General features: G+C 39.1%; 1 protein-coding gene across 1 annotated transcript; it reads right to left on the bottom strand.

Annotated features, from left to right (window-relative positions):
- Positions 1–22,255: 22,255 nt before the first annotated feature.
- RNF169 (ring finger protein 169) lies at positions 22,256–120,143 on the bottom strand. Its single transcript, XM_043997607.1, has 6 exons — positions 119,720–120,143; positions 94,843–94,916; positions 69,861–69,989; positions 53,679–53,791; positions 29,022–29,121; positions 22,256–26,764 (listed from the first exon to the last, which is right to left on the bottom strand). The coding sequence occupies exons 1-6, from the start codon at positions 120,141–120,143 to the stop codon at positions 25,553–25,555; spliced, it is 2,052 nt and encodes a 683-aa protein (XP_043853542.1). The 3' UTR covers positions 22,256–25,552.
- Positions 120,144–121,896: the final 1,753 nt, after the last annotated feature.

Genomic DNA, 121,896 nt, shown 5'->3' with positions numbered 1-121,896 from the left:
AAACAACAAACGAGAGGGCAGAGTTAAGATGCCAGTGATAGGAAACAGTACAATGATTTCCTTTCCACAAATTCTTTAACAGACCTAGAAAATATATCAGATTGAACCCTGACTGGGAAATCAAGAAAAACTCAAACTGAGACTTTTGTTCAGCCCAGCTCAGCATAGGGAGTCAGTCAAGGAGGTCTGTAGACACTGGAGAAGGGTTGGGCACTGAGAACAGAGCACTCTAGCAACCAGGGAGCAGCTATATAATAGGATAAGAAGAACTGGGGGCAGCTAGGTGGCGCAGTGGATGAAGCACTGGCCCTGGATTCAGGAGAACCTGAGTTCAAATCCAGCCTCAGACACTTAACCCTCATTGCTCCACAAAAAAAGAACTATACCTAGGCCCTAGACCTACATTGGGCCACTGTGATGGGAACAGGTGCCAACTTGCAGATTTGCCACCTACCACTCAGTTCTAGGTTGCAGATCCAGGACAGAGTGAAAGGGAGTGGTATTCTGGGGAGAGAGGTCTTGGGCAGCATATGGAGAAAGGAAGCTCAGAAGCCAGCAGAAGCAGCAGCAGGAACAGTGGTGTGGTTCAGACCACTGGCACAAAGCAGGGTCTCATTTCCAATGTCTAGCCCAGACTATAAAGGAATAGCCAGAGTGTGAATCCCAGACCAAAAAAGGAGCTTAGAGGTCTGTTGCTCTGAGCCAGCAAAGCTTTCCAGTTGGCTGGCAAGGGTGGATTTCCAGTGGCAATCTATTTGAACTCAGACCTAAACCTAGGTCAGAAGCTCACAGAGCTCATATCAGAGAAGCACTAATAAGACTTTGCCCTCAAGCAGACCACTTTGGGAGCACTGAAAGCTTGTAGGACCCCAGTCTGTTCCTGAGATGCTAGAATAATACAAGACCCAATATCTTAAGAAAGCAGCAACACAACTAATCCAGACTTCCCTTCAGAAGTGCCACACAGCCTAGCCCTAATATCAAGTCTGAAGTCAGAAAGTAGGTTGAAAGAATAGGCAAAAAAAAACCCCCAAACCCCATCGTAATGAGCTACTGTTGTGACAAGGATGTAAGAGACACAAATGCAAAGGAAAATGATGCCAAACATCTACAAGCACTGCCTCGGAGGAAAATGGAGCTTTGGCACAAACTCAACTAGAATTTCTGGAAGAGATGAATCAAGAGTTAACAGAGTTAATTTTTTTTTAATAAACGGAATGAGACTACTTGAGGAAATAGTTGTAAAAAATGAGTTATAGAAGAAATAATTGGAAAGAGAATTAACAGTTTGGCAGAAGAGGTACAAAACTTAGTCCAAGCAATAAACTCCCTGAAAATTAACATGGACCAAAGCGGAGCCCATGACTTCATTAGGCAACAAGAAATATTAAAACAAAGTTAAAAGGCTGAAAGGATGGAAGAAAACATAAGGTATAAGCCATAGCAAAAACAACTGACTTGGAAAACAGAGGAGAGAAAATTTAAGAATTATTGGACTATCTGGCTGCCATGACCCCCTTATCCCAAATAGCCTAGATATATTTCAAGAAATCTTAAAACTTCCCATATCTCTTCAAACCAGAGGCCAAAGTTAAAATAGAAAGAACCCACTGGTCACCTCCTAAAAAAAAATAACCCATATTGAAAACACCCAAGAACATCATCACTAAAAGCCAGATCTTCCAGGTCAAAGAAACAAATGCTGCAAGTAGCCACAATCAGCATCACATATGTTATAATAGCTACCATTATAATAGAACAGAAAGGTGGAATGTCATGACATTTTAGAAGGTAAAGAATATGAGCTTGCACTCAAGAATAATCTACCGAACAAAACTGAGTATAATCCTACAAAGGAAAATATGTATCTTTAATGAAATAGAGGATTCTAAGCATTTCTGATGGAAAGACCAAAGCTGTGTAGAAATTTTGTCATACAAACACTGGAATCAAGAGAATCATACAAAGCTAAACATGAGGGAGAAATCACAAGGGACTAAATAAGGTTAAAATGTATACATTCTTATATGGGAAGATGATGCATATAGCCCCTCAGAACTTTATAATCACCAAGGTCACAGAAGGAATCTAATTATACCAAGGGCATGGGTGTGATTCTGGTATGTTTGGATGAGCTCAAAAGAAGAATGGAAAGTTGGAGAAGAGGAATGCATTGGGAGAGAGAAGAAGGGAGAGGAAGAATGGGGAAAATTATCTCACATGAATGGGGCATACTAAGAATAGTTAATAAAACAGTGAGGGAGAAGTGAAAGGGAACAAACAACACTTGAATTTCATACTCATATGAACTGTCTAAAGGAGGGAAGAAAACACAAATATACATAGTTGGGTACATCTCACCCAATGGACAAATAGAAGGAAAAGGGAGGAGTAAGAAGGAGAGTGGGTTAAAGGAGGTTTATTAGAAACAAAATAGACTCATAAAGAGAGAACGGGGAAAAAAGAGAAGGAAAAGTATAATATAATAGGATGGAGGGAAATACACAGTTTACAGTCATAACTACGAATGTGAATGAAATGAACTCATCCATAAAACAGAAGAGGGTAGTACAATATATTAGAAACCAGAATCCAACAATATGTTGTTTACAATAAACACACTTGAAAAAGAAAGATACAAAATTAAAATAAGGGGATGGAGCAGAATCTATTATGCTTAACCTGAAGTTTAAAAAAAAAAGCAGGGGTAGCAATCATTATCTCAGACAAAGAAAAAGCAAAAACAGACCTAATTCAATAAGATAAACAGGGTAACTACATTTTTTAAAAAAAGGTACCATAGACAATAAATCAATACTAAAATATGTGTATCAAATATAACATTTAGATTTTTAAAGGAAAAGTGAAATGAATTACAGGAAGAAATAAACTGTAACTGTGAGGGGAACCCTAGAAAAATCTAACCAAAAATAAATAAAGAAATTAAAGATCTGAATTAAATTTTAGAAAAGTTAGACATGCTAGATCTCTAGAGAATGTTGAATGGGAATAGAAAGGGATGTACCTATTTTTCAACTGGGCATGATACTTTTACAAAAATTGACCATGTACCAGGCAAATAAATGCAGAAAATCAGAAATATTACATATTTTGCCAACCATAGTGTGAAAAAATTACATTCATTAGAGGGCTTTGAAGGAAAGATGAAAAATTAATAGGAAACTAAATAACTTAATCCTAAAAGTGGGTTGGTCAAAGAACAAATTAGAGAAACAATTGTTTCATTAAAGGTAATGACAACAATGAGACAATATGCCAAAATTTGTGGGATGTAGCCAAAGTGTACTTAGGAAAAAACTTTGCATCTCTAAATTTTTTCATCAATAAAAGAAAGAGCAGATCTATAAATTGGGCATGCAACTGAAAAAAACAAAGAAAATCAACAAATTTAAACCCCCCAATTAAACAATAAAATAGGAATACTAAAAATTAAAAAAGATTTAAAAATTGAAAGTTAAAAAAATTGAATTAATAAATAAAGCCAGGAAGGTGGTTTGTGTGTGTGTTTCTTTTTTTGGGGGGGAGACAATAAAATAGATGTCACTAGCTTATTTTATTAAGAAGAAAAAAAAAGCAAACCAAATTACCAATATAAAAAATAAAAAGGTGAATTAACAATAAATGAATAAAAAATAAAAGCATTTGGGAGCAATTTTACACATCTATATGCCAACAAAACTGAATCAGACTTTTCAGAAAGGCCTGGAAAGACATATATGAACTGATATATAGTGAAGTGAGCAGAACCAAGAGAATGTTGTACATAGAGACAATAATATTGTTTGATGAAAAACTGTGAAGGACTTAACTATTCTCAGCAATACAATGATCCAAGACAATCCCAAAGGACTAATGATGAAGCATACTATCCACCTCCAAAGAAAGAACTGATATTGATTGAATACTGAAGCATGCTATTTTTCACTTTCTTTCATTTTTTCTTCAAGTTTTCTTGTACAAAATGACTAATATGGTAATGTTTTACATAACTGCACATGTATAACCCATATCTGATTACTTACCACCTCAGGGAGGGACATGGGGAGGGAAAGGAGAGAAAGAGGGATAAAATTTGGAACTCAAAACTATAAATAAAAATGTTTATTATTATAAAAAAATAAAAAGAAAAAATTAGGAAAAAAACTGAATCAGACTGCAAGAAAATACAGAATACAGAAGCAAATGAGAACAGTAAATAAGTATTTGAGAAACCCAAAGATCTCAGCTACTGGGGCTAAGGACTCACAATTCAATAAAAACTGTTGGGAAAATTAGAAAGTCTGGGAGAAACTAGGTATAGACCAACATCTAACCCCATATACCAAGATAAGTTCAAAACAGGTTCATGATTAAGACATAAAGAGTAACATCATAAGCAAATTAGTGGAGCATGGAAATTACCTGTCATATCTATGAAAAGAGAAAGAATTCATAACCAAATAAAATATGGAGATACATATGTAGTAAAATGGATATAATTACATGAAATTTAAAAGTTCTGCATGAGAAAAACCAATGCAGCTAAAATTAGAAGAAAAACACAAAGGGGAGGGGATTAAATCTTTATAAGTGTCTCTGATAAGTCTTATTTCCAAAATATAAAGAATAAATAAGTTTATAAGAGTAAAGGCATTCCCCAATTGATAACTGGTCAAAGGATAGTAATAGACAATTTTCAGAGGAAGAAATCCAAACTATCGTTATATAAAATGCTCTAAATTACTTATAATTCAAGAAATGCAAATTAAAACAATTCTGAGGTACTACTTCAAACCTATCAGATTGGCTAAGACGACAAAAATAGGAAAATGACAAATGCTAGAGGGGCTGTGAAAAAACAGGTATACCAATGTTGTGGAGCTGTGAACTGGTCCAACCTTTCTGGAAAGCAATTTGGAACGATATAAAAAAAACTATTAAACTGTGAGTACCCTCTGACCCATTGATATGGCTGCTAAGTCTGTACCCTGGAGATATCAAAAAGAGAGAAAACCAATATATACAAAAATATTTATAGCAGCTCTTTTTGTGGTGGCAAGGAATTGGAAACTAAAGGGATGCACATCAATTGGAGAATGGCTGAACAAACTATACTATATGAATGTGATGGAATACTATTGTTCTTTAAGAAATGAAAGGGCTAGGAAGACTTTATTGTAAGGTCTAAAATTCTAGCTGTGATGTCTAAAATCTAATGAGTGGTCACCTTAAATTAGAAGCTTTAGCAAGAGTTTAGCCTTTTAAGTATTTATTAAAGTGTATTAGAAGTTAGTGAAGAAAGCGAGAGAGGAAAACAGATTCCTTATAGCATGGAAAATCCTAGCTTAGATTATTCGGTATAGCGAGAGAGAAAAACTTGCCTTTCCTTTAACAACTCACATGAAGTTTTCTCTATTCTGCCTGTCCCTACCTCCAAGCTGAAGTCCGGAAACGAAAAGACCTCACTCCCCCCCCCCCCCCCCCCCCCCCGCCCAGCTTCTCCCAGGAGCCTCCTGTGAAGCAGGAAACAGGGCCATACACACACAGCTCCAAGCTAATTGGCTGGTAGCTCTGATTGACATGACCCACAGGTGGCAGACATCACTTCCTAATGCCAATCTGACCTACGAAACCCCAGAAAAGTCACTTCCAGACGCTGTCACATGCTTTCTTTTCATGGTGCAGCTTCCCTGCAATATCTTTCTCAACAGGTTGGTAGCACTCTGATCCTCACAGTAGGAACTGTTACAGAGTGAAGCAAGCAGAACCAAGAGAACAATTTTTAAGATAACAATAATATTATAAAGATAATCAACTATCAAAGACTTAAGACCTCTGATCAACACAATGATCAATCACAGTTCCAAAAGACTCATGATGCTATCTACTTCTAAATAGAGATTCAGGGTACAAACAAGTATATTTTTATCTCTCTTCCTTCCTTCCTTCTGCTAATGTGGAAAATTGTTTGACATTACATAAATACGTATATACATATATATACATACATATACACATATATTCTATATGTAATGGGTTTTATTTTTCTTGTCTTCTCAATGGGTTCAGGAGGGGGAGGAGGAATGGAGACAATTCAGAATTGAAAATAAAATTGAATTTTAAAAGAAGAAAAAAAAAGGAAAAATGCAGAGTGAGATTCAAGTGGCCAAACCTGTTTGCCATTTTGTTGGCCTATCAGATTGGGCATAAATCCCATTCTCTGTGACCTGGCAGGATTGAATAGTTAATAACTTTTCTAAGGTTTGTGATTCTATTCAACTGAATACAATTAACATTCAGTAAGTCCTTGTGACTAAGTCCCTGTGCTTGCTGCTAGAAATATTGAGTGACAAATGACATAGTCTCTTCCTCCAGTGAACAATCTAAAACCTTTTTGTGTGTGTGGACTTCTTTGGCAATCAAGGACCTTTGAAATCCTTAGAATAAAATTTTTAAGTAATTGAAGGAAATGTTAAGTTTCAGTTAAAGATTAGTGAAGATAAAAATATAAATTGTTGTCACTCAAGTTCACAGGCCCACTGAAATCTAGACACAAACTCAAGGTTAAGAACCTTTGCTGTAAAAAGAGGAAAAGATATGCCACTTATTTGTGTATATATAAGTTACTTCCCCTTTTGTACATGAGCACTTTTGTAGCTGGAAAGGGAAGAAAAAGAATATATTAAGGGAAAGTGATCAAATCAACTTATGAAGAAACATAGTTAATTAGATAAAATGCAGATGACCTGAAAGAAAGCTGCCCCTCAGATGAATGAGAACCTGTTTGAAGGTCAGATAACTGAAGAGCATTGTGGTCCACCAGTTCATTTCCACAAGACTATATTTTAGAGTCTTGAAGATTATAAAGACAAAATCATAAATCAAATATTATAATCTTGGTTTATAAGGACTTTGGTTTCACCCGACAAAAAGATGTCTTGAGTTTTACCTCATAAAGATGAGTCGCTAAGCACCAGGAGCCTCTGAATTGAATCATTAGAAGCTTTTGACAAAGAAGTGATAGAAGCTATAAGAAGACACAGACAAGCAGGGAAGGAAGATATGGATAGGTGTCCCAAAGGGCTGGGGACAGAGTAAATAAGGCTTCCAAATGAGTCCACTGACCTCAGCAGCTTGATTGGAAACTTGCTGACTAGGGGAGAAACACTGCTTTATTGACTGGCTAGAGCAGGTTCTGGAAGCTCTTTGGAACAGAGCTGAATCTAGTTCAGTGAAGTTATCCAGGTTTACTGTTCTCTAGCATCATCTACAGGATGAGAAAGGGAAATCTGTCAAGCACATCTGTTGCCTGAGAAACAGAGGGAGAAAGATATGTTTACAATCTGTTTTGCAGTGAGCTGGCTTGAAGGCAATTGGACAAAGCAGAATCCCTTGCTATTTGCAAATATGAGGTGCTTGACAATTTTCTGATAAGGGAATTGCTTGTCACTACAAGAGTGTAACACTTTCTCAGTTACCCTGTTAAAGGATGCTGTGAGCAAAAAGAGTTTGTCATTGCTTCATTAGAGCAATAGAGGCACAGCTAGCAGAGAAGTGTGTTTGTATGGTGCCAGATTGTTCCTAAAGGGACCAAAGAGATCAAGGTCAGTACTCCAGATTGGTGAGCTGCCCAGGCATGTGGGTCTCCTAAACTTGTCTGCCAGTTAGGTTTATAAGTGTGTGACTACTCCCATACATTGATGGGAGAATATGACCCTTGTTTATAGGTGAACTGTGTTTTGATTATTCTTGCTTTTGCTTTCTATGGAGTAAATATTTTATTATTGCTGATTTTGCCTTACATTAAAAGTTATGATAATTTCTGCTTTAGTCCCCTAAGTAAATATTAGGATTATTGCTTTATTGTTAAGCAAATATTGTATATTTAAAGGTTAATGGTGTCATTTCCCTCCACCCCCACTCCTTTGTAGAGGGGAAGGGGGTGGGGAAAAGTATATGGCACATTGCACTTAGATTTTTTTTCAGTGTATTAATTTGTTTTGCTGTTTTATTCTTTTTCAAAAAAATGTATTATAAGGAATGGGTTTCTTGGAAGGGAAAAAGATATAAGGGGGAAATTTAGGTGACATAAAAACAATGTCAATTAAATCTATTTTTTTAAGTTACTAGTGTCATGGTAACCAATTTTCTTTGTTGTTAATAGACACTTAGGAACTAAAAGGGAAATTAGAATAGTAATAGGAATATATCCCCTCCACATTACCATTACTCCTAGGACCCGAAATGTAGCATATTGCAGCAATGTGGCATACCCACTTCTGGGAAATCTAGACTTGGCAATATGAATGCAGGTCAGGTGAATGAGCCAGCTCAGAGAGTGAAGGTCTATACCACACCACACCTGGGTTATAATTGTGATACAGATGAGAGAAGAATGCATAAAAGGAAGAAATCTAGACAAAGTGCTACTTGAAAAGAGAGAGCATTTTTTTCATTTAGAAATCCTGGGGAGACTTCATGGAAGAGGTGGTATCAGAGGTATACCTTCTTAGTAACTTGTTGTCAGAACTAAAAAAGAGGCTTTCTTGTTGGCTAAATGAACCTGTGGATTTGTGCATTTTTCCAAGGAGACAGACTTGAAAAATATCTCCATTGGCACTTTATTGCTTTTGAAATAAAACCCAGACTCATCTACCAGTCACAATCTGATGCAACCCTGCCTTCCCAGTCTTCTCTGCCTTAAAGTGGATTACCTTTTGCTCCTAGAAATCACCTCCACTCTCCCACCTGGAAGCCTTACTCAGGCTATGCCTGAAATGTCTTTCCTCCATTTCTTCATTTGCTGAATTCCTACCCATCCTTCTCCAGGAAGCCTTTACTGATCTCCCCGTCCCTCTTTTTTAATGCCTTCCCCTCTAAGGCTCCCATCTACTATGCATGTGTCTTGTATGCACCTATTTATATATATGTTGTTTCCTCCGTTAGAATATAAGTTCCTGGAGACTTGCAGATGAGATGGCTGCCAAAAGTGAGACAGACTAGTTCTCTTATACTCAGTCCATGAAAAAAACTAAAATTCAGACTGAATAATGATAAAGAAACCAAATGGAAACATTTTCATTGGATGTACAAGTGACTTTTGAAATCCAGAACTGCCCCCCCCCCCAAAGTCAGCCAGAAGCCTATAGAAAATAGGAAAGATGGAAGCCTCCCAGAGCGACCAGAGCTTCTGGAGGGTTACCTATCCTAAGAAAACCCCAGGGTAGTCAGAACCCTACAATGTGCCTTGGAAGTGGAAAGGAGCAGCAGCAACCATTGGGGTTGCTGCAATGCTTAGACCAGGTCCTCCTCAAAGGCTCCAAGGTTCCTAGCACTCTGTCCTGGGATACTTTGAGGGCCCTGAAGATATAGTATTCTGACCTCCCTAACCCCAGGAAGTAGTGATTAGTGCACGAACGCACATGACTCAAGGCCAAGCAAGCTTATCTCCACACTCAAAAGTACAGCAGGAGGCAGAGCCTAGCCCTGGCATAACACCCCAATTCAAGAAATAAGACTGGAGAGATAACTAAACAGAAGACACCAATAACAACAAATAATTATTGTACATCCAGAGATACCCAAACCCTACCTCAAAAGCAGTACCTCCATAACAACTGAAAACATAGACCGAAAGAAAAAAAGGGGGGTTTAGAATAGAAACAGGAGGAGGAAGAAAAGGAGGAGGAAGAGAAGAGGGAGAGGGGGGGAGGGAGACAGGAGGAATTCTGAAAGAAAAAATAATGGAAGGTGAGTAAATAGCTTAGAATAGAAAGTATTAAGTCTTATACTCAAGTATTGTACTTTCTAAAAATTAGAATAGATCTTATAGAAATCAATAGCTCCATAAGACAGCAAGAAATATTAGGAAAAAATTAGAGGGCTGAAAAAAGAGAAGAAAGTGTAAGATATGAAAAATGTGATACAGAAAAAATGGAGTGATAATTTAAGAATCATGGAACTCTCTGAAAATCATGATAAAAAAATCTGGAACTTTATTTCAAGAACTCGCAAATGAAAACTGCCCAAATCTATTAGAACCAAAAGACAAAGTGAAGATATAATTCTGAAAGAAACCCCCTAAGTCCCAGAAATTTCATAGTAAAAATTAAATTTCCATGTCAAAGAAAAAAATACTGCAAGTAGCCAAAAAGGAATCCAAGGAATCCACAGTTGGGGTCATCATCAATAGTTTCCAACAAGAATACACTACTCCAAAAGACAAAAGATAGGGGATTACAAACAAGAATAACTTACCCTAGGGAGCAGCTAGGTGGCACAGTGGATAAAGCACCAGCCCTGGATTCAGGAGGCCCTGAGTTCAAATGCAGCCTCAGACACTTGACGCTTACAAGTTGTGTGATCCTGAGCAAGTCACTTAACCCCCATTGCCCCACAAAAAAAAAAAAGAAAGAAAGAAAAGAATAATTTACCCTACTGAGGTGAATGTAATCCTACCGGGGTGGGGAAAAGAGCCTTTTAATGGGACACGGAACTTTCAAGTATTTCTGTTGCAAAGACCAGAGCTGAGTAAGAACTTTGAAATTCAAGACTCAAGAAAAAATTAGAAATGTTTAATTTACTAAGGCAATCTGGGAGCTGTGCAATGACAAAGTGCTAACATTTTAATAAGGTCAGATAAAACAAAGTGTCCCTTCAGAATCTTAATGTCTTCAAAGGGTTAAGACAATGTAATTGTTAAGACAAAAGTTAAGAAAAGTAGTTGAGTTAAAACAGTAGTTAATCAATTTTTCCTTTTTTTTTTTTTGCGGGGCAATGGGGGTTAGGTGACTTGCACAGGGTCGCACAGCTAGTAAGTGTCAAGTGTCTGAGGCCAGATTTGAACTCAGGTACTCCTGAATCCAGGGCCAGTGCTTTATCCACTGCACCACCTAGCTGCCCCACTTAATCAATTTTTGAATCAATTGGTTTTATTCTGAGGACTTAATGGGGGAAAGATAAGGGATGGAAATACATTGATGTAGAAAAGAGGAAAAAGACAGTGGATTTTGCTATTTCAAATATTCAGAGCATATGAGAAAAGTATACAAACATAGAAAAGGAACGGGTGTGAATTAAAGAAAAACTGGAACCTGAAAGGGTGCCCATCAACTGGAGAAGAGCTGAACAAATGTTGCTAGATGAAATACATATGCAATGGAATACTATTGTACTATAAGAAATTATGAAAGAGGCACTTTCATAGAATCCAGAGAAGTATAAACCGAAGAAGGGTAAAGTGAGCAGAACAAAGAGAACAATTTATTTGAGGACAAAAACACTAACAAAACACAACTTTGAAACACTTAAGAACTCAGATCAAAGCAATGACCAACTACCTCCAAAGGACTGAGAATGAAGCCATGTTAAGACAGATGATTTATTGAAACTGCAGTAAGAGACAGATGTGTGGGGACATGGTCACTGTGTAGATTTGTTTTGTTTGATTTGTTAATTTTTTTTTCTATTTTTAGTGGGAGGGATGGAAGACAGCATTTGCAAAGAAACCCAAAAGGGAAAGGATCTATATGTACAAAAATATTTATAAAGTACAGCTAGATGGTACAGTGGATAAAGCATTGGCCCTGGATCAGGAGGCCCTGAGTTCAAATCCAGCCTCAGACACTAGACACTCACTAGCTGTGTGAACCTGGGCAAGTCACTTATCCCTCATTGCCCCACAAAACAAAACAAAAACCAAACCAAACAAAATATTTATAGAAGTTCTCTGCCTGATAGTCAAGTATTAGAAACTAAGGAGATATCCACCTATTAGGGAATGGCTAAACAAATGTTGGTCTTTACATGTAATAGAGTATTCTTGTGCCATACAAAATGATAAAATGGAGAGGAACATGGGAAGACCTTTACATACTGGTACAGAGTGAAGTGTGCAGAATTAGGAGAACAATTTACAGAATAACATTAAAAAAAACTTTGAAAGACTTTAGAACTCTAATTATCATAATGATCACCCTGAATGAATCCAAAGAATAATAATGAAACATGCCACTCACCTCCTCATAGAGAGGTGACAGAATTAAATCTCAGAAACAGCCATATGTTTTCAGACATGGCCAATGGGGTTTGCTTTGTTTATCTATATATTAAAGGATTTTTTGGATTTTTTTTATTTTTCAAATTTGCTCCATGACGGGGGGGTGTTAGTGGGAAAGAAAGATGCATAAAAATACTTGTTACCTGAAAATTAAAATAAAACATTACTTTTTTAAGTGTACAGAGCAGTTTGAAGGGAAGCATAAAGAGGACAGCTTTGAAAGCAATATGTTGAATTTACATACTTTTTGAAAAGAGCTATGAAGCAGAAAATCATGGTTCCATATACAGTCCTTTTACTTCTTGCTATGCAAATGGACTATGCATTTTTTGTTGGTGTTTAAGTTCAGAATAAAAAGAAAATTTAAAGAATGTAAGCTCAGTGAGGGAAAAGATTTTTGCTTTTTCTTTGGATCTCTAGGACTTGGTTAGAGTGTTTATGTGCCAGGCTTAATAAATGTTTGTTTTCTCATTTGAGTGTCAACACTATGAAGCAGGTACTGCTAGTATTATCCCCAATATCCAGATAAGGAGAGAGGTTCCTACAGCTTGATTTGCTACATAATAATAGTGGAACCAGGATTTGAACCCAGGTTGCTTGGCTTCAATCCAACCTACAATCTTTTGTTATACCACGCTGCAGCAAACTTCCTACTATTTTCACCTAGAGATTGTAGTGTAAAGCATAAATGGTAAAGTAGAAGGAAGTACATGCCAGCTCCCCCAACAGAATTCCTCCAAAAATAGAGAAAATGTACAAAATTAAGTCGTGATAAGGAAATCCAAGAGAAAAATCATGGTGAGTCATATTTCCAGCTCAGGTCAACTCAGGGGAACAGAGAGGTCTGTGCATACTGGGGTGGAGGTCTGGCCAGGGGTATGCTGAGAGGAGCATTCCTGCACACAGGGACTAAAAGAAGACTAAGGCTGTGCACCAGGAGAAGGAGAGGTCTCAGACCCATAGAGAAGGGCCCTGAACTTGTGCAGAATTTGCGAACAGATGCCAACTGACAGCTCTGTCACTCACTACCCATTTCCACGTCACAAATACAGAGAAAACTGAGAAAGGGACCTGCAACTAGGGGTGGCTTTCTTGTGATGAGTGGTCAAGGGACTTGAACCATGTACTAAGCAAGGAACAAGTCCAGATGCAAGCTGCATGGCTCTAACTTTAGGAGCTGAGTGGGGTCTCAGTTCTAGCTTCCAACCCAGTCTGAAGCTTGCAGCAGAATAACCAAGAGGGAATCCATAGTTCTGTCGCTCTAAATCAACAGAACTTTCCAGCCAGCTGATAGTGGCTGAGTCCAATAGCAAGCTACTAGAAGTTCCAACCAGGGGCAAGCAAATAGAAATGTTGGGCGGACCCAATCTTAGGTCAGGAACTTGTAGGGTTCAGATGGGGGGGGACAGTGATCAGACTTTGCCCTAGATCATGCCACTTTCAGAGCACTGAAAGCTTGCAGGTCACCAGCCTAAGTTGTCCCTGAGATTCTGGAATAGCACAACATTCAATACCTGCTAAAAGCAGAAGGATCCAAGAGGACAAAAACTCAACACAGATATTCCCCCAGGGTGATGTAAAAATATAATCCACTGATGACTCCCTGGAACTCCAAAATGAATTCTGCTAGGACCATGATAGCCAAAACCCAGAGTTTCCAAGCCAAAGAAAAAATACTGCCAGTGAATGGTTAGCCAGAAAGAATTCAAGTACTGAAGAGCTACAGTCAGTATCACCATATGATTTAGGAACCATCACTATAAATGAGCAGAAAACTTAGAATATGATGTTCCAGAAAGTAAAAGTAATACGTTTATAACCAAAAATAACTTACCCAGAAAAACTGATTATATTTACAGAGGGGGAAAAGGCCTTTGAATGAAAAAGAGGTCTTCCAAGCATTCCTGAGGAAAAGACCAGAACTGAATAGAAATTTTGAAATGCAAAGGAGTCAAGAGAACTATTTTCACCTACATGTGCAACCTAAAATTTGATAGTTATAGGACATGATTACAGGTCCAGAGATGAAAGGGGCCTCAGGGCCATTTAGTTCAAACCTTTCATTTTACAGATGAGGAAACTGAGATGCCCAGGATGTCTACATGATTTAGCCAAGGTAGTAAGCATCAGAGACAGGATTTGAATCCAAGTTGACTCCAGAACTAGGAGTGTTCTTTATCTTCCTCCTTAAATCTATTCCTGTCCCTAATCTTTCTGTTAATGTCACCGCCAATCTCTCATAATTGCAAGCTCAAAAATTTGGAATTAACTTCAATTCCTTTCTCCAAGTTGACAAGTCCTTTTGTTTCTGCTCTCACAACCTTCCCCACATCTAACCTTTGCTTTATACTCCCATTGCAACCGCCTTCATTCAAATCCTCATCTCTTCTTGCCATGACTTAATTATAGTACCTTCTTACCAAAACAGCAGACTTTCTGCCTCTTTCTTACCTGATGCAAACTTCACACTGCTACCTGAGTCATCTCCCTAACTCAATACTCTAATTGTCACTCTAGTTACAAGATCATACATTGACAGCTAAAAGGGAGCTTAGAAGTCATCATGTCCAACCCCTAACTCCTTAGAAACTTTTCCCATAAGCATCTCCCCATTGCCTATAAAGCATAAACTCCTAGTTGGCATTTCAGGTCTTCTACAATCTGAGTCCAGCTGCACACTCTGTGTTTGTTTTCTCAACTGTAAAATGCGGTGATTGGACAAGTTAACCCATTTCCCTCTTCCCTCTTCCCTCTAGGTCTACAATGCATTGATCTGTTCACATATCCTACATCCCACCCAAACTAGCCTACCTCACATCTCATTTTTATCCTGCCTTCTCCAATCTTTCTGCCTTTCCTCAGTCTCTGACACCTGGAATGGACTTCTACCATTGCCCTTCCCTATCCTCCACTTCAAACTGTTCAAATCTCCCCATGCCACCAAGCCTCCTCTGGGGCTTCCTTCTTCATGAAGTCCTCTTGGTTCAAGAAATCTCTAGTGGGTCCCCATTGTCTCTAGGATAACACAAAGCACTGAATATGGACTTTTAAGTCCCCATACGATGATTCCCACCTACTTTTCTGTTATTTTAAACTACTCCCCTTCATAAACTGGCCAAACAATTATCCATTTTCCAAATTTGCCAATGTCTCTGCATTTGCACAACCTACTCCGTTCTTTGTCCTCCTGTGGCTAGAACGCATTCTCATCTTAATAGCAGTCACTCAGAATCTTCAGAGCTCAATTCCTCCATGAAGCCTTCCCTTTAATCCCTTCAATTGTGGGGGCTCTCTTCCTCCTCAATTTTCCACATACTATATTTAGGCATATGTTGTAACCCACCAGCAGAACACAGGCTCCAGGGCAAGGACTTTTGCTTCTTTATGTATAATGCCCATAGTACCTTACACAAAGTTGGCATGAAATATTTGTTAAATTTAATGGTAAAAATGGTTCTTCCTACCCCAAAATTTCTCATAGTATTTTTTGGGGGCAGGACAATGAGGGTTAAGTGACTTGCCCAGGGTCACACAGCTAGCAAGTGTCCAGTGTCTGAGGCCAGATTTGAACTCAGGTCCTCCCGAATCCAAGGCCGGTGTCTCATAGCATTTTGCATGGCTCTCTTTCCCTTACATATAGCATGGTTATTCATGTACTTGTTTTTCCTCATTTGAATTATAAACTCCTCCAATGAATTTGTCTTATATTCATCTTTGTATTTTCTCCACCCTAACATGATGCTTTGTATATACTAGGTGCTTAATGGCTGGTAAATTGAAAGCAACTCCCTGAGGGAGGCAGTATGGAGTAGCAGATAGCCATCCTTGAAGCCAGGAAAACTTGGATTCAAGTCTTGTCTCTGACACATATTACCTGTGTGACCCTGGGGAAATTAATACAACAAACATACTAGTAGCTGGTGCTGAATAAAGGCTGGGCTGAGAGATCAGACCCAAGGACCCATTTTCATTGTCCCTACATGCATAGTGGTGGCAGCCTTGCCATGGCTGACCTTGTCTTGCCTGTGGCTTCTCAGTATTTTGATCAGTCTGTTTTCAGGAGCTTGTTTTTCTAGAGTTTCTCCAAGCCCATCCCCCGGCAAGAAAACAAATACTGAAGAATGTACTTTGTTACAGTTTGTATAAACAAACATCTTTGTACACCTGGCACTTGCAGACAAGGCCAACCGGCTCTATTTCATAACCAGATTTCCCCCACTGAGCTGAAAATAGCAATGTCTGATTTCTGGGAGCAGAAACAACCAAAACTGGCAGGAAGATTCTTAGTGACTTGCTGATATAGTGGGAAGCAATTTGAACTGGGAGTTAGATGTCCCAACTCACCCCAACTGTGACCATGAACAAACGATAGCTTCTCACCCACCCCATTTGTCCTCTGTGAAGCAAAGGGAGGGTGAGAGATTAGATTGCCTTCTAAGGGCATTTCTAGATCTAACATTGGATTGTTCTGAATTCCCTTCTAACTCTACAGTTATATTTTCCTCCAGAGACATTCAAATTCCCTTTCAAAATACTCATGTTAGTGGCTTATGAATTAAGGGAGCAGCATCAGCAAGTAGAAAGGGAACCAAAAGTTCCTCTCCATCCCAAATTCAGGAAATCTGACAAAACCAAAACATATTTTTTCCAAATTAGGGGGGTGGGAGTGGGGGAGGATGTCAGGGGGAAAGTGTGACATCACATTTGTTTAAAAATTTGAGAAGGAAAGAAAATTGGGTGAGCAGAATTCCTTGTCGTTAAATAACTGTTTGTAGTTCAGTTGTTTCAATCATGTCCGACTCTTCATGAACTCATTTGGGGTCTTCCTGGCAATGGCAAAGATACTGGAGTGGGTTGCCATTTCCTTCTCTGGCTCATTTTGGAGAACCTAAAAGGGTTAAGTGACTTACCCAGGATCACAAAGCTAGATATGGAATCCTCACTTCAGGCCTGGTACTCTCTCCACCACACCACCTGACTTCCCCTAAATAACTTCTTAGAAACCTAGAACTTGGAACTCAAAGGGACCTTAAGTTGCTTAGTCTAACCTGTGACTGAGCAAGAATACCCTCTGAAAAATCTTTTTTCCTTTCCTTAAGAGTCAAAATCATCAAATCTCTGTGTAAGTCAAGACTGGTAAGGAAAGGTAAGTTCAACAAAACTGTTCAGGCCTTTTTTTTTTTTTTTAAAGCTGTTAGGAAAAACTTCAGTGGATATTACCTCTAGTATAATTTAGAAAGGCCTTTGCCGGATATTTAAGGCTTTTTTTCGATGACACCTCTTTCTCATACTTTATGCCTCTCCACATATTCTATGATCCAGCCACACTGGTATACTTGCTGTTTCTCAAAGAACACTTCATTTCCCATTCCCAGGTCTTTGCACTGGCTACCCCTCATGCCTAGAATGCCCTCCTTCCTCATCTCTGTCCCTTAGAAACCCTAGTTCCTTCAAGGCTCATTTCAAATACCACCTTCTAAAAATTAAAAAAAAAAATCAAATATCACCTTTTACAGGAGGTCTGAAACTCCCCAGCTGACATAGCCTTCCCCTCTACAGTTATTCTTCATCTACTCTGTATGCATCATCTATGCACCTATTTTTGTCTCCCCATTAGAAAGGGAACTTAAACCAGGGACCATTTTTGTCTTTTTATCCATAGCAGTTAACTTGCTGATTGTATAACTAAAGAAGGGCTAGGCCTGCTGCAAAGGTTAGGGGAAATAATGATAATGGATTACTAAATTAGAATCCTTACTTAGCTTTTGCTTCTTTCCCAAGGAGAATAAACTTTGGGGGGGGGGGAGGTGGGGAAGACAGACCAAAATGGCGATTAGGGAATTGATACCAAGTAAAGAGATAATAAAAGCTGCCCTTAATGAGTTCAAGTGACTAGGCATGGAGGTACTGAAAGAATAGGCAAATGCAATTACAAAATGTGACCTTTGAAAGATTGCGAAGAACAAGTGAGGTGCTTACAGACCTGAGGTTAGGAAAATGTTGCCAACTTACAAAATGGGAGAGTGGAATCTGTAAACTATAGGCCAGCCAGCCTGACTTTAATTCCTGGGAAAATTCTGGAACATATTAAGAATAGGACTAACTTCATTTGTTTGGGTTTGTTGTTGTTGTTTTTGACAGGATCACTAAACTGGTAGAGTGCTACAAAGATAGCTTATCTACATCACAGCAAAACATTTGACTAAGCCTCTCATGCTCTCCTTATTGATAAGTAGGAGAAATTTGGGCTAGATAATAAGATAATCTGGTGAATTCACAACTGCTCTAATCACCAGATGGAACAATTAGTCATTAATATTTGATGTCAAGTTTAAAAGTTTTTTATAAAATGGAATTTCTCAGAATTCTACTCTTGATTCTGTGCTGTTAAACAGTTGTTTTTATCAGTAACTTGGATAAAAACATCATGCTTATTAAATTTTCAGAGAACAGATTCAGGATCCAAAAGGATCTTGACAAGCTAGAACACTGGTAAAATATAGTAAGAGAGTAAGAGATTTAACAGAGATAACTGTGAAGTGTTACACGTGAGTTCAAAAATCAGCTTCACAGTTGCTGGGGGCAGATCATCAGAAAAAGATTTGAGTTTTAGAGAACTGAAAATTCAGTGAGTTAATAGTGGGATATGTCAAGACCAAAATTTAAAAAATCTTAAACTACATTGAGAGGCAAAGTGTCTAGAACATGAAAGTGATGTTTAGCTGTACTTGGGACTGGTTAGAACATGTCTCAATATTGTGGCACAGTGGATAGAGCACCGGCCTTGGATTCAGGAGGACCCTAGTTCAATCCACCCTCAGACACTTAACACTTACTACCTGTGTGACCCTGGGCAAGTCACTTAACCCCAATTGCCTCAATTAAAAAAAAAAGTTAAAAAAATATTGTGTTTAGTTCTCAATAAATACATTTTATGAAGGACATGGATTAAGATGGAACACATCCAGGGAAGAGCAACCATTATGGAGAGAATAGCCAATTGTCTGCAACAAATTTCTTACCACAGGCTAGTTTTCCATCTTGCTACTTGGAACACTTTTTGTAATAATAACAGCTAGCATTTTACAAGATATTTAATAAATATCATCACATTTTATCTTCACAACCACCCTGGAAAACATGTGCAATTATTTTCCCCCTTTTACAAAGGAAGAAACTGAGGCAAAAGTTAAGTCATTTGTCCAGGGTCACACAGCTAGTGTCTGGGACCAAATTTAAACTCAGGTCTTCTAGATTCCAAGTCCAAGTCTGTCCACTGTGCCACCTACTTATCTCCTTCTAATGGTGTGTGTTATAAGACTGGTTGATTTTAGTAGTGAGAGGGACATAGGGATATGACCCTCCACTGAGATGGAAAGTGCCCCCCCTTCGGCCTAGTGATCTGATCTCAAAGTCCTTAGAGCCCCCTATTTCTCTCTCTGTTTTTTCTTTAGAGAGAGGCAATAACGGGAAGCTACTATCCCCCTTTCTAAATATAGGCATATCAACTTAAAAATTGCTTCATAGGGTCTGCACTGAGATATTATGTAGATATGATAAATTGTTGCTGAAACAGGAAATTTTGCAAAATAACCTATAGCTGAAGCCCTGAGGTTGGGGCACTCTGACCCAGGAGAGAGACTTATTGCTGAACATCCCAGGAGAAAGATTTATTGCTGAACATATAGTATTAACCCAATTACCCCATTTTGCTCAAATTAGATGTCTGTAAAGAGTATAAAAACTGCTTAGTTTCCTAATCTCGGTGTGTCACACCTGGTTGTCCCAGTGAGTGTGGTACACCTTTCTTTCGAAAGAAATAAAATCAGTGTTTTGGCCTCCTTTCTCCTCGAGGGGTGTACTTCCCATCCCACTCAGTAGCAGCTAAAGCTAAATATAATCAAGGCTTAAAGCTCTCTCTCTCTCTCTCTCTCACACACACACACACACACACACACACACACACACACACACACACACCAGCCAAATGCAAAAGGACTTGGGGAATAACCCAAACTAATCTAGCTTCTGACCTCATTATTCAACTGAAACTGTCCTCTCCAAAGCTACTAGTTGACAAACCTAGATTTTTTCCTCAGTCTTCGTCCTTCTTGACCTTTGTGGCCTCTGACATGGTCAATCCTACTTTTTTTTTTTTTGGGGGGGGGGGAGGCAATTGGGGTTAAGTGACATGCCCAGGGTCACGCAGTTAATAAGTGTTAAGTGTCTGAGGCAGGATTTGAACTCAGGTACTCCTGACTCCAGGGCTGGTGCTCTATCCACTGTGCCACCTACTCTTAATTTTATCTAGTTTTTCATGACCTATTCTTTCTTGGTTCTCCTACCTGACTGCTGCTTCTTAAGTTTCCTTCGCTAAATCTTCATTCAGGTTATAGCTACTGATGGTGGGAGTCCCCCAAAACTCTGTCTTGGGCTCTCTAATTTCCTTTATACTATATTATTTGGCAATCTCAGCAGCTTTCATGGATTCAATTATCATTTCTGTGCAAATGATTCTCACTTTGTCTAGTCCTAATCTCGTCTTAGGTTTCCAACTGCCTTTTGGATTCTTGAGCTGGATACCTCATAGACTGAAACTCATCATCTCCTGTTCCACACCTCTCCCTCAAACCCTTCATCTGCCTAACTTCCCTATTACTGTCATAGGTACCACAATCCTCCCAGTTACCTAGGTTTGAAATCTAGCTGTCATCTTCAACTTTTCACTTCCCCTGGCAACAAAACTGTTGCAAAGTCCTGTTGATTTTACCTTCATAACATCTCTCAAGCCACAACTCTGGTGCAGAACCTCATAACCTCATGCCGGGACTATTGCAATAGTTTGCTGATTGGTCTCCCTGACCCATTTCTCCTTACTCCACTCAGCTTTAAAGGTCTTTCTAAAGTACAAGTCTGACCATGTCACTCCCCTATTCAACCAACTTCACTGACTCCCTATCACCTCCAAGAGCAAATAGAAAATGTGGTTTGGCATCCAGAGCCCTCTGCACCTGCCTCCTACCCCATATTTTCTATCTTCTATCTTACTCCCACATACTGTAGTCCAGAGACACTGCCCTTCTTGCATTTTGTTCCTCCATCCTGCTACTCCAGGCGTTTTTACTGGCTGTCCCCAAGCCTAGGATTCTCAGATCCTGGGCAACTAGGACAGCTTAGAACCAGATCTCCATGTGAGCCAATCCCTGCTGTAATTTATTTAGCTGATCAAGCCAGGTTACTAGCTCATTACAATGACCCACAGAAACCAGTGACGTGTCGTCTCTGGATATTTTCCCTCTTACAAATCAGACTAATTGCTTACAGTTAAATGTCATAGGAAGAAATCAGAGTTACACAAATTCAAACGGCATAATGAAAAGATAAGAATAGGATGCCACTGTTGTTATGGAAGCTATTCTAAGTTCTTGCCTTTGCTCCAACATGGTAATGGAGTACACACCAATGAAATGGGAATGGGGAGAGGGAAGGAGAAGACTCAGGAGGGAGGGGAATTTAAAATTATGAGTTTCAAGGTCAAATAGAAATAAATTATCAGTTAACTGTTCAGGACAGTATTCAATCTCCCTGCAAGGTTGGTTTAAACAAAGCCAGGATGAAAAAGGTCAGGTGGTCCAGTCTATAGTTTCCACAAAGCCAACTCATTTTCTTCACTCATTTTTAAGAGAGAAAGAGAGAGAAGTTGGGGGGGGGGAGGGAGTGGGGAAGGGGAAGAATTGCAAACTCTGGCCACAGGCTCCTGAAAATGGCCGCCCAAGGCTCAGGCCAACATGGCCTGCCAGCTTTGGCCCCAAATAATGTTCTCCCTCCCTCTCCATTTCAGTCCATGTGGCCATCTGAGCCTACAAAACTCTGACAATTCATCACAAATTGTGGGTTGTCATTCAATTACTTCTCTGAGACTATAACTGAATTTAGCTGGCCTCACACTGTTTGCCATGTTCTTCTGTAGACTTTCAATTGCTATATCATGACAGATCCTGCATAGTTGTGTGTGTTTATATAATTTTGTTTACCAGAGTTTACTGGCAGGTGCCATCTTGCTGCTCCATTTCTGGAAGCCAACCAACCTGTTAGTGGAGTAATCCCCAGCAGCTTGGACAATACCTGTATTCATCTGAAGAAAAATCCCATTCTTTACTGAGGAAAGTGCTTACAACACCAAGAGAGGTTTCCAAATAAAATCAAAGCAAATATTTATTGTGCACCTACTATGTGCAAAGCGCCATATAATGTCCTTAACTGACCCATTCAGGATCACTCCTATGAAAAAACGGACTTTTCCCTAAGATGATCCACAAACCTTCTGGTCACAAATACATTCAAAAGCTGAAGAGTATAACCTTCAGTCACCACTTTGTCACCCAGGCAAAATGTTGGCTTTCTGTCTTAGTCATTGGGATTCAATTAGACAACAATTAAGCAGCTATAATCAAAGAAGGGCATTTTCCCTTTGGGTCCAATTAACACACATCTGGAGATGGCATGTATCAGGAATGTTTCCTCTCAGGTTATGATGAAAATCAAGCTGCTGATTAAAGCTCTGCCTGCCTGGCTTAGGGAAAGAAAAAGTGGAGAGACCAAAGAACAGGCCAGTGACAGAACACACAATTGCCTGATTCAGTGACAGCCCAACAGGGCCCTAAATGACTTTTTCCAACATATACAATCAACAGGTCATGGGCATTCTCCTCAAGTATCTTCCCAGTTTTGGCCAGCGAAGCACCTTCTACAAGTCCCAGGTTTTCTGCACTTCTAATCAAAATCATCCTCTACCACCAATCAGGAGCAGAGTTAAATGGCAGAGAGAAACTTGCATGATGAGTTGAGCCCTGCTGATTTGTGAAAAAGATTCCTGTTGAAGTGTACTTTTTTCATTTCTGGTTCACAAAGTTCCCCATCTTCTGTCTGGTTTTTTTTCATTTTGTTAAAAGAGAGTTCAGGCCAGCAACTTAATTTTGATGCAAATCCACAATAAACCAGTCAAGTTCAGAAAGAAATAGTTCAAGCTTCAGCTTCCAAGGCATTTTTTGAAAAGGTGGAGAGCAATGTAAAATACAGACAATACTGAGACAGGGTCTCTGGTTGTGTTCTTCCCATGTTCCCACCCCTCCCCCCCAAAGCTAAGCAGAAATAGGGAATATAATCTGCTACTCAAGTGATATCACTCTACACTCCTCAGCAGTTATGTTTCCCAAACTGTTCATGGCCAATGCCATTCTAATTACCAGACTGGGAGACCACACCAGGGCCCGAGGCATTAGCTTAACAGGAAATAGCTTTGCTAGCTATAGCCAAAACTATCATCTGTTGTCATTGCTATGAGATTTCTAAAAATGAGAGTGTTGATTCAGGGAAATACTGAAAATATATAGCTTTATCTATTAAAAATATTTTCTTTTTAGTTTTTTCTTTTTTTTTTTTTTAAACAAAAGTGAGTCCCAACTGAAAAGTGTTTGCAGATTCTTGGAGATACAGAAAGTGAAAAAAACGGAAAAATAAGTGTGTCTTTGCTGCTACTGACAGAGTTAACCTTCCATTAATACTTACAAATGGCAGACTGGAAGAATACTAATGGCAGTAACTGATGGCTTTTTCTAAGTATATGTGTATCAGGGTTGTAAGGGAAGATAGAGGGGCCAACTTTTCTATCCTTTCTAGACCACTTCTAACTATTTCATCATGGACACTGTCACTCAGGTAGTCTTTAAAAAGGCATCATGTCACTTAACTAGTTGGACCTAGATCATGCAAGGCATGACCATAAAGTAATAAAATTGATTTTTAAAAAACTATTATGCTAGAACTTAGCCATCAAAATGAATAATGTCCTTCAACCTAGTCCCTTTGGAAATCTATACACTTATTCCAATGAAATTGCCACAACTCTAGAGACCTTAAGAGCTAATTTTTAAGCCACTCAAAAACATCAATCTAATTCTTTTCTAGTAATGCCTCATATGTAATCTGAAAATGTGATTATTCGATTTGACCGCCCACCTTTATTTACCATATTTGGCTGTACATAACTTTTAATTATTTCCAAAGATAAAATCCACTCTCAAAGCATGAAGATATGGCAACCATGAGCATAGGGGGGAAAAAGGGGGGTGGGGGTGGAAATAAAGGATCTGCTAGACCCTGAAGGCAATTTCCAAAAAAGAGTTCCAGAAAATACTGAACAATACCAGCATCCCAAAGGAGCTGTTTCAATAAGGATTTATACTTGTTTGGACATGTTAGTTTTTTAAACTTCAGTTGCATTACTTATATATAGGGAAAACAAAGTCCTCTGAGATGACCTGAAAGAACACACTAATCCCTAAGCCTTGAAAGGATGAAGTACCAATTACTATGAGGGAGGAGATGTAGTACAGTGCTTCAGAGGAAAACAGACCCCTAACAGGTCACAGATATCAGAAATCTTGGTTACAGCCTATCAACTTCTTTGTTTCTACAGTTCACAATGGGTGCTCAATAAATATCAATGTCTGATTTTGACTCAGTATTCTTACTTAAAAGTCTAAGTTAAATACAACCTTGCAGAGAATCAAGTGCCATGGAGTCACTGAGAATGCCCCTCGACCTCTAGATGGGGTACACAAGAGTCTGGGAAGGCTGTGAAGTCAATCTGTTTTCATACTCACTCTCAATGCTTAATTGTGAATGATTTCTTAGCTAATCTTTGCTATTCCCTGGATGCTATGAAATCACCAGTTTATGTGTAAAGGGAATACAAATTCATTTCAGTGCTACATGATTAAAGGTCTTTGAGGGATAAGGACCATCTATCTAAACTTTGCATCTTCCCTAGCCAAAAGGCCGTTCTGTATATAATAGTGCTTTAAAAAAGTCTGCTGCTGATATTTTAGAATTAGCCAGAGCCTACACAATGAGAAGGATATACTTTTGGGAATGGGGAGAGGGAAGGAGAAGACTCAGGAGGGAGGGGAATTTAAAATTATGAGTTTCAAGGTCAAATAGAAATAAATTATCAGTTAACTGTTCAGGACAGTATTCAATCTCCCTGCAAGGTTGGTTTAAACAAAGCCAGGATGAAAAAGGTCAGGTGGTCCAGTCTATAGTTTCCACAAAGCCAACTCATTTTCTTCACTCATTTTTAAGAGAGAAAGAGAGAGAAGTTGGGGGGGGAGGGAGTGGGGAAGGGGAAGAATTGCAAACTCTGGCCACAGGCTCCTGAAAATGGCCGCCCAAGGCTCAGGCCAACATGGCCTGCCAGCTTTGGCCCCAAATACCCTCTAGACAGTTTACAGTATGGAGGGCTTTGTACTTGAAAGGACTTGATCATGGAAGAGGGGCAGGGATAAGGAATCCCTTTGACTGTGACTATAAGGCCCTGGCTCAGATCCATAATCAAGGGTGTTTTCATCACTCAACCTAACCAAAAAAGTGGACTCAAGGATCTCTGATCGAACCTATTGGCCTCTAAGAAAAAGGCAACATTGTTCATAAGTGCTACTTGGCACCTGTAGTGCTGTTGGACCGTAGGAGATACTGATCAACACCTCCTTTCCGCCTGCTCACTGTCCTGCTCTCATTGTCAAACATGTGCTGCAGCTGAAGTGCCAGCTGCCGATCCTCTTCTTCCTGTTGTAGCTTCTGTTCCATCTCCTGAAACACTGAGTCCCCAGGGGTCAGGCCCACCTCCCCTACACTTTGTCTCAGTTTCTTAAAGGAGCCATTCTGCTCTAAGTGCTTGGTCTTACAGTGCCTTTTCCGGCCACGGCGCAAGGGAGGAAGTGGTGCATCACTGAGAGTTTCCACCATGTCACAGGTGCCATTGGGCAGCTCAAAATGGTTCATTGTCTTCAGTTGCTTTTTTGTGTTTGCTTTTTTGAGAACCACACCAAGTGTATTGTTCTCAGGCAGTGCTGGATTAATAGCCATAATTTTCCTTGTAACTTTCATATCAGTGCTCATCCATGACCTGTCTAGGTCAGAGTCTGTGCTTGTCTCAGATCCTTCAAACCCCTGACTGTCCAAAATGGCTCCATTTGTTCTCCCTTTGGAGTCCAAGGAATAGTCAGTGTCCAACAGGATCTTGGCACTGCTCCTCTTACCAATTCCCCTTTCTACCTTCACTTGACTAATTGAGGGGAAATATTCCGGCTCTGGGATGACAAGTGTTGGATGATCTGAGTTTACTTGATCACTGAAGAGTCTCACATGTAAAGCCAGCCCTGGCTGCTCCTTGCTGGAATGGACTACTTCAGGTATGAGGAAATCTTCCCCTGTTTCAGAAGGCATGGAAGTGAGGGTTGCTTTCGAAAGGGTCTTTTTGATCTGCCGCTCCTGGAAGATCTGTTCCCATTTCTTGAGGATCCGTGGGCTAGCCTCATAAGAGGTCTGCTTCTGTAAGGTTCTGGTCAGATTTCTGGGGGTTGATTTGATGATCAGTGGGCTGAGTACTCTGCCATCAGGGAGTCTTTTGGGAGGGGTACATGGTGAGCAGACAATGGGTTTGAAATGATTCAGTTCTTCTGAGATGCTGTCATTGCTCTCAGGACTAATAGATCGTTCTGGCTTATGCAAAGAGGACAAGGATGAGAGGGAGCTGAATGGTAAACGTTTTTCCACGGTCAGATCAGGGGCTGAGAGGCAGCGGTTGTTTTGGGTTGACAAGAGAACACCAACAATGGGGTTGGAGGCTGGAGTCACAGCTGTGACCTAGAAATAAGATGAGAAGATTTTTTTAAAGTTCATGGTTGTGACCAGAAAAAGTATCTGTAGCTAAAAATCTAAAGAAGGGATTTTTAACCTTAATCCTTTTTGTGTCATGGACCCTTTAGGCAATCTGATAAAGCCTATGGACCATATGAATGTTTAAGTGTCTTCAAATGAGTTGAATAAAATGCATAGGATTACAAAAGAAACAAATTATATTGAAATACAAATAGTACCGTTTTTTATTTGTTTGTTTTAAATTCACAGTCCTCAGATTAAGGATTGCTGATCTGTACCAAAACAAATCTTGGGGAACCCTGAAGACTAGTAGTAATTCTGGTCTCTTGATCAGTATGTAGTAACAGTTATCCTCTCTCTGGGTCCTGGAGAATCCATAGCACCCAAGAGGGCAGAAGGATCAGACAGCCCACAGTAACTATTGGGGCTGCAAGGGGCTTAATTTAGACTGGGACCTGGTTGGGTCCCAGTTGTTGGGTTGTCACCTACCCTCTGGCTTCCCCTTCTTCTGCTCCTTCTACATGGTCTCATTCTTTTCACTCTCATTCTGCTTCTTCTAGCTATATTCCTTTCTATACTACCCCCTTTCACAGTCTTTGGTCATCTGTTCCCATACTAGACTTGGCCTGTTCATGTGTCCCTCATACTGCTCTCCCTCCCTAATGCTCAGCCCTCATAAGTTCTCTCCATGCTGCTAATGACCTCCCATCATTAATGATTTCCCTTCATTCTGCTTCCCCCATCCCTACGATGTCTTTTTCCTCCTATCCTACTCTCTTTGGCTTCAGCTCAGCCTTCTCCTATTCGTTACTAGAATAAGTCTCTAGTGAATTAATCTGTTTATGTACAAGGCCTTTTCTACCTATAATGCTTACTACCAGTATGACCTTGATTGAGTCACTTAATCTCCATGTTTCTTCTTCTATAAACTGAAGGAATTTAAATTAGAGAATCCCTCTGGTTCTGAACCTACTAAATTTTATATGTGTATGTATGTATGTATATATACACATATATACATACATATATATGTATATACACATATAAATGTATGTATAATATGTTTGTGAGTGTGTATCTGCTTATAAGATCATATATTCAGGGAATTCATGGATCATCTAGTCCAACCCCTACATTTTACAAATGAGGACGCTGAGGTCCATGGAGTTGAAGTGATTTAACCATACAAGTAGTAAGCATCAGAGGCAGGATTTGAACCCAGGGCTTCTGACTCCAGAGTCAGTGTTCTTCCTATTGTACCACACAGTTCCAGCCCTGAATACCTGTCAGTCAACCTTGAACTTCTACTCACGTGATCCATTTCAAGATTTGGCAGATAAGCCAAAGTATCACTAAATAGTTAAGTATACCCTTCTCATTTGCAAATCTGGACCAGAAGGGTATTTCTCAACCTGAAGTGAGACTCTCTGAGGAATCCTGAGAATGTTTTAAGAGGTCTGTGGAAGCTGAAATATAACTATAAGAAAGTGAAAGAACAGTGATGATGAAAGACTCTGAACTAGAAAGATAATGATCTACTCTCCTCTGTTTTTGATGCCTTTCTTCTCATCCTTTAAGATCATTACTGTTATTAAGGAGGAGAACAGAACCAGAGAACTCTGAAGTCTGTGTGGTAGAAAGTTAGATGGAAAGTGATGGAGATGCCAGAGTTATGGGAGTTCTTCAAAGGGTTCTGAGATGAAAGCACCAAAGAAGTCCAAGTTTAAGAAGACCATATTAACAAGATTTAAGATATAATACACTTGTAACATATCTGGAAACAGAGAAGAAAAATGAAAATGTCTATTTAGTGGAACTGAAAGTAGAGGGAAGTCAAGTAGCACTTATAAACAATGTTGCCTTTTTTCTAGAGGACAACAGACTTGACCAGAGATTCTTGAGCCCTCTTTTTCGATTGGTTTAAATGAAAATACCCTTGAGCTCAAGTTTTGACAAATGCTCATCAACTGGTCCTAATTCCACCTATCAGTTCATCAGACTCACTGTTTTTGCCTCAACTGTCTGTTGGGACCTCCACCAAAGCTAGTATGACCAAGATATATTCTTTTTATAGTCTACTTCTTGCATATAGAAAAGTTCATACTCAACTAGATTTTAGTAGCTATATTCTTTCAAAAGAGAAAGCAAATCAGCAGTCATATCAAGAAGTGACCTGTGGTTTTTTTTTTAAAAAGTGATAGGACAGAAAGGTGGATTCCCTGGGGCCTCTCAAAGTAGATACCTTTGCTTTATTGGTGGGAACTGAGCGAATTCTGCTTTTTGCTCTGTCCTGGGCTGTGTCATTACAACTCTGGCTCCTCTCCACTCTGGAGTTCAGGTTTCTAAAGAAAAAAAAAAGTGGAAATAAAAGTAATATAACTAAAAATAGTATGTACAACTGTTAGTAGGCTATGGAAATCAGGAAAGTTAGAATCTGTTCTGAAAGGAGATTAAGAGTGGTAGGAAAGATAAGAGACTGAAGTTTGTTAAAACAAAGTTATAGTCCTAGTTCTGTGACCTTGGACAAGTCACTTTTGGGGCTCAGTTTCCCTGTCTATGAAACAGACATCACTTGACGCTTCAGGATGATTTTTCTAAGGCACCCTCCAGCTCTTTTAAACCATCTACTAATGAAAACTGAACTCTTTAGTTAGGATGAAATTATTGGCAACATACACTGGGTACCATGGAAAATTGGTGCAATTATTTCCTGTTCAATTAGCATTGTAAGATCAAATAATGCCAAAGGACAAAGGGATCTCAAAGAAGTCTACTAATTCAAACTTTCTACTTCCCAAACGAACCAGTCTTAAATGATCTAAAATGGATGACTAATTGTCTAGTCCCGGTGTGAGAATCCTCTAGAGGTGCAGATTCCAATATTTCCATTACTAACCCATTTCAGGCTTTTTATCTTCTTTATGGGCAAGAAGTTCTTCATATGTCACTCAAATTTCACAAGCAATTTCAACTACTGAGTTAATGATACCTGGGCATTTTGAACCTCAGAGATACAAGATTCAATGTTGTCCCTGATCTAATGGGATTTATAGTTTAGTAGGGACCTTACCTTCTGATTTAAGCCCACTGCTCCTAAATGTGTTCTCTGGGGAGATGAAAGATGGATAATCTAGATGTATACAAAGATTTATGATCATCCTAACCAAAGGTTTTTAAAGTGGAAAAACATATACAATGATCAAAAGAAGTTGTTATTGGCACACTGGCTTCCACAGAACAGAGATGTCTAGTTAAAAAAAAACAACAAACATACAGGGTTTTGTCTGTTAGTCCTCATTGGAGGATGAGGGTTTTATTTCCTTCATCTCCAACCAAAATAGGCAACATGGCATAATGGATAATGGGCTGGTCCTTTAAGCCTGGACAACCTGAGTTCAAGAACTTCTTTGACACATATTGATTGTGTGACCCTAGGCAAGTTATGCTTGTTATTCAAGTTCTCACTGTTCTAAGGAACTCTCTATGACCCTGAGTTACAGAAAAGATAGATGCCAGCCTTCACTGGCAATGCCATTCCCACTTACTACTTTATCTTCAGTCTCTCCCTCTCTACTGGCTCCTTCCCTATTGTTTATAAGCATGCCTAACCATCTCTATGCTAAAATTCTCAAATCTATCTATCCTACCCCAATCTCTCTGCTGACTAATTCACATCTCCAACTGCCTGTCAGACATCTCAAACCAGAAGTCCAATGGACATCTAAAATTCAATATGTTCAAAACTGAACTCTTTATCTTTCCCCTGAACCCTCTCCCATCTTCCTTATTACTATAGAGGGGGCAATACCATCCTCCCAGTCCTTAAAATTTACAACCAAGGAATGATCTGGGAATCTTCACTATCTCTCACTTCCCTCATATTCAAGTTGTTGCCAAGGTCTGTTGATTTCACCTTTGTAACATCTCTTGAATACACCCCCCTTCTCTCCTGACACTGCTACCACCTTGGTGCAGGCCCTTATCACCTCAAGCCTTGATTACTTCAAGTCTATCTCCACTCAATCTATTCTCTAGTCACTAGAGTGATTTTCCTAAAATACAATTGAGAGGTGGGGATGGGGGGCAGAATGACATGATCAAAACTGTATTTTAAAGGAAAATGGAAGATTTTAAAGTGGTCATCATGACAGCAGTCATGAGACCCTTACCAACATTCATAACACTTAGAATCACAAAATCTCAGAGCAGGCACTATGCTAAGTGCTGGGCATTCAAAGAAAGCCAAAAAAACCAGTCCTTATTCTCAAGAAGAGAAGTCTAATGGAGAAGACAACATACAAGCAAACACACACACACACACACACACACACACACATACACACACACGGAAGTAGTCAGGGAACCTACCAAGTGGCTATGAGGAGGGAGAATGGAAGAGTGTTTTGGCTGGGGGGGGCGGGGGCGGGGTGCAGACAGTGAAAATGCCTTTAATGAAGAGACAGAATATCTAGTGAGAGTAACAATTAGGAGGCCAGCGTCAATGGATTGAACAGTATGTAGGGTTAAGTGTAAGAAGAATGGAAAAGTAGGAAAGGCCAGATTATAAAGGTATATGAATGCCAAACAGAGGCTATATTTGACCCTGGAAGTTAAGAGGGGGCCACTGGAGTTTAATAAATCACCATTCAGTAAACTCCAGTGGCCTCCTCTTACTTCCAGGGTAAGAGGGAAGACTTGCACTATCAATCTGACAGTTGAATGGAGGATGGATTGAAGTGGGAAGAGACTTGAGGCAGGGAAATCCGCCAGCAAGCTACTGCAATAATCTGTATTAGTGGAGGGCATACTGCCTAACAGTGCTGTTGTGAAGAAAGTGCTTTAAAGCTCACTGCATTGAAGCAATGACTTGCTTTTCTACTTATATCCCTAGTGTTTAGCATGGTACTTTAAATAATCAATGCTAAGTGCTAAATAAAGGCATGAAGAGGGAGAAAATTTTTTCTCAGGAAACATTTAAATTTTGTTTGGTTTTTATTTTGTTTGTGGGGCAATGAGGGTTAAGTGACTTGCCCAGGGTCACACAGCTAGTAAGTGTCAAGTATCTGAGGCCGGATTTGAATTCAGGTCCTCCTGAATCCAGGACTGGTGCTTTATCCACTGCACCACCTATCTGCCTGAAACATTTAAATTTTAAGAGATGGGCAATACTTTAATTTGGAGAGCAAATGCTTGCAAAACAATATGGCAGTGCCATATGAATGTGAAACCAAGATTCCTGAGAGATGAGCAGGATTAAGTTTAGACTTAAGCTATATATCCGATGTATATAGTAGGCTGGAGGGCGATATAAGGATAAAGATATTCAGGACTCTCCAATCATTCTGGAGAACAATTTGGAATTAGGTCCAAAGGGCTATAAAACCTATGCATATTCTGCCCCAGTGATATTGCTACTAGCTCTGTATCCCAAAGAGATAAAATATTTATAAGCAGCTTTTTGTGTGGTGACAAAGAATTGGAAATTGACAGGAGTGACTGAACAAGTTATGGTATATGATTGTGATAGAACACTACTGGTCAGCAGGATGGTTTCAGAAAAACCTGGGAAGACTTATATAAACTCATGCAAAGTGAAGTGAGCAGAACCAGGAGATTATACACAGTAACAGCAATATCATAATGATGATCAACTGTGAAAGACTTGGCTACTCAGATCAAGACAATAATCCAAGACATTTCCAAAGGACCTATGATGAAAAATGCTATCCACCTCCTGAGAGAAAACTGATGAACACTGAAAACAGATCAGAGTATACTTTTTTCTAACTTTTTCTCCATTTCTGTCTGCTTCCTTTTGCAACATGGCTAATATGGAAATGTTTTACATGACTTCAAACGTATAACTGGTATCAAATTGCTTGCCTTCTCAAGGAAGGGGGAGGTGTAGGAGGGAGGGAGAGAATTTGGAACTCAAATTTTTAAAAATGAATTCCAGTTGGGAAATATTTAATGAAATAAAGATATACTGAAAAAACATTCAGTACTCTGTAACTGGCAATTTCTATAACTCTATAAACTATTATTTTATTACTTTTATTTCTTCATTTACATGCATATGTAAACTCTTGCATTTCTGGTCTGAGTGGAGAAGATGAAGTTGGCTGATAGGATGAAATCTTATGGTTAGAAAAGGGAGCCAATCTTCCAGATTCTTTTGGGTTATAGAAAGAATGCTGGCCTTGTATCTGAATACTGACTTTAATCAATTAATCAGTAAGAATGTGCTGGGCACTATAGTAAGCACAGGGGATACAAAGACAAAAGTGAAAAAGCCTTTATCATCATGATGCTTACATTCTATTGGGAGACAACTTGTATATGTATGTATGCATGTCCATATAAAACATGCAAAACAGAAGCAAGGTACTAGGGGATGGCGGGAGGGAAGGGTTCTAGAAACTAGGGTTCTAACACCTTCTAGCTATGTAGCCATGGTTGCTATCACTTCATTTTTCTAAGAATGTTACTTGATTTGTAAAATGGGAGCAATAATATTTGCACTACTTTACTGAACACAGAACGAAAAAATGGTAGTTGCAGGATGGAGTTAAAGATTTAGTGTGTTCCTTACTCATGGATTAGGAAAGTAATTCCTTCAGAATCAACTTGATTTCAAACTACATGAGGGAAGGGACATAGTTTTTCTTATCTTTCTATCTCCCCTGGCACCAAGTATAAGATTGTGCAAAGAGAAGGCATTTAACTTTATCCCTAGAATAAGAGTTTCACAGCTCTAAGGAACTTCAGAGAAGAATTAGGCCAACCCATTCCTTTTTATGTTTGTTTGGGGTTTTTTTTGTTTTTTGGTGAGGCAATTGGGGTTAAGTGACTTGCCCAGGGTCACACAGCTAGTAAGTGTCAAGTGTCTGAGGCTGGATTTGAACTCTGGTCCTCTTGAATCCAGGACCAGTGCCCTATCCACTGCGCCACCTAGCTGCCCCCAGGCCAACCCATTCCTGAGGATGAATTCTCTTGATATCATCAATAAGATGGTCCATAGCTTCAACTTGAAAATCTCATTACTTTGCAGGGTAGTTAGTCATTAAACAAACATTTACAAATGTCTCCTGTGTGCCAGAGACTGTGCTAAATGCTAGGGATGCCCAGAAAGGCAGAAAGAAAAAGGGGGGAAAAACCCTTTGTGAGATTTAAAATTGGATATTAGATCATAAATCTCCCCTACTTAACCTTTCCCTTAATTTATCTCCCAAACTAGTAAATGGAAGCAGGTTTTGGTTTTCTAGATAGACCTTTTTATTTATAGTTATGATAGTCACAAGGTGATGTTGGTTAGAAGGATAGGAAAGTAGAAACACAATACAAATCGTCTTAAGTCTAAGCTTAGTCTATATTCCTTATAACAACTTACCAAACCGACAAGGCCACCAACCGACAAGGCCACCAACCGACAAGGCCACCTTTGGAGAGAGAGAGTCCGTGCCGCGCCGTCAGGAGTCCCGCCAAGCAGGCAAAAAGGCCTCTCTCCCTTTTCTCCACCCCGGAAGTAAAAAAAAAACCCGGCAGGCAGTCTGACATGCGCAGCAGGCGCACTGTACCTGGCAGGCAGTCTGACATGCGCAGCAGGCGGACTGTACCCGGCAGGCAGTCTGACATGCGCAGCAGGCGGACTGTTCATCTCCTCCCCAAAAGGGTGGTCCTTGAAAAACTGGCGTCTTTCAGTTATCCTAACCGACTGTTAAAAACTTTCATATTTTACCACATTTCCCCCCTTTGCTTCCTCAAGAAACGGAATGTTTCCTTGATGGAACAGTAAAAAGAATATAATAACTTTTGCTGACTAATAATATGCGAACAACAATACAGAAAAGGAAGAGAGGAAAGTTTTGTCCAGAGGGGCGATTTTTTTTTTCCTCATGAACCGACGCTTTGACATTAGTCTTGCAAAGGGAGAGCCTCTGCAGAGAGTACATGTTACAGATAGTATATAACAGAAAGGAGATAGTAAAAGCTAATAAAGCAAAACAGTTCATATAAAGTCTCTGAGTTCTCTTGTCTTCTTGAAGTGGTAAGATGTCATCAGGAGGAAACTGGATTCTGGTCTGGAAAACTGGATTCTGGACTCTGGTCTGGAAAGCTGGATTATCTTCTTTAACTGTTTGAATTGCTGTATTTTTAAAACCTTAGCATAGCATTGTCAATGATCAAATTAATAAATTCCATTACATTCCCTCCTTTATATGGTTAGACTTAAGGAGCCCCACCTCATTAGGGGATGAGGCCCATAAAGACTCAGGAATGTCAGAGGGGATTTTGGATACCTCCCCTGCTGTTCCTTGAGCTTCTGTAAGTAAAATTGGTAATAAATGAACAGTATCCTCTGGCAATTGTAAGGAGACAGCCCCATCTGGAGCACAAGATATGGTTGCTCTAAGCTTGCAAAGGAGATCACGACCTAATAAATTTACAGGGGCATCAGGCATGAGTAAAAATGAATGTTCTACTGTTAAGGGCCCCATAGATACCATGCGAGGATTCAATTTTGCCACTCTCTGGCTCTTTCCTGAGACTCCCACTACATTCAAATATCCTACAGGTCTACACCCAGCATCTGGTTTGCTTACTAATACTGATTTAGAGGCTCCTGTGTCTAGCAGACAATCATAATAAGTCTCCCCCACTTTTAAGGTGACATGTGGTTCATTACTCTGGGGAGGTGAATGGACTGGCACAAGTGCATTCAAAAAATCCGGATCTGGGAATATATGGCTTTCATTATCTATGTTCCATTCCTCCCCAAGACACCATCATTCCTGTGTCCTCTTCTGAGGGGGGTCTTGGTTACCATTATTCTGGTACTGCCTTTCTGTATTCCTCCAAAAAGATCTATTTCTATTTTGATTTCGCCTGTAATTAGAATTAGAATTTCTTCTCCAAGTCCTACATTCTCTCAATTCATGCCCCTCCTTACGACAGTAACAACACACCTTAGTGTCCTTGCTCCGGTATCCACATGGCTGACTAGTAATCGCTGGTGCCAGAATGCTCTGTTTAGGGTGATCTGGATCTTCCTCACGTGAGTCAAAGACATAATTTGCAAGTTCCTTAATTCTATCTACTGAGAGATTTCTCCAGTCTGGACATTGTTTCAGAAAGTATCTGCGTATTTCTGGCAGTGAATTATAAACAAATGTGTTGAGAATGATACAGGAATCTCTTAAATCTACTGGATCCAATCTGGTGTACTGTCTAGCGGCCTCACAAAGTCTATCATAAAATCTGTTTGGTCTTTCATTAGCCTCCTGAGGTAGGCTTAAAAATTTCTGCCAGTTTTCTGGTTTTCTAGAGCAAGATTCCATTCCCTTCAGAAGTGTTTCTCTAGCATCTTTTAATCTTTGGAAATCCCTATCATCATTATAATTCCACTCTGGATCCTTTAGAGGCCATTCCACATCGGCCTTACCTTTCGCAACAAGGGCATTTCCTGCTGAGATAACATCTGTAATCTCAGTTGGGGACAGTAAAGTTTCCAAAAGGCAAGTAACATCAGCCCAACTGGGTTGATATGCATTAAATATAGTCCTTAACTGTGAAATTACAGTGTTAGGATTTTTCTCAAAACTAGGGATGATTGATTTCCATGCGCTCAAGTCACTTGGTCTAAAGGGGCTATATTTTCTGACTTGAATTGGCACTCCCTTCTTACTATGTTCTATAGCTTCCTGCAGAGGGAGTAGTTTCTGCTGATCTGATTCTGAACTTGGATCATCTCTAGTAGAAACAGCCATTTTGAGGTCTCTCTCCATATGTGAGAATTTCATTTCGAGGTCTCTCTCCATATGTGAGAATTTCCCCCATATCATAACAATGATAATAACAAAAACAATGATAATAACAAAAACAAAAAAAAACCAAAAAAAAATAAAATCCTTAGTCGTATGAACTATGGATGTGGTATTAAAAGGTATTTCAATTGCAGGCATAAAATTTCTACTTATATTAAACGTATTTTCCCAAAGATTCTCACGTATACTATTATACAAAAAACTTTTTGCTGCCTGAATGAGGAAAAAACCAATAATGTTATGAAGGACCATTGAGTAAACTATTCCTCTAAGTCGGGATGTTATGCTGTCCCAATACATTCCGATGAGAAAAATCAAAGGGATAGTAGAATATTCGAGCATCTTGCCCTTTAAACTGGGCTGGCTTTTCTGTTTAAAGCAAGACTCTTAGAGGCTTAAAGTCTTTAAGGGAGATTAGACAAAGGGAAAGTCCGTGGGGGGGGGGGGGTAATTTGGAAAATCCACCGAATTGGCCGGCTTATGGCCAAACTAGGGAGGGTGGGAGGGTCCTTAAGGTCCCTTCGGGGTCGCCAAAACTGTGAGATTTAAAATTGGATATTAGATCATAAATCTCCCCTACTTAACCTTTCCCTTAATTTATCTCCCAAACTAGTAAATGGAAGCAGGTTTTGGTTTTCTAGATAGACCTTTTTATTTATAGTTATGATAGTCACAAGGTGATGTTGGTTAGAAGGATAGGAAAGTAGAAACACAATACAAATCGTCTTAAGTCTAAGCTTAGTCTATATTCCTTATAACAACTCACCAAACCGACAAGGCCACCAACCGACAAGGCCACCAACCGACAAGGCCACCAACCGACAAGGCCACCTTTGGAGAGAGAGAGTCCGTGCCGCGCCGTCAGGAGTCCCGCCAAGCAGGCAAAAAGGCCTCTCTCCCTTTTCTCCACCCCGGAAGTCAAAAAAAAACCCGGCAGGCAGTCTGACATGCGCAGCAGGCGCACTGTACCTGGCAGGCAGTCTGACATGCGCAGCAGGCGGACTGTACCCGGCAGGCAGTCTGACATGCGCAGCAGGCGGACTGTTCATCTCCTCCCCAAAAGGGTGGTCCTTGAAAAACTGGCGTCTTTCAGTTATCCTAACCGACTGTTAAAAACTTTCATATTTTACCACACCTTACTGCTCCTGCCCTCTAGGAACATTCATATTCTAATATGGAGACAACCTGTAAACACCTACATACATGTAAGATGTACTCTGAGTAGATGAAAGGTAATCTCAGATGGAAAGAACTAGCAATGGGAAAGGCCTCCTGCAGATGATAGGAGGTGAGCCGGGTGTAGAAGCAAGTCAAGAGATGAAGGTGAGGAGGAAGAACATTCCACTATGGGGGAAATCCAGTGAAAAAGCATAGAGGCAGGAGATGGAGTGCTATGTGCAAAAACACCAGCAAGAATGTACACATTGTTGGATCTTAAAGTACATAGAGGGAAGTAAAGTGTAAGAGCATTGTAAAAACTGGAAGTGTTAAAGTTGTAAAGGGGTTTAAATGTCAAACAGATTTTTTTTTTTAAATCTTAAAGGTAATAAGAATGTATTGAGTAGGGGAAGTGACTTGGTCAGACCTGAGCTTTAGTAAAATAACTGACAACTGAGTAGAAGTGGGGAATGACTAAGTCAAGGAGACCAAAAAGGAGACTACTGTAAAAGTCAAGGGATGAAATGAGAGGGTGGTGACTATGTAAGTAGAGACAGGTGACATATATAAGAGATGTTAGGAAGGTAGAAACAACAAAATTTAGCAAAAGGTGAAGATGAAGTGACTGAGATAATTACGGTAATCTCAACAGTTGAGAGGAAAGTTTGAAGACAAAGATAATAATTCATCTTAGAATTTTGCCAAGAATCAAAATTTAGCTCTATAACCTATAGTTTGCTAATGCCATATTATTTTTTGGTTTTGGAAAATTGGGACATTTACCTTTCTCCAATCCTACAGCACCTGCCCTATTCTCCTTAGCTTTCAATGATCACAGACAATAACTCAGCAATAACATCTGCCAGCTCTTTCAGTGCCCTGGGACATAGTTTTGTCTTGGCCTGATACTATGAACTGGAAGCAGGGGAAGATAGGGGTGGGGGGGGGGCGGGGCGCAGAGATGGGATTAGGTATTTCCTCTCACCATCTTCTCATGTCCCCTCTTAGGTTGTTTCAGTTTTTTGTTCACCATTTCTGTTTCGTCCTTCATCTCATACACCACAATACTTCTCTGACTCTGCTTCCCCTACCCCCAACCAATACTCTCATATTATCCTTAGCATTCATTACCAAACTTTGATGCTTCTGACACTGTTCCTATAGGATCACATGCTACTTTTTTGCATATATTCTCTATTACCTGCCTCTTTGCCTTCCATCTTCTATATAATTCTCTTAAAAAGGATGAAATGATCAGTGAGTTTCTTGTGGGGCCACACTGGTTTCTTGAGATAGCTCTCCCTTTTTGCCTTAAATGCAATCATTTGTTTGTCATTGATGAATATTTGCTGAGTTGAAAGGTGTAAAGTGGTAATGAGTATTGGTATATAGTAAAGGAAATATTCTGGCATGGGGGTGGGAACTACCATCACCCCTTGAAGTCTTTTTTTGGGGGGGGAGGGGGGAGGCAATGAGGGTTACATGACTTGCCCAGGGTCACACAGCTAGTAAGTGTCAAGTGTCTGAGACCAGATTTGAACTCAGGTCCTCCTGAATCCAGGACCAGTGCTTTATCTACTGCGCCACCTAGCTGCCCTGACCCTTTGCAGTCTTTGCTCACTCTGCCTACCAGTGATCAAAGGCTTTAATTAGATTAACAAAAAAAAAAAAAATTTCATTCTTTGAGAAGATATTACTTGATATTGGTTTAGGTGTCCTAGAAATTCTCTGAGTGAAAAAAGAAAAGGCAGCAGGAGACTTATTGCAATATATAATCCTATATTTGGATAACTGAGAATTAACAAATAAGAAAAATAAACTATATATATATTCAAAACATGCCAATAGTTGTAATAGGATATTACTTTCAAGGACACTGTTGCTGCTGCTGCTGCTGCTGCTGCTATTCCCACTACTACCATTACCAACAGTTCCTATTTGTGTAATACTTTAAGGATTACAAAGTGCTGTTCTTACCTGTAATAGAAATAGTGTAAAATATCCCCATTTTACAGATGAGGAAATTAACACTCTGAGAAATTAGATAACATAGCCATGGTCACCCAGCTAGTAAGTTTTAAGAGCTGAGGCTTGAACTAGATCCTCTAAACCCAAGTCCAGCTCTCTGAGTTCTAAGTGTCCTCAGATACGGAAGCCATACTAACAATTAAGCTTTAGACTTCTCCAAAGTGATTTCATTTGAGAGAATCTCAAAAGCCAATTCACTCCCTACAAATACAGAATGAAGCCTAGGGAGTTTAGCTAGAGGCAGTGGGCTGCTGTATCACAAGTCAGCATCTAGAGACCACTGACAAGTATTGAGAACTTGATCAGGTCTCTTAACATTTTAGGGACATTTAGGGGTGTTCATCTGTAAAATACTAGATAAGATAATCTCTCAAGTCATTGGATCACAGACTTAGAGATGGATGAAGCTTTATATTTAGTCCAACTTCCCCCACTCCCCAGTTCTCTTTTCTGACACTTTTAGGCCTCTTACAAATCTAGTAGATGATGCTCTAAAATCCCTGAATTTGATGATTAGTTCAAGATCAGGGCCTGTATCATCGTTATATTTGTAATCCCAGAATCCATAACAGTTATTAGGGCACTTGATGAATTGACATCTATGATATAAGGTCCCCTCTAGCTCTAACATTCTAGGACTGATTCCAGGTCAAGTGACAGCCAGGTGGAGTGGTATATATTTGACTTTTGACTGGCCAGGGCAGGAAGGGGGGGGTGGGGAGAGAAGAACCCACCAGATATCACTTTAGAGGAGAGGTGTTGATAATGTTTCTATAGAGACAAGAAATGTGAATTAATGAATGCCCTACTTCCCTAAAAAGCTCTAGTTACTGATATTTTGCTTTCATAGAGCTCTTAGGCAATTCTGAAACTGACATGGCCCACTTGAGAAGCACTAGCATGGATAGGCTGTAGCAGTATCCTCCACAAAGTTCCCAAGAACCAAAAAGGAATGTTTTTCCTTCCCTCAAATGCTGATCCTTAAAGCCTTAGGGCAGACCTTGCCAGCTGCCTGGTTTCCATGCTAAACATGCAATAGGGCAGTAAATATGAAAAAAAATCAGCATTCTCTGAAAAGTGACTGGCTGAAAATTCCAGTCAGGAGACTAAATGGTTTCAGAGATGTCTGGTTGAGCTAAAAATACGCACAACCACAATAATGTGTCTGAGTCACAAACAATGAGAAGTGGGGGTGGTTGCCACAGACAAAAAGCTAGCAAAGACTTTTCACTATGAACATTTTATATATGGGTAGGAATATAACGCGCAGGACTGCTATCTTCAAAACAAGAATAGGAAAGGAAATCTGGGAGATCTACATAAGCAGACTTTTAAAAGAGAGACTTAAAAAAAATCTATCCTAATCCTTTGACTAATATATGCATCTCTTCTATAACAGTAACAAGTAGTTATTTATTCTCTGCCTAACCATATTCAGCAAGGAGGCAATCATTATTTTGAAAGACTGCTCTAATATAATTTTTACTTAGAATCATAAGATTTAGAACTAGAAGGGACCAAGCTCATTTGAACCTTAGTTTAGAGAGGAAGACATTTAAATCCAGAGAGCATAAATGACTTTCCCAAGGTCACAAAGGTAATAAGTAGCAAAGTTAGGATTCAAATCTAGGTCCTCTGAGTCTAAAATTAAGGCTCATTCCAAGAGTTACTTTGCCTCTTATCATTAGCAAACTCTTTATTTCATTGAGCTGAAACCTACCTCTTGTGATTTCTCCTCAGTGGTCCTAATTTTACTTTCTAGAATCGAAGCACATGTGGCTCCTTCTTCCTTTCAGATTCAGCTCAGATCAAATACCTGGACATAGTGCTGCTGTCTCTTTTCTCTAGGATACTCACTTTCTTTTTAGTCCTTTTTTCCTTTACTTTAATTAAGCATTCATGGGACTCTGCGATCTAGATCTTAAATTTCTTTTTTTCTTTTCTTTTTTTTTTTTTCGGTGAGGCAATTGGAGTTAAGTGACTTGCCCAGGGTTACACAGCTAGTGTCAAGTGACTGAGGCCACATTTGAACTCAGGTCCTCCTGACTCCAGGGCTGGTGCTCTATCCACTGCACCACCTAGCTGCCCCCCTTAAATTTCTTTTTCTATTTAAATTTTTTAAAAATTCTGAACTTCACAAACACCAAATAAAATAAGCATTTCCACTTGTGAAGTAGAGCAGATAGTCAATCAATAAACATTAGCAAATCATCTAATGTGCCAAGCACTGTGCTAAGTAAGCACTGGGAATAAAAAGAAGCAGAAAGAGTCCCTGATGTCAGAGAGCTCAGACGCTAATGTGGGGAGGACAACATGCAAGCAACTCTAAACCAACAAGCTATAAGGAAATAATCAGCAGAGGGAAGGCACTAAAATTAAGGGGAACTGAGAAAGGACTCTTGCAGAAGTTGGGACCATAGCCAGGACTTCAAGGAAGCCAAGGGGAAGAGATGAGGAGGGAAAGGATTCCAGGCATGGAGGACAGTCAGTGAAAATGCCTAGAATGGGGAGATGGAGAATCTTATGTGAGGATAATGAGGGTACATGAAACTACAAATCTCTATTACATATAGTTTTCTTTTCAAGTATGTAAGAAATGAATGTTATTTTCATAATTACCTTTTTCCTTATTTTTTTTGTGACATTAGTATTACTAACCTAATTCTTCCTCTTCCAACTCCTTCTCAAATTAGGGGATGGAGAAGAATAAAAAAATAAAAATGTATAGTTTAGAAAAAGAAGTTCCAATATTGGCTGTGTATAGAAATATATGTTTTATTCTGTATTTTAATTCTATCACCTCTGTCAGGAGATAGGTAACAGGTTTCATCACTGGTCTTCTCAAGTTGTGTTTGATCATTTTGCTGACCAAGTTGTTAAGTCTTTAAAATTATTTATCTTCACAGTGTATAAATTATTCTAGTTCTGCTCACTGTATTCATCATCACTTTGTACAAACCTTCACAAGTTTCTCTGAAATCACCCCTTTCATATAATTTTTTACAGTACAATAATGTTTCATAATATTTATATACCAAAATTTGTCTAGTCACTGCACAACTGATGGGTACCATTTTCTTTCTAGTTCTCTAAAACAAAGCTGCTGTGAACAATTTTTTTTTCACATGGGTCTTTTTCCTCTTTCAAGTACAGGTCTATAATGAATGGTATTGCTGGGTTAAAAAATATGTATGGTTTAGTGACTTTTGGGATAGAATACCAAACTGCTTTCCAGAAAGGAGGGACCAATTCACAACTCCCATCAATAGTGAACTGATATGCCTGTCTTTCTACAATCCTTTTAACAGCTGACATTTTCACTTTTTGTCATTTTTGCCAATCTGATGGGTGTCAGGTGGAATCTCATAGTTCCTTTAATTTATATTTTTTAAATTATTAGACTTGGAGCATTTTTTTCATAAGGCTATTGATAGCTTGAATTTCTTTTGATAAATATCTATTCATATAATTTGGACATTTACCATTTGGGTTAAGGCTTTTTTTTTTATATAGTTTAATCAGTTCCTTATATTTCTTGAAAAACTTGCTGCAAAGATCCCCTCCCCCCCAAAAAAGAAAAAAAAATCTCTGTTCATTTTATCTTACATGATTCTCTCTAGCTCTTATTTGGTATTGAATTTTTTATCCATTTATAGCTGCAAAAGGCATTTCCACTCCTGTTTCTCTCATTTGTTTTTTGATGTGATCTTTTATATCCAAGTCATTTGGAGCTTGTGTTGGAAAATGTTGTGAGATACTGATCTATAATCTTTGCAGACTACTTTCCAGTTTTCCCAGAAGTTTTTGTCAATTAGCGAGCTCTTATTATCCCAGTACTTTGGTCTTTGGGTTTATGGAACACTATGCTACTATGTTTGCTTGCTTCTGTATCCACTGACCTATTTTACTAATTTGTTCACTGACCAACTTTTCCCTTTTTTTAACCACCATCAAATAGTTCTGACACACTGAATCAAATTTATAAGACTATAAGTCATTCCTCAATTGAGAAATAATCAAAGGATATAAACAGTTTTTGAATGAATTAAAGCTATCTATAGTCATATAAAAATGTTCTCAATCACTATTGATTAGAGAAATGCAAATTAAAGCAACTCTGAGGTACTGCCTCACATCTATCCAGTTGGCTAATAAGACAAAAAGGGAAAATGATAAATGTTGGAAAAGATGCGGGAAAATTGGAAAACTAATGCATTGTTGGTGGAGTTGTAAACTGATCCAATCATTCTGGAGAGCAATTTGGAACTATGCCCAAAGGGCTAAAAAACTGTGTATACCCTTTGATCCAACAATACCATTACTACATGTATATCCCAAAGAGATCATAAAAAAAGAGGAAAGGACCCATATGTACAAAAATATTTATAGCAGCTCTTTATGTAGTAGCAAAGAATTGGAAATTGAGGGAATGCCTATCAATTGGGGAATGGCTGAGCAAGTTGTGGCATGTGAATGTAATGGAATACTATTGTGCTATGAGAAATGATAAGCAGCCAGATTTCAAAAAAACCTGGAAAACTTAGATGAACTGATGCTGAGTGAAATGAACAGAAACAGGAGAACATTGCACACAATAACAGCAACACTGTGCAATGATCAACTATGATGGACTTAGCTCTTCTCAGCAATGCAATGATCCAAGACAATTCCAAAAGACTCATGATAGAAAATGTTCTCCACATCCAGGAAAAGAACTATGGAGCCTGAATGCAGAGTGAAGCACTCTATTTTCACTTTTCTTTTTCCTTTCTTGTGTTTTTTCCCTTTTGTTCTGATTCTTCTTTCACAACATGACTAAAGTGGAAATATGTTTAAACATGGCTGTATTGTATAACCTATATCAGAGGGAGGGAAGGGAGAAAAATTTGGAACTCAAAATCTTATGAAACTGAATTTTGAAAACTATCTTTACATGTAATTGGAAAAAATACTCTTAAAATTTTTAAAAAGAAATGACGATAATTTAATTTTATGTCCATCAATTCTGCCAAAGTTATCGTTTCACTTAATTTTAGTGGAATGTTTAGGATTCTCTAAATAGATTATCATATCATCTGCAAAAAGTGTTAGTTTTGTTTCCTCTTAGTCTATACTTATTTCTTCACAACTTTTTTGTATTATTGCTATAACTAGCATTTCTAGAACTATAACAAAAGATAATGGTGATAATGGACATTCTTGCTTTACTGTTGATTTTACTGCAAAGGCCTCTTGCATTTCTTCATTTCATAAAATGTTGGCCCTTAATTTTATATAGATACTATTTACCATACTAAGGAAGGTCCATTTATTCCTATGCTTTTTAGTATTTTTTTAAGTTACCATACATAGGTCATCAACTGTTTATCATCAAGTTAAACTATTCCACAGCCAGTATGCCTGTATTTCTTGTTGGAGCACAAGAAAAACAGGTCAGCACTTCAAGCCTCTGAAACCTGTATATTTCTTCACTGTTTTCCAAACTGGAAGACACCAGCTTGATTCATCTCTTCAAAATCCTTCACAGCATCATACCTTCCATAGGAATTTCTGTATGTTTTTTTCCTAGGTTCAGCCACTCCAAACTTATACATAGTAGCACATCCCAAGGACAGAATAAATGCTGTAATAATATGAAATCGCAAGCGCTTTGCCAAAACGGGAGCAGACATGATGCCATTTCTTCCTCAAGACAGATGTCCTTCTCCAGTGCCTGAGAAACGAAGGGCGATATGGAAACTGCTTTTTTAGTATTTTTAATATAAATGTGATGTGTTTTGCTGAGGCCTCTTCAGCATCTGATGAGATAAGCATGTGATTTTTATTGGTATTGATATGGTACATAAACCATAGAGACAGTTTCTCTTATACAAAACAATGCAGTCCTGGTACAAATCCAACCTTGTCATAATACATAAAATTTTTAACATGTTATAACCTATGTGCTAATATTTTATTTATTATTTTTTTTATCAATAGTCATGAGGGATGATGAGTGGTTGTTGATGTTGTTCAGTCCTGTCCAACTCCTCATGATGCCATGGCCTTTCTATTCTCCACTATTTCCTAAAGTCTGTCCAAGCTCATGTTCATTGCTTAAATGACACTATCTAGCCATGCCATCCTCTGCCATCACCTTTTCCTTTTGCCGTCAATCTTTCCTAACATCAACATCTTTTCCAGTGAGTCCTGTCTTCTCATAATGTGGCCAAAGTATTTAAGCTTCAGCTTCAGTATTTGACCTTCCAGTGAATATTCTGAATTAATTTAAGTATTGACTGATCTGATCTCCTTGCTGTCCAAGGTACTCTCTAATATTTTCTCCAATACCACAATGCAAAGTGTTAATTCTGCAGTGATCAGCTTTCCTTATAGTCCAACTCTCACAGCCATACATTACTACTAGGAAAATCATAGCTTTGGTCATAATGACCTTTGTCACCAAGATAATATCTCTGTTTTTTAACATGTTGTCCAGATTTGCCATAGCTTTTCTTCCAAGGAGTAAGAAGAGTCTTTTAATTTCATGGCTGCAGTCACCATCTGCAATGATCTTTGAGCCCAAGAATAAAAAATCTGCCATTTCTTTTCCCTCTATTTGCCAGGAAGTGATGGGACTGGTTGCCAAGATCTTAAGTTATTTGGGTTTTCATGACAGCTTTTACACTCTCCTCTTTCACCCTCAAGAGGCTTCTTAATTCTTCTTCACTTTCTGCTATCAGAGTGATATCATCTGTATATCTGAGATTATTGATATTTCCCTCTGGGAACCTTAATTCTTGTTTTCATTCACCCATCCTGGCATTTCACATGATGTACTTTATACATATAAGTTAAATAAATGAGATGATAATATATAGCTTTATCACACTTCTTTGTTTGTGTTCAGTTCTAACTGTTGTGTATTGACCCACATACAAGTCTCTCAGGAGACAAATAAAATAAGCTGGTACTCCCAATTCTTTGAGGAGTTGTCACATTCTGTTGTGATCCACACAGACAAAGGCTTTAGTGAAGTCAATGAAGTAGAAGCAGATCTTTTTCTGGAACTCCTTGCTTTCACCAAAATCCAGCAAATGTTGGCAATCTGGTCTCTAGTTTCTCTGCTTCTTTGAAATTCCTTGTTAACATACTGCTGAAGCTTAGCTTGCAAAATCTTAAGCATAAACTTGCTGGCATGTGAAATCACTTGTCTGGTAATTTAAACATTCTTTGGCATTTATCTTCTTTAGGATTGGAATGTAAACTGATCTTTTCCAATCTAGTGACCATTAATGAATTTTCCAAATCTGTTGTCATATTGAGTGTAGCAGTTCAACTGCATCATCACTTCCACTAGCCTTGTTAAAAATGCTTCCTAAGGCCCACTTGACTTCATTCTCTGGGATATCTGGATCTACAGCTATAACTATACTATCAGGGTTATTGGTGACATTAAGATCTTTCTTGTATAGTTCTTTTGTGTATTCTTGCCTCTTAATCTCTTCTACTTCTGTCAAGTCCCCATTTTTGTCTTTTATCATACCTATTTTTGCATGAAACATTCCCTGACCTACAGTTTTCTTTTTCTGAATTGTCTCTCCCTGGTTTGGTATTGAGACCATTTTTTTTTTCCACAAAAGGAGTTTGGTAGGATTCTTCTTTTCATATTTTTATAACTTAGGTAAAATTGGAAATATTTTTTGAATATATGATAAAACTCACTTGTAAATCCATTATTCCTGGGCTTTTTTTCTTCAAGAGTTAATTTACTATTTCTTCAATGCCTTTTTCTGAAATTGGTTTATTTAAATTCTCTAACTGTTCCACTAATTTTATATTCTTTGTAAGTTGTAATGATTGGAATGACGCCAACTGCTGGAGAGCTACTGTAGGAAAGCTCCACCATGAAGAGAAGGTGTCTGAGGGCAAACCATGTGGCTTTTCTTTGGTGTCAGGAAGTGATGTTTGCTTGTGGGAGGAAGAAGGGGCGAGGCTGGCTCTCTTGCTCTCTTTCATGAGAGTGGAGCTAAAATGTGCTCTTCCTTTGATAGATCCTTTGATAGATCAATGAATCTAGGCCTTTCTCTCTCTCTCTTGACCAAATTCCTATTCTCCTTAATAAATGCTTAAAAGTCTAAACTCTTGATAAAGCTTTTATTGGCGACCACTCATTAGATATTTTAGACAGTATAGCTAGAATTTTAGCCCCTTACAAAGTATTTATACATTTCATCTAAATTATCCATTTCGTTGGCGTAGAATTGAGCATAATAATTTGATAATTTCCTTTATTTCATCTTTATTTGTTTTTAATTCTTTTTTTATTTTTGATACTAGCAATTTCTTTTTCCTCTCTTTTAAAAAAACCAGATTAGCTAGTAGTTTATCTATCTTATCAGATTTTTTAAAATAGCTCCTAGTTTTATTAATTTAATGATTTTTCTTTTAACTTTGATCATGTCTACTGTGATAATTTCTTCAAAGGCTTTTTTTTTTTCAGGGGCGGGGGCAAGTCAATGAGGGTTATGTGACTTGCCCAGGGTTACACAGCTAGTAAGCGTCAAATGTCTACGCCACCTAGCTGCCCCCCAAAGACTTTTTAGTTAATATAAATTTTTTTTTAAGTGAGGCAATTGGGGTTAAGTGACTTGTCCAGGGTCACACAGCTAATAAGTGTTAAGTGTCTGAGGCCAGATTTGAACTCAGGTACTCCTGATTCCAGGGCCAGTGCTCAATCCACTGCGCCAACTAGCCGCCCCAGTTAATATAATTTTTATTGCATTGTGGACAATAAAAGATGTCAGTCAATAAACATTTATTAAGCATCTACTATGTGCCAGGTTCTGTGCTAAACACTGGGGATACAAAACAAGGCAAAAGACAGTCCCAGCCCCAAGAAACTCACATTCTAGTGGAGTAGATAAGAAGCAAACACCTATGTACAAACAAGTTATATACAGGACAAGTAGGAAATAATTAACATAGGGAAGGTTCTAGAATAAAGAGGGGTTGGGAAAGGCTTCTGGTAGAAGATGGAATTTTAGCTGGAATTTATAGGAAGCCAGGGAAGTCACTAGGTGAAGATAAGGAGGGACTGACAGGATTCCAGTCATGGAAAAAATGCTCTGAGCCAACATATGGAGTCTCTTGTTTATGAAATAGCAAAGAGGCCAATATCACAGGATTCAAGAGCACCTGGTGGGGTGAAAGGTATAAGAAGACTAGAAAGGGGGGCAGCTAGGTGGTGCTGTGGATAGAGCACCAGCCCTGGAGTCAGGAGTACCCGAGTTCAAATCCGGCCTCAGACACTTAACACTTACTAGCTGTGTGACCCTGGGCAAGTTACTTAACCCCAATTGCCTCACTTAAAAAAAAAAAAAAGACTAGAAAAGTAGGAAGGGGCTAAATTATGAAGGTCTCTGAATGCCAAAGAGAGTATTTTGTATTTGATCCTGGGAGGTGGCAGGGGACCACTGGAGTTCATTGAGTAGGGAAGTGATGTGGCCAGACCTGAATGGAGAATGGATTGGAGTATAGAAAGACTTGAGCAGATAACTGCAATACTCCAAGTGCAAGGTGATGATGACCTGCACCATAGTGGTAGCAGTGTCAAAAGGAAAAAGGAAGAGTATCAGAGAGATGTTGCAGACATGAAATGAACAGACCTTGTTGACAGAATGGATAAGGAAAGGTAAGAGATAGTGAGGAGTTGAGGATATGCTTAATATTTGTTACTTTGCATTTTATGTGATATCTTTATGCCATAAACAGAGTTAATTTTTGGAAAAGTGACATGAAGAGCTCCTTTTTGTTTCTTCAGTGAAATTACCAGAGATCTATCATATAGAACTTGTCAAAAATTCTATTCAGGCCCTTAACTTCTTTTTTATCTTTTTATTAGCTCTAAGTCTGAAAGATGTATGCTGACGTCTACAACTGTTATAGTTTTACTTTCTTACTTCTCCCTATAAATCAATTAACTTTTCCTTTAAGTATTTAGATCTTATGTCATTTTGATGTATATCAACTGACATTAATTCATTGTTTAACATGCCATTAAGTATAATGTAGTTTCTCTGTTTACCTTCTAATCATGCCTGTTTTTTTACTTTTGCTTTGTCTGAGATCATCATCATTATTTATTGCAATATTTTAAGTGTGTTTCTTATAAACAACATATTACTGGACCCTGCTTTCTAATCCATTTTTCTATCCTCTTCCATTTTATGAATTCATTTCATTCACATTAATGATTATTATATATTTCCCTCCAACCTATCCTCATACTTTTTTCTTTTCTTTACCCTCCAGATAGTCTTTACAAAAGAAAGGGTAATGAGAAAGAATTTGCTTAATATTAGCAATGCTTTTGCTCTACAATCCTTCTCTTCCACTTGCCCAAACCCTAATGATAGTTTTTATACCCTTTCTTCCTTTCCTTTTAATTCACCATCACAATCTATCCTCCGAAGCTGGCCTGGCATATGTTTTCCTTATAACTAATCTCTCTCCCTTATTCTCTCCTTAAACCTCTTCTCTTTTATGCCTATTCTCTACTATTTCTCTGTTGAATTGTTTTTCTACATAAAAATTGTATAGACATCTGCATGTGCATATTCAATAGTGAGCTACTGCTTCCTCTGAACTTTCATATCACTTTTGTGAGATACAGTAACAAGTTCTTAAAGTAGTAGACTCTTTTCAGTAAGGGAAAAAAAGTATTCCCATATAAGGAACAGCAAGGCAATATTATCTAGTGAATTATGTCAACTCGAGAATATGAGAAAAGTAAGGTTTTCAGGGTTAGAGAGAAAACTGGTAAAAACCAGCTTGAGCTAACTCTCACTGGTGCTCTAGTAAAAGAGATAAAAGTTCAATCCTATAAAGCACCGGCCCTGGATTCAGGAGGACCTGAGTTCAAATCCGGCCTTAGACACTTGACACTTACTAGCTGTGTGACCCTAGGCAAGTCACTTAACCCCCACTGCCCCATCCCACCCCCCCAAAATAATAATATATCAAGAAAAAAGTAAATAATACCAATTTTACATATCACAAAAAGAAAAAAAAATAAAACAACAACAACAACAAAACAAACAAGAAATGATGAGCAATGTTGTTTCAGAAAACCTGGACTTTCACCAACCAGAGAATATTATACATAGTAATAGCAATATTGTATGATGATCAACTGTGAATGATTTAGCTAATCTTGCAATACAATGATCCAGGACAATTCTGAAGGATTTATGATGGAAAAAATATTATCCACCTCCAAATCAATAAGCATCTGAATACAGATCAACGCATCCTTTAAAGGGCAGTTAGGTGGTACAGTGGATAGAGCATTGACCCTGGAGTCAGGAAGACCTGAGTTCAAATCCGGCCTCAGACACTTGACACTTTCTAGCTGGGTGACCCTGCACAAGTCACTTCACCCCAATTGCCTCACCAAAAAAAACAAACAAAAAACAAAATCCAACCCAAAAACCCCCCACAAACAAAGCATCCTTTAAAAAAAAAACTCAATTTTTTTTGTTTTGTCTGTGTTTTCTTTCATAATATGACTAATGTGGAAATATGTTTTGCATAACCTCTAGAACTATACTGCAAATATGTAACCTATATCAAATTGCTTGCCTTATCAATGAGGAGGGTGGGAAGGGAAGGAGAGAATTTGGAACTCAAAAATTTTTGAACATGTTAAAAATTGTTTTTGTATGTAATTAGAAAAAATAAAATATTATTTAAAATTTTTTTTAAAAAGTTCAATCCTATTCACTACTGTGCTTGCTTAACAGACTTAATAATATTAACTTCTGCTCCCATGCCTAAAATCTCCACCTATTTTCAACCATGGGTTGCATGAAGGTATATGTGGATGGGAAGGGCAGCATATCAAGGAGAATTTAGTTAGAACTCTTCTGGGAAGATTGTGAACTTGAGTCTAGCAGCTTCTAGTGACTCAGGGGAGGGACTTACTGAGTCAGGGCTTAGGATAAATACGGGCTAAACACCCTCAGCAGTGGCCCTCACTGATTGTCTTTACTCATTAGAATGTAATAAAAAGGCTTTTGTCACGCCAAAGTTGCCTTGAAAGAACTTATTTTGAGAAGGCGGCCTGCACCTGCTTCTCACACTTTATTATGCCTCTCATTGCAATGATCACATTCATCATTTTTATTATGGCTATGTATGTGTCTGTCTTACCCATCTCACTAAATCACGAGGGTAGGCTTTGAGTTTAATTTCTGTCTCCTCCAGAGAATACAAGACATGACTCTATTACGTGAGCTTGGTGAATATTTCACTAGAATGGGCTACAAAATACTGCCTCTTCCAATTCCTATGGACACTGAAAATTAAAACATGTTTATAACTAAACTCGACATTTTCCCTTAATTACCACTATTGCCCTGGTCCCTAAAATCACCGAATTTTAGAATGGGAAGGGGCCATAGAGATCATCTAGTCCAACCTTTTAGCTAGTATAAGAATGCTCACCACAGAATCCCTGACAAGAGAACACCCAGTATCTGCCTTACCACTTCAAGTAATAAAGAGATCATTCCCCTTTAGACATGCTGCCTGTTCAATTGTAGGTCAGCTCTGATAGCTAGAAATCCTTCCTTTTTTTTTTTTTTTTTTGCAGGGCAATGGGGGCCAAATGACTTGCCCAGGGTCACACAGCTAGCAAGTGTCAAGTGTCTGAGGCCAGATTTGAACTCAGGTACTCCTGAATCCAGGGCCGGTGCTCTATCCACTGCGCCACCTAGCTGCCCCCGAAATCCTTCCTTTTATGGAGCTCAAATCTGCTACCCAATAACTCGGACACAAGTCTGCTACTGCTGTCCCATCTAGATGATACTTCAGGCATTATCAGATCCCTTCCCATTCTTCTATTCTGATAAAGCCTCAATTCACAGAACAGAACTATGCAGGCTGAGACAATGTAGCATAAAAGAACATAAACCCAGTGTCTGGACCACAGTGAGTTTTTAATATATATTTGTTGATTAACTAGGAAGAAACTTGGGTTCTTCTTCTTCTTCATCATCTTCTTTTGAAGTTAATGTCCTGTGGACTATAATGCTCATAATTAGAGAGGCATGGTGTAGGGGATAAAAGCTGACCTCAGAATCAAATCTAACTTCTGATATATATTGGTGAGTAATATCCGACTTATGTGACCTTAATCTATATGTCCTGAATTCATACAAACTGGCTAGCATGAGAGGTGGCCTTGAAGCACCCTGGAGGAGGCAGAAGTGAAATGCATGCAGGAGGTTCAGGGAAAACTTACTTGCATTAACCACTAGTGACACATTATCTGTAAAGGAAAAATCCATACAATGTATAACCAAGAGCTAACATTCTTAGATTGAGAGAACCTTAGCACTGGAAAAGACCTTTGTGACCAAATAGCTCATTTTTCCACCCAATGCATTAATTCCCTGTATAACATTCCTAAACAAGCAGTTGTCCTACTTCTGCTCAAAAACTTCCTTCTGGAGACAGTCATTTTATTGTTATACAACAGGGATGTGGAAAAGGTGATGAAGAGAATTAGGAGAACCCATACAATTTACTCTCTCCTTCTTACCAAAAGGAGAGTGGAAGTATACAGTGTCAGGCTAAGAAGGCTGCTGTTTGGTCCCAATACCAAAGGCATAATAACTCAGCACAATTCCACAAAGAATTTTACCTTTAATTTTTTACTTTTAAAAATCTGGTAAATGCTTATTTTACTTCCTCTCAAATTCAAGGTTGGCTTCAGTTCTCCCCTCTCCTTCCCCACATTCCCAAAGGTTGCAGGTCTGTCATTCCCATGTTCCTTTTGCCTGCCCAGTACCACCCCCAGCTCCCCAAATAAACAGATCCAGACTGAATTTGGTATGGTCTCTTACCCTGCCAGGAAAGCTAAGGAGTAAACGCTGCTCTTGGAAACAAATGCCGAACGATGTGTCATCTTGCCCTGGGAAGGTTCTTCATTTTCTGAATCTGAGAGGCGCTCAGGACACTGGGGAGGAGACAACAAGGAAGACAACACTTGTCCATCTGCGGTACCCATGGAAATTTCCCTATGATTACAGAGAAGGTATACATAGATTTTTAAGTGTAAAGGACACAAACCAAGCTCAGAGTTTTAAGAATTATTTTCTATTAGATAATGATACTAGCCCATTGGTTAGAGAGATCCTCCATGAAGGATTTATAGAAGCACATGCATAAGAAATGCATAGGAAGAAAGGACAGAGATGTAGATGAGTTGTTATGTGTGCACTACTGGATATCTGTGCCCACACAAATGAAATTACATATCCAAAATAAGAAGAGAGTATATTATTATCCTCATTTTGCAAATGAGAATGTTAAGTAAATTGCCCATAGTCACAAAGCTAGCAAGTTGTAGAACTTGATTCTGGTCTAACTTTAAATCCAATCATCTTTCATTAAATTTCAGCTATCCTTCTAGAAAAACAATGAATTACTTTAGGATATGATAAATGTCCTATGCCCTCCTTGTTAAGTGAAAATTTAGACCAGAAGCCACTTCCCTAATATAATGGTAATCTAAAGGCAGTGAGAAAATGGTAGTTTGCCATTTCCTTCTCCAGCAAATAGAGTTAAGGGATTTGCCCAGGGTCACACAGATAGTGTCTGAGGCTGAATTGGAACTCAGGTCTTCCTGACTCCAGTCTTGGTGCTCTATCTACTGAACCACCTAGCTGCCCATAATTCTTAGATATAAGAGATTCTTAAATATAAGAGATATAATGCACTTTACTAGCAGAGGATGGTTAGAATCCCTAGTCCCCTTCAAGATTCAGCTCAAGCACCACTTTCTATATAAAATCTTGACTGATCCTTGAATAAGTCAGTCAACTAGTATTTATTAAGCACCTTCTACATACCAGATATTGTGCTAAGCACTAAAAATACAAAGAAAGGGGAAAAAAACCCAGTTCCTGCTCTCAAAGAACTCACAGCTACTACTGGTCCTCCAGTCATCTTGAATCCATTTTGCATATATCTAAATATGTTCTGTCCCCTGGTCTAACATAAGCTCCTTTAGGGGAGGAACTGTTTAACTTCTGAATTTGTGTCTAAGCACAGCACATGGCTTATAGTAGTAGCTGGTTAATAAATGTTTCTCGGTTGACTGAAGAGCTTAAATAAAGGACAATAATGGCAAATTGCTTATACTCAGACATAGAAGCAGTATAACATATTGCAAAAGAGCAGTCAAGACTTAGAATCAGACAGCATTTATTGGCATCTCAGGCTCCGTGTCCAAAGCTCAGAAGGCAAAATGGCTCGCACAAGGTCACACAAGTCACAACAGAACAAGGAATTGAGCCCAGGTTGTCTTCTGAACCTAAGGACACAACTTTTTTGGGGATCTCCACTGCCTCCAAGGCTACACATAAAAGATGAGAGAATATAGATCCCTCACATTTTCCTCACTGTTAAAGTATTCCTAGAATGCTACAGACCTGCCTAAGTGAAAAACTTCAAATGCATAGAGTAGAAAGGGCACTACTCTTGGAATCAGTCTGAACCTCAATTCTGCCATCTGAAAAATGGAGATAAAGATTACTATAGAGTGATATTATGAGAATTAAATGAATTGATTGTAAACAGCTCTCCAAATGAGTAATTATATGGCAACTCAGCATCTTCAATAGAGAAGGGAAAAGGAAACCCACAAGAATTACACATTTGAAAGATTTATTAAAGGATGCCCTTTACAACTGGGTAGAGAAAGTCGATGGGTGTAGTAGTCTACCAAACCTGCATCAAGATTGGAGTGATATGACATTGAAATAGCCCCAAAGCATTTCTAATCATTCCCATTTTGTACAAGAAAAGTTCGATCTCTATTGTAGGTTCATTATTTGCTACCTCCATACTTTCAGATATATGTTTTGGGATCTTTGAATTCAGCAATTGCTTGATATGATATGATTTCAGTATGTTTCCTGATTCATCTCATGATAGCCAACAAAAATGTTATGTGGAGGATCTTAACTATGATGCTACATGCTGTAGGGCTATTTGGGCTGAGATAGGTATTCTTAGCTGGTTTTAGGGGTGAAAACAGAAAAGAATTAATACAAGACACTAAGAAATTGACATAGGCAAGAATCTTCTGGAGGAGTTTTCTCTTAGGATAAGGATCAAATGCATTAGAGGGGTGCTTTTGGTTTTTCCCCCTCAGGATTCCATGAAAGAGGGGAGAACAGACTTCCAATACACAAAGACCCTAACAATGTGAGAAATATGGCTTCCCATGTATATATTTTATAGCAAGTAACATCAATTTATTCATATTCCCCAGAGTGAGGAAAGACAGCACACAGTTACAAAATTCTAAGAAGCAAACGTGTCAGTACACATTCCAAGAAATGCTCATAGAAACTACCAATCAGATACTATGAATGAATAACGAGTCACAGTTTAACAGGCCATACAACAGATAGACATTCTGTAGTCTTTTTCACAGACTAGCCCAACCCTTTCATTTCCCCAAGAAAAAAAGGAAAGAAAAGGAAAAGGGAAAGGGGAAAGAGAAGGGGAAAGAGAAGGGGAAAGAGAAGGGGAAAGAGAAGGGGAAAGAGAAGGGGAGGGAAGGGAAGGGAAGGGAAGGGAAGGGAAGGGAAGGGAAGGGAAGGGAAGGGAAGGGAAGGGAAGGGAAGGGAAGGGAAGGGAAGGGAAGGGAAGGGAAGGGAAGGGAAGGGAAGGGAAGGGAAGGGAAGGGAAGGGAAGGGAAGGGAAGGGAAGGGAAGGGAAGGGAAGGGAAGGGAAGGGAAGGGAAGGGAAGGGAAGGGAAGGGAAGGGAAGGGAAGGGAAGGGAAGGGAAGGGAAGGGAAGGGAAGGGAAGGGAAGGGAAGGGAAGGGAAGGGAAGGGAAGGGAAGGGAAGGGAAGGGAAGGGAAGGAAGGGAAGGGAAGGGAAGGGAAGGGAAGGGAAGGGAAGGGAAGGGAAGGGAAGGGAAGGGAAGGGAAGGGAAGGGAAGGGAAGGGAAGGGAAGGGAAGGGAAGGGAAGGGAAGGGAAGGGAAGGGAAGGGAAGGGAAGGGAAGGGAAGGGAAGGGAAGGGAAGGGAAGGGAAGGGAAGGGAAGGGAAGGGAAGGGAAGGGAAGGGAAGGGAAGGGAAGGGAAGGGAAGGGAAGGGAAGGGAAGGGAAGGGAAGGGAAGGGAAGGGAAGGAACTTGGTAGAAGTGATAAAGCTAATTATTGAAAAGCTAAGTCTAGAGCCCAAGCCTCCTGACTACTAGTATAATGCTTCCTCCACAACAAACTGTCTCCAGAGGAAACTCTAACCTCCCCTACTTTATGCTCTTTTCCACCTCTGATGACTGGTACAAGAGTGTGACTTTATTCCCTCTGATTTACTCCTGACTTGTAATTAGCAATCTCAAAACATTTCTGTGGCTCAGGGATGTTACTGTCAAATTCTAAGACAGAAATCAGAATTTATCATATATGTCTTTATTCCCATATAGACTACAAAATTCATGCACAACAAAATCTTGAGTTTTAAAATGTTTTAAATGTGTCCCGGATTTCCTGGGCTTCCCTCTTAGAAAGCTACTATATTGTTCAATTTTAGAATTTTCATGAAGCCTCACTTATTTATAACCCATTTACTTGCATATTTCTTTCTTATGGCTGAAAATAATTATCATGAACTACTTGATTTGAGGTAGAAGGGACCTAAGAGGGCATGCAATCCAACCCATATCTGGACAGGAAGTTCCTCCATAGCACCCTCAACAAATAGTTGTCCAGTTCATTCTTGAAAAATTTCCAGTGACATAAAATTAATTATCAGCAGTCTGTTCTACTGTGAGACAGCTTTGATCTTTAGTTCTTCCTTATACTGAGCTGAAATGTGCCTTCAAGTATCAGAGTACCTTAACATCTGATCCAACCACATAGCATTTTTAGCTTCAGAGGCTGTATGGTTCAAAGATACAGGATAGAAATGTTTCATCATCATCATCATCAAAAGTAAGGAAGAATGCATCAAGGCCCTGTGCATATAAGTGGTTAAGAAAAACAATCTGTAGAAACAGGTAACTTGCTTGGTGCCAAGGGAGACTGAGAGAGGAAGATGGACAAAGAAGTCAGGGGAAGACCTGAAAAGGAAGGAAAAAATCCCCTATTCAGTCTCACCTTGCCTAATAATAACTCACATGCCCATAGAACTTTGAAGTTTAAAAAATGCTTTATTCATAACAATCTCAAGGGAAAGGACTACTTGAATTACAATACTTACTTTAAAGATTTCAGAATTTAGGCTGAAAGAAAGAAAATGACTTGTCTAAGAGTGCCTAAGCAAGCAACTGTCCAATCTTATGCTCAAACTCAGGTCTCCTGACTACCCTTTTTACAATCTTTGCTTTAGTCAATGTGGGCATCATCTATAAAAGTGAGGTGGCTAAGCCTCAGACATCTCATCCTATAAATGGAGCCATCCCTGGGGACACTGAGCAGACAAAGGACTGGTAGCTGGGCATGATTTTCAGCCCATGTCACACAAAGAACACATACTGACGTATCAGAACAACAATGGCAGCAGCAGTATTCTTTTCTGAAGATGAAAGGACAAAGAGGTCTGCTGATCTGGTATAATTCAGAGGGACAGCACAGATATACAGATATTAGAAAGAATGCTCCAATTAGCACTTTTGTTATAATGTTAAAATGAAAGCTATGTACATATCAAAAACACTACATAAAATAATTTTAATATGAAAACAGACATTTCTTCACTTCAGGTGTAGTCCATATCTTCAGACCAGCTTTTATGGATTCTGTAAATACATTTCAAGCTTAAAAATCTATGGGGGGAGGAGCAGCTAGATGGCGCAGTGGATAGAGCACTGGCCTTGGAGTCAGGAGTACCTGAGTTCAAATCTGGCCTCAAACACTTAACACTTACTTAGCTGTGTGACCCTGGGCAAGTCACTTAACCCCCATTGCCTCACTAAAAAAACAAACAAAAACAAACAAACGAAAAAAAAAAAAAAAAAACAAAAAAAAGAATTCATTTAAAAAACAAAAAATCTATTGGGGGGGGGGGAGCCAAGATGGCAGAGGAAAGGCATTAAATGCACAGGGCTCCTGATACAAACACCCCAAAAATAGCAATAAAAGAACCCTTGGGGCAGAAAAACACACAAAAATTTGGGCTGAGAGTTTTCTACAGCTATAAATAGATTTCAGGGGGCCGTGTTGGGCCACGAATAAGGCCTAACCCTGCAATTGGGCTGACACACCAGACACCCACTGGAGGAATTTGCCCTAGTGCCTCTGAATTGGCTGCAGCACCGGTGTCTTCTGGAACCGAATGAGCGATCGGCCGAATAGCTGGCCCAGGGGGTGGGGGTGTGAATGCAGGGGTACCAATGGACTGGGGGGAAGGATTCAACTGTCCCACCCCAATGGGTAACCAGGAAGAAATCCTGAGTGTCTGAAGGCCCAGGTGGGGGAGGGGAGCAGGCAGGCTCATCTGAAGCTGAGAACCACACCACAGAAAGCTTTGCTGGTTGGTGGCTTAGTAAGTAGGCCTGCGGGTTGTCTCCGGACCTGAAAACAGGCCAGGTAAGATTAAAACCTGCCCCTCCTCAAACCAAAACACCTGGGATCCTCTGAAGCTGGGAAAAGGAGCTGAGACAAGATGCAGCCCTACCCCCCCCACCCCCCCGCCCGTGGAGAAGAAGCCCAACCATCCCCTCCCGCCCCTGGGCCATGTTGTAGCTTGAACAGTGTGTCCTGGAAGCAGCGCCACGCTTTAAGAAGGAGTTAGAAGCCAAGAAATAGTAAGCCAGGATGAGTAGGCAGAGAAAGAAGAAGACCATCGAAAACTTCTTTGGGGGTTAAGGTAGACCACAATATAACCAAAGAAGAAGAAGATAATAACAGCATCAAAGCTCCAACATCCAAAGCTTCCAAGAAAAATATCAACTGGTCTCAGGCCATGGAAGCTCTCAAAAGGGACTTTGAAGAGAAAGTAGGAGAAATAGAAAGAAGATGTAGAGAAAAGGAGGAAAGAATGGAAAGGGAAATGAGAGCGATGCAGGAGAGTCATGAGAAAAAAGTCAACAGTTTGAAAAGCCAAATGGAAAAGGAGATTAAAAAACTGTCTGATGAAAATAACTGCCTAAGAATTAGGATTGAACAAATGGAAGCTAGGGACCTTATGAGAAACCAAGAAACAGTAAAACAAATCCAACTGAATGAAAAAATAGAGGGCAATGTGAAATATCTCCTTGGGAAAAGAGATGACCTGGAAAATAAATCTAGGAGAGATAATTTCAAAATCATTGCACTACCTGAAAACCATGACCAAAACAAAAGCTTACACACCATCCTCCAAGAGACTGTGAGGGAAAATTTCCCTGATATTCTAGAAGCAGAAGCTAAAATGGAAATTGAAAGAATCCACCGATCATCTCCTGAAAGAGATCCCAAAAGGAAAACCTCCAGGAATATTATAGCCAAATTCCAGAACTCCCAGGTCAAGGAGAAAATACTGCAAGCCACGAGAAAAAAGGAATTTAAATACTGTGGAGCTCCAATAAGGATAAAGCAAGATCTAGCAGCTTCTACATTAAAGGACCGAAGGGCATGGAATATGATATTCCAGAGGGCAAAGGAATTGGGACTACAGCCAAAAATCATGTACCCAGCAAAACTGAGTATAATCTTTCAGAGGCAAAAATGGCATTCCAATGAGAAAGAGGTCTTTCAAGCATTTGTGATGAAAAGACCTGAACTGAATAGAAAATTTGACTTTCAAATACAAGACCCTGGAGAAGCATAAAAAGGTAAACAGGAAAAAGACTTCATGAGGGATATTAAAAGATCAAACTGTTTACATTCCTACATGGGAAGATAATACTTCAAACTCATAAGAACTATCTCAGTAAGGAACTCACAGAAGACACAGGTCTGAACTGAATATGAAGGGATGATATCTGTAAAGCATTTATGTTTTGTTCTTTGTGGGGCAGACAGGGTGGGGTGTCTTATGTCTGGGGCTGGATTTGGACCTCCTGGGTCTAGGGCTGGTGCTCTGTCCACTATGTCACCTAACTAACCCATGATGACATCATTAAAATAGGGTTGAGGTGTAGGAGGAATAAACTGGGGGAGGGAGAAGGGGAGCGATGGTCTGGGGAGAGGTAGTTCACATGAAGGAAACAAGAAGAAAGCTTATGGAGGAGAGTAGAAGAGGGGGAAGGAGTTGGGGAGTGAGTGAACCTTAATATCAGAATTGGCTCAAAGAAGGACTAACATACATACTCAAGTAGGTATAGTAATATATTTTTGCCCTGAGGGAGGGGAGGGGGATGGGGGGGGGAGAAGAGAAGGAGGGAAGGGCAGATTGGGGGAGAGAGCAGTAAAAAGAAAAACACTTTCAAGGAAGATGAAGATGAAGATGTTCTACATTATTGCACCAGTATGACATATTGAATTGCTTGATCTCATAGGGAGGGTTGAGGAGGGAGGAAGAAAAATTTAGAACACAGAATTAGCTCAGGGACCCTGATCTCATTGGAGTGGGCTCATGGAGGGAACAGATTTCATATCCAATTGGGAGGAGTAATCTATTTAACCCTTCAGGAAAGTAGGAGGGGAGGAGGATAAGGAAGAAAGGGTGAAAAAAGGGAGTGCAGAGCAGGGGAGAGGATAGTCAGAAGTAAAACACTTTTGAAGAGAAATAGGTAAAAAGAAGATAGAGTAAATGTCATGGGATGGGAGTGGGATGGAGGAAAATAGTTATGATGACTGATTATAATGGCAAAACGTATGGTACCTACTTTGCTGGGTTTTTATGAAGAAAATTCTCTGTCAAGCTTAAGGTACTATATATAGGTTATAATGAACAGGATACTATCAGAAAAAACTGGAAAGACCTATATGAACTGAAGCAGAGTGAAATGTACTGTATACAAAATAACGGCAATAGTGGGGGATGATCTGCTGGGAAGCATGTGATTATTTTCATCAAGGCAATGATCCAATATAACCCTGAAGGACTTATGAAGATTGGAGCCCATCTGCAGAGAAAGAACTGATAGTATCTGAAAACAGATGGAAACACATTTTCAATTTTTTTTTCTTTTCCTCCTTGACAATTCCTTAATCTGAAGTTTTGTGTTTTTTTTACTGTTTTCTCTCACAACTAGCTAATATGGGAAATTTCCCATGACTACTCATGTATAACTTATTTTGAATTGTTGAGTTCTTGTGGGTAGGGGGGTGGGAATGGAGGGGGGAAGAGAAATTGGAACACAAAGTTTAAAAAAAAAATGATGTTAAAATTTTGTTTTTACATATATTTTGGAAAATAAAATTCTATTCAAATCCAAAATCTAGCCTCATACACTTAGCTGTATGACCCTGGGAAAGTCACTTAACTTTTGCCTGCTTTAGTTTTCTCATCTGCAAAATGGAAAAAATAATAGCCCTTGTCTCCAAGGGTTGTTGTGAGGATCAAATGAGGTTAATATGTGTAAATCACTTTGCAAAATTTAAACTATATAAATGTTATGAGTCTTGAAAACAGCTTTGCATTCTGGTGAAATATAAGTCTCGGGTTCCTGAGAGGTTATAACTATGGTTATAAGTCAAGTTGATGAATCTTATTTGAAGTCTTTCTATCAATGCATATTTGTGAGTGTTCTATGTTCAGCATTTCTTCTGTGAAAGGAATTAAATATCTGTCCCATACCTGAAAATAAAATAAAATAAAAAAATTAAAATCTATGGCCAGAGGCAGCTAGGTGGCACAGTGGATAAAGCACTGGCCCTGTATTCAGGAGGACCTAAATTCAAATCTGGCTGTGTGACCCTGGGCAAGTCATTTAACCTGCATTGCCCCACCCAAAATAAAAAAATCTATGGCCAAATGAGTTGGGTGAATGCTATTGTTTTCCAATTGCTAATTCCAAATCAAACTGTTAGTAGGCCACAAGGTCTTTACTATCTAAGGTCCTTATTTCTTAAAACCTAAAAACTGATTATTCCTACCCACATGTACAAAAATATCTACAGCTGCTCTTTTTGTGGTGGCAAGGAATTGGAAACTGAGGGGCTGCCCATCAATTGGGGAATGGTTGAACAAGTTGTGGTATATGAATGTAATGGAATTCTATTATGCTGTAAGAAATGATGAGCAGGAGGAGTCCAGAGAAACCTGGAAGGACTTGCATGAACTGATGATGAGTGAGATGAGCAGAACCATAAGAACACTGTACACAGTATAGACAATATTGTGTGTTGAACAACTGTGATAGACTTGATTTTTCTCAGCAATACAACGGTACAAGATAGTCCCAAAGGATTCATGATGGAAAAGACTCTCCAAATCCAGGAAAAAACCAAAAAAACAAAAAAAACTGTGGAATATGGATGCAGATTGAACCATACTATTTCTTTTGTTTTTGGTGCTGTTGTTTTTCTTTTTTGAGGTTTTTCCTTTTTGCTCTGATTCTTCTCTTATACTATGACTAAATGCAGAAATATGTTTAATGTTATTATACATATATAACCTATATCAGATTACTTGCTGTCTTGGGGAGGGAGGGAGGGAGAAAAATTTGAAACTAGAAAACTTACAAATGTTGAAAACTCTCTCTACATGTAACTGGAAAATAATAAAATATTTTTATAATTTAAAAAAATCACAAAAAAAGAAAAAGTATTAATATCTTTCATTTTCTACAAAGCACTTTCTTCCAGAAACTTTAGCAATAGTTCCTGATTATACTTTGTGTTTAACTTTGGCATTTAAGAAATAGCTTTTTAACTATTAAAAAAAACAACCTGATTATTCCTTTTCTCCAGTTCCACATACTCCCACCCTGGGTCCCTGCGGCCAAAAGCTGACAGTGACAACAGTTAGTTGAAGCTGCAAAGGGAGAAGCAGTATAAAATGCAAAGTTTTGCCCTTCTAGAGAGAAGGCACTCAATAGTTCCCCCTTCAGAAGAACAAGTTAGCCTCCTGTTTCTTCTCTCTGACCCAATCCTTCTTTCTATTTTTCAGCATTTTCTAGGAATAACTCATACAACCCATCCAACATGGCAACTGAAGTGTTATACAACATTGATTCTTCACACCTCTGGAAAGGAGGAAAAAAGTCTTGATACCAATACCGTGGACAATTACAGCAAAGTCAGCTAGAAAGTTTGGATAGAAAACACTGCATTAAAGCAGTGTACGACCTATGCTACAAAGGCAGCCAAGCTTTTATCAGGTCTCAAGAGCAGTATTTGTCAATTTCCTGAAGTGACAAAACCAAAGGAGAGAAACAGGAGGAAGGTCTGAGTAGTTACTAACTTTTAACTTGGCTTTGAGTTGTATCTTGACTTTTGAAGCACCACACATTTTCAATGGAGAAGCCCCTACAAGCCATGGTGAAGAAACCCAAAGTGGTGACAATCATCACAGAAACTCAGAGGTCATTTAATTAAATAAAAATTCTCTAAAATATCCTTGACAGGTAGTTGTCCAGCCTGTGCTGAAATATCTCCAATGATGGGGAACCATTGAAGATCAACTAATCTGAGATCCCTGATACGCTATACTGAAGGAGACCACAAAGATACATTTGTAACCTTTTAAATCCCAGTCTGGAGTGAAATTTACTTTCCTATCTCTCTTAGTCAAGCATCTCTAGTTTTAAATGTTTGTATTGCTGTCTGAGCTCTAATATTTGAGTACTATCCCCCAAATACTATCAGTCATCAGAATTCCCTCCTCTTAAAGAAGTTTCTTTGTTTTTTTTTTTACCTAACTTAGCTAAAGCTGAAATTTGGAGAGAAAAAAATACAGCTATGGTTAGCAGCAACTCCAAAATGAAGACTTAATTTCAATGTTAGTCATGCTATGGTTTGTTTTTGGTTTTGGTTTTTTGGTGGGGCAATGAGGGTTAAGTGACTTGCCCAAGGTCACACAGCTAGTAAGTGTCAAGTGTCTGAGGCTAGATTTGAACTCAAGTCCTCCTGAGTCCAGGACAGGTGCTCTATCCACTGCGCCACCTAGCTGCCCCTCATGCTATGTTTTAAAAGAAGTCAGGCAATGTTAAACTTTCCCAGGTCAAACAAATAATGACAACTGTGTACTTTGCTGAAAAGAGACTTAGACTAAGAGTTAACTTAGAACTGGTTCCACTCTTTAATACAGGACCTTAAGCTTATCACTTCCCTCTCTGTACTCAATTTCCTCATCTATAAAGTCAAGAAAATACCTATTCTGTTTCCATCACAAAACAAAAATATAAATTCACTGACATTCTTAAAATAATCTAATTGAATTTTCTACCAATTCCCTACAACATATACAATCCATGCAACAAAATCTTCCACCTGACCACTTAAATTGTTTTTATTCCTTTTTCCAATTGTCTCATGTATCATACATCTTGTCAATCAACCATGTTTTCAGTCCCAACTATGTGTTAGGCACCAGCAACACGAAGACAAATAAAACAATCTCTGCTCTCAAAGAGCTTACATTCTATTAGGGAGACAATATGTACATATATAACTATTCACAGAACAAATAAAAATAATTACAAGGTAGAGAAGGAGGGCATTAGCTGTTGAGGGCATCAAGAAAGGTGCTGTGCAGAAGGTGTTAACTTGGGCTTCATCTTTCCAACCAGACAAAGCTCAACTGTATGGACAAACTCCAAGATTCTGAGCTTCTACTGTTTTGTGATTCTGACACAGCCAAGTACAATCCTTACTGGTCACTTTCTGACTTCCTCCTCTCTGATGGTTTCCCTGGGGCCTAGATCACCAGCCTTGGTCTCTCTCCCAGGTAACTTGGTAGAGAAGGGGGTGGGAGAGGGGAGAACTGGCCCCAGCTTGATGTTAGGCCCTTTCCCTCAGGCTTAGTGGATTGTCACATAGTCCCCAATACATGTATCCTGCCCTGTTGCCTCTGTTGCTCAGTTCTCTGGCTCAGTGGTACATGTAGCTCTCAAAGTCTGTACAAATTTCTGCCACTTGAAGTTCAGATCTCCACAGCACTGGGATGAGATAAGGGTTATGGTGGAGTCTTGAGTTTTGTTACAAACATACACACATATATCCTATCTATTCCCTTTGCTCCTCTGCTCAGGCAAGGCACTGTTGCAGCACTGAATGTTGCCATGTGACTACTGCAGACTGAGCAAATTTCTGTTGCTTGGAGTTTGGATCTGTGACTGGGAGGAAAGTGGGAGCTATTTGGGTGTGGCATTGCATTCTGTTGTAAGCCTGAGAACTGGCTTATAAAGCCCCAGCTGCCAGATGATGGGGGAGGGGGGCTGAATAAGCATTTATTAGGGGTTAGGGAATATTAACCTTTGTGGCTGTTAGTTCATCAAGTTTTTACTTTGTTTGGGTTCACCACATACCTTACAAGGTTGGTAAGAGGGAAGCATCATCAAATACATATGAGTTTTTGTTATTGTTATTGTTGATAATAGCAGCAAAACTTAATAATATAACTAGAATGGTAAAATCCCAGAAGTATCTAGAAATAACACAGAGAATTGATCCTCCCCAAATTCAAATCCTTTATGCAAGAGCCAGCAGCATAGTGTCCTAAATCCATAATCAAATCCCTGTGCCTTTACTCATTACCTTAGAACCTTAGGTAAATCACTTCAATTCAATTGAATTAGCATTTATTAAGTGAATATTATGTGCAAAGTACCACAATAAGTTTTGGAGGTATAAAGACCAAAAAAGGTCCGGAAAAGTCCTTGCTCTTGAAAAGCATATACTCTATTGGGAACATACAAGATGCACACAGATTAAAAACTTACAAATGAGGGGGCAGCTAGGTGGCGCAGTGGGTAGAGCACCGGCCCTGGATTCAGGAGGACCTGAGTTCAAATCTGGCCTCAGACACTAGCTGTGTGACCCTGGGCAAGTCACTTAACCCTCATTGCCCCCCCCCCCAAAAAAAACAACTACAAATGATTTGATAGAACACTAACAATTGAGGCATCAGGAAAGACTGTATGGTTACACTACAGTTCTAAGAGGTAGGAGATGAGGAGGGACTACATCTTAGGCAAGGAGATCCAAGGTGCAAAAGCAGAGAGGTAGTAAGGTGTAATGAAGAGTTCAAGGAACTGCAGAACACACCAGTTTGGCTAAAATCAGAGTACACAGAGGGGAGTAATGTGAAATAAATCTGGAAATGACAAGCCTGTAGTCTGATTGCAAAGGGTGGTAACAGACAGACAGACAGATAGATCAATATTGCATTTTCACACCCGACTAACACCCTAAAAATTCCAGTGATTCTGAACTTCTGAAGGTCATCATTCACACCTATAACCCACCACTCAATTCCTCATTCCCATCCCCTTCCACCCTCCCCCCCACCCCAAAGTTGCAACCAAATGCCACTCAGGCCTTCTACTATGCCTTCTCTAATGACTGTTCCATAGGAAACAAACTTCCTTTCACTTAAATCTTTTCCTTTCCCACTCCTTCCATCTATTAGCTCTTACTGAATCCTGATTGTCCCCTCATAACAGAGATTCCCTGGCCACCCTTTCTTGAACTGGCTGCATCTTCACTCATTCTCAAGCTCACTTGTCTACATATGTAAGTTGGACTATTCCTTGCTCCCCCATTGCCATCTTCAGGTTCTCTCCTTTCCTTCATCACCAAGTAACCTCTTCCTCTAATGTTCATGCTATTCATGTCTACCATCCAATCAAAATCCTGGTAGCTGTTGTCTACAGACCCCTAAGTCACTCCCTTTCCCTCCTCAATGAATTTGGTGCCTAGCTTATGACTTTTCTGTCCTCCCCAACCCCTGCCCTCATACTAGGGGACTTCAACATACATACTGACTCTCCCTCATATATCCTAAACATACAGTTTCTCAACCTACTCTTCTCCCATAAGCCATCCTTCCACCCCACCTCAGTCACACACAGAGATGAACATATCCTTGACCTTGCCATCACCTACAAATGTATCACCTCTATGTTCAAGAATTCTGAAATCCCCTTATCTGACCATAATTTATTGCTTTTTACCTCTTCCTCCTACTCTTCCATTCTCATTGTGATTTCTAATTCTCTAACCCCCTCAATTTTCTCCCAGGCCATTTCCCCTTCCCTAGCCAGTTATCTCTTGAAAGAAATCCCCAAATGAAAACCCTCAGGAATATTGTAACAAAAATCCTGAGCTCACAGGTCAAGAAGAAAATACTGCAAGCAGCAAGAACAAATGAATATAAATACCATGGGGCCACAGTCAGGATCATACAAGATTTAGCAATGCCTCCTACAGAGGTGTAGAGGACTTGGAATATGAGATTCCAAAAGGAAAAGGAGCTAGGATTACAATCAAGAATAACCTAAGTATAATCCTACAGGGGAAAGCATGAACATTTAATGAAACAGGATTTTCAAGGATTCTTGATGAAAAAACCAGAGCTGAACAGAAAATTTAACATTCAAACACAAGAATCAAAAGAAGTATAAAAAGGAACATGAGCAAAGAAGCATAAGGGACTAATAAACAAGGTTAAACTATTTAGATTTCTATATGCGAAGATAATACATATAACCATGTGTCAAGATAATGGAATGTGGTAGATATGGGGATTTAGCAGATACTCAGGGGCCCACCTGGAGACTGATCTAAACTGATTGAATTGGATGGGAGTGACTGCTGACTTGCTTGTAAGCACATCTGGTGGGTACTTAAGAGGGTATTGTTCTCAGAAGCTAAAAACTTTGAACTTTACATCAAGACCACCTTCAGGTCTAGTGAACCAATGAATTTGAATGATGCTAGCCAATCAGCTTGAAGAACCTCCCTTTTCTGGGAGGAGAACATGAAGGAGGAAGTGAACGCTGGCAGAAGAGTTCTCTCTCTTTTGGTGAGAGACATTGGCGTGGTGGCAGAGGCCTTCAGAAGTGGGAGGTTTAGGAAGGCTAGGATTTCCATGCTATAAGAAATCTGTTCTCGATCTTTCTTTCTTTACTATCTTATATCTTTTAATAAAACCTTAAAAACCTAAACTCATTTATCAGTGATTTTAGCCAGTTTCCCTCAAAACTGGGGGGGGACAGATTAGAACCCACACTTAGATTTTTAAACCACACAACCACCAAGAACTGTACCATCATTAGGGCAGTTAGAAGAAGTCTACATAGACAGAGCATATGGGTGTGATTCTATTAAGTTAAGATGATCTCAAAAGAAGAATAGGTGAGAAAGAGGGATGCATTAAAAGGGGAAGGGAGAAGACCAATGGGGAAAATACCTCACATTAGAAACCCAACTTGGGCTAGCTCAGTTTCCTTTCTATTCAAAAGTTGGTCTAGTACAACTTCTATCTTTTGGGAAAATTTTATTCAATTGTGGGAACTGAAAGAAAACTTTATTACACTGTTGAACCTAGTCCTGTGTTGCTAGGAAACTGGACCACCTCTATGTGCTATTTAGAGGCCCTTAAACAAGAAGCTAGGTCATACTGATCAGAAACTCGGTCAGACCCAAATACTGATGAAAGGAGTTTTTTCAAAAGTGTACATCTCAAGCAACCCATATGTATTATCTGAAAATTGGCCCCATACTGATCAATCAGTTATTGTTTCCATGCTCCTTTGATTGTTCACACTGGGGGGTTGGGGTGGGGGGGTGGGGGAGAACTAGGATACCTCCTTTTCTGATTTAAGGGAATTATACTTATTTGCTCTCCCTCCCAACTTGGAAAGTCCCTAATCTTCCACCCAATTAGCAATCAGATTACCTAATATTTTACTGTTTCCTTTTAATTAGTTGGCCTTGTTTGACTAATTGTTTTTAATGTGGAAAAATCTGTCTCCCCTGTATTCAGGGTCCAGGCCTAAGCTGAGGAGGTCTGGCCTCACTCTGTTAGGAAACTGTCATGTGTTGCTAAATAAATCGATATGCTTGGAAGATCGAACCTTTGTTTCCTCAGTCATTTCATCTTCCACCACAAATGAAAACAGTTTATAACTGGTAAAGTACTATGTAAATGTGAATATTATTATCATTATCATTATTAAATAGAGATTACTTACGAGAACTAATGGCTCATCTTTTTTCTGCAGTTCTTCCATTCTCCTTTTCCCTCCTTCGATGTCCTCCAGTAAGAGCTTGTGGATCAGATCCTCAGAGCTTTTCTCTTCTTCTAACTTTTCTTCCCTCAACTAAAAATGCAAATTACACAAGAGATAGAAGAGTTTAAAGTCAACCCTAGAATCATCTTTCTACTAAGGACTTGGTTACAGCAGATGGATCTTAAGGGAGTACTTTGAGACTTATCAGATCTAAAGCCCCTCTGATTTTTAAGTTAGCTTGCCATACTAAACTCTTGCCAAACCAACTTTTACTGTGGCTTAAAGTCCAACTGCTCTGCATTTTTGAACAATCCAAAAACCACACAGCTAAGAGAATATAAATAAAACCAGAAAAACAAGGCTTATTCACACAGTCAATAATGCTAGTCCCCCTCGAAGGCCAGACATACCTGCCTGGTTCCTAAAGCAGCTTGAGAAAGCAATAGAATACAGTGAGGTGGCATAGTATAAAAGTAAAAAACTCTTACATAGGAAATATGGGAAACCTGAATTTGAGTCCTTACCAAGTATCTCAGGAAAGTTACCTCTGCCTCTCTGGGCCTCAGTTTCCCCCTCTACAAAATAAAGGAAATGGACTAAATTTCTAAGGTTCCTTTTCTCACATTCTAAGCCCCTGACAAGATGCCCATGGACATGAAGTGACTTGCCTGATATCACACAGCTAGTAAACAGCAAAGTCAGAGTTTGAACTTAGCTCTTCTGACTCCAAATCCAACACTCTTTCTGTGGCTACCTAAAATGTCATGAGCATTACATCTGGAATTAGAATAACTAGGTTCCAACCCTGGCTCTGCTACTTTGCCTATGTGATTTGGGGCAAGTCACTTACCTTACCTAGATCTCAGTTTCTTCATCAGTCAAATGTAAAAGTTGGACTAAATAATGTCTAAAGATCATTTAAGGTCCAAAACATGAAGTCTTCATACGTTCCTGGGAGAAGGATGACCATCTCTATGCCTACTACACCACATACCCCATTATAACAAAGTATGCCATCTGCAGAAAAAACTTAAAGCAATCTTCAGGAACTTAGGACCTAGTTTTGATTGGTTAGTTCTTTCTTCAGGCTTCTGTTGTAGTTAAAAGTGAAATGAGAAGAACATGCAGCCCAACCTTACTTTACTGGAATCTTTTCCTCTACCATGCCTGAACATGTTTTTTAACACATATCTTAACTCATATGTGCAAGGCAAAATAATTCACAGTATGGTACAGAAGAAGATGAAACAAAGTACTCTGATAACAATTGTCCCCCATTCCAACCTAGTAAGAAGGCAGAGCGAAGCCCCATCTCCCAAAAAAATTCCAATCTGAAGCCTGTCTCAATTGATTCCTCTCCATTTGTGAGATCTAACTTAGAATTATCCTAATTTTTTGAGCTAAGGAATTCTAATCCTAAAATTAAGGGAGAAAGAAGATAGAAATTAGGAAGAAAAGTTCTGACCATGAGGTATAACTGATGAAAATGTTAGGCAACATGTTAACTTCTTGTTGTTGTTCAGTCATGTTCAACTCTTCATGACCCCATTTTGGGGGTTTTCTTGGCAAAGATACTGGAATGGTATGTTATTTCCTTCTCCACTGGATTAGGCAAACACAGGTTAAGTGGTGTGGGGCCAGAGTTTAACTCAGGTGTTACTGACTCCAAGTACTGAGCCACTGACCTCTCTCCATACATTAGCTATCCCTTCCCTGAATGTAGCACTTGAAAATTTGAAGATCACATTATTTTCACCTTCATAAAAGTCATATGGTCACAGAATCATAATATTTGGAGTAGAAAGGACATTAGTCGTCAGCTAGTCCAATCCCCTCATTTTACAGAGATGGAAACAGACTCAGAGAAGTTAAATGACTTTCTCAATATCACACAAGTAGTAAGAGGCCTGTGTTTTTGTTTTTGTTTTTTTAAGTGAGGCGATTGGGGTTAAGTGACTTGCCCAGGGTCACACAGCTAGTAAGTGTTAAGTGTTTGAGGCCAGATTTGAACTCAGGTACTCCTGACTCCAGGGCCGGTGCTCTATCCACTGCGCCATCTAGCTGCCCCTTTCTTTTCTTTTTTAATAATACTTTCCCTGGTTACATGTAAAGAAAATTGTTAGCATTCATTTTTTAAAAAATTTTGAATTCTAAATTTCCTTTCTCCTTCCTTCACGTCCTCCCTCCCTAAGACAGTAAGCAATTTGATATAGGTTATATATGGTCTTTCATGCAAAACATATTACCATATTAATCGTATTGTGAAAGAAGCCACAGACTGAAAGGGAAAAAAAATACAGAAAGTGAAAAACAGTATGCTTCAATTTGCATTCAAACTCCATCAGTTGGGACAGCTAGGTGGCACAGTAGATAAAGCACCAGCCCTGGATTCAGGAGGACCTGAGTTCAAATCCAGCCTCAGACACTTGACACTAGCTGTGTGACCCTGGGCAAGTTACTTAACCCCCCATTGTCCCACCCCCCCAAAAAAAAATTCCAATCAAACTCCATCAGTTTTTTCTCTGGAGATGGATAGTATTTTTTATCACGAGTCCTTTGGAACTGTCTTGGATCACTGTATTGCTGGAAATAGTTAAGTCATTCACAGTTGATCACGGTTGCTGTTACTGTGTACAATGTTCCCCTTGTTCTGCTCACTTTACTCTGCATCAGTTCATATAAGTCTTTCCAGGTTTTTCTGACATCTGCCTGCTCATCATTTCTTAAAGCACTGTAATATTCTATCAAAATCATATACCACAACCTGTTCAGCCATTCCACAACTGATGGGCATCCCCTCGGTTTCCAATTCTTTGCCACATTTATAGCAGTTCATAAAAGAGCTACTATAAATAGTTTTGTATATATAGGTCCGGTCCTACCCCCCTCCTTTATAATCTCTTTGGGATACAAATCTATTAGTGGTATTACTGGATCAAAGGATATATGCAGTTTGATTGCCCTTTTAGCACAGTTCATAATTACTTTACAGAATGGCTGCATCAGTTCACAACTCCACCAACAGTGCATTAAGGTACCAATTTTCCCACATCCCTTCCAACATTTATTATTTACCTTTCCTGTCATATTAGCCAATCTGATATGTATGAAGTTATACCTGAGTTGTTTTAATTTGCATTTCTCTAATCGATAGTGATTTAGAGCATTTTTTCGTGACTATAGATAGCTTTGATTTCTTCACCTAAAAACTGTCTGTTCATATCCTTTGATCATTTGAGAAAAGAGACCTTTATAAGAGATACTTGCTGTAAAACTCGTTTCTGAACTTTCCACTTTCCTTCTAATCTTAGTTGCACTGCTTTAATGTGTGCAAAAATCTTTTAATTTAATATAATCAAAATTGTCCATTTTACCTCTAGTAATGTTCTCTATTTCTTGTTTGGTCATAAATTCTTCTTTTCTTTATAAATCTGACAGGCAAACTATTCCTTGCTCTCCTAAGTTGCTTATGGTATGTTTATGTAGCCATTTTTTAATCTTATTTTGGTATACAGCGTAAGATGTTGATCAGTCTTTTCAGTGAGCCACAATGTTTCCCATTCAAATACTTGAAGAAAGCTAAGATAATGGCCATTCTGAGTCTTCTCCAAGTTGAATATTCCCAATTCCTTCAACCTATACTCAATGACATGTACTCAAGGCTCTTCACCTTCCTAGTTACCCTCCTCTGGTCACTATCTAGCTATCAATTTCTTTCTTAAACTGTGGAAACCAGAACTGAACACAATACTACAGAAGTAGTCTGACCATAGCAGAGAATAGAAGGGACACTCATTCACATTAGCGTTTTTAGCAACTATACACTACACTGCTGACCCATACTTAAGAGTTCATTGAAAGCCAGATCATTTTCAGTTAAACTATACAAAAATGTTACTACCTATACACAGAAGTTGATTTTTTTTACCCAAATGTAATTACATTCATCTTTAGCAAATTTCATTTTGCTAGATTCAATTCAAAGTTCTCTCCTGTTGAGATCACTTGAGATCTTGACTAAGCCAAGCCAAACCAAGTCAAGAAGCATTTTTGAGCACTTACAATGCTAAGAACAGGAATGCAAAGAAAGGCAAGCAATCATTCTCTGCTCTCAAGAAGCTCACAGTCCAATGGGACAGACAACATTTAAAAACTACATACGAAAAAGAGTTCTACAGAATAAACTGGAGATATTTTGAGAAGAAAACACTAAGATCAAAAAGGCCTAGGAAAGTCTCATGCAAAAATTAGAGCATTAGCTGAGACTTGAAGGAAATCAGGGACATAGAAGATGGAGATTAGGAAGGAGAGTTCCAACTATGGGGGACAACCAATGAAAATGCTAGCCATTTTCAACAATAAAATCATTGATTACAAAAAAATTTAAAAATTAAAAAAACTTCAGCCTGGAGAAGAATGAAGACATGGTTGGCCTGGGTATCCTTAAAATGGAAGTGTTGGGAGGAACCAGTCGATTAGAGGAAGAGCCTTGAAGGGGCAGAGAATATTTCCAGTGTGACAAGTAGTCCAGGGGTAGGGTAAGCTTCCAAGATGAAAACATTTTTATGGTGTGGGAAAGAAATTAAGAGCACTAAACTTGGAGTAAGAAAGACCCGAGTTCAAATCCTGCCTCAGATTCTTACTTAGCCATGTGTCCCTGGCAAGTCACTTAACCTCTCTCAGTTTCCTCTTCTATAAAAAGGGGACAATAAAAGCACCTAACTCAGAAGGTACTATCACCTTGTGAGAATCAAATAAGATAACATAAGCAGCTTTGCTAACTTTAAAGCACTGTATAAATGCAAGCTATTATTACTGTCAAAAAAAGACCTAAGGTTAGTCTGACATAACTAGCTCTTAATGAAGTTATTTGTAATCACCATTTTTCCAGATGTTCACTAACCATTTTTTAATGATTTGTTCTACAAAATTTCCGAGGAATCAAAGTTAAGCTCAGTGGTTTATGCTGTGCAAATTCTGTTCCCTTTCCTGTTTTAAAAACTGGGATGTTTGTACTTCTCTGGTCCTATGGTCCCTCTTTCATTTTTCAACAACCTCAAATATCACTGAAGATAGTGCATTAATCACATCTTTCGGCACCCAAAGAGATTGTTCACATGGGCTTTGTGACTTGAATTCATCAAGGACCTTTGTTTTTATCCAAGATAAATAAGGAGATCATTTCAACTTCCTATTAGCAACTTTTATTGTCATGGACATTGCAAAGGTCATTCTCCTTGGCAGTGAAAATTAAGATACCAATGCAAATGGAAACAACAACAAACTAAACACTGTATAACTATGAACAAGCTAGGCTCCAAAAAAGAGATGAGAAATATGTACCTCTCTCTATTCTTTGCAAAGGTGAGGGGGCTATGGGTGTGGAACACCACATTTACTATCTGGCTCGTATCAGGATTTGGTTTTTGTTGTTGTTGTTTTTGTTTTGTATTTTTGCGGGGGCAATGAAGGTTAAGTGACTTGCTCAGGGTCACACAGCTAGTAAATGTCAAGTGTTTGAGGCCAGATTTAAACTCAGGTCCTCCTGAATCCAGAGCCAGTGCTTTATCCACAGCACCACCTTGCTGCCCAATGTATTGGTTTTGCTGAACTGATACAGTGAAGGGATACAATTGGAAATGAAGGTGAAAGAAATATGAAAGATGTTTAAAAAAATAATTTTTAAACAAAGCAAAATCAGAATCGAGCATCTTTGTCTTTTCTTATCTAAACTTCTTTAACCCTCTTTTTTCTCCAAAGAGCTATTAGAAGAAAAAAAATTATTGACTTTAGGTTCTCTAACCAAAATCTGTACATTCTGAACTTTAGCATTTGATAGTTTTATAGGATTATGCAAAACTCTCCTATTTCTTTCTTCTGTAAGCTTTAACAGCTTGATTCAATCCAATAAACATTTAGTATGACCTACTATGTGTCAGGCACTGTACTAAAAGCCAGAGGTATAATTAATAAAGGAGTAGAATTTATGAAAAAAGTACTGGGCTTTGTATTCACAAGAGCTGGGTTCAAATTCTGAATCTAATACTTACTATCTACATGACCCCAGACCCATCATTTGAAATCTTTTAGCCTCAGCCTTCTTCTTCTTCAGGCTAATGAGCAGGTAACTGCTAAGGTACTTGGATGCTAAATCTATAATCCTGAGTCTATTTTTTTTTATTGCTCAGCTCATGGCAGTATCTTAAGGATGCTCAAATCCCAATCAGGAAAAGGAGTCTAATTCTGCCATTTTAATAAAGGTTTATATTTCTTTACCACTTTAAGATTTATATGTCATTTTATATAAATTATGTCATTTATCTCATTGTATTAGAGAGGAAGCCTGGTAAATAAAGTAGAAAGGACAATGAACTTGACATCCAGATACTTGGATTCAAATTCTGTCTCCAAGTTATGTGATATTACCCAAGATACTTCATCTTTCTGAGCCTCATTTTCCTCAACTGTAAAATGGGAATAATACTTGTATAAACTGCATTGTATTATTGTTGTAGGGTTAATGCTTTGCAAATCTCAAAGCATAATAGATATATTAGTTGTGGTTATTATTTTCATAACAGCCTTAGGCAGTCAAGATTACAATCATTATAATAATTCTATAGAGAAGGAACTTGAGGCTCAGAGATGTTATATAATTTGCCCAAGAGCCAATGGCTATTCTATGGGAGCAGGATACAAACTTAAGATATTTTGCTTCAAATCCAATGTGCTTTCCGATTTATTATACTGCCTTTCTGGAACCCTTCATAGACCAATAGAATATGGGCACTTGTTGAATAATTTGATTTTTAATTTGTAGTTTTCTAGTCTGGTTCAGCACTCTCTGGACTATCACTATCCAATTACAGGAGGGAAAGAAAGGGGAAATATAGGGAACATAGGAAAGGAAAAACTGTAGTCCTTAAGGGGTTAGAAATGTGATTAAGAAGCTGCCCCTTAAATAGTAGTTAATTAGTGACGTGCACATAGTAGATGCTTAATGAATATTTGAAGAACTGAATCAAAATTTCTCAAGTCACAGCTGGCACTGTTTTTCAGGCCACAATGGGTAGTCCCACTGCTTCATAGGATTTAAAGCTATAAGGGAACATATAGAGATCATCTAGTTGAGTTCTTTATAAAAACAGATGAAAGAACTGAGGCACCAAGTGATTAAAGTCTCACACACACAGGCAGGTAAATAGTAGAGGGTTCATATTAGATTGCAATTGCTTAATAAATGTTTTGCTGAATTATATTTTTAATAAAGTATTTTATTTTTTTCCAGTTACATGTAAAGATAGTTCTCAACTTTTGTTTATATAGGCTTTCCAATTTCAGATTTTTCTCCCTCCTTCCCCTCCCTCCCCTCCCTCCCCCCTCCCCTAGACAGCAGGTAATCTGATATAGGTTTTATATGTATATATATATATATATATAAAAGCATTAAACATATTTCTGCATTAGTCATGTTATAAGAGAAAAATCAGAGCAATGAGGAAAAACCTCAAAATAGAAAAACAACAGCACCAAAAACAAATGAATTATATTTTTAATAAGTTTTAAAACTGTTGTATAAAGGGTTAATTTTTACATTTAGGAAATACACAAAAGCAAGAATTTGTCATTTCTATTTGAACCAGATACAACTGAAATTGATCTGCGTGAAAAGGTCATCATTCCTCCAACTTGGATCTCAAATAGTTTTCAGTATCTGGATATGAATAACTTTCTTCATGGTTTTTTCAAATAGGCTGCTGTGTCATTTTGTGGTACCTTCTCAAGAACCTAATGAAACAGCCTTGCCTTTTCTCTCACAAAACTTTCCAAACTGGAGAGGGGTAGAAATGAGGGGGAAGGCTATGAAGGAAACATAAAAATAACCCATGCCTTTGATTAAATTAGACACCCCCAGTCTTAGATTCCCTGTATTTTTCTTTCATAAGTACCCTAATTTTATTTGTTTAAAAAATCCATGTATAAGAAGTTTAAGGGTGGGGGTGGGGGGGTTAGTATAGAGAACATATTTTTAGATTCTTATTATGCAAAAAAACTGATAGTATATTCACAAATCTCAATCAAAATATAAATACTCATAACAAGACTGAAAACTTACTTATGTGAAGTTTCTTCTCTTCCTCAGAACCATGCAGTTAACTTGTTCTTAAAGATGTGCCAGTGCCCTACTCCTATAAAGTAAGCCTCTGTACTACTCCTAGTCCTGAGAAGAAACATGTCAGCACATGTCAGGGGTAGGAATTTCCTAATGTATTACATATACAGAACAGAAAAGAACAAGAGCATGAAAACACATCCAATGACACAGTATGGTATAGTAGAGAAAAACTTGGACTTTTAAGTCATAAAATTCATCTTGTTCCACTTCTGCCATTGACTACCAGTGTCATCAATACATTCAATTTCCAAGTCAAGGTAAAGCACAAGCCAAGGACCTAAAAGAACTGGTGAGTTTGGTTATTTTACTGCTGTTTATAATTTTTCAAAAATCACAGGGAATGGGAGGTACCACAAGTTCAAGTTCATTTCAGCTAGAAATCCTATGACCATGACTGAAGGGAGAAACGGTGATATTTGAAAAGTTGCACAAGATGGATTTGAAGAGAATTGGAAGGGGCCTTAGAGATCATAGAATCTAACCTCTCTACTTAAAGATGAGAAAACATATCTTGCTAATGATTTGCCCAAAGTCACAAATGTGGTAAGTAAACCAATTTATGCACTCAAACCCAGGATCCTTTCCACCATACATGATGGTAAAATTCTAATGGCTCTTTATTGCCACTAGTGGCCTTATTTTATCTCAGATAAAGTATAAAATCCTCAGTTTTACAATTAAAGCCTTTCACAATTTTTTATATCATTTTTATATCTAAAGCCTTCCTGGCTTTATTCTACCTTTACAGACTTTATGTGACAGTGCTTTATAAATATTTAATGAATGAAACTTAAAAGAAATATACTAATAGAAATTACTAAGATCAACTTGTCTTTATCTTCAAACAAGCTAGCTTAACACTGTACATCATAACTAACTAGATTTAAAAGAATGTTTAAATATATTTTATTACAACACAGTACAACATTCAATTAGTCAGAAAACTCAAAATCATCTTTGATCTTCCCTTCTCTTTTACTACCCCTTGCCCCCAATTACTGAAGCCACCAGCAAGTTCTATAAATTCTACTTCTATCCTTTCACTCATATTCATTTCCTCTGTTCAATCTTCACTACAACTACTAATGAAGCCAGCTAGGGGCAGCCAGGTGGTACAAGTGGCCAGGCCTGAAAGACCTCAGAAAGACCTGAGTTCAAATGTGATCTTGTTGTCATTGCTACAAAGATTCAAATTTCAGACTAGCATGATCTCTCTCCTGAATTATTTTAATAGCATAATTGGTATTTCCTTTTCATACAATATATATTTCAGCCAAACTAAATTATTATTAGCCTTTCTTTTATCCTGTGCTATCCTTTCCTACCTCTAGGCATTTGAACTGGTCATTCTCTACATTCAGAATGATCTCCCCCACATTTCCACCTATTCAAATCATTACCTCTGTTTAAGGCCTAGCTCAATCTCTCACTTCCTCTGCAAGTAGATCCTGATGTCATCAGAATTGGCCTCCTAGAATTTCTCAGGCCATTCTATTCAAAAAGGGTAAGGTAATACAGCAGAAATGATGACAATGATAATTAATAATAAAATTAATAGCATCAACTTAAACCTGCACTAAGACTCTTGGGACATCTTGTATAGGGTTTTAAGGTTTATGAAGTGCTTTCTGAGGCAGAGCCAAGATGGTGGAGTAGTAGAAAAAATATCCTTGCAGGTATAGTAAGCTCTCCAACAAAATTCCTCCAAACAGATTTAGAGAATGCACACAACAAATCTTGAAAGGGAAATCTAAGAAAAAGTCAGGCATCATTTTTCTAGCCAGGTTGGCAGAGACAGACAGACTGAAGGGTCTGTGGATATTAGGAAAGGAGAATGGCCAGCTGCAGTTACAGAGCACTCCAGTCCCCAGGGATAGGCTATGCACCATCAAGAAGAGCTCCCAGAACCATATCAGGGACTACAACAGAATGGATGCCATCTGGCAGCTTTGTCATCTGCTACCCAGTTCACAGATCCAGGTAGAACTGAAGAGGATACTTATACCCAGGGATAGCATTCCAAGGTAAGAAGCAATCACGGACTCTAGGCTATGTACCAAGAGAGGAGCAAGTTCAGAAGTGAGCGGCAATTGTATGATCCCAGGAGCAGGGCAGAGTCTCAGTCACACCTCCAGCCCAAAGGGTACCTGCAGTTCTCTTACTCTTAACCAGAGAAGATTCCCAAATGGCTTAATTGGGACTGAATCCAATAGTCAACTGCTGTGCAGATCCAAATCCAGGTCAGGAACTTGCAGAGTTCAGACTAGGAAGTCAGCAATCAGACTTTACCCCAGATGAAACCAATTTAGGAGAGCCAAAAGCCTCGTGGCCCTCAGCCTATCCCTGAAATATTGGAAAAACACAACACTCAATATCCCAAGAAAGTAGCAACAGGACCAGCCCAGAATTCCTCTTCAGAAGTAAACAGAACCAACCCTAATATCAAGTCTTAAATTAGGAAGTAGGCTAGAAGAATAAGCAAACAAAAAAATAATCCCAGGGGCAGCTAGGTGGCGCAGTAGATAAAGCACCAGCCCTGGATTCAGGAGGACCTGAGTTCAAATCCGGCCTCAGACACTTGACACTTACTAGCTGTGTGACCCTGGGCAAATCACTTAACCCCAACTGCCTCACCAAAAAAAAAAAATTGTCCCAGTGACTGGGATGTTTGCAACATAAACTCAGAAGAGAACATCTACAAACCATCTACAAGAAAGCTTCAAAGGAAAACACAATGTGGACAAAAATGCGACTAGAATTTCTGGAAGAGATGAAGCAAGATTTAAAAAATGTTTTTATAAATTAAAGGATGGTGTTTAGAGGAAAAAATGGAAAAGAAATGAGAGTTATGGAAGAAAGAATTAACAGTGTGGCACAAGATATATAAAACCTTGCCCAAGCAACACACTCCCTGAAAATTAAAATTAATCAAACAGATGCCAATGATTCCATGAGACGAGAAATATTAAAACAAAGCCAAAATATTGGGGGGAAAGAAGAAAATTTAAGGTATCTCATTGTAAAAACCTAGAAAACAGACTGAAGAGAAAAAAATTCAATAATCAATGGACTACCTGAATGCCATGACCAAAAAAAAAGAGTCTAGACATCATATTTCAAGAAATCTTAAAAGAAAATTGCCCAGATTTCTTAGAACCAGGGGGTAAAGTGTAAATAGAAAGAATCTACTGGTCACCTCCTGAAAAAAATCTCAAAATGAAAACTCCCAGGAATATTACAGTCAAAATCCAGCGCTCCCAGGTCAAAGATACTGCAAGGAACCAGAAAGATAAATTCAAGAACTAAGGAGCCATAGTCAGGATCACACATGACTTTAATAACTGTCATTATAGAGGAGCAGAGAGCTTAGAATACAATATTCCAGACTGCAAAAGATATATAGACTTATAACCAATAAGAATAACTTACACAGAGAAACTGGGTATAAAGACCTTCAGAACCTAGCCCCTCCTACCATTCCAGTCTTCTGATACCTATCCCCCATCATGTACTGTTCAATCCAGTGACACTGAATGGCCTTCTTGCTGTCCCATAAAAAAGAAACTTCAACTCTCTGCTCAGGACATTTTCTCTGACTGTCCCATACCTGGAATGATCTCCTTGCTCATCTCCTACTGGCTTAATTTAATTAATAACTAAAATCCCATCTTCTACAGGAAGACTTTCTTCCTAATCTCTCTTATTTTTAAGCTTTTCTTTCTAACCTCTCATATCTCTACTGCTTTCCCTCTGTTAATTATTTCTTATTTATCCTGTACATAGTTTGTTTGTGCATATTTATTTTCTCTCCCATTAGACTCTAAGTTTCTTGAGGGTAGGGGCTGTTTTTTTGCCTCTTTTTATATCCTGAGAGTGCTTAGCACAGTGCCTAGCACATTGTAGGCATTTAATAAAAGTTTAGTGATTGATTGAAAAATTATCTCACATAATTGGGTAGGCAAGTAAACATTTATGCAAACAAGGAGGAAATGGTATGGGGAGCAGCTGATATCTGGACCTCACTCTCATCTGAATTGGTCAAAGGAAGGAAAAATACTTAACACATATACATATATACACACACAGAAACAGTTGAGTAAAAAAATATATTTCATGTGATAGGGAAATAGGAGAAGAAAGGAGAGAAGGTGGAATTAGAGGGAAAGATCAGTTTTACGCAAAAGAAACTCTAAAGATACACAAAAATACTGATACCTCTTTCTAAATTTGCAAAGAATGGCAATGAGGGACTGTTCACCTACTGAGAAATATGATGGTACAGAAATGTGATGGAATACCACTGTGCTATAAGAAATGATGAAGAAAAAAGGTTAGACTTATATGAACTGATTCAGAGTGAAGTAAACAGAATTAGAAAAACAATTTATATGATAAAAATTTGGCAATTCAGTTTTAAAAGAATTAGAGATTTCAGAAGATGAATAATGAAACATGCTACCTACCTCCTGATGGAGAAGTGAAGGACTTAGAGTGAAACATTGTTTTTAGACATGGTCAATGTGAAATTGTTTTGCATGACCATAAATGTTAATGTGAGGCTAGGGGATTTTGGTACTCATTGGCAGGAAGAGAAGGAAAGAAGCTAGATTTCTGCTGATAAAATATATATATATATATAATTTAAAATTGTTCTCTATTGTTCAAACAATAGGAGAAAATGAAGCATTTTACAAATATTATCTCAAGCGAGTAGGTGCTATATTGCATTCCCATTTTACAGATAAAGAAACTGAGGTAGATTAAGGTTAAGTGCCTTGCCCAGGGTCAGCCAGTCAGTAAACGTTTCAGGCTAGATTTGAACTCTAGTTTTCCTAATTCCAGGTCAAAAACTCTATCCAATGTACCCCCCAGCTGCCTAGGCTAGATCTGGATTCAGGAAACATGGGTTCAAATTTTCACTCTCATATTTAATAGTTCTCTTATCCTGGGTTAGTCACTTACTGTTTTATTTTCTCACTTGTAAAGTCAGAAAAAGGCATTATATTGTTTGAAAAATGCTTTTAAAAATATGTTTAATGTGATTGTACATATATAACCCATATCAGATTGCTTACTGTTCTGGGGAGGGGGGAAGAAAGGGAGGGGGGAAGAAAAGTTTGGAACTAAAAATCTTATGAAAACAAATGTTGAAACTATCTTTACATGTAACTGGAAAATAATAAAATATTTTTATTTATTTTATATTATTATATTATATGAATTTATATTATTTTATTAAAAAACAAAACAAAAATGGGAGGGAAGGGAGGGCAGGAGAAAATTTTGGAACTAAAAATCCTATGAAAACAAATGTTGAAAACTATCCTTACATGTAACTGGAAAATAGCAAAATACTTTCAAAAAATTTTTTTAAAAAGAAAGTGAAAAAAATAAAAACAAAATAAAAATAAACAAAAAAAATTTTTAAAGAAAAATACTTTTAAATTATTAAAGTAGTATAGAAATGTCTATTGACATTGCCTATGCATTTATCACATTCTAAATGAATAATGCTCCTCCTGGAGTCAAAAAGATCTGAGCTTAAGTCCTATCCATATCTGACACATACTGGTTGGGTGACCCTGGGAAAGTCACTTAACCTCTAAGTGTCCCAGGCAACTCTCTAAGATTCTAAGTTGCAGAAAAAGTGTCAATCTGGATCAGCAGAGGAAGTTTCTCAAAAGGCACTTCTATAGTGATAAAATCATAAAGGGTCAAAATAAGGTTAACTCTTCTTGTTACATATTTCAAAAAGTCTTGTATAATTCTGACATGTATGGGAGGCACCTTCCTAGAAGGAGAGGCTTAAGGCAACATTTTGTTCTATCAAATGCTTTTTACTGTTAACAAATAATAAACACAGCAGGATCTTGCAGTCTGTACAACTTTCCATTAACTCTGTGGCTATAGAAAGAATGCTGTTTGTAAAAGCCAACTCAGTCCTTTCTCACACCTTCATGGAGGATATCCTCCTCAACATGTGCCAGAGACTAAAAATTTTACTGATAAGCAAATAAGTATTACAAGAATTAGTAATAGTTTGTCAACTGCCCTTATTTTTTGTAACAACAAGATTTAAGATGCAAGTATTATCATCCTCACATTATAGAGGATAAAAATGAAGCTGGCACTAAAGCAAAGTTTCTTAAACTGTGGGTTGTGACCCAATATGGGGTTGAGTAATTGAATGTGGGGGTCACAAAAATTTTGGCTATAAGAAATGGTTATGGGGGCGGCGAGGTGGCGCAGTGGATAAAGCACCGGCCCTGGATTCAGGAGTTCCTGAGTTCAAATCCAGCCTCAGACACTTGACACTTACTAGCTGTGTGACCTTGGGCAAGTCACTTAACCCTCACTGCCCCGCAAAAAAGAAATGGTTATGTGTACCTATTTTATATACCTATATACCCAGGGTTGTATAAAACTTTCTCGGGCGAAAAGGGGTCGTGAGTGGAAAAAGTTTAAGAAGTGCTGCCCTAAAGGACTTGCCCAAAGTCACCAGGCTATTAAATGTCAAAGGCCAAATTTCAATCCAGGTCTTCCTGACTCTAAGTCCAATACTCTTTCTACTACACCATGTCAGCACTCATGTGTTCTTTGTGCCTCAATCTCATCAGTAAAATGAAGGGGTTGGACTAGATAGCTTCTGTGTTCCCTTTCTGCTTTAAATCTATGATCCTATATACTATCCCCATTCCAAGATTTTAAGCTCCTTGTGTATAGGAATTACATTATTTTCATCTTTCTCTGCCTAAGTGGGCATGCAGTGGATAGAATGCCAAGCCTGGAGTCAGGAAGTGGCCTCAGCCACTTACTAGCTATGTGACCGGGCAAGTCACTTACCCCTGTTTGCCTCAGTTTCCTTATCTGTAAAATGAGCTGGATAGGAAATGGAAAACCATTCCAGTATCTTTGTCAAGAAAACCCCAAATGGGGTCATGAAGAGTGAGAGATATCTGAAACAACCGAACAACAAATGCCTCAGTGCTAAAGTATCTCATAAAGAGAAAGTCCTTAATATTTACTAAATTGAATTTTAAGGCAGAAAAAAACCAAATAAGACAATAAAAACATTCCAGTAAAGAGAGCTTTCAAAGAGGAGTCTATCTCAATTTGGGCTTAACTTGCCAGAGGGATTTTTAAAGGTATTAATAGGACTCTATTGTTCATATAATTCATTTATCACATCTATCACTCTGTTTATTTGCTGAGGGAATTAGAATCATCTTCCCACTACTTCGGTGATTTCACCAACAATGAAGTGGGAGAAGAGAAGAAAGAAAATAGCTGGGCTTGTAAATTTATTAGCAAAAATTCAAGGACCAGCCTAAACCACTCATGTGACATGCTGAATTACCAAAAGTAGTTTTCTAATAGCCTTGTTTTCTGCAGAGGTTAAGTAGTCTAGAAATTAGGTCTTTTTCCTTTACACTCATCCTTTAACACATCACAGAATCTCAGAGTTTCAAGACATCTCAGAAGACCTCTAATCCAACTCACACATGAATCAAATGGATAAAAGGAACTGAGGTTAGGGACCGTATGTGTGAATTCAGTGACATAAGGAACTGCTAGAGAGAAACTCCCTTTAACAATGCAGACTGATACCTTCTCTGCAACTGACAGTTCTAGAGAGTTGCCTAGGGCACTGAGAGGTAAAGTGCTTTGCCCAGGGACACGCAGTCAGGACGTCAATGGTGGGTCTTGAAGCTAGGTCTTCCTTGCCCCTACTCCAGCTCTCGATCTACTGTGCCAGGCTGTATCTCATTAGAATAATCACTCAGATTTAAATATCAGCTTACTGTTATCGAACATCAAACTTTGCACAAAGTAGTCAATGTTTTACTGAATCAGATTAATTATAATAATCTTTAGCATTTATACAACACTTTATGGTTTACATAAAAATTTACATTTGATCCTTACAACAACCCTGAAAAGTATTATTATCTTCATTTTACATTTAAGGAAACCGAGGCTAAATAAAGTTAAGTGACTTGCTCAAGGTTACACAATAACCATCTAAGGCAGGATTTGAACTTGTCTTCCTGCCTCCAAATCTCACCTTCTATCCACTGTACCACCTAGCCACTGCATAAACATGATCTGATCTCATCTTCATAGTACTCTTGGTGAAAAAGGTACACTATTATCATCTCCATTTTATAGAAGAATAAATCTGAGACCCAGCAAGAGGAAGGGACTTGCTGGGGATCACACAACTAGTAAGTCACAGACCAAAGCCTCAAATTCAGGTCTTTGGTGTTTTATATTCTTTTCATTGCACCACACACTTTCTCTCAAGTACAATAATAAAATAGGTGAATTGGCTTAAATTTCTTCCAACTCAAATAAAATCTAAGTTATTAAAAGAATGCTTATTTAGCTACTTGTTCATAAAAACGATGACAATAACCTGTCTTACAGTTGAGTAGGACTTTTAGAACTGAATTAATTCTTCAAAATACAATGATAAATGAGCGTTCTGTTAAGTAGGAGGAAAGAGTTCAATTATTTCCACAGAGCAATAGTTGCCATAGTATAGACAATTTACTTCCTGTAAGTAGTGTCTTACAAGGTAGAAGTACTCTCCAGAAGTCATTCATTTAACCAAAAACATTTCTTAAACACCTTCTCTGTGCAAGACACCAAGCTAGGCCCTGGGAATACAAAGTACTTCACATATATTAACTCATTTGATCCTCACAAGAGCCCTTTGAAGGTGTTATTAAAATCTCCATTTTCAATATAAGGAAATAAGACAAAAAGAGATTAAATGATTTGTCTAGGGTCACAGAACTGGTAACTACCTGAAGCAAAATTCAATCTCAAGTCTTCCTGCTCCAAGTCCTATATTCTATCCATTTTGATACGTACTTGTCATAAGGGAGCTCATGAGAGAAGGCCTCAAAAATCTCAGTAAAGTGGGAGGTAAGACTCTCTGCTTAAAAAGTAAGAAGTTGGGGTGGCAGTGGGCACATGAGGAGAGGTGAAAGTCTGGAACAGCTATCAAGGTGAGTACAAGGATCTGTGAACTATTTGGGTCAAAGTAACTTATTGACAAATTTTTTATATATTTAAACAACATTTAATGTGCCATATACTCTGCTGCAATCACTTTTTCTACAGGATTTGGCATTAAGTTCATAGGATTTTGACACATATTCTTTCATTCTTCATCTTGAAAATATTTTATCACACTGAATATAAAGTGTACAATTAATGAAAAGTTTATTTTTCTAAGCCTATAGATTTTCAATGGGAGTTATATCAGGCAAGCTATCAGACCACAGAAGCCCATTTTTTCTTCCATCTTGGCTACATTTCTTTCTTTTCTGACATGTGGTATGGTGCAAGGTCAAAAGCATTTTTTGGAAGTAGATGTTTTACAGTCTAATGAAAATGCCCAGATCTTATAGCTTACCCAACTAGACTTCTCAGAACTGTTTTGTATAGTCTCTCAGATTAATAACGTCAGCATTATCTCCAATTCCTCATTCTCCCACATTCTACAAGCTGTTTCTATATCACCAACAGCTTACAACCTGACCCCTTCTCCCCACTTTTATAGCTCCATACTTAGGTCAGGCCCTAATCACCTCTTGTCTAGAATATTACAAGTCTCCTGATTGATCTTCTTGCTTTGACACTCTCTCCACTCCTGCCCATCCTACACAGTGCTGCCAAAGTGATTTTCCTTAAGCACAGATCTGGCCATGAGGATTAGGAAGAAGAGGAAGTCTTTGAACCAGGAACTGAATTCCTTGGAGAAAGGAGAGAGTGATCTCAAAGCTGAGATTGTAGCAATGAGGCTCTAAACTAGATGGTATAAGAATGGAGAAAACTTCAAAGAGAAAACCTGATTCCATCACTTACTAATTATCTACATATAGGCAAGTCATTTAATTTCTCTGAGTCTGTTTTTTTTAAATTGCATGATAATTACACATCATACCTTAGAGCTGGAAGTGATCCCAAAGGTCAGTCAGTTCAACCACCTCATTTTATAGATGAGGAGACCTAAGGCCCAGAATGGGAAGAATCTAAAAGTAGGATGATGACAACAGAATGAAGAAAGCGGCAGTGAGAAACAAAGAATATACCAATTCTTCCCAATCTCACAAATTTTAGGGGCAGGAAAAGGAGACCAGGAAGGGTGCATGAAAGAAGAAGCAACACTTAAAGGATGACCACAGTAGGTATCTTTAGTCAGTCAGTCAAATAATAAACATTTATTAAGTAACTACTCATTGCTAAGCACATAGTAGTACTAACTAAGCACAGAGGGATACAAAGAAAGGCAAAAGATAGCCCTAGCCCTCAAGGAGTTCACAATTTCTCTTTAGAAGACAGCAGATCAGGGGCAGCTAGATGGCGCAGTGGATAGAGCACCAGCCCTGGAGTCAGGAGTACCTGAGTTCAAATCCGGCCTCAGACACTTAACACTTACTAGCTGTGTGGCCCTGGACAAGTCACTTAACCCCAATTGCCTCACTAAAAAAAAAAAGAAGACAGCAGATCAAACACACATAGGATGGAAGTACTAATGATGATGCTAAGAGCTCACATTTACACAGCCCTTTAGAGATCACTTTCATCATTATAACCATGTGAAGTAAGCATTACACATTATTATTCCCATTTTGTTTTTTAAAAAAAGGAACCTAAACTCAGTTACCAAAAGATTGGTCCATGATTTTCAGCTACTAAAAGACAGTGAAAGTATAAATAATCCCCTTGTTTTCAGGTTCAAACTTTCTTATGCAGTCTCCTCCCTAGACAACCCCTTTCTTTTTTTTTTTTTTCTTTTGGTGAGGCAATTGGGGTTATGTGACTTGCCCAGGGTCACACAGCTAGTAAGTGTCAAGTGTCTGAGGCCGGATTTGAACTCAGGTACTCCTGACTCCAGGGCCGGTGCTCTATCCACTGCGCCACCTAACTGCCCCGACAACCCCTTTCTTATGCACAACCACCCGAACTGACCAACAAAGAACTGAAAAGGGGGCAGGAGCCTGATATAATCCACATGCTGGGTCTGGAATGGGCCTTTCACACATGCATCCATAGCCTTCCTTCTCTTGTCATGGCCTCAAGATTATTTATTTCACTTACTGTCCCATCCTCCACTGTTGGCTAAGTTACAGATGTATACTGCCAGTCCTTTGGAAATCTGGTTGTATCCTTGTGTCTCAGAGAAGTTAGGGCTATAAAAGTAGATTCAAAAATCATAAGCTTAAAAATGATAACAGAATCCATGTGTTTGGGGCAAACTGCCTCAGTTTACCCAAATAACTCAAGGAGACCACCAAGTCAAGCAGAGACAGATTTATTACATTCCTGCAAGAATGGGCAAACTCAATAACTGAGTCGCAATAACTAATACATGCCTTGAGTTTTTATAGTAATATTGGTGGGGGGGAAGTCCCCACGTACACTAGGGCAAGCTCACAATCTAATTGGATGTTAATCCAATCCTGTCTTACCCAGGGTGCATGCTTAGCTCATGATCAATGTATGGAGACATGCATACGTGTTCCAGGAACAAGGGGGAAAAGGGGAGGGGGAACAAGGTCAAACTGAAGGAAAGGGGGGGGGGGCAGTCAGATGTTTCAGATCTCACAGTTCCCACTGACTGCCCCCTCCCCTCTCCCAGCCCCTGTCTCTAAAGATATTCAACGTGAATAACAGGAAGAGTCACTCAGGTGTTTCAGCATTGTTTTATAGTCATATTAATTTTAGAAGGATGACAGGCTTAAAATTTATCTTCGGCTATGTTGGGAAATCAAAGAAATAGAATAAAGAATAAAACAATAATACATTGTTGGGACCCTAGGGTCAAGGGGATTCTGCTCTGAGAAAAAGAAACATGTCACTTAACATCTGGTCTCAACTTAATTGCCGCATCCTGTGCTGAGCCCTGTCCTTTCTTCTTGAGTCCCGAGTATTGAATTGGTGGGCAAACTCCCCGACCCACTCAACAGGGACTGGGGTTCTGACACAAGATGGATTCCAGATAAAACTAAGATGTAGCTGACAAGTGGGGAGACTGAGAAGAAGTAAAACTACTGTTAATTGGCAATAAAACTTAAAGGAGACAGTGAGAATTTGACAAGCAATAAACTTTTAAACTAACTATACTGGGGCAGGGCTGAGTATCTTCCAGACCCCATCCTCAGAGTTTAATCGGACTCAAATCCATAATCATCTCATACACATGGGAACTGATGAAATTACCAAATCAAAAAGTACTGAGGAAAAGAAAAGAGGGTCCAGTACAAAATCCTAGGAGACATTCAATTATAGTGGCTATGACCTAGATGAATATTCCTAGTTCAGGAAGAGAAACAGGAGAAAGCAGTGACACAAAAACCTAAAGAAAAGAGAAAATCAAGAAGAGGGTAGTCAAAAGCTGTAAAAGGTCAAGAAGAATTAGGACTGAAAAAAGGTTATTAGATTTGGCAATTAATAGATTACTGAAAACTTTGGAGCAGTTTCAACTGAAAGTGAAATAAGAAGAAAGGAAGTGTAGGCACTGACTGTAGACAGCCTTCTCAAGTTTAGCCACAAAGGGAAGGAAAGAAGAGACAGTTAGATCAGGTGATGGTTTTTTGAGAAAGGGTTGTAGATTTGTAGATGGTAGGGAAGTAGCCAGTATACTGGGAGAGATTGATTAGAGAGTGGGAATGATGGAATGATAAAGGGGGCAATCTGCTAGAGAAGACAGGTAGGGATAGGATCCTTTGTGCATGTGAAGGAATTAGCCTTGGCAAAGAGAAAGGCCATTTTTTCATTTGAGGTGGGGTAAAAGAGGAGATGGGGGCGGCGAGATGAAGAGGAGGAGAAAAATGGCTTCAATTTTTTTTCTGTGAAATATGAGGCAAGGTTCTCACTTGAGAAATTGGGGGGAAAAGAAGCCTAGGGAGGTTTGAGAAGGATGAAAAGGCTTGGAAGAACCACTGTGTTGAGTGAGATAGTGAACTAAAGAGTGTAACGATTGGAATGATGCCACCTGCTGGAGAGCTACTGTAGGAAAGCTCCACCATGGGGAGAAGGCGTCTGAGAGCAAGCCATGTAGTCAGTTCCCTGGCGTCAGGAAGTGACGTTTGCTCGTGGGTACTGTCTATCAAAGCTACCAGCCACGCAACTTGAGGAGCCTCCCATTTCTGGGAGGAGGACACGAAGTAGGAAGCGGACACTGGAGGAAGGGTTCTTCCTCTTTTTGTTCCTGACTTCGCCATGGTGGGTTGGATGATGGGGTCTCTTAGAAATAGTTAGATTTTTACCTTTCTCTCTGATCCCAATGCTCTTTAATAAATACTTAAACACTTAAATACTCTTGCTAAAGCTTATAATATTGGCGAGCACTCATTAGATATTTTAGACAAGAGAGAATATACTTGTTCTGATAGATGCCAGGGGGAGGAATAGAACATTATGTAGATGCTGCAAAGAGGCAAAGTCAAGCTTGATTAAAAAGAAGAAGAGGAAGAAAGCAGCTTAATCATTAAATCTATCTAAAAGTAGAATGGACTGCCTCAGAAGGTGATAGACTCTCATCAGATTTCAAGCAAAGGCCAGATTAGATCAAAGCTTCTTAAACTGTGGGTCATGACCCATAGGGAGTCAAGTAACTGAATGTGGGGGTCCTGAAAAATTTGGCAACAGTAAAAGGTTATGTATGCCTATTTTATATACCTATATACCCAGGGTCATGTAAAAATTTCTCAGGCAAAAAGGGGTCACAAGTGGAAAAAGTTTAAGAAGTTCTGGGTTGAATGACCACACATCTGTCACTAATGTTGTAGAGGGGTTTCTTGTTCAGGAATGAACTGGACTTTGAGATGTCTCTTAAGTTCTCTTCTAACTCTGAACTATTACTCTGTAAAGTTGCCCAAAGTACACTCTGCTGTTATAGATGTTAGACCTATATTCATGACTATTATATTTTCAGCTTTAAAAATCCAGATGCTTGTTCAAAGCACTGTGACTAATTCTTTACCAAGGCATACACTATTTCTAACATCATTCCTTAAATCTGTCTGAGCCACAAGAAAGATAAAAGGAGAGGAAGAGTATACATTTTACCAAATGAATCCCTTGGAAAGCCAATGTGATACATAGAAAGACCATTGGACAATGGAGTCCAAAGACCTAGGATAACCCTGTGCTAGCCACATAATGAAGCTGCTCATATTTCCCTCATCTGTAAAAATAGGTATAAATAATACTTGCTCTCAAATCAACAACCATTTATTAAAGACTCAAGGCACTAAGCTAGGGATACAAACACAAAAATAAACCTGCCATCAAAGAACTGATATATACCGCTGGGGGATATAAAATGTACACATATTCAAAACAATTCAACAATCATTTACTAAGTGCCTACTATGTGATAGGTACCTACTATGTGCCAGGCACTGTGCTAAGCTCTTCTAAGTCTTTTCTGTCAGTAACAACTGGGGGAGGGGGGGGCGGAGTGGTTCAGGATAGGGCTTTTGTAAGAGGTAGTGTTTAATCTGAGCCTTGAAGGGAAATAGGAATTCCAAAGAAGAAAGAGGGTGTTCCAGAAACAAGGAGGAGAGTCTATATAAAGACAAGGAGACAGAAGATGAAAATGTTCTATCCAGAAAAAAGCAAGCAGTTCAGTTTGGCTGAAATGATATGTTTGAGTGACACTGATGTGTAATCAGCCTGAATTTAAAAGATGAAAGTGTCAAACAAGAATTTAGAGTTTACTCTAGATTAGACCCATGCTAAGGCTTGTTGAGCAGGGGAGTGTCAAACTTTTGCTTTAGGAATGTCAATTTGGTAGCTATGTAGAAGATGGAATGAAGAGGGGAGAGGCTGAATGCAGGAAGAAAAGCAGGAAGCTACTGTAATAGTTCAAACATAAGGCAATGGATGAGTAAATTCAAGGTAATCTGAAGAAGAGTTCAAGGAGATCAAAGACATCAAAGATGTAAGATCCATGAGAAAAAAGAAAGGGACAGGATGAAGGACACTGAAGTAGAGGAACTGAATTTAGAAGAGTAGCCAGTTCCTCATCAGAGACCAGAACAAAAGAGGAGAAAATAGGGGATGACAAAGGGGTCTGAACCACAGAACTACTAAAAGGAGAGAGAGAGAGAGAAAATGCTGCAGGAGGATTAAGAAAAGGAAAGAAGAAAAACTGTGGGAAGACAAAAGAGTCAACGAAGGCAGAGGAAAAGGATTACCATGTAGCTGTGTGAGCCCATTTGAAATTAGACTACAAATCTGTAGTAGACTCAGTTACTGGTTGTGTGGCTTTCTCCATCAACAACACTCAAATCAAAATGAAGAAAATGGATGGTACAGATAAAGCCAGAGTGTCAAACCACACTGCACACATTTCAAGGCATGAGCCAGTGTGGGACCAGGGGTCAAGGGATTCAAGAGCAAAGAGTAGAGCACAGTTGGACTTAACTACAAAGTCAAGACTGCAAAGTGAAACCACAGTAGAGGCAATGGGCCAGGAGAGCAAAGACTGGTGGAGTGGCTGTACACAGTGAGGATGAATATATGGTTTAAGAGGAGTGAAGCAGAGAGAGAAATGCAAGGGTAGGAAGTTTCAAACCAATTAAAGAATTTCTGAGTCCTGAACAATGCAAAGAGCAATGGCTCAAAAGCCAACAGGCCTGGGTTCAAATTTCACTTCTGACACTACCTGGGTAACTTTGGGCAAGTCACTTAGGCTCCCTGGGCCCCAACTTCCTCATTTGTAAAATCAGGGGGTTGAACCAGATGATGGCAAAATCAAGGACATAACTATCTCTGTAAGTTTCCAGGGCGAAATAAAAAACATGGTAGCTGAGGTTAATTAACTATAAGACTAGGATAAAAAAGGAGACATTAAGATGTATCCAAGGGCAGCTAGGTGGTGCAATGGATATAGCACTGGCCCTGGAGTCAGGAGGACCTGAGTTCAAATTTGGCCTCAGACACTTGACACTTACTAGCTGTATGACCCTGGGCAAGTCACTTAACCCTCACTGCATTCCCCCCCCCCCCAAAAAAGAAAAAAAACTCTAAGGATGAACAAAAATATTCATAGGCAAAATATTCATGGGCAAGTCACTTAACCCCAATTGCCTCACTAAAAAACAAAAAAGATGTATCCAGATGTCCTTAAGAAAGAAGGAAAGGGTTGAGGAGAAAAAGATTTCTATGGAACCAAGTACTGAACTCCTTGAAAAAGGAGGGTCAATAACCTGGAACCCTGCAAATGATTATAAGAAGGATCTGGATAGGGCAACAGAGATGGAAGAAGTGAACCTCAGGTGAGAGGTTTCTAAAAGATGACAACAAAGGGAGGCTTTGTACATGTCAGTGAGAAACAAAGAATATGGCTACTTTTCTTCTCTCTGTTCCAGGGTATCTTTAAGCATGAGAGAAGATGTATCTAATACAAGAGAAAGGATAGCAAGGAATAAAGTGTCTTGTGGTGACAGTCAAGTTTCTGCAAATGCAAGAGGATGAGAGAAGTAGAAGAGGAAGAAGGCTAAGATAAAGGAAGGTCATCAGCAATAGAATAGGGATTCCAGAAAGCACAAGAGAATGGAAAAACAGAGTGGGACAGGGACCAAGGAGATTTAAAGCAGAGGTGGATGTGAATGAATGTAAATTTTCACCCAGGCAGCCAAAGACTATTGCTAATAATAAATCCAAATTCTTACCAAGTATTCATTACCGTTACTATTTCAAGTTACTGCCAAGAAAATGACAATCAAGGTTAAACTACTATACCTTTCTTAGGCTTTCGTACTCCTCTCGAAGTTCCCCTGGTTTACTTAATTTGATTGGTGCTCTGAATATAAAGTCTGCAGGGAAGGATAAAAGGAAAATACTTTAATGTATTTTTCAAAGAGGGAATTGTTAGTCAAACCAATTCAAACATTTATTATGGACTTGTGTGAAACATTATGATGTGTAAAGCACTTTGATGAGTTCTGAGGGAGCTATGAAGATGAAAAAATAATCCCTACCATTATGTAATTTGCAATCTAGAAAGTACTATTAAAAATACATAGAAAATGATAACACAAAATAGAACAAGCAGGTGAGTGTTAGTGAATGACATTCAGCTGAAATGTATTAGTGGTAATGAAGTGATTCCTATCTTCTATCTCTAAATAATACTACTAGAACACAAGATTTTCTACACAGAATTCCAATAGTTGTGTCAATGAAGTGTGTATTACATGTTAAATTATATGAAAAACCATGGTTTTTAGACCAGACCTACTTTCAATAGAATAGTAAAAGTATTTAAAGTATCACATAGAAAATTGCAGAGTTGGAAAGGACCTCAAGAGTAACTAGAATCTAATTACTAGATCATTCTTCACAATCGATTACGTCTTAAGAGTCCATGAGCCTAGGTCAAGACCACTGGATTTGGAGTCAAAAGTCCTGAGTTCATAGTCTAGCTTTGCCATTACTTGTATGATTGTGGGCATGTCACTTCAACTTTGTGGGCCGCAGTTTCTTAATCTGTAAATTGAAAGTTAGGCTTGTTGACAGCTAAGTAGCACAATGGATAGAGCACCAGGTCTGGTGTCAGGAAGACCTGAGTTCAAATTCAGCCTCAGACACTTACTAGTTGAATGACCCCGAGCAAGCTACTTGACCCTGTTTGCCAAGAAAACTAAATGGGTCATGGCGAGTCAGACACAACTGAAACGACTGAAAAATAAAGATCCTAAGATCCCCTTTAGCTCCCATCTGAGAAGGAATCCCCTCTACAACATTCCTGAGAAGTAGTCATCCAATATCTACCTCAAAGATCTACAATTTAAATTTTGTTCATGATACTTTACTTCTTACTTTTGCCACAATGAGGACTGTGAAAGCTATACACAACAAAGGAAAACTATCTTAAAATCCTCCAAGAAGAAAAGTCAAATTACCTATATATCTGTCCTTGCTTAAATGAAGTCATTTCCAAGGTCTAAATAAAATATTTATTACTAAACTTTCTAACAATTTTCCATCCTTTCAGGTAAACAAATATTTGTTTTGAAGCCACCTTCAGCTTCTAAACAAACTGTGTTTTTCTTTTTTAAGTTGGACTAGTTATATTTAGAAAACAATACTTCTATTTGATGTGTGCTAATACTTAAGGAATGTGGAAGACACTGCCATTATACACATTCAACCTAGGTAGTAAACAGAAACTCAGGGCTCAATGTGCTAGAGATTGATTAATCACCAGATTTGGGCAACAAACATTACATCACACCTTTAGTCACTTGAATGGAAAAAAAAATTCCTAGTGATTATTCTGAAAATTGTATCCCTTGTGTACATTTCAAGCACGCATCATCTTTCCAAGGATTTAGAGGTGGACAAGACCTTCAAGATATCTAATCCAACCATTTTAAAGATGTGGAAGCTGAGGTCAAGAGAAGTTAAGTAACATGGTCAAGGTCATAAAGGTAGTAAGTAGCAGTACCAGGATTTGAATCCAGATCCTTTGACTCAAAATGCAGGATCTTTTTTTTTTTTTAAACTACACCACACTACACACATGAACTTTTTCAAATAGCCAACAGAAAGTTTATAGATTGGGGGCAGCTAGGTGGCACAGTGAATAAAGCACCAGCCCTGGATTCAGGAGGACCTGAGTTCAAATTTGAACTCAGACACTTGACACTTACTAGCTGTGTGACCCTGGGCAAGTCACTTAACCCTCAGTGCCCTGCAAAAAAAAAAAAAAAAAAAAAAAAACCCAAACAAACAAAAAAGTAAACCAGGGGGTATCCAGGAGGAAAGGGTGATCAACAATGTCAATGCAGAGAGGTAAAAAAGGATCAGGACTGAGAAAAGGTCATCAGATCAAGCAACTAAAAGATAGCTGGTTACCCTGGAAAGGACAAGGTTGGAACAGTAAAGAAGACAATGGAGTCTTCTGCTGGGAAGGAATGAGAAGAATGGTATAAGAGGCTGGAAAAGAAAAAGTATGAATCAGCTGTTGTGGGAGTGCAATGGAGAATCAACTAAAAAGGAAGAAAAAGATGCCAAACAGTGAGAAGCCATTTGGAATTAGAATATATAAATTTGTAGTGGATGACGTGGTATAACTTTTTCCAACTACATTAAGCACAGATCAAAAGTACAAGCAAAGAAGGTAGATGGTAGAGGATGATTCAGGATTGAGAACTAGAAGAAAGTGAATGATAGTAGGACGAGAGGGCAAGGTAGCACATCAATGCCTATGCTTGGTCCAGTGTGACAATAAAAGAAGGAGTGACTAGCACTAGAAAAGGCGGTGGGGGTGCATGATGCAGCATCTTCTGTTGAAAGCCAGATTTCCATGAGTATAAGAAGACATACAAAGACTAAACAGAAGAGAGAAAGAATGAGAGGAGATTTTTCATGACTGAGGTGGGTTCCAGAGGAAACAATGGAAAAGAAGGGTAAACAAGAAAGGAGCTTTAGAAGTGATAGAACTAAACTAGATAGGGACAAGAGTACAGAGAAGAGAAGAGGATTTTGGAGACAGCTAGGTATCGCAGAGGAAACACTGGCCCAGGATTCAAGAGGACCTGAATTCAAATCTGGCCTCAGATAACTTGACACTTACTAGCTGTGTGACCCTGGGCAAGTCACTTAACCCTCATTGCCCTGCAAAAAAAGAGAGAGAGAAGGGGATCCCCCGCCAAGAGATGGTGACTGAGCAATGGGAATGGGGAACAGAATGTAAAATCTTCTAGCTACAAGTACCAACTGGTTAGGACCTCTTTCTTTCAAGTTGATGATGATGACATATGATAATGGCATAGTATTCTCTCTCCAACACTGAGAAGCTGAGGATAGTTGAGGTTGGGGAAAGGCTAGATACTTTGTGTCTCCAAGAACACAACTCAATTCAAACATGGCATCCATTTAGTAATTATATCCCAAAGTGGTAGCAGAGGTGGCAGAGTTTAGTGAGGTTATCACCTCATCACTCAACACTAGGAAGTGTTTATGTACCTAAAATCCCCAGGTCTTTTTCACACAAATTACAATTAAGTCAAATTGCCTTCTCTCTTCCTGTTCCTTTATTTCAACCAAAGTATAGAATTTTACTATTATCACAATTAAATTCTGTATTATTATGGTCTATTCAGGGCAGGTAAGTGGTGTAGTAGTGGGGCCTGGAATCAGGAAGTCTCATATTCCTGAGTTCAAATCTGGCCTCAGATAGTTACTAGCCATGTGATCCTGGGCAAGTCACTTAACCCTGTCTGAATCAGTTTCCTCATGTGTAAAATGAGCTGGAGAAAGAAAAGGCAGACTACTCCAGTATCTTTGCCAAGAAAATCCCAAATGAGGTGTCATCACAACAAACAACTGAACAACAACATAACCCATTCATTATTTCATAATGTTGAGATCCTTTAGAGACTGATTCTGTTATCCAATTTCTTCCAGGTTTATGTGTTATATAATAAATTTAATACACATGTTATTGCTTCATACAAGTCACTAACAGCAATGCAGAAAAGCATAAGGCTGAGGACAGAGTAGGAGTAGATAGGTCCAGGGTAATGGAATAGGAACACCAAAAAAAAATTTTATTTATCTATCTATTTATTTTTGGCGGGGCAATGAGGGTAAAGTGACTTGCCCAGGGTCACGCAACTACTAAGTGTCAAGTGTCTGAGGCGGGATTTAAACTCAGGTCCTCCTGAATCCAGGGCCGGTGCTTTATCCACTTCATCACCTAGCTGTCCCTGGAACACTTTTTATAGTGCATTCAGCACCCAGAGCAGATTTCTTTTTTTGTTTGAGCTATATAGAGACCTAAGAGAGGCTGAAGAAATTGGAAAGGACCTCAGAAATCATCTAGATCAACCCTCACTTCAAACATGAATCTCTTCTAAAATATCACCAAGTGATCATCCAACCTCTACTTAAAACCCTGGTGATAGAAAAATCACTACATAAACCAATGCATCCAATTCCATTGTAGGAAAGCTCTGAAAGACAAAAAGTTCTTTTCTTATAGTGAGCAGAGTTCTGTCTCCTTTTAATTTCTTTATATTGATACTATTTCTACTTATCCCATCCCTAGAACGAACCAAGTTAAAATTGCCTTATATGTGACAAGACTTCAAATATTTCAAGAGAGCCATCAGATCTCCCACCTCAACACCACTCCCAGAAGCACTCTTCTCCAGGCTTCTTCTCTTCTTCCTGTTCTTACCATTATATACAGTAGCTTCTTCCTCTTCCTCACTGTGATTGCCCTTCTCTGAACATACTTTAGTTTGTAAACATCTCTCCTAAAATGTGACATTCAGAAAAGGTCTGGTGATGATTTATATATTCCTAAAAACCCACATGAATGGTCAGGAAGAGCTATCTCAATAAACAAACGAAAATGTTATGGTTAAATTATGTGCCCCGAGGCTAAAATATACACATTCATAAAATCTTAATCTGAGGATTTAATAAAATCTTGACCATCACTAGGCTTTCTGGACTTTACTAGGAAAGCACTTTTACAGTTCTCACAAGTCTAAGTTCTTCAACAATGACGGCAAAAGCAGGCAACTTCTGGGTGAGGGGGGGCGGGGAGAGAAGCAGCAATTTATTGTCATAATGGAACAAGTAGGCTTCTGAGCCAGTTCACACTTTGTGGATATCACTTGGTCCAGCTAATGATCTCACAGAATTTCCAAAATGCTTTGATATCCAAAGAAACCATGTGCCTGGGAGCACAATGTTCCATCACCTAAGGCTAAAAATTAAGGTTATTTTCTTCCAATTCTAACTAGTCTGGTCCTATTAAGAGGAAAGAATCCTAGTGTCCTGCATGAAATTTTACTTCACACTTTCATGGTCAGCACACATTTGGAGTATAATGTTTAAATCTGAGTGCCACATTTTAAGAGGGACAGTAACAAGTTAGAACATGTCCAGAGGACAGCAATCAGAATGGAAAAGGAACTTCAAACTATATCATGAAAGGACTGGCTGAAGAATAGAGGAATATTTAACTTGGAGAAGAGAACATTTTAGACAAAGGGAAAGTATGAATGCTATCTGCAGATATTTGAAGGGTTACCATGGGGAACAGGGATCAAACTTGTTTTGTCTGACTCTAAATGACAGAACTAGAATCAATGGATGACACTTCCAAGAAAGCAGATTTGGGATCAACAGAAGAGTTTTCAAATAGAGTTGCCAAAAACAGAATGGGCTTCCTTCCTTGGAAGACATGGATTCATGTCCTTTCACTGAAAATCTTTAAAGGGAAGAATGTTAACAACTTATGGGAGATTCTGTGGAAGTGATTTAGGTAAGGGCTGTACTAAATGACCAGTAAGGTCCTATAAACATAATTTTCTATTATTCTATAAACCATTGTGTTCTACCCAAAGAAATCTCCAAAGGGAGAGAAGATATTGAAAAATGTTTTTCCAACTATACTTTCACCTAAATCTTTATTTTTAATTTAATGAGAGTATACATACTCTAAGTCATGCTTCTAAATAAGAGTCATCAAAGGAGTAAAAAAAAAAAAAAAGGGGGGGGGAATGAAGGTAGAGAGATGATTTTGAAATGAAAACTGGCCAGCCTGGACCTCTCCACAAAACATAGGCAGTACAGCTTGGGTGGAGGGAATGGAAACAAATGGCATGGCAGCACAAAACTGAGACTAAAAACCTACCTGAGGTTAGCATTCTCCATTCTCCATGGAGTTTACTTTGGGTAAAGAACCAGCAGGGTCCCCACACCCTCCAAACTAATGAGGCTGAAGATGTCAAACCTCAGGAGTCCACACAAGAAAGTGAAGAGAAAGGAATCAAAATTTGAGAAGTAAAGCTAGAGACAAGCTTCTGAGAATATGAGATAAAGGCTAAAATATAAAAAGCCTGAGAGAAAAAGACTGGATATAAACCAAGTTCTCCAAATGACAAACCAACAGTGAAATGCAAAGACAAGAAAAAAAATGAGTTTAAATGTTTTTAAAGTGTCAACACACTGAATTAATATCACACTCTCAAGGAAACAACCCCCACCCCTAGGGAAGAAGGGAGGAGGAGGAAGAGTAAGAAGATGATGATGATTTTACAGATTTTTCTAGAAATTATGGAACAGCATCAAGAAACTCCAGTACAGTTCCAAAGCCAAATTAAACTTCAAAAAGAACATATTACAATGGAAATTAAGTTGGAAAGAAGAGCTCTAGAAATAGTTTTAATAGAAAAATACTTAACAGAGAACTTCCCAGCACAGGGCCCTAGCCTCAGTGTTTCATTCTCTTCACCCTGAGTACCTAGCATATAAGACCTCAGTCTACTTTTCCTTGTCCCTTAAAAGTGGCCAACATAGAACCTGGGACTCTCCTTGTGTTTCTCCCCCACAATTCTAAACACTGTACTGTTTCTACCATATCACACTAGGTCCCTAATGACATCAAACAATTTTCCATCCAATCATTATATATTCAGTCCTTAGGCAAATCCCTGGTGTACAGGCTCTGCTTACTTTCTTAGGAGTCTTTCCTTTTCTTCATGATCTCTATCAGCTCTTCTCCAATCCTGGAGATGCTCTGCTAGAACACAACTTTGTGGCTTCCTCTATTCCAAATGAGAAACTCTAGTAAAACACTCTTGTCCTATCATAAAGGCCAGGAACTATATGCTAAGAGAGAACCAGAAATACCAAATTTGAATATCCCAGTCAGGAAACAAACATAGCAACAGATAAAACAGATTCTACAGAAATTCTTGAGTTTTTCAACAGCCTACAAATGACAACCCCTTACCTTTACCTTTACCTGTGGAAAAAAGATGCTGGAAATAGCTTTAGGTAACCAAGTTACCTTACACATTTTGATCCATTAAATCCTAGGACCACTCCTTTGGTTAACTTCTTTCTCTAACCCTCTGACCAGGAGTGTGTTTAAATCAGGAGACCTCTAAGGAAATGATGTCTTAAAGGATGTCAAATAACCACATTCCATAACCTGACCCACCAATGTAAGCCAGGAATTACAATGAGTTTAGTCAGTGAGCAATAGGATTGTCACAACTGAACAGCATTAGACATTAACCAGGTCCTTCCCCCTAAGAAAAGATTTCTGCCTGGGGTGTGGTAACAGGTTATTAATAAAAACAAACCAACCAACCACGAGACAGGCATTATACTGTCTGAACCAAAACTCCTCAGGAAGGAACTGTCATTGTAAGGACATCCACACCTATCACAGATGCACAAACAAACCCTCTCTTACCTTTATACAGACTGCTGCCCAATCACAACTCAAAATATTAAAGAGCAAAGAACCAGAAGTCTGGAGACTAGTTTCGGTTCTTCTAGTAACTGTGACTCTGGACAAGTCACTTCCGTGCCTTATCTAGGCTTCCCTTTCTTCATCTGTAAAACTGAGGAAGTTGAATTTGATGACTCCTAAACTCTCTTCCAGTTGTTCCATGATTTTATAAAAAAAAAAATTTAGGGGGCAGCTAAGTGGTGCAGTAGATAAAGTACCAGCCCTGGATCAATAATTCCAAAGGACTCATGATAAAACATGCTATCCACCTCCAAATAGAGATGGACTCAGAGTATAGATAGACTGAAGCATTTCCCCCCATCTTTCTTTCTTCTGCTTTTTGTGGGGAGTGAGGCAGGGGGAAAAAGAAAATTTTAAACTTAAAAAAATCATTGTGTTTTTAAGAAATAGTCTTATTAAATAGTTAATAAATGCTTTTTGACTGATTGACTAATGCAGGGAGGAAGAATCATTCCAGAAACAGAGTAAAGGCATGTTTAGGAGAAAGCGAATAATTTAGTTTGAATGGAGCATAGAAAAGTGTAAGAGGCATTGGAAACGGTTGGAAAGATAGGATGACACTAAATTATGAAGGGCCTTGAATGACAAGCTAAGGAATCTAAACTTCATAGCAACAGAGAGATTTCTGAACAGTAGAGTAGCAGAATCAGAGCTATTTATTATCTGGTGAAATATAAAGGGGAGGGAGGGTGGAAAAACCAAAACGAGGAGTATTATATGATAAAATCTGTGTTTTAAAATTGAGCTGGCATAGCAAAAAATTGGGAACAAAGTGAATAGCCATCAGTTATAAGAATGATTGAATAAACCATGGTGCATAAATTAAGTGTAGTAAGAAGTGATAAGTATGAAGAATTCAAAGTAACATGGGACTATATGTATGACCCAACTGACATAAAATGAAACAAGCAGACCCAAAAGGACATAATCACAACAATAATCTAAATTAAAAGATCATTAAAGGTAGTATGCTATCTACATTGCTAGGCAGAGTCCATATATCTGGTATTTCTATGTAACTTTGTTACACAGGAAATGAACTTTAAGCAGGGTTGGGGATGCAGGAGTTTCAAAACAACTGGGATAAAAACAAAAGGTATCAAGAAAAGTTCTTTTTTAAAAAAAAAAACAATCTACTGAGTAGTGGAAAATATGAGATGCGCTGTAGGGTACACAAGATGGAGGTAGGTAGACTAGCTAGGGTACTACCTCAGAAAACCAAGTGTGAGGTGATAGGGATTGTGGTTGTAACAGATGTATTGAGGAAGGGACAGTTAAGGAGTAAGGAGGGAAAATTGGACATTTGGAGTCAGAGGACCTGGGCTTGGTTCCTCATTTTGCCACATACTACCAACATTACCTTCAGCAAGTCATTTGACCCCTCTAAGCCTCAGTTTCCTTAACCATAAGTGAAAAGGAAGGATAAAATGGCCCCCAAGCCCTCTTTCAGTTCTAAATCTATAATCCAGTAACACTGATTCATGGGAAGAAGACCAAGTAAAGAAAAGTTATCTTCAAATATGAGGTGGAAAAAAAAGACAGGTGACAAAATGCATAAGGTGAGAAAGTTGAGACCTGCGGCAGGCAGATGCATTTCAGTTATGTTGGATATCCCTTTCTGATCTACTATGTGCCTTCTACTGTTAAGCTCTGGGGACTAAAAAGACAAAAATGAAACAGTTTACATTCTAACAGGGGGAAATAACACAAAACATTCAAAGTAAATATAAAGAAATTTGGCAGGGAGGCACTATCTGATGGGGAAAATCTAGAAATGCCTGGTAGAATCTGATGTCTGAGTTGAGCTGCAGAAGCTAAGGATGTTGAGCAGCAGAGGTGAGGAATGGAAGACAGCCAAAGGCACAAAGGTGGTAGAATAAGATTGTATAGCAGAGACGGCCAGTTGACCAATTTGACTGAACTGTAAAATAAGGGGAGTAACTTTCAACGTAGAGTTGGAATCAGATTTATGAAAGGTTTTAAACAGAGTAATTTGGACTTGATCACAGAGGCAATAGGAGTCTACTAGAGCTTCTTGAACCAAGGAATGGCTGTCAGATTACTCTGCTTTAGAAAGCTGTAAAACAGGAGCAATGTGGAAGATGTCTCAGAGAAGGGAGAGATCAGGAGGGAGGCCAATTAGAAGGCTATTCCGACAGCCCAGGCAAATGCCAATGACAACTGAAACTGAGGCAATGACTATGTAACATGTAACAAATGTAGAAGTAGAATAGATAAAACTCAGTGACTGACTTGGCGGGGGAGGTACCGGCAAGAAGAGCAAAGAGACTGCTCCTTATGACAATCTTGGAGTCTTCATCTCTTCACTCTACCCATAGAAAAGAACATTTATTTAGACAGTATAAGTAAAAGCCTAGAAACTAAGAAGGTGACTGACTTTTAAACACCGTCACCACCATTCTTGCACAGCAGTAACAGTACTATTACACCTTCCCTTAGGAGCGCCAGATTCAGCTTTGGACGGCACATTTTAGGAAAGACGGCAACAAGCCGGACTGTGCTAGAAAAGGAAACTCAGGACCACAAAGACTGGAACACGACACATTAGGGTCAGTTGAAGGAACTGAGGGTGTTTAGCCCAGAGAAGTGCTTCCAGCTTTTTTCAAACACTGAGGGCTAGCATGTCAAAGAGGAAGTAAACGTCTGTTTGGCCCCAGAGAAAGGGGAGTCAAAGAGGCATATTTGGATAATGTTGAAATGGGGGGGGGGGGTGTTAAGTAAGAAAAATGTAAGAAATATAAGGAAAAAAAGTTCATAACAATTAGAGCTAATTAAAACTGGAATTGGCTGCGTGGAGTTGTAGTGGAAGCCCCTTCATAAAAGTCATTAAGTACACCTTAGATGACTGCTTGTTAGGCCAAAGTATAGAAGGGATTTTTGTGTAGACGGTTGGTCTATGAGGTTCATTCCAGCTTTTAAATTTTGTAAAATTCAAACAGAATTGATTTTTGTCTTGATAGACTTCTCTCCAATAATGCAGATGTGAATTAACTAAATACATGTAAAAAATAGCATATTGTTAGGAAGCAGCCTGAGAAAATGAAAGGAGCACAAGATTCAAGTCAGAAAACATAGGCTCAATTTCAAGATTTGATAGTTCTGTAAAGGCTAAAATTCTAGCTAGTCTGTCTAAAAGTTTTAGCAAGAGTTAGGCTTTTAAGCATTTATTAAGAAGAATAAGAATTTGGTAAAGAGAGAGAGAAAGGCCTACATTCATCTATCTATTAAAGGGAGAGCATATTTCTAGCTCCCTTCTCCACCAGAATCCCCAGGAAAAGAGAGTGAGTCAGAGTGCCAGCCTCCCCCTTCCTCCTCCCACAAGCAAACGTCACTTCCTGACGCCAAAGAAAAGAGGCATGGTCTTGCCCTCAGAGACCTCCTCCTCATGGTGGAGCTTTCCTACAGTAAGTCTCCAGCAGGTCACGTCACTCCAATCGTTACAGTTCCTACCTATGTGACTTTGGGCAAGTCATTTAACCTGTCTAAATACTGGTTTCCTATCCTTTGAAACCTTTGCATTTGCTACCTCATAGTGTTATTATAAGAAAAGTGTTTTCTAATTCTGAAAGTGCTGGAACTGTGAGCTATTATTACCAAATAATAATGATGATAAACAGTACTAGTAAGCAATCAAAAAGATCAGAAAAGGTAAGCTTTACAATTAACCATGCACCTACTTGACTAAAATAAGCAACAATTTATACTTGGTAATACTGGTGATTATTTTGCCTCCTGGGAGGCAACTGAAGACTGCAAAAAGAAAGCTTTGATATTTTGATCCATAATTTTATCAATGTGGGTGCTACCTCCACTAAAACAATTCCAAACCCCTTCCTAATATTTTATGGATTAAGACTTTATGGATTGCCTCATACCTATCAGAGTGGCAAATATAACAAAAAAGGAAAATGTTGGATGTTAGAGGGGATGTAGGAAAACTGGGACACTAAATCACCACTGGTGGAACTGTGAACTAATCTAACCATTCTGGAGAGTAATTTGGAACTATGCCCAAAGGACTATAGAACTTCACCATATCCTTTTGTGAGAAAATAATGAGATCTGGCAGATACTCAAAGGCCCCACCTGGAGATTAATCTAAACTGATTGAATTAAGTGAGAGTGATTGACTTGGCTGATTAGCCTACTTAAAGTTAATTAGATTGTAACCACACCTGGCCTGCCCTTAGGAAGGTATTGTTCTCCGAAGCTAAGGACTTTGAACTCAACTCAAAACCACCTTCAAAGTCCAGCGAACCAATGGTTTTGGATGACACCTACCAATTAGCTTGAAGCAGTGTGTAAGGACCGCCTCTGCTCTAGACCTATAAAAAGTTTCCACACTCAGTTTTCAGGAGCAGTTCCTGTTTGAAGCAGGCTGGAGGTGGAGGACTTGATGAAGAGCCAGACTGGAACTCTAGGCTAGATTAACTTTCTGAACTACATGTGTTTTCCTTTTGACTAATACCTAGTATGCTTTAATAAATGCTTAATGCCCAAAGACTGGTGCTAAAGCTTCTAATTTAAGGCTACCACACATTTAGATTTTAAACATCACACTTTGATCCAGCAATATCACTGCTAGGTTTATATCCCAAATAGCTAAAGGCTATAAACCCTGACTTTGGGTTTAGCATGCTATCTAGTGCGCCACCTAGTTTTCTGGGCTCACTATCCTAATGCTGAACTTAATGGAGACACTCACATGGTATAATCTACCACAACTCAGAAATGCTGAGCACTAAAAATCCAACAGCCCCAGACTCCCTGGTAGCTAGAATCGTAAACATGTTCTACACCACCAGGCTTTTTCTCCTCCACATATACTATTTTCTAGCTACTACAGTAGATGCTTAATAAGTATTACTTGAGTTGCTTCTAAAATGATGATCCTTTCAAAGTGGCAGAGGAAATGTAAAAACAGTTGCACTCTCGATAGATTCCCAAATTCTGCTAAAATCATCTCTTTGAAGAGCACAGTACTATAGCAACCAGGGGTTTAATAAGCTACCATATAAAATCTTGATCAATTAATTTCTAAAAAAAGATAGGTTGGGCTGACTGACGATTTTAATCACTAGGTTTAAGACAGTTCCATGATCATTTTTAAGTGCTCACTACGTGCAAGAAATACAAAGACAAAAAAAATTTTCTTAAGTTTTCCCTACCTTTGAGGAGTTTATATTCTACTGGTTCTCAGAAGCAAACTTCTTTTGATCCCATATGTAAAAAATTTCACCATGCACCAACAAAATATGTATATTTATCTTAAATTCTATACATGTATAATTGTACTAATATGCTATGTACATTATAAAACATTTGCAAAAAAAGATACTAAAAAGGATGATAAAGATGAAATATACAACATTCATTTTCTTTTTACTTAATGGTAAAAGAATCCCTTTGTTGTCAACAATATTTTCATAATACTTATTTACTGAGAAAATGTTATTAAATATGTTTTATTACTTGAGGGGAAAAAAATTTCCCTGTGTATGTCCCAAAGCAAAGGTTTCGATGCAGCAACACTCTTGAGTGCAGCCAGAACCAAATTTAAATGTAATTAGTAAATATTTAACAAAATAAATAAAAATACAACAGGATATAGTTAACAACACACACATTATATATAGAGAGAGATATATATGTATATAGATATATAGATTATATGTAGTGTTAACTATGTGGTTTTCTAAGTCAATATGTGGCTGGCAGGGATCCTTATGTATGGTTTAGTACCCCCTCACTTTCTATTTCAGTTTGACTTCACAGTCCTTAGAGAATATGGAAGACTAATATCAACAAGTTATAGAAGGATGGCTTAATGGATGGCATGGTCAGACTTGTACTATGGGAAAATCACCTTAGCAGGTGAACGGAGGATGATGACTGGACTAGGAAGAGACTTAAAAGAAAGCAACTAGGAAGCTATTACTATAGTCCAGGAAAGAAGTGATAAGAACCTAAATGAGGGTTTTGGCTTTGTTAGGAGAGAAAAGAGGATGGATTCAAGATACGTGGAGCTAGAAATGACATTTGGGTTGAGTGAAGGTTGAAATTAGGTGTGTAAAATTGGGTGATTGCAAGGATGTTGATGCCCTCAAAAAAATAAGGAAATTTGAAAGAGAAATAGATAATAGGGAGTAGAAATAAGGTAATGAGATCTGTAGTACAAACTACAACCCAGTATGCCTGCTCATCCTTGTCTGACTCATTTTGTTCCACTTAAAATGAAATGGGGGTGGGAAGGTAAGGGAGGCTCTTACTTCACAAGCACAGATGGGAGCCTGATGTAGCCACAAGGTATTCATCGGGAAAGAGGGTAAAAAGAAGTACAAGAGGGAAGAAGGGACCCATTTTCCCAATGGCACAGCTTGCACCAAAGGATCCAAGGCAGATACAAAAGGGGAAGACTGAGATATAGAACAAAGGGAGTAATTGGGGGATGTAGTCAAGGCAATGGAGTAATGTTGGCTGATGATGGATCAAGGGTGGGGACAAACCCTACAATTAGCTATAAAAAGGTGAGATGCAACCTGTCTTCTCACCCTCTGAATTAACTGACCACATATCCCTTAGGGTCATGCTGGTGACAAGTCTGGAACCATAGCTATAAAGAATCCATGTATCAATAATAATTTTATAAGTAATTGCTCATGAATCTCATTTTCTTTTGGACTGGTGTATTAAACAATTTAATAAACTAGTATGACAACAGACCATTGCTGGATTTCATATGGTTGCTACTGAGTATTCATTATCATCTGAGGAGAAAGCAAGAATACATATATTTAATGAAGTAGGATTCAACAACAAGATCAAGGACCTAGCTTACAATTATAAATGTTGTTTGTCTTATTTGTAGATATGAGAATGGTCCCCCTAAATGATTAGGAGGTATGCCACTATCTACTATCAGCAATTATCTGTTATCCCATCTGAGCCATCTTTCCCAGATCCCTGCAGCACGTTTGGGACTCAGGAAGTTTCACAAAAGGTTCAACCAGTGAAGCTGAAAGTAATAGGCCTTTATTTAGTTCTTTTTAATTCACATAAGGGAACATGGGGAGGGGGGGATGGTAATGAAGAAAGAATTCGACTAAGGTGCTCATCTGAACACAGATGTGATCATCTCAAAGCCACAACAAGAGGAAGATATGGGTTAAGTCATGGTGCTGGGGAGAAGCTATGCTTTGGACAGTGAGAGCTAAAATGGACCTGAAAGATCACCTAGTCTGAGTCACTCATTTTCACAAATCAGGAAACTAATGTCCAGAGAGGTTAAGTGATTAACTGGAGATCAAAGAGTGAGGAGGTAGAGAGCCCTGGAAATTGAGCACAGCTCCTCTGACTCCAAACTAGCTCTTATTCCTCAGCTTTGATACACCTGGCTAAGCCAGGACACCAACCCTCTAACCACCCCCTACATAGGACAGAACAACACAATGAGCACCTCCAGGCTCCTCATAAGTGGAGGGCTGAGCAAACATGTATTGACCAAGAGAAGAGCCCTCCCCACCATTCCCTCTACAAGTATAGGGGACAGGAGTCTCCAAAAATCCAAAAAGGCAAGATGGGGGATGCTATGCTGGAGGAAGGGTTGTATCCACACCAGAGGTAGACTGTTATGAGAAGCAGGTTCCAATAAACCAAATCAAAAACCAAAACCAAAACCAAAAACCAATAGAGAGCTGGGCTTTTTTTTTCTTTTTGGTTTACTAATCTTCTGTGTGTTTTCCAAGAAGTTTACTTTCAGATTATGAAGTCATGTTAATAAATTTGGCCACTCACACAAACAACTCTGTTGGCAAAGCTATGAATTTAGTACATCCATTCTGGAAAGCAATTTGGAATTAGAAAAGAAAATGTCTAAACCACCCACACCATTTGACCTAGAGATTCTGTTGCTAAGCATATACCCCAAGGAGTTCAGTGAGAAAAGCTCCATATACACCAAAAATATCTATACCAGCATTTTTTGTGAGAGCAAAGAACTGGAAACAATGTAAATGCCCATCATGGGGAATGGTTAAATAAATTGTGATATTTAAATATAATGGAATATTACTGTGCTGTAAGAAACAAGCACGATGAATACAGAGAAGCAAGTAGAGCCAGGAAAACAAATATAATGATTATAACAATGTAAACAGAAAGAACGATCACAAAACAACAGAAACGGAATGTTACAAAATTACAAAGAACAAGTTTGGCCATAAAGAGATATGAGAAGACATTCTCCCCTGCTTTCTTGCAGAAAATGGGGTCAAAGACTGTGGAACATTGCATGTAATGTCACATTTTTGTTGATCAATTGCACTTACTTTTTTTCCCCTCTTCCTTTCTTTTCTTTTTTAAAACAGTCTTAGTTATAAGGGATGGTTCTCAGGGGTTAGAGGGAAGTACAGAGGGAATTTGAGCTATGTAAAAACAAAAATAATCAAAATCTATTAAAAATAATCAAGCTGAATATATACACACTATACTAACAGCTAATATTTATATAGCACTTTAAGGTTTGCAAAGCACTTTACAAACATTATTTCATTTGATACACACATTAACCCTAGGAGGTAAGCACTATTATAATATCCATTTTACAGATAAGGAAATTGAGGCAGACAGAGGTAATGTGCCTTGCCCAGCATCACACAGCTAGTAAGTGTCTGAGGCCGCTATTTCATCCACTGACCCATCAAATCAATACTGTCATTTCTCCTGGAAAAGATGTCAATATCCCCGCCCCCCCCCATGGCTCCACTCACCATCACTGTAACTCTCTCCCTGGCCACCTCTCTTGTTGTCTCCCCCATTAGAATGTAAGCTCATGGAATATAGGTAGGCACTGCTTTCACTTTCATTTGTCTCCTCAAGACCTTAGGAAAATGCTTGATACATAGTAAATGTTTAATAAATGTTTTTTTCATTCTGTCACTATGCTGAAAACACCTTGCCTTGTTAGTAGTGAGATTTGTCTTAAAGGACTGCCTAAGAAAGGGAACAGATTCTCAAGGATTTTAAGACTGTGGAATTTAAGAGTAAGGAGCTATTGAAGATTTTTGGACCTAAGAATGATCTAATTGATCATAATTGATGCATAAAGCAAATTGAGAATGGAGCAGCTAGATGGCTCAGTGGACAGAGCACTGGCCCTGGAATCAGGAAGACCTGAGTTCAAATCCAGTCTCAGACACTCAGCTGTGTGACCCTGGGCAAGTCATTTAATCCCAACAGTCTCCAGAAAACAAACAACAAAAAAGCATATTAAGAGCTGGAAAGGACTTTAAAGATTATCTAGAGCCAACTTCTTAAAGTGTGGGTCTCAACCCCATATGGGGTTGGTGGGGGGGGGATCATGAAAAATTTGGCAACAGCAAAAAGTTATGTATACCTATTTTATATACCTATATACCCTGGATCATGTAAAAATTTCTTGGGCAAAAAGCGGTCAAGAGTGGAAAAAGTTTAAGAAGCTCAGATCTAGACTACTCCTCTCATTTATTTTATAGAGGAAGGAAGGCTCTTGCCCAAAGTCACAGAAATAACAAAGCCCAGATTTGAAGCTATGTCATCTGACTTTAAATCTAATATTCTTTCCACTATGCTACTACTGTAGATAAAATTTTTGTTAGACAAAGTAAGTTACTTCATTGCAGCAGCATAGTTTAATAGATCTTATCATCAGTAGCATTTGGATTAGAATCCTGGCTCAAATTCTACCATTGTGGCCCTGGTCTCTGACTCTACCTATCTTACAAAGTACCAAACTTTGTCATTCTGTGATTCTTTACTGGGTCTTCATGTAAATTATCCAAAAAAGGATTTGCTTCCCATAATGCCCTGGAAGTATGAGCGTATGTGTGTGTGTGCATGTGTGTATGTTTAAGTCTGAGAATCCATATACAGCTCTCTTGCTCTTTGATATCCTTCACTCTGTGTTACTGATTCACTTTTTTTTGTCCATCTACCAAGCAGAAGATACATGACTACTTGTTTAGGATACTATATTATTTCTGCTTTCAATAGGAGCTTGGACTAGATTACAACTACAGTCCCTTCCAGTGCTAAGATTCTATGATCCAGGGGGGCGGCTGGGTGGCGCAGTGGATAAAGCACCGGCCCTGGATTCAGGAGTGCCTGAGTTCAAATCCGGCCTCAGACACTTGACACTTAACTAGCTGTGTGACCCTGGGCAAGTCACTTAACCCCCATTGCCCTGCAAAAAAAAAAAAAAAAGATTCTATGATCCTAAGTGACTGACAGAAAAAATTCTTTTTAAAAATAGAAAGAACTTTTTAAAAAGCTATAATAAATTTGCATAGGGACAATTAATCAGGATGCCACTTCATCACAGCATGGTACAATAATACAACTTGTTAGTGACAAAACTAAGTCATGAAAAAACTAAACTGCATTCAATGCCTCTTGTTTAGAACACAGTGAAGCATTCCACACATTTTAGCAAGGTGTCCATCAAAAACATTTGTTGAACATGCATGTCTTCATGTTATTCCTTGCTTACTTGTAAACTTCCAAATCTATAAAAAAATGTATCGCTAGGTAGTGCAAGTAATGTCCCCATTTTACATATGAAGAAACTGAGGTTCAGAAACATCACAGGTTGGCCTTCAACCAAGTTTGGAAGGAACGATTTATTTATTAAACACCTCATATTATCTCATTGTGTATGTCAATTTTTTAAGCAATACTACACCTCCATCTTATTTCTCATGCTTATGATAAAGGCATAAACTATTCCTTGAAAGACACAGTAACATATCAAGTAAAAACACACATGTCAAGTGCCTTCATTGTCTCCATTCAGATGTCAGTGTGTCAAGATAATGGAATGTGATAGATGAGATTTAGCAGATACTCAGGAGCCCACCTGGAGATTAATTTAAACTGATTGAATTGGATAAAGCGACTGACTGCTGACTGGATTACTGGCTGACTTCTAGTTAACTAGATTCTAAGCACATCTGGCTGGTACTTAAGAAAGCACGGTTCTCAGAAGCTAACAACTTTGAACTTTGACCACCTTCCGGCCCAGTCAACCAATCAGCTTGAAGAACCTCCCATTTCTGGGAGGAGACAGGAAGGAGGGAGCAGAGACTGTGAAGGAAGCTTGGTCTCTTTGGGCTGTGAGACAACACCGTGGAGGCAGAGGACTTCACAGGGGATTTAGGAAAGCTAGGATTGCCAGGTTATAGGAATTCTGTTCTCAATCTTTCAATAAACCCTTAAAAACCTAAACTTGTTTGTCAGTGATTTTAGTCAGTATCCCCCCAAAACTGGGGGGACAGATTAGAACCTACATTTAGAAATTTAAATTACACATCAGATAAACAAGGTGCTACTGTAGTAATAATAGCAGCTCAAGTTTCTATAGCACCTCAAGGTTTACAAAGCACATTCTTCACAAGAGTCCTTCATGGTATGGAATTTAAGTATAATCATTCCATTTTAAAGGCATGGAAACTGAAGCTCAGAAAAGGTAACATTCTATCTTTCATGCAACTGCCAAAGTAATACGCTTTATGCATCAATTAGGTCATGTCATTCTTATATCCAAAAATCTACAGTGGCTCCCTACTGCAAAGTAAGATTGATATTACTTTGACAGTCATTAAAGGCCTTCCCCAGTCTGGTACCAATCTGCCTTTTCATTCTTGTGTCTTTTTTCTGCCCTGCATATATACTCTTAAGCTCCAGCCAAATTGGACTCCTCTTGGCCTAGTCCAACCCCTTCAGTGCTCACTGAATTCCTATTCATCTTTAAAGTACAAATCAGTTTGACCTCCTAAATGAATGATGCTCACCGTGATTCCTCCAGCATGATAAGGTTTCATTTAGTACTCTGAAGCAAACCAGTTAATCTCTCTTGGGCCTCAGTTTCCTCATCTATAAAATGAAGGGGTTTTGAAAGATAACCTCTAAGGTCCTTTCCAGCTCTAAATCAATTTAAATCTGCTTGTTCTAACTATACTCTAAATACACTGGTCTCCAAACTTTGTTGCTCAAGCACCCCCATTAATAAAAAAAAGTGAGCATGCTACAATGCATGAATATTTACTTATTTATAAATTATACACATGTACTGCTGTGCTATAACATATTATAAAACTTATACAAAAATAGATATCAAAAAGGATGAGTCTTTTATACTAAATAGGAAGCCCCTGGAGTTTACTGAGTGACATGTCAACTACACTTAGGAAAATCACTTCTGCAAACATATCAGAAGATAGATTTGAGAGCGGAGAGACTTGAGGCAGAGGGACCAATCAGGAGGTTACTGCAGTAGTACAGATGAGAGGTAAAGAGATCCAAGTGAAGTGGTGGTGATTGAGTAGAGAGAAGGAGGTTATATTGCTAGAAACAACACTTGGCTACTTCAGGGATATGTGGAGTAAGGGAAAGTGAAGTATAATACCAACACTGCAAACCTGGGTGACTAGAAGGATACAGGGCTCTCAAGAGAAACAAAGAAGTTTGGAAGAGTGGTAGGTTTGGGACCAAATGTAATAAGTTCTTTTTAAGACATGTTGCATTTGTAATACCTATTGTACGAGAAGCTTAAAATGTCCAATATACAGAGACTAGAATTCAATAGAGGGGCAGCTAGGTGACGCAGTGGATAAAGCACCAGCCCTGGATTCAGGAGAACCTGAGTTCAAATGTGGCCTCAGACACTTAACACTTACTAGCTGTGTGACCCTAGACAAGTCACATAACCCCCATTGCCCTGCAAAAAAAAAAAAAAAGAATTCAATAGAGATACCTACTGCATATATAGACCTGTGAGTCATTTGCACGGAGATGATAATTAAACCCATGGGAGCTGATGAAGTCACTAACAGAGAGAATAAAGAGAGAAAAGAATGCCCAGTATGCAGCTTTAGAAAATACCCATAGTTGGGAAGCTGTATACAAATAATGATCCAACAAATAAGAGAAAGAAGTAAACACATGGGAGGAAAACCACAGAAAGAGCAATATCACAACAACCCAAAGAGGAGAAAGTAAAATGGTGGTCAACAGTGTCAAATGATACAGAAATATCAAGGATTAAAAGACTGAGAAAAGACTATCAGATCACCATTGGTTGGCCCTAAAGAAGAGATAACAGAAGATACCTCCTCTTGCTTCTTTTGCACATGTGGGATGACCACAGATGTGGAACAATGCATACAATGTCAGACTTCTACAATGTGCTGTTTAGTCTGGCTTAACTTTTTTCTCTTTTTTTATTCTGTTATAAGGGACAGTACACTTGAGAAGGTGAGGGGAAGGGACATAGGAAGAGAGCTGATAAAAAAAAAAGAGAGAGAGCAATTTTACAAAAAAAATTATTGGTAGCTTTGATGAGCAATTTCAGTTGAAAGAGAAGTTAAAGATGAGAAGGAGGTTGAAAACCTGGAAAACTTGAAGAATGGTGATATTCCTGACAGAAATACCGAAGTTGGGAAGAGGGTGAGTTTGAAAGGAAAGATAGGATAATTACAATTCATCGATATCTGTTCATCAAGGACTACTCACCCTTTCCAACTAAACAATGAACAGTATGTAAAACGCTGCTCTTGGTGAGGGGAAGGGGTTACTCACCAACCCTAGAACTATACCCCTCCTCATCAGGGCCCCTCTTCTGCAGCTGGTAGAGCATGAGGTAGGGACATGGGGGTGAAGGGATCAAGAAAATCTGCCTGTGTAGGTGAAACAAATTCCTGAGTCACTTAGGGTATAACTACCCTAAGGGATCCAGGATAAAGGCAGCCATCATGCGGTGAAAGAAACATTGGAAGTTGTGGCATAGCTGTACTGGAGACAAGCCCATAATTGGCTTGGTATAAGATTCCAACCATTTCTACCTTCATATTGGTTGATCACACATCTGTAGAGTCAAGTCCCAGCCCAAACTTTGCAGGCCACTGCTCAAATGCATTTAAGTTTTAACAGTGTCATAATTATCTGTCTTACTATCCTACTATGAGGTGCTACTAGGTGGTGCAGTGGACAGAGTGCTGGGCCTAGAGTCAGAAGGGGCACACAAAAGTTAAGTGCCTTGCCCAGGAACACAACACTTCCTGCCAGAGAAATGATTGACTTAAAATCCAGAATGAAACTTGCATTTTTGGACAAGGATAGCTAACGTGGGATTTTGTTTTGCTGGACTATATACATGCTTGCTGTGAGGTTTTGTTATTTTTTTTTGAAGGGGGAAAGGGTGCCAATGGGAGAAAGAAATGCTTGTAAAAATAAATGAATAATATAAATATTTTAATATATAATAATAAATAGAAAGAACCTTCAACAGTAATAGAAAATACAACTAGATATCTTCATTTAGATGAATTCCTTTAGCTGAGTCCTTTTGATTCATTCCTTTAAAATGTGGAAATAAATATTTTTAAGAATAAAAAAAGAACTCTGCCTATACCGAATGAATTAGTGTGCATTTTATTTGTAATACTTACCACACAGTTTGACAGACCTTATTTTTATCAACTGACCAAACTGAGCCCAAAAAAATACCTTAAGAGAAATCATGAACTGCTGTGCAACAGACTTCTGGATTAATTTGATAATTTGGTTTCAGCTTTCCATTCACAGAAACACATTAAAAAATATCCCTAAGGGGCAGCTAGGTGGTGCAGCGGATAAAGCACCCGCCCTGGATTCAGGAGTACCTGAGTTCAAATCTGGCCTCAGACACTTGACACTTACTAGCTGTGTGACCCCGGGCAAGTCACTTAACCCCCATAGCCCCGGAAAAAAAAAATTGGTAAAACTAATCTTTTTATTTTTCATTTAAAACAATCATAAAAATTCATTTAATAAAACGTACTAACTACATATTCAAGAATCAAAAGTAAGAAATTAAGGGGGAATATATTTGTAACACTAATTCCCAACCAACATTTTTCTTAAGCTTATTATAGAATATTGAGTAATTTGGGGAATCCTTAATTTAGAAGTTTTATAATAAATCTCACATCAAGTAGTTTTCCTTAATCCTCAATGCTACTTTATTTTTTTATCAAAATTTGTCAGTACAAAAAACAGTTTGCATAAATTGGCCATCTATATTATCGCTGGTGGTTTTACAACTTCATACTTGAGAATTCTGTAGGAAATGCAGGCTTAAAAGGGTGCAGAAATAAAACCTTCACCCTCTCTTTATCTCATATGACCTCTAAATAGCCAGTAGAACCAACTTCAGAGAGACTTCAGTCTCAGTAACCAATTACTAGAGACGATATGATGCTAATTAAGGGAAGTAAATATTAAATGGCACGGGCAGTGATAATACAATGATGCCAAATCAAGTTAGGCTTTTAGGTAATACCTCCCAAAGCATTTGAAAGAAAAAAAAAAGGGGTAGAGTGCAGCCAAGAATGACCTCATTAATAAAAGCACTAAAGCCCTGGAAGATGACAGGTGCTACTCACTGACTATTTAGATGAAAACAGAACACTGAATTCTGGGACCTGTAGTTTACGGGATTGGATTTTTTTCATAACAATATTCTCCTCCCTTTTATGAAAATTTCACATGCCAGGGTTCTCAGCATGCCAATAGCAGCAGCAGCAGCAGCATTTTACAACCTGATAACCTATTCCATAAATCGAAGGAGGGAGACAACTTTTTATCTACAGATAAGCCGAGTTAATTTTGCCAAAGCAAGAACTGCGTATGCCTCATCAACATAGCCCCAGGACAAGGCAAAACACAATTTTTTTTTTTTTGGGGGGGGGGTTGATTTTTGCATTTTCATTCCAGTCTACACTTCTTATTCCAGGAGACAGCCACTGGGCAAGAGATTGATCTCAATGAATAGACTTGAGGGGAAGGAATGAGGGGAAAGTATAGCAGAAAACTAAGTCCCAAAGCTGTACCCACAAACTACCAAAGCTATACAACAGATAAGATCTCCAGGGCCCTCTCCCTTTAAAGGACTGGGAGGATTTAACAGCCCTTTATAACACAGTTCAGTGTCCCACCTAGAGTTCTAAAGAGTTTTCTAGATGTCTCCACCAATCCTCACCCCCCATCCCCATCCAACCTGCTCCTGGATCCATTCTTGGCTGGATTCCACTAGCACCACCAAATTCAATCTCCCTTCTATCCACAACGAATCCACCTTTTCCCAAATCCCAACCTATCCCCAAATCTATAAACTTCCTTGAATTTTCAATTTTCCTAGAACATGAAGCCCCCTCATTTCAAATCTACTTTATCCCCTTCTTCCAAATCTAACTTAGTCCTCCAGTCATCCTTGGTCCACAACATTCCTTCTTTCCCCCTCAAATTCAACCTATCTCTAACTTATCCTGTATCCACACCCAGTGTGGCCCACCAGGAGTATTATTACACTCTTCCCCCCATCCCAACTTGCCCCAAAGCCCCACCTCATTTCTCAACCCCATCAATTCAAACCCACACGTCTGTCTGTCAGTCTCAGCCAGTGTCTGTCTGTCTGTCTCTCTCCCCTGTGTGTGTGTGTGTGTGTGTGTGTGTGTGTGTGTGTGTGTGTGTGTGTGTGTTATCTAATCAGCTCCTTGAAACCTAACAGGCCCATTATTCCTCCTGATTCTCAACTCTAATTCAATCTATCTCCCAGACTCATTCCAAGCGCAAAAGCCTTGCTCAGGGTCACTCTTCCTCTAAATCCAAATAGCACCCTGACCCACAGTCCCTGCAAGTTCAATCTATTCCTTGACCCATGATCCTCCTCTGCCCCCCCCCATCCAATATGACCTATAACAGGTCCAGGAGCTTTTCTTCTCCCCAAATCTAACCTGCTCCCCAAGAATGTCGGTTTGTACTGGGGGGTAAGAAAGGAGATGGAAGGAGGAAAGAGGGAAGGGGGAGGAAGAGGGAAAGAGGAGGAGGGGAGGAGGCAGAAATGGGGAGGAGGAAAAAGAAAAGGGGGAGGAGGAGGAAGAAGAGGAGGGGAGGAGGAAGAAAAAGAGGAGGGGAGGGGGAGGAAGAAGAGAAAAGGGAGGAAGAAGAGGAGGTGAGGAAGAGGAAGAAAAGGAAGGGAGAAGTAGGAAGTGGGAAGAAACGAGGAGGAAAAGAAAAAGGAGGCGGGGAGAAGGAAGAACAGAAGGAGAGGAAGAAGAGAGGAGGAGGAGGAATGGAAAGGGGAAGAGGAGGGGAGAAGTAGGAAATAGGAAGGAGGAAACAGGGTGGAGGATGAGGAAGTGGGGAGGAAAAGGGAGGGGGGAGGAGGAAAGAGGAGGAGGAGAATGAGAGGAGGAGGAGGAGGAAGATGAGAGGAGGAGGGGACACAAGAGACTGCACCTTCCTCGGCGGCCGCAGCCCGCTGCTCCTCGGTTCCTGCAGCCCCGGCTCCGGGGCCGGCCCCGACGGGGTCCCCGTCTAGGCGACGGTGGCGGCGCCGGCCGCGGTGGAGCCGCTCCCACAACTCGGCTTCGACCAGGCCGCTGGGGCGGGGGCGGGGGCGGCGGCGGGCCCGGCCCGAGGGGCGGCTGCTGCGGCAGCCGCAGCGCGGGCAGCAGGAGGACCCGGAGGGTGGCCCGGGCCCGGGGCCCGGCCCCGCCTCGGCGGCGAGGGGGGCGCAGGCCCGGCCCAGCGAGTGGCCGCGGGGCAGGACCACCGCCTCCGCCAGGCACCCGGGGCAGGCAGCTGCTGCGGCCGTGCCCGCTGCTAGCTCCTCCCCGCCGCCCCGCCGGCCCCGCCGCCTCAGAGCAGCCACCGTCGCCATCTTGTTTCGCGTTTGAAGGGAGAGACCGTTGGGGGCGGGAGGCGGGCGCGAGGAGGGGGCGTGGCAGCACCTATCTACATATTCATTAGCGGCTCGGGTTCTGTGGCTCTTTTTATCCGTGGAGAGGAGAAGAGAAGTGACAAATGGGCGGGGCTGCATCACGACAGGCGTAGGATATTTGAATATCCATAAGAGGGCCTGGCTCAGCTCTGTGAGACCCGCCTTTGGGCCCCACAGATAAGGAAAGTGGAGGCGAAGTAGGCGGGGCCATAAACTGAGGGGGGCGGTGCTACATCTACATATTCAGAATACTCCCCGGCCGGGCCGTAGGAGGCGAAGTAAGAGGAAAAAAATAGGGGGCGAGGCAACGCCTATTTGGGTGGCGCTTAACTGCATATTCATAAGGAGGCGGGGCCGAGAGTTCGGTGACCATGCCTTCCGAAGGGAGAAGATTCCAGCGGGGACGGCAGACGGATTGCTATCTCTGCATATTCATGAGCTGACCCAGCTCTTGCCTACCTTATGGCGACGAGATTAGGGCAAGAGGTGGTATTATAAATATTCATAAGTGCCTCTCTTGGCTCCGCCCTTGACGTGCACCTCAGTCCCGCATAGAGCCCTGGCGCATAGGCAATTCCTGGCCAAGTGGACCTACACAGGCAGAGCGCAGTTACAGATGAGAGAAAATATGGGAGCTACCTCAAGCCTCTCAGGGCTGGGAGCACCCTGCCATGGGTTCGAGTGTCACCTGCACAATTTTCTGGCAGTGGGTCCTTGGGAGTGCTTCTTCCCCTCCACTGAGCTTGAGTTTCCCTCATCCGAAAAGTGGAATTAACAATCCCTTCCATGGCAATTTGGAGGAAAGTGTATGAGAAGCGTCATCCTTTATTACTAACTGAGGCAATTTTCAGGAAGCTTTGGGCTAAAATACTATTGTCCTCTGAAATCAGCAGATAATGGGCTTTGGGGTCTTGAATTATGTAGATAATTACCTCAGGTCTCCTCTATGGAGGTTACCTTTGGGCCAAGAAAGATCTATCTAGCCAACTTAGAGGTATTTTGTCTTCACTGCCTAGGTATTGATCTGTTTTCAGGTCAACAAATATTCATTGATTCCTAGGGGATTCGGCGGAGAAAAGGAGCTAATTCTGTAATTAGGAAAACTGCATCTGAAAAGGGGATTGGGGAGTTAGTTTTAAGAATCGGTTGTGATAATGTGCATACAGGTCACTTGTTTTTGTTTTTATTCCCTCCACTTGGATTACCTTCACTCCCCCAAAACCTTTACCATGGCTGAAAATCCTATTTTTAAAGACATCTTGAACGACACCTCCTCCATAAAGTCCTTCCTGATTCCTTCTGGCCTCTCCTTTCTGCTCCCTCTTTGTACCTCATGTTGCCTACACTCAAAGCATCGCCTTCAATGGAACAGGGTGAAAGGATGTAGAATAGGATGTCAATGAGTAGACCTAAAGTCTACTACAGTGCTGGCCTATTGTAAAATAGGGGTATATGCACGGTATGTAAAGTTGGAGAGGGGGTGAGGGATGGGGTGATGGTGGTCCAGCAGCCTAGAGGAAAGAAGAGAGCAGCTGTCATTCTTTGGAGGAGGAATCGGAAAGAACCTATTTTACAGTTCATTTCTGCGACCACATTTGAGGAAGGATAAGCTGGACCTGAGGAGGAATAGGGGAGGGGAAGAAGGGGAAGGTTACAAGTAATTATTAAGCACCTATTATGTGGCAGACACTGA

Source organism: Dromiciops gliroides, chromosome 3, assembly GCF_019393635.1.
Source record: "Dromiciops gliroides isolate mDroGli1 chromosome 3, mDroGli1.pri, whole genome shotgun sequence".
NCBI classification, from domain to species: domain Eukaryota; kingdom Metazoa; phylum Chordata; class Mammalia; order Microbiotheria; family Microbiotheriidae; genus Dromiciops; species Dromiciops gliroides.
The sequence above is the reverse complement of the archived record's forward strand: the minus strand, read 5'-3'. Positions and strand labels throughout refer to the sequence as shown.

Excerpts from the sequence above, each read along its gene's own strand:
- RNF169 (XM_043997607.1), bottom strand. The coding sequence starts at position 120,143 with ATGGCGACGGTGGCTGCTCTGAGGCGGCGGGGCCGGCGGGGCGGCGGG. Across the intron at positions 69,990-94,842 it reads AGTACGAAAGCCTAAGAAAG|TTGAGGGAAGAAAAGTTAGA; the intron begins GTATAGTAGTTT and ends TTGCATTTTTAG. Across the intron at positions 26,765-29,021 it reads TTCCCACCAATAAAGCAAAG|GTCACAGCTGTGACTCCAGC; the intron begins GTATCTACTTTG and ends TCTTATTTCTAG.